At 49.5% G+C, this 143,268-nt stretch overlaps 3 protein-coding genes across 4 annotated transcripts; 2 read left to right on the top strand and 1 right to left on the bottom strand.

Moving 5' to 3' along the window:
* Positions 1-4,707: 4,707 nt before the first annotated feature.
* Positions 4,708-6,168, top strand: NKX2-2 (NK2 homeobox 2; the record flags this gene model as incomplete). Its single annotated transcript, XM_080716573.1, has 2 exons — positions 4,708-4,966; positions 5,606-6,168. The coding sequence occupies 2 exons, from the start codon at positions 4,708-4,710 to the stop codon at positions 6,166-6,168; spliced, it is 822 nt and encodes a 273-aa protein (XP_080572699.1).
* Positions 6,169-52,182: 46,014 nt separating this feature from the next.
* NKX2-4 (NK2 homeobox 4) lies at positions 52,183-54,196 on the top strand (the record flags this gene model as incomplete). The annotated part of the gene is made up of 2 exons (XM_080716445.1): positions 52,183-52,525; positions 53,679-54,196. 2 exons carry the CDS (start codon positions 52,183-52,185, stop codon positions 54,194-54,196), a joined length of 861 nt encoding a protein of 286 aa, XP_080572571.1.
* Positions 54,197-59,925: 5,729 nt separating this feature from the next.
* On the bottom strand, positions 59,926-131,205 carry XRN2 (5'-3' exoribonuclease 2; the record flags this gene model as incomplete). 2 transcript variants are annotated; one of them, XM_080716621.1, is made up of 30 exons in its annotated part: positions 59,926-59,991; positions 62,915-63,050; positions 67,625-67,688; positions 74,934-75,061; positions 77,791-77,922; positions 78,006-78,074; positions 85,203-85,259; positions 86,817-86,896; positions 87,742-87,839; positions 88,827-88,910; positions 93,850-93,922; positions 94,575-94,664; positions 94,978-95,085; positions 96,594-96,729; positions 99,782-99,900; positions 105,251-105,379; positions 106,382-106,426; positions 112,168-112,275; positions 112,359-112,416; positions 112,511-112,644; positions 112,719-112,793; positions 114,555-114,712; positions 115,288-115,338; positions 115,500-115,572; positions 116,324-116,413; positions 116,490-116,548; positions 118,058-118,169; positions 119,338-119,449; positions 119,530-119,657; positions 131,131-131,205. In XM_080716621.1, the coding sequence occupies 30 exons, from the start codon at positions 131,203-131,205 to the stop codon at positions 59,926-59,928; spliced, it is 2,847 nt and encodes a 948-aa protein (XP_080572747.1). The 2 variants fall into 2 exon arrangements, with proteins under 2 accessions (XP_080572747.1, XP_080572748.1); XM_080716622.1 differs by lacking the exons at positions 116,324-116,413; positions 116,490-116,548; positions 118,058-118,169; ... (1 more) ...; positions 119,530-119,657; positions 131,131-131,205 and having other exon boundaries at positions 114,555-114,608; positions 115,500-115,559.
* Between the last annotated feature and the right edge of the window lie 12,063 nt (positions 131,206-143,268).

The raw sequence follows: 143,268 nt of genomic DNA, 5'->3' as shown, positions 1-143,268 counted from the left end.
TCCAACCAGTCCTCGCAGCTAATCCACACGAGCAGGAGGCCGCCACCTGCTTTTGTTTCAGGAGTGCGTGGGGACAAGCGCCTGCACCTTGGCACTAGGCAGACAATAAACTAATCCACTTGAAGGCTGTTATCTTAGAAGGGATATGCGGGGCCTGAGAGCTCAGCCACGTACTGCTTTGGGAACGGAGTTTCTTTTTAGCCCTCTACATTCCAAAAGAAAGAGGAAGGAAGGAAGGAAGGAAGGAAGGAAGGAAGGAAGGAAGGAAAAGAAGGGAGAGATCAAATTTGTGTTTCCAAATAAAGAGAAAAGGACCTTGTACTTTTAGAGATTGGCAGTGCTTTTGTGGGTGGGAAGATGAGGGTGCCTCCGGGAGCCCTGGAAGCTTTGGCCTCCTGAAGGCTACCCCCTTTAAAGCCAAAGCCCACCCCCTTCTAAAGCTGGCCTAAAGATCCCCCCACCCAAGATTTATTTCGGCCAAACTCCTGGGGAGAATGCATCTACCCAGCAACTTTCACCAGCCTTAAAGGAGATGAGCCCAGTGTCCCAAGAAACCCTTAAAGCCCAGAACAGAGATATGGGGGTGGGGTCGTGCCACCCACGATCCACATAATGCACGGGGGGTGGGGGGGCTCCACCTCCCGTGCTGGGCGTCTGCCCACTCTTTGGATCCATCTTCCTTTCTTGCCCTGTTTGCTTCTGTTTAGGACTCGACTCCCACCCACCCAATAGGGGCGTAAAGAGGAGGCTGGGGAGGGGGGGGAGCAGGCATCACAGCCCAAATCAGGGCCGCCCCCACGCTCCAGGGCACAGAAAAGACGCTGGAGTCTGAGCTACCTGGGAAAGTGAACAGGTAAACACTGGGCTGGCTTGGAGGGCCACTTGTCCTGGAGTGGACCACTTACACTCTGTGTACATTCTCCTCCCTCCCGCCTCTGGCACTGCTCAGTTCTGCTGCTCCTGCTCCAGCCTCCAAAAAAAGTGCTCCTCCGGGCTTCTGGAAGGACAGTTGTCTCCCCTGTTACCCTCATCCCAGACACTGCCTGCATCCCAGACTGAAAGGAACACAGGTTTGTGCTGAACCCGGATCCCCAGTGCTGAGAATAAAGCCCAGGCTTCAGGGCTTGGGCCGCTGGGCCCATCTGGTCCTAGGCACAGTGCCCCTTCTGGACACTAAGGAGATGCCCAGCGGGCCTCTCCCTCGCCCCAGCTCAGAGCAGGCTGAGTTCAGAGCCTCCAGCACCCACCTGGACCTCCCCCCCCCAAGTGTGCAGAACACCGGGCTCGCTGCTTTCCCCAGGTGTGGCCGACCCCATACTCGTGAGACCCAAGACCTTGTCCTCTCCCCCGGAAGGGAGAACCTGGAGCTTGCTAAAGAATTCCGCGGGTGGAGGTGCCAGCCCCCGTCCCCTCCCTCGGAGCTGAACTTGGTGCTCGGGACCGGGTGGGGGTGGCGGGGACTGCGACCTCTCCCCCCTGGGTGTGCGATCCGGTTCTGAAAGGCCTGGCCTAGGTGCCGGGGAGGCCTCAAGATGCCATCACCTGTTTCAGGGAAGCGGGGTGTGTGTGCCCGGCCCAAGCCCCGCCCACAGAATCCAGGAGACCCCAGAGTGGCTCCGGGCTCGGGACTGGCCAGCTGGGCCCGCGCTGGCGTCCGGCGGCTCCTGGGGGACTAGCGTTTTATGATCTTCCTCTAACAAGCCCAGTTTCTCCCCTTCAATTACTGGCCTCCCAGCGGTCTGCCTTCGCCTTTTCAATTGCAAATGTTAACGCTTTGGAAGCGGACGCGGGAACGGCCGGGGCGCAGCGGGCCGGGGGAGATGGCCTGGCCAGGTCCCGCGGGAGAGAGGCTCTGAGCGCCGTGGACCCGGCTGCCCCGGACACGGCGGCTGGAGGCCACAGCCCCCGTCCCTCGCCCCCAGCCCCCCCGGGTGCTCGGACGTGGAGATCCAGGTAGCTGACCGCCCGTGCAGCAGGGGCTCCGGGGTGGGCGTCCTGAGAAGAGGAAGAGTTGGGCAGGTTGAGGCCGAAGGGCGGCGCTGCTGCAGACCCGGCTTCTGTGAACTGAACTGACCCCGCAGACCTCCACCCCATGATTAATTCCAGGAGCCTGGATTCCCGTAGGACATTAGTTGGCCCTCAGGTGCCCCGCGCACCTTGCAAGCTCCCAGGGGCGGGGACTCGGTGGACAGCGCTCTGCTTCGATCCAGAGAAGAAAGGCCCACTGTTCTGTGGGGAGAGGGGGAGAAAAAAAGGTGGAACCACTGAGAACAAACGAACAGGCCCAGGAAGACTGCTCCGGCGGCTGCCCCCAGGACCCCAAAATGGCTCCGGACACCTGCGGGAGACTCCTGGCCCAAGGATTACTTTCCCACCTAACCCTGAATTGTCCAGGCCCAACCAGGCGTCCTTGTGGCCCGAGGCCCCATCCCTGGAGGCGACCGGGATGTCCAAAAGACACCCCCCTTGGGGCAGGGCAGCAGAGAAAAGACAAAAGGAGGGTCTTTTCTGCGATGCTGGGGTGGAGGAACTTTTTCTCCCCTTATTTACTTAGAAGCTGAGTAACAATGGCGGACAGGCCCACCCCACCCCCAGCCCCAACTCCTGGAAAACCGGCTTCCCTCCGGGTCCCGCAGAGCGCTCGGGGCAGAGGAGGGGCCGGGAGGCTGCGCCGGGAGGCTGGGAACGGCCGAGACTGGAGGGGGAGGCCCAGCGTACCGCGTCCAAGGAACACGATTCAAACCGGTTTCTGATTCTTGCAAGCGGAGAGAAAAGGGGAGAACGGGGTGAAAGGAGAAAATAAAAGTAGGAGGAGAAAGAGGGGGATTGGGAGCGTCGACATGAAGGGGTTTCCTCAATGTCGTGGACGGATTCCGAAATGAATGAAGAGATAGTCCATTGAACAGGGAGAATGCCATGACAACTCGGAACAACCTTAGATTTATTCCAAACAGTTAGGACGCATTGAAAGAGAGCGTCAATCATGTATTATTTCGCCACTGAAATAAATGCAAAAACCGAGCCGGGACAAAGGCTTCCAACAGGAGCGGGACATTTGTCTACATTTCCCTCATTGTCCGCAGCTTAGCAATCGGTTTGTATTTGTGTTTGCCCGGGTTCGACCACCCAGGACGCGCCGACGAGGGGCTCGCTCCAACCTGGGCCATTGTGGGGCGGCGGCCAGGCCGCAGAGAGCCGCGGGCGCCTCGGACGGCGGCCTGCAGCTGGAGACCCCGGCCGCGGCCCCTCGCCCGCCTCCCGGGCCCTGCGCACGTCCCCGGGGACCGAGGGGGCGGCGCGGCCACCGGGCTGTCCCGGCAAAGTTCGGGCCCCGGGTCGGACAGGGATGGGGAGGCCCACCGCGGCCAAGGATCTGGTCCTGGGACGCGCCTCGGCCGCCGGAGGAGAGCGCCCACCCCGGCCCTCGCCCCCCAGCCGCTGCACCTTGCTGGGGGGCGGCTGGAGAGGGAGGGGGCGCCCCGGCTGGGGGGCCAGCGGGCCCGAGGCCGTAAAGAGTGTTTAGCAAATACTGCGCGGCCCCGGGGCGCTAGGTGGCGGCCCCGCGCCCCGCGCCCTGGCGGGGTTGCCAGCTCCTCGGCGCTGCCTGGAATCAATTACTTGCCCGGCCATTTCTACCACTCGGCCTTAAGCCTCAACCAAAATATTGACCTAGGAGGCTTACAGAAGTTGGGTTCTTGCCATTTGAACCGGATCTTGTTCAGGGAGCCAGTAGCCAGGGGGGGAGATTTCCGCGGCTCCGCAGGCGCCCCCTCCCCCATTTCCAAAGGCGCCACAGATCGCCAATTTTCTGGCTTGTTGGGGGGGGGGTTAGAGGGAGGAGTAGGAACCCGTGTTGTCAAAGAGGGTTTTCTCCTCCTCCTCCTCCTCCTCCTCCTCCTCCTCCTCCTCCTCCTCCTCCTCGGGGCTTCCGTCTGGTTTTCTCTCGCACCACCCCCCCCTCTTTTTTTTTTTAAAGATGCAATTTGTTAAAACGGCCCTTTCAAGTGTGTGGACTCGCCGGCGACGCGGTGGTCCTTTGTATGTAAATACCGGGAAGGGAGAAAGAAAAAGAAAAAAAAAAAAAGCTCTCCCGGTCTTTGCAATTAATTGACACGTTGCACCTCTCATCTTGGCTGGGAGCGCGGAGCTCCCCAAAACCCACAATTTCACGTCTGCAAACACCGGCTCCAGCCACTTGACTTCCGGGACCCGCCCACACGTGGCCGGCCCCCGCGATTTTAACGCCGCTTCTCCTTCCCACCCTCTCCCGCTCCCTCCCGCCCCCTCCCCTCCCCGGCCCCCGCCCCCTCCCCAGGTTCGTGAGTGGAGCCCAGCCTTATATGGACCGAGCACTCGGGCCATGGCCCATTCCTCCCGCGCCACCAGCGGCCGGCGGGGTCGGAGCTGACGGCGCGGCCCCTCCCGGAGTCGCCCACCCCGGCCGGCCGGCCGCGTCCCTCGCCGCGCGCTCCGGGGAAGACGGAGGCCCGGGCTGGCTGCGTTTCCCCTCCTCCCTTCCCCCCCCCCCCCGGTCCTTCCCCTCTTTAAGAAAAATAATAATAATTATCCCCATAATTAGAGCCCACCCCTCCCCTCCCCCGGCCCCTCCCCCAGCCCCCTCCCCGCCCGCCCGGGCCGGGGAAGAAGCGCCTCGAAGCGTCCAAGTGTAGCGCCAACTTTGCCGCATAAATCGCGGGGTCCCGAACCATGTCGCTGACCAACACAAAGACGGGGTTTTCGGTCAAGGACATCTTGGACCTGCCGGACACCAACGATGAGGACGGCTCGGTGGCCGAGGGGCCGGAGGAGGAGAGCGAGGGGCCGGAGCCCGCCAAGAGGGCCGGGCCGCTGGGGCCGGGCGCCCTGGACGCGGTGCAGAGCCTGCCCCTGAAGAGCCCTTTCTACGACAGCAGTGACAACCCCTACACCCGCTGGCTGGCCAGCGCCGAGGGCCTCCAGTACTCCCGTAAGTAGGGACACTTGGCCGGGGCTCCCTGGGCAGCGGCCGGCTGCGGCGGACGGGGCGCGGAGCCGGGTCCGCGGGCCCCAGCAGGACCTGCGGGCTGGGGCGCCGTCCGCCTTCCCCCCTCCCCCGCCCAGCCCCTGCAAGACTCGGTCTCCGATTTTTTATTTATTTATTTATTTATTTTTTTGAGCATGAGAATTTAAGGGCGAAAGAGAGCGGGCTGGGGCTGGCTGGCTGCGGCACCCGGGCTTCTGCCTGCGGACTCTGGCCTGGGGAGGGACTGCAGGACGCCGGGGCCCAGCGGCCGGCCGGGAGAGGGTGGTCTGCGTATAAGTAGCTCCCCCTGCCCGCTGGGCGACCGCAGAGGACGCTTTGTGCCGTTTCGAGGGGGTGTCGAGAGATCCCCACGGCGAAAAACGAAACGAAAGCCCCCAAAAAACCTGCCTTAAATGGCCGGGCCCATCAATGCCGGGATTGTGGGGTTTTTCTTTTAAAAATCCGCCCACGTCTCTCCGGAGAGGAGACGGCTTAAGGGGCCCGGAGCCCTCAGCCCGCGGTGCTCTCCCGCACCCCGCGCCGCGCCACCCCCGGGGACGCCCCCGGCCCCAGCCCCCGGCCTGACGCCCATCTCCCCCCCAGTGCACGGGCTGGCGGCCGGCGCGCCCCCCCAGGACGCCAGCTCCAAGTCCCCGGAGCCCTCGGCCGACGAGTCGCCGGACAACGACAAGGAGCCCCCGGGCGGCGGCGGCGAGGCGGGCAAGAAGCGCAAGCGGCGCGTGCTCTTCTCCAAGGCGCAGACCTACGAGCTGGAGCGGCGCTTTCGCCAGCAGCGCTACCTGTCGGCGCCCGAGCGCGAGCACCTGGCCAGCCTCATCCGCCTGACCCCGACGCAGGTCAAGATCTGGTTCCAGAACCACCGCTACAAGATGAAGCGCGCGCGGGCCGAGAAAGGTATGGAGGTGGCGCCCCTGCCCTCGCCGCGCCGCGTGGCCGTGCCCGTGCTGGTGCGCGACGGCAAGCCGTGCCACGCGCTCAAGGCGCAGGACCTGGCCGCGGCCACCTTCCAGGCCGGCCTCCCCTTCTCGGCCTACGGCGCGCAGTCCCTGCAGCACGTGCACTACAACGCGCAGTACAGCCCGGCCGGCGCCCCCCAGTACCCCTCGGCGCACCCGCTGGTCCAGGCCCAGCAGTGGACTTGGTGAGCGCCGGCCGGCCGGGCGCAGGCCCAGGCCCCAGGCGGCGAGGACTAGGTCCGGGGCGGCGGTTATTATTATTATTATAATAATTATTATTGTCGAGTGGCCGCCCGGCCCCGCTGGGGAGGCGCTGGAGGTTGCCAGCCCGGCCGGCCGGCCCGGAGGGGCAGATTCCGTCCGTCCGTCCGTCCATCCGTCCCCGGCTCTGCCCGGCCTCTCCCTGCTTCCGAACCTTGGGAGAGGGCTGAACTGTGAGCCGCGTTTACCGAATGTTCGAGCAGCTTTGCTTCTTTGACTCTCTCCCCGGGGGAACCGGCCATCCTGGCGGTCACTTCCGTCCATCACTTGAAAACCGAGAGAAAGAGCGACCCCCGGCCCACCGCGCTTTCGTGAATTTTGTAAAATATGTTTGTGTGAGTAGCGATATTGTCTTCTAAAGCAAGTGGAGAACACTTTAAAAAAAATAGAGGTTTTTTTTTCTTCTTTTTTTATAAGAAAACGCTAAATATTTATGGCCATGTAAACGTTCTGACAGCTGGTGGCTGATCTCGCTTCGGGTTGTAAATATCGGTGGTGACTGTTGTTGAAATGACTCTGGGGCGGGCCGGGTCCTTCTCCAAGGCCCAACTCCTTTCTTTGTGGTTTGTTTTGGTTTGGTTATGTTCGGGTTACCCCTGATTTTTTTTTCCTTCTTCGCCTTTCTTTTTCCCTAAAATTTGCTCAGTGCAAACATTTTTCAGATATGAAAAAGAAAACAATGTGTGGGCCATCAGCCTGCCTCTGATCCCGAGTCCTAAGCCCGGGAGCTTGGGGCTCGGCGGTTCCCTGCACTGCCCCAAGAGCGCCGGGCGCTGAAAGCTTTCGATTTTTTTAAATAAGAATTTTAATAAAAATCCTGTGTTAAAAAACAACAGCAACAACAACAAGCCCAGCCCTCCCGTTTGTCGACTGTGTTGCCGGGTTCTGGGCTGAAGGCCTAGGGCAGGGAGCCTGGCCGGGCTGCAGGGAGCGGTAGGGTCCAAGCTTCCTCTGGGGCAGGGAGGCCGGGTGCCCGGGCCGGAGGAGCGCTGGGGACTGGCCGGGCCTCATTCCCTCATTCGGAAGGACTGGCCGGACTCCGCCCGGGGGGCCGCAGGGCCAAAGCCGGTGTGCTAGGCCTCCAGCCGGCGAGGGGTTGGCCCAGCGTCGGTGCCAGCCTCCCTCTTGACTTTGCGCCTGTGTGAGCCCCGCAAGAAAAGCAACTTTTGGAAACACAAAAGCCGAGGTGCCGAGACCCTCACTTCACCAAGCCTACGAGTGGCTCCTTCAGCCTGGGAAGCTGTTGAAGGCACTACACTCCGCTTTCACTCCCGCGTCTGATTTACCTCGGCTAAGGGGCTGGGGTCTGAGGTTGAGACTGGTGGCTTTCTTTCTGCTCCCCACCCCCTTTGCAAAATCTGCCCCGGAGTGGAGGCCGGGAGCTGGCTTCCAGAGCCGGGAGGAGGCTGGCTGGGCTCACGGGCTTTGGCTGCAGGGAGGAGGACCTCTGGGTCCAGGTCGCAGGAGAGGGAGGGGGCACTGGATCTTTGGTCTCAGGGATCTAGAGAGTCATTGGCAACCCCAGCTAAGCAGGCCTCCCAGCCTGGCCACCCCGACCTTGCTGTCCAGCCAGCCCTCTCTCCCAGGACTGGATCCCCGCCATGCCCCGCCCCAGCGTTTGGCAGCTGTGGGCTCCCCAGGCCAGTCCTTGGGCATGGAGCTGGGTGAGTTGCTAGGAAGTTGAGGTAGAAAGTGGGTTGGGGGTCTGGGGATGGGGAGACGGGTAGGCCCGGATCCCTGGCTGGGCCCCGGGTGGTTGTGACTTACCCTTCCTTAGCAAAAAATAAATAAATAAAGATTCCACCCCACCCTCGGCGCTGGGAGACCTCCTTCGTGGACACCAGCCCATACTTGGCCTGCAGGCAGCAGCGTCTCAGGGACCCTGGGAAGCTGGGGAAGGCCCCTTTTCTCGGCTACCTTGCGGCTGTGCAGTCCAGAGCCCAGAGGGCGCTCGGAGACCTGGAGGTTGGCAGTCAGGATCCCTGTTTGGAAATTGTATCTCCCGTTTTCTCCGGAGCTCCACGGGGCCTGGCTGGGGAGGAGGGAGGCAGTCCCAGCTGACTTCTCCCTCCCTCCAGTTGATGGTCAGATTTAATTCAATATCTAAAGCAAACATGATTATCCGTGTGACCAAATCTGTGTGTCAACAGCACTCAGCCCCCCACGCCCAGGGACGTGATTACACTTTATTCCTAAGTTGCTTGTCTGCCCCTGGATCGTGGAGGGTACAAGAGTCTTCCCAACATCCCCATCTCCAAGGCCATCCGAGGGAAGGGGACGCCTTTCCAAAATGCTGGAAAGTGTCCCTTTGTTCTCTGAACACACACACGCTGGGGGACAGGTGGGGGCTTTGTCTTGCTGTATTTGTAAAGGTCAGAGAATTCCCCCCCCCACCTACCCTGACTCAACCTGCCCCGGGAGCAACCCACTTAACGCTGCAGTGGCAGCTTCCCGGGCCTGTCCTCCGGGAGGGGTGGCCAAGTCTGGAGTCTGGCTTGAAGGATGGTCTGTCTTCCTGCCTGAGGCCCGGCCTGGAAGGCAGTGAGTTAGGACGGTTCCCAGCCCAGGCCTTCAGGGGCCAAGGAGAATCCCCAGAGCCCCCAGGCCCCGGGAGGACGGGGAGGCCCAGGACGTCCACAGGACGTCCACACTTCCTCAGCTCGGGCTGGAGCTAGCGCTCTTTGGGTGGGTGGCCAGGCCCCCAGGCCTGCGACCTGGGTGTTGCTGGCTGGCAGGCCCGAGCCGGAGGTGGGCCTGGCGCCGCCTCCCTCTGTCCTCCAGGTCCCTTGGAGTCAATAAAAGCGCCCAGAAGCCTGTGTGGCCCTAACCCCAGCGCCCCGGGAGCGACCCGGCGCGGGGTCCCTCAGGCAGTCTATCTTCCGCCAATCTACAGCGGCCGCACAAAACCGCACAATGGAGAGCTGGGAGCCGAGATGTTAGAGGCGTGCATACTAAAAAGAGACAGAGAAAGGCCGCAGGGACGGGGAGAGGGAGAGGGAGAAGGCCCGCCCGCCCTCCCGCACCCCTGTGCCGCGGCGGTGAATCCCGGAGTCAGGCAGAAGTCTCTTGGGGTTTTGTTGGGGCTGTCACTGGGCCCCTTTGTCGTCCGCGGGCTCCGTGCTGGATTCCATATGGCCAGCTGGGCCGCGGGAGCGCGGGGAGGGACCCGCACAAAACCCAAATTGTGTCCGGCTTTCAAACCCGGTATTGTTGTCTGTGAAAAGAAGACGCATTAAAAATTCGTGCTATATCTATTGGGGCGGAGGATGGAGGAGGGGAAAAAGCCACCCCTGTCTTTGATGGCTCCAGAGGGCGCCTGCCCGCCTAGGCCTCCACACTGAGAACGAACTGGACCCCTCTCTGCTCCCTCTCTCCTGCTCTCCTCTCCTGCTCTCCTCTCCTCTCCTCCTCTCCTCTCCTCTCCTCCTCTCCTCTCCTCCTCTCCCCTCTCCTCTCCTTTCCTCTTTTCTCCGCATCTCCCCAGGCCTTGGCCCTGCCCCTTGTGCCTTGTGTCTCCAGGGTTTTGCGCAAACTTAGCCCAGCCCAGTGCTCGTGCGTCCGCGCTGACGCTCAGGCTTCGGCCTGGGCACCCGCGTCTAACCCGGGCGCTCTGGGCTTCTGGAGGCCGCCAGCGAGGTCCAGGGGAAGCTCTGCTCCTGTGCAGGCCTCGCCTCTCCCGGGTAGATGAAAATCCAGTCCCCTCCTTCCCGCTTGGGACGCGCTTCCACGCCCCAGGGGGAGGCACGGCCCTGCAAGAGCAGCTGGGAGAAAAACTGAGGCCCCGCTTGGGCTGAGCCCCTCGCTCGGGGTCGGCCACCGCCGCCCCGAGGTCGCTTGGCCTGGTGAAGGCACCCCATTAGCAGTGCCGAGCAGCTAAATACCCAGCGCCCCTTTATGCGCATTTTGCGTGGGGATCCTGCGGGCGCCCTAGTACCACGGGAGACCCAAAATTTCCCCACCCTTCCCTGCCCCCGCGTTGGGGCCCGAGAGGCTTCCTCTTGAATCCCCAAGGTCTCCAGCCTCTGTTGCGTTTGCAAAATTCAGTAACGGGGAGACACTGCGGGGGCCCCTTTCCTCCCTGAGTGCTCCAGTCCCCGGGGGTCATTAGGGAGAGCCAGGTCAAAATTCCCCCCGCGCGGGGAGCTGGGGACCGCAGCACAGAACCCACACCTTCTAACCAGCGCGACCGAGTTGGTGCAGATGCCCATGAGTCCCAAACCAGACGCCCCTCCCTCTCAGCCCCCCCAGCCGTGTTTAGTGGAATCTGATAACCCGATAAGAGCCCCGGGTCCAGCCAGGGAAATGACTTATTTTCCTTACCTATTGACTGTTGGGCTTAGTGGAGACCTGGTGTGGATTTCTCGAGCCTTTTCAAGAGCCTGGTCATTGAAAAGCTAACCCAATATTTACCGAGCATAAGGACGGTTCTCAGACGTATTTATTAAGGCCACCGCGAGTGATTGCTTGGGCGGAAGGCAAAGCCGGGAGGGAGCGCAGGCCAGGCAGCCCCAGCCCAGGAGCCGAGGCCGCCAACCTGCCAGGCCCGGCGGCCCCTCCCGCACTTAAGTGGCGTGTGGATTCGATATTGTGTTGGGTGGTATTTCAGGAAATATGTACTTGCGGCTTCCTGAGAGGCCAGGCGCAGTGACACTCTAAACCGTGTCGATACATCATCTGTTATCCAGGATCTGCAAATAAACCCCTGGTCCCCTCTGCGCATTACAGCCGCCGCGCTCTCTCCAAGGAGGCCTGTCCCCGACGCCCCCACGCCACCTTCTCCCACCGGGTCTGGTCTTTAAAGGCTCAACCCCCCCACCCCCACCCCTTGCGTAAAGAAGCAAAGGGGCCTCCGCGCCGCCTCCGAGCGAGTGGGGAAATTCTTCCCCGCAGCCAGAAGCCAGCGCGGCCGCCAGGGGGCGCCAGCCCGGCTCTGCACGCCTGCGGCCAGCCGGACATCCCGGCCGGGCTGCTGGCCGGAGCGCCCGGCAGGAGGAGCCCCGGCTGGGTCCGAGGTCCAGCTGGGCCGAGGCCGCCATCCCTCCGCCTGCGCCCCCAGCGGCCATCAGACGTGGGCCTCCGCCTCGGCCACGGGGCCCGGGTGCCCGCGACCCCGGACGGCCCCCGCGTGGGCGCCCAGAGGCGTCGGCCCCTGCGGGACTGCGAGGGGGCGTCTCCACGGGCCGGCCGGGGCCAGGGGAGCAGGGAGCCGTGCAGAGAGGGAGGGATGGCGGCTTGGCACAGGTCCCCAATGGGAGGGCGAGGTGCCCACCGTCTGGCCGGGCTCCACTCACCTGTCCATCCTCAGGTCCATCCAGGGGCGGCGTCGGGCCCCGCCAGCGCGGCATGGCGCCGCTGGCCACCAGGGGGCGACGCCGGGCCGCCGTGCACAGCTGGTGCACACGAGCTGGTGTCTTGCCGGGGGTGCGGGGCTGCAAAGCACACTCGGGGCGCCCTCCCCACCGTGCCCGGGCGCCCTCCTACGGGGCTGGGCAGGGGGCTGCGGGCTGGGGCCCCAGAGCCATATTCCTCAACGTCTGCTCCTTGCCCCTCTGGCCAAAAAAAGAAAAAAGTCAGGGCCTGTAAGTAATTCAGCTAGACGCCTCGGTCGCCTTTCTCCAGAGGCGTTCGTGGCTGCAAACGTGGACCTGTACCTGCCTCTTTTTCTTCTTCTTCTTCTTCTTCTTCTTCTTCTTCTTCTTCTTCTTCTTCTTCTTCTTCTCCTCCTCCTCCTCCTCCTCCTCCTCCTCCTCCTCCTCCTCCTCCTCCTCCTCCTCCTCCTTCTTCTTCTTCTTCTTCTTCTTCTTCTTCTTCTTCTTTTCTTTTTCCTTTTTCTTTGGTGGTGGTGGTCCTGGGGATGGAACCCAGGGGCATTCTGCCTCCGAGCCCCACCGCCCGGGCCCGTCTGGTTTTGGAACAGGGTTTCTTGGAGACGCGAAGCTGGGGGCTGAGCTCGAGCCCGCCCCGCGTCCCCCCGGGGGCCAGCGTGTCCGGGTGCGGCGGCCTGTGCTCCCTCACGCCCGGCTTGACCGCAGGCCGGCTGCAGGTGTCCGCGCCGTCCGCGGGGTGGCGAGATTGGATAAGAAAAGCCTCGGCTGCTCCGGGCGTGCAGGCGGCCCGAAGACTTACAGACCCGCGCTGTCCAGCGCCGGGGAGAGGCCGCAGGTGCCCGGCCCGGCCGCCAAAAGGGTCCCTTCTCCCGCTTCGTCCTAATAGACGAATAACCCCGCGCCTCGGGGTCCAGAGAGCTGCGGGAGAACGCCCGCCCTTCCCTCCCGCTGGGCTTTCTGTATAGATGGGTACAAGCTCCAGCTCCGGGAGAGTGCTCGCTGAGGCACCTGCTGCGGGCGGGTCGTCCGTCCTTCTGTCCTTCTGCAGGTGGCAAGGGGCTCCCTGCGCCAGGGGAGGCCGTGCGCTCACACGGGGTGGGGGCTGCAGGGGTCCCCGATTTCAGGTGAGGGGCAGGCAGAGGTGGGAGAGGCCAGACGCCCCTGTTCTGCAGAAAACACCTGTGAGGAAAAGAGAAATAAATGTGCTTCCAGGCCTTCCACGTTTCTCGAACTCTGCTGTGAACTGAAGATTCGTTCCTCACTGACGTCTGCGGGGTAGCTGGCCAATCACGGAGTGGTTACAAAGGGGGGGTTAGATTGGTTTGGTTTGGGTTTGTTTTATTTTTGTCTTTGGTATTGGGAATGAAACCCAGAGGGAGTCTACCTCCAAGCCACACCCCTTGCCCTTTTTATTTTTTATTTTGAAACAGGAGCTCGCCAAGTTGCTGAGGGCCTTGCTAGGTTGCTGAGACTGGCCTCGAACCTGCGACCCTCCTGTCTCGGCCTCCCAAGGACTGTGGTTGCAGGCGCAGCCCTCTGCCCGGCTACAAGCTACATCTATGAGGCCAGTTTCTGTGTCTGAGCTGGAGGGAGGATGGATGGCACAGCCGGGGCCTTCAGGAATCGCCCGCCCTCCACGCATGGTCACACGCTCTAGAGAGCCGGGCTCCGTTCCTGCGCTGTGCGCTCTGGTAGGAACAAGTGCTTCCCGCAGGAAGCGTCCGATTCAGCCTGCACCAGCCGCTTCCTACCTGTGGCCTGGCCAGCAGCAGAGGGCGGCAGGTTCCTGGACCTTGGCCACGTCCAGGAGCTGCCTCACCCCAGGGACAACCAGGAGTTGGGCTGCCCCACTCTCAGAGGTCCCAGTGGGACGGCCCGCCGCAGAGGAGCCTGCCTCTGCCGCCCGTCTCACTCTCCCACCCGCCACCTTTCTGGGACCCTCTCTAACTTAACCACTAACTTAAGGGTGAGCCTTCGGGGTCTGCACCCACAGGAGCTGCGGCCTGTGGTCTCGCTTCCGCTCGACTCTGGGCCTGACCTCTGAGGTCACCACCACCGGGTGGTCCATGACCCCGAGTGTCCCCGAGAACATCCACCCCCGCTGCACTCTGGCGCTGGTGAGGGTTTGGATGGAAGGAAACAGGGAGCCCGGGTAGCGTCAGGAGGCGCATGGACAGCCGCCAGCAGGTGGCCAGTCACTCTGGCTCCTGTGCTCAGCTGGGAGGTCCAGCCGCCCTGCAGCACGTCCGGGCTTCTGTCCCTCAGGACCCACCCTGGAGGCCAGCGCCTCTCCCCATCCTGAAGCATCTCACAGCTCACTACCAGAGAGCAGAGCACCTTGCTACCTCCAGGAGGGAGGAGGGTCTCAGGGCCCAGAGCCTTCGTTGGCCAGGGCCTGGGTTCAGAACACCTGGTAGGAAGGTGGCTTCTCTGAAGTCCAGTCTACAGACACATGACACAAGCCCGGGTGACAGCCACGGGCAGAAAGAGCTTCTCTCTTCCCTCAGAAGACACTACAGAAAACAGATGCGGGTGGCGCACACCCGTGAATCCCATTCGTAGGGAGGTGGAGACAGGAGGATCACAGGTTCGAGGCCAGCCTGGGCAACTTAGTGAGACCTTGTTTCAAGATTAAAAAGTAAAAAGGGAAGCCCGGTGTGGTGGTGCAGGCTTATAATCCCAGCATTCAGGAGGCGGAGACTGGAGGATCATGGTTTGAGGCCAGCCTCAGCTACTTAGTGAGGCCCTTCTCAACTCAGTGAGACCCTGTTTCAAAATAAAGAATAAAAAATAGGGCCAGGGGTGTAGCTCGGAGGTAGGATGCCCCTGGGTTCCATCGCCAGTACCATAAAAAATTTTTAAAAGTCCAGGGGTAGCTCGACGTAGAATGTTCCCGGGCTCAGTCCCTAGTCCTGGGGTGGGGGTGGAGGGGGGCGTTGAAGAAGCAGAGAGATGGAGTGTGTGTGCTAAGGCATGGATTCCAAAATGCACAGGTCCAAGCTCCTCGCCCTGAGCATCTTAGGTGTGACTGCCCTGGGAGACGGGGCCTATGAAGAGGTCACTGAGCCCAAACGAGGTCACTGGGCCCCAACCCAACAGAATGCAGGCGTGCGGCGGGAGAGTACGTGGGCCCAGGGAGAAGAGCCGTGTGCAAGCCCAGGAGCAAGGCCTCCAGAAATGCCGGCCTCCGACGCCACCACCCAGACTCCGACCCAGAACCCTGAGACATCAACTTGTGTCCTTAAAACCACAGTTTTGCCAAGCATGGGGCGCACGCCTGAAATCCCAGCACGTGGGAGGCGGAGACAGAAAGATTGTGGGTTCAAGGCCAGCCTTGGTAACTGAGCGAGATCCTGTTTCAAAATACAGATAAATAAATAAAACAAAGATCCTGTTTCAAAGTAAAAATAAGATAAGGTAAAAAGGGAGGGGCTGAGATGCGTGGAGGCTGGAGGCGGCGCCCCCAGTCTGCAGGACTTTATCCTGGAAGCCCTCTCAGCTACCTGGTTGTACTTTGGGACCTTCTTGAACTCTTAGAATTGTTTTCCTCCCTCAGCCCAAGTGCTAGTGCTGAGGAGAGCGGGCGGGGAGGTGGGGCGCAGGCCCTGGGGCCCACAGGGACCAGCACAAGCGGCAGGAGCCTGCATCCTGCACGGCAGGTCCTGTTGCCCCACCAGGCATCACGGAGCTCCAGCTGAAGCCCGACACGACCCAGGAGCCCTCGAGGTCTGCCACCCAGGCACTCGAGCTTGAGCGGAGACATTTCAGGTGAAAACTCCGCGAAGGCGAGCTCATCCCTCCCAGACCACACAGGACAGCTTCCCAGGGACAGGGACGAGGAGGGTCCCCCATCGGCCCGCACACAGGCTGCGTACTCTCGGCCGGTCAGGACTTGGAGCCCACCACACGGCTTCCACAAGCTGCACTGGACGCGGCTCTCCTCCGGCCGCCACACTCAGGAAGCCCGCGCGTGGGCCCTACCGCTCCGGGATCTTGATCGGGAGCGAGGTCAGCCTGGGAAACACAGCCACGGCTTCCATGCTACGTAGAAACGTGCGTACGTTTGGCTTCCCCGCATGGTGGGCTGCATCCTTGAACTTCAGGAGGGAGTGGTATCCACCAGCCCCACGAACACCCCGTCACCCAGGACCATACCCCATCCTGGACGTTGGCAATGCTCCTGTGCCCCCTGGGACAGGAGCCTTAGATGGGTGTGCCCGGAGTCCACCTGCCTCTGGCTTGAAATAGCCATCTCTCAAGTTCTAATCTGACTGGTCCTGGGCCTCCGTCCCTCCTGGTAGACAGCTCTTTTCAGGCTCCCATGGACTCTGGGGTGTCCAGTCTCCATCCCCTGAGTTGCTTGGCCACATCCAGGTAGATTCCTGTGAACCCATATTCTAATTCCTAGCTATAAAGGTCTGCGGTAGGTAGTCAGCCATGGTGGTCAGGCCCATAATCCCAGTACTCAGGAGACTGGGACAGGAGGATTGCAGGTTTGAGGCCAGCCCCAACAATTAAACAAGACCAGCAGCAACTTGGCAAGACCCTGTTTCACAGAAAATCATAGAAGCTGGGTGTCGCAGAGCACACTTCTAATCCCGGTACTTGGGAGGCGGAGGCAGGAGGGTCACAGGTTTGAGACCAGCCTCAGCCACTTCATGAGGTCCTCAGCAATTTAATGAGACCCTGTTTTCAAAATACAAAAGGACTGTGGGTGTAGCTCAGAGGTAGAATGCCCCTGGGTTCCATCTGCAGTACCAACAAGAACAAGGTCTTGTGCAGGGCAAGGCTGCTGGGGCCAGAGCTCCTCGGAGTACTGAGGAGACGACGGAAGAGAGTCCACGGAGCAGGCAACATATTCCTGGGCTCCTGGGCTGGCTGTGAGGCCTCCATGTTGCAGAAACAGGGAAAAGGAAGGCCTTGTCTCTGTGGTGCGGGCAGCGGGCATTCCAGCCCGCTGGGAGAGGTCCGAGGAGAGCTGGGGCTCGGGAGAACCGCCACCTCAGCTGCCTCCACCTCAGCCGCGTCCCACCCACTCGTTTCCCAGAGTCTGGATCGGTTTCCCCAACTTCGGGATACAATCCCATCCCCGGGGACTTTACTGAATGCGGATTCTGAGCAGCCTTCCTGCAGGGTGAGCCTTGGGTTGAAAGGTCCCGGCTGAACAACATGACCTGCTAAATTATGAGCGGGAACCCGGCTGGGGTGCTCACCCTCGAGCAAAGCAGGGAACCTCTCAATCGACCCGTGTAGTGCGAAAGTTTAAGCCCAGCTCTGCCTTGGAGCTGCACCTTCAGCCCCGTTTATTTTTATTTATTTATTTAATATTTATTCTGCAGTACTGGGGATGGAACCCAGGGGCTTTCTACCTCTGAGCTACACCCCCAGCTTTATATTTTATTCTTTTTTTTTTTTTTTTTTTTTTTGGTGGTACTGGGGTTCCTGGAAGCCCTTCTACCTCCGGGCTACACTCCCAGACCTACTTTTACATTTTTGTTTGGAAACAGGGTCTCCTAAGCCAGCGCGCACGGCTGGCTTCGAACCTGCGCGATCCTCCTGTCTCTGCCTCCCAAGCGCGGGGATGACAAGCGTGCGCCACCACGCCCGGCTTTATTCTTTATTTTGAAACAGGGTCTCACTGAGTTGCAGAGGACCTAAGCAGCTGAAGCTGTCCATGAACTGCGATCCCTCCTGTCTCAGCCTCCCAAATGATGGGATTACAAGTGTGTGCATAGGCCGGGCGTGGTGGCACACGCTTGTAATCCCCGCGCTTGGGAGGCGGAGACAGGAGGATCGCGCAGGTTCGAAGCCAGCCGCGCACGCTGGCTTAGGAGACCCTGTTTCCAAATAAAAATGTAAAAATAGGTCTGGGAGTGTAGCCCGGAGGTAGAAGGGCTTCCAGGAACCCCAGTACCACAAAAAAAATAATAAATAAATAAATAAAATAAAGAATAAAAAATAGGGCAGGGGGTGTAACTTGGCAGTCAAATGCCCCTGGGTTCCATCCCAAGACCCGCAGGGGGTCGGGGGAGGAAAAGTATGTGTCACCCTGCTTACCTCCCCATAAATGTTAAATAATTCAACTCAGGAGGCCAAAGCAGGAGGATGACAAGTTAAAGGCCAACCTTAGCAACTTAGCAAGACTGCAATAAATAAAAAATAATAAGGGACAGGAGTGTAGGTCAGTGGTAGAACATCTCTGGGTTCAATCCCCCCCAGTGCTGAGGGGGAAAAGTGTTAATTAACATGATGGCAATTAGCTCCAATTTTGTTTTCTTTTGGTAGCAGGGATTGAACTCAGGGGCATTCTACCTCTGAACTACCGCCTAGCCCTATATTTTATTTGAAACGGGGTCTCACGTTGCTGAGGTTATCTCTAAGTTGCAGGGGCTGGCCTGGAACCTGCAATCCTCCGGTCTCAGCCTCCACGCATCTGGCTACCAGCTGCTCTCCTGAAACCTTCCTCGCTGTGACGGAGTGACAGGGCCGGACGTGTGCTGATATCCCCACTCTACCCCTCCATCACAGGTACCTCGGGCTGCTGGCTTCCAGAACTGATAAAGGCCGTGCTTCAGCCGCTTGGTTCCTCCCTGTCTCCCTGGGTGGGCCTGGCGGGGGAGGGCGCCCAGAGACCCTGAGCACCACCCACTGAGCGGAGGGAGGGATGAGCCTGGCCCCAGCAGTTCTTAACCTTTCCTATGCCCAGGAGGACCCTTTGCCAGGCTGAAGAACCCCATAGACCCCTTCTCCAAAGAATGAGGCCAGATTATAAAGGAAATCAGGCACAAATATATAATTCTAACCCCTTGGCAATTGGGACTACAGAGTGAGAACTCCCTAATCTAGACCGGGCGTGGTGGTGCACACCTATATTGCCAGTACTCGGGAGGCCGACACAGGAGGATGACAGGTTCGAGGCCAGCCTCAGCACCTTAGCGAGACCCTGTACCAAAATTTACAAAAGGGAGCCGGGCGTGGTGGAGCAGCTTGTAATCCCAGCACCTGGGAGGCTGAGACAGGAGGATCAGCTACTTACTGGGGCCCTTCTGCCACTTAATGAGACCTTGTTTCAAGAAACAAAGAATAAAAAAATAGGACTGGTTGGGGGGTAGCTCAGAGGTAGACTCCCCTGTACCGCAAATAAAGTAAAATAAAATGGCTAGTGGTAGAGCTGAGGTCACACGCCCCCGGGGCCCATCCCCAGTGTCAAAGCAAGAGCTCCCCATTTTCCCAAGAGTCACGAGTGCCACTGTTTAGTTCCTCCCCACCAGCTGCCCTCCGCGGCCAACTCAGGAAGAGTCTGGAGACGAGGCCCCGCAGGATCTGAAGTCCCCGAGGACCGCAGTGGAGGGACAGGACGGTCCCAGGGTGCAGCTGCGGACCTCACCGGGCGGGGAGAGCGAGGGGAGGCGGAGGCGTCTGCTCTCAAGTTAACCCTTCCCCAGGCCCACGACACCCCCTTCCCATGGGCACCATGACATTTTGTAAAATCAGGCACGATACCAGCAACAGGAGAAAATAATTTACCGAGGCAAATTGAAACGCCACTCTCGATGCAAACACGCTTTTAAAGTTTCCCACCCGATCCCCACGCAATTAGGCAAAGCAATTAGGAGCGGGTACCGTGCCGCGCCCTCCCCAGCCCCGCGCTCAGAGACAGGCTCTAATGGAGATCTGCGGCTGAGAGGCTCCGAGTGCCCAGGGTGCCGAAACAATTATCGCAGCTGGGTTAATTAATCAAATGAGGAAATGGGATAAAAATCCATCTTGCGACAGAATGCAGAGGCTGAAATACAAACAAACCTGCTGCTGCCCCACAGCCTCTTTTATTTTTATTATTACTGGGGATTAAACCCAAGGACACTCTACCTCCAGGCTATACCCCCCCCCCCGCCCCAGCCCTTTTTTAAAATTTTATTTTGGAACAGCGTCTTGACATATGTGGCCGAGGCTCTCCCTAAATTGCTGAGGCTGGCCCTGAACCTGCAGCTCTCCTGACTCAGCCTCCCAAGCACTGAAATTTTGGGCACACACCACTATGCCGGCTTCACAACCCTCCTTCTTAGACCTTGGCTAAGTACGCGCTCCCTGAATTTCAGCTCTTTTTGGGGGGGGTTATTTTTTGCGTGGTACTGGTACACTCTCAGCCCTATTTTTTTAGTCTTTACTTTGAAACAGGGTCTTGCTACATCGTGGAGGGCCTCACTAGGCAGCTGAGGCTGTCTGCAAACCACAATCCTCCTGTTTCAGCCGCTCAAGTCCTGGGATTACAAGCAAGTGCCACCACGTCCAGCTGAATTTTAGCTCATTTTATTAGCCACAGATACCGATGCCTGCTGAGCCCAGCACAGCGGCGCACACCTGTAATCCCTATTCTTGGGAGGCTGTGTGACAGAAGGATCTCAGGTTGGAGGCTAGCCTCAGCAATTTAGCAAGACCCTGTTTCAAAAAAAAATAAAGGTCTGGGGGGTTGTAGTTCAGAGGTAGAACACCCCTGTTTCAATCCCCAGTACCAGAAAAAAAAAAAAAAAAGATAGGCTACCAATCGATGTTGAGTGTCTTCAGGTCCTCCCAGTCCTGAGCAGCTCTGGATATTGCTTCAAATACAACTTTACAAGTCCAGTTTTGTACAGCCCGGCCTTACAACGCCGGGCAGGGGCTGGGGACGTAGCTCAGGGGCAGAGCACTTGCCTAGCATGACGGGGGCCTTGGCTTCTATCCCAGCACTGAAGAAAAGTAAAACAAAATGGGCAGATAGATAATAAAAGAGTGCCGAGTTCACGGCTGGATTCCTCCCCTCTCGCTCCCAAGGCTCGCCCACCGCAGCTCAGCCTCAGCCCAACAAGTCCTAGTCCACCCGAAGACTCCACACCTCCTCACCACCAGCCGTTCCTGGGTTTTCATCTGGTGGTGGGCGCGGCCCTCTCCCCAGCTAGCGCAGCCGGCCGGACAGCTCCTCCAGGCCCACTCCTGGCAGGCTCCTAGTCAATGGGCCCTGTTGCAGCTGAAATAAAATGGAAAATTCTAGAAAACCCGCAAAGCCTGATGGGAATTGGAGCATTAATTAAAACATCACTGTGTGTGTGTGTGTGTGTGTGTGTGTGTGTGTGTGTGTGTGTGTTGTACCGGGGCTGAACACGGGGACACTCAAACCTCTGAGCTATACCCCAGATCATTCTACTTTTTGTTTTGAAACAGGGTCTTGCTACATTGCTGAGGCTTTCCTCAAACCTAGGGTCCTCCTGTCTCAGCCTCCCAGTACTGGGATCACAGGTGTGCACCACCACACCCAGCTCCTCAACGGCAGTCTAAGAACTTGCCACCGTTCATCTGACAGCGCCCTGTTGGGGGCACGTGGATGCTCTCACAAATACAGCAGCTCAGAGTAACCTCACACCCGCACCACGTTGAGAAGAAGGGAGATCACACCAGGCGTGGCGGCGCACCCTTGTCATCCCAGCACTTGGGAGGCTGAGACAGGAGGATCGCTGCTCATGGCCAGCCTCAGCTACTTAGTGAGGCCCTCTACAACTTGGTAAGACCCTGTTTCAAAGTAAAGAATAAAGCCAGGCGTGGTGGCACACGTTTATAATCCCAGCATTTGGGAGGCTGAGACAGGAGGATCGTGGTTTGCAGACAGCCTCAGCTACTTAGGCTCTCAGCAACTTAGTGAGACCCTGTTTCCAAATAAAGTATAAAATAGGTCTGGGAGTGTAAGCTGGAGGTAGAAAGCCTCTGGTTCCACCCCAGTACCACCAAAAAAAAAAAGGGGGGGGGGTGAATTTAGCTGGGCGTGGTGATACATGCTTGTAATCCCAGCATTTGGGAGGCTGAGACAGGAGGACTAAGGTTTGAGGCCAACTTCAGCTACTCAGTGAAGCCCTTTGCAACTCAGTGAGACCCTGTTTAAAAATAAAAAGTAAAGCCGGGCATGGTGGCGCACGCTTGTAATCCCCGTGCTTGGGAGGCGGAGACAGGAGGATCGCGCAGGTTCGAAGCCAGCCGCGCGCGCTGGCTTAGGAGACCCTGTTTCTAAATAATAATATAAAAATAGGTCTGGGAATGTAGCCCAGAGGTAGAAGGGCTTCCAGGAACCCCAGTACCACCAAAAAATAAATAAATAAATAAATAAAATAAAATAAAAAGTAAAAAAATAGGGGTGGTGATGTAGCTTGGAGGTAGAATGCCCCTGGGGTCCATCCCCAGTACCAGAAAAAAACAACAACAACAAAAAAAAAAAAAACAGAAAAATCTAGGTGACCCCGCCTATTGTGATGGTGAATTGTGAGTCAGTGTGCTTCGGCCCAGGGATGCCCAGACACCCAGGATTTCGGGTGTGTCCGTCAGAGCACGTCCAGAAAAGATGGGCGCTTAAGCAGGTGGCCTGAGTAAGAGGACGAGCCTCGCCAGTGCTGTGGGCACCTGAATCTGCTGCGGAACTAAAGAGAACACAGAGCAGAGAGGAGAAGCCGTGTGGTGTGGCGGGGACCCCGCACCCCCCGCCCCAGTGGGCCTGCGCAGGCAGCGCTGTGGAGGCTGCGGGATCGCTGGGGCCCGAGTCCCAGGCCGGCCTGGCCAGCAGAGCAAGCCCTGCCCAGAAGCCAAACGAGCAGAAGAGAAAACTTATCTCTTCTGAATCACACGAGCCACAGCGCCAGCCTTCCTGGTGCCCGGCCTGCAGGGCGGCAGGACGACTCAGCTTCCTGCTCAAGTCGGCCAATTCCTGTGACAAATCCTGTCTCCCTCTCTCCCCAGATACGTACACTGTGGGTGCACACCTGTTATTAGTTCTGTTTCTCTAGAGAAATCTACATTAATACTGTGTGTGTGTGTGTTACTGGAGATTGAAGCTACGCCCCAGCCCTATTTTTTATTCCTTATTTTGAAAGAGACTCTTACTAGGTTGCAGAGGGCCTCACTAAGTAGTTGGAGCTGGCCGCACCTGTGATCCTCCTGGCTCAGCCTCCCAAGTCCTGGGATTACAGCTGTGCGCCACCATGGTTTTTGTTTTGTTTTGTTGTGTTTTGTTTGTTTGTTTTTCCAGTACTGGGGATGGAACCCAGGGGCATTATACTTCTGAGTTACACCCCCAGCACTATTTTCTTGTCTTTTTATTTTTGAAACAGGGTCTCACTGAGTTGCGAAGGAACTCTCTAAGTAGCTGAGGCTGTCTGCGAACCTCGATCTTCCGGTCTCAGCCTCCCCAATGCTGGGATTACACGCGTGTGCCACCACGCCCGGCTCCTTTTTATTTTTTGAAACAGATTCTTGTTAGGCTGATGAGAGTCTCCTTAAGTTGCTGAGGCTGTCCTTGAGCCTGCGCTCCTCCCATCTCAGCCTCCCGTGTATGTATTGGGATCACAGGTGTGTGTCACCACGGCCGGCTTATTTTCTCTTTTGAAAAAGGGTCTCATAAGTTGTTGAGGCTGGCTGCGAACCTGTGACCCTGCTGTCTCAGTATCCCAGATGCCAGAATTAAAGGCCTGTGCCACCACACCCAGCTCCTCATATATATATTTATATAAGACAGCAATTAACTTTTCTCTCTTGCTAATTAATCACTATAGAGGCGGACAGCCCAGGTCTGGCAGGATGGCTCCGCAAGGCACCCAGGAACCTGGCTGTCTCAGTCCATTTTCCACACTGCGCCAAGATCCCTGGCACCAAACACAGAGGAGGAGACGTTTATCTGGCTCAGGGTGTCGGGGAGCAGTCCACGGCGGGCAACGGCAAGGCCGGCATCATGGCCGCACAAGAGGGCAGAGGACAGCTGAGCTCAACCCCGTGGAAAGCAGAGCAAGAGAAGGGCCGCAGCGAGGCCGCCCCAAGCCCTCGCCAGCGCCCTGCCTGGGCCATGTCCAGGAAGCCGTCCAGATCAGCGTCCTTTGCAGTCGCCAAGAACCCTGGTTCAGTTCTTCCCCCGACGAGTGTCCCCTCGCAGGACACACTCAACACGTGGGCCCTTTGGAGGACGCCCCAAGCCCCAGACTGTGACACTGGCTCTCGGGATCCTCCGCCACTCAACCCCAGCCGTCCTTGGCCTCCTGGTCCAAGGTGGCAGTTTGGGGGCGGCCATCGCATTCACCGTCCAGACGAGCTGGCAAAGTGCAGAACGAAGGAAGACGAGCCCTGCTCTGAAAGAAATGTCGTCTCTGCGTCTCCTTCCGACTCACCCACCCGAGACGAGGCGCAGGGTCACAGGGTCTGGGAAGCTGGGAACGGTAGCACCTTAGTTTGTCCTGTGAGAAGTCAAGCCTCCTTTACAAAGGAGGAAGAAGCGGCCCTCCCGGGCAGCTCACGGGCTGTCGTCCGTCAATACAGACTTTTTTTTTACAACTCCTCACGTCTGTCTGTGTTTGGAAACAATGCTCATACCTTCCTGCGCTTGATCTGAGTCTGCAGAGACAGAGGGAGGCATTCAGTGGACGCGGTTTTCTTGGTGACGTTACTGACTAAAAACCTCCCGGCCTTAGGCCAGCATCCACAAATCTTAAAGACCAAATAAGGGCCGGGGCGTGCTGGCGCGCGCCTGTGATCCCAGCACTTGGGAGGCGGGACAGGAGGATCGCAGGCTCATCAGCTCGCAGGCTCATCAGCTCGAGACTCGAGACTCAGAAACTTAGTAAGACCCTGTTTCGAAATAAAAATGAAAATTGCTGGGGTATACTCAGAGGTAGAATGCCCCAGGGTTCAATCCCCAGTAACACACACACGCACGCACGCACGCACGCACGCACACACGCATGAACAATGATACAATTTTTCTCTCTCTTTTTTTTTTGCAGTACTGGGGATGGAACCCGGGATTATTCTACCTCCAAGCTCCACCCCCAGCCCTAATTTTTTATTCTTTATTTTAAAACAGGGTCTCACTGAGTTGCAAAGGGCCTCACTAAGTAGCTGAGGCTGGCCTTGAACCACGGTCCTCCTGTCTCCACCTCCTGAACACTGAAAAGAGCTGGATTTGGTTGCGATGTGGGTTTTCGTCATGGCAGCTTATGATCCCCCTGCTGTGCCTATTCCAAACTCTATTATCGTGTAAGCAAACTTACTTTCAACACCCCAGTGAGTTTGCCAAAGACAAGTAATCCTCCTATGACTGGCGGGGCTGATACGCAAGCCACACGGGCATCCCGCGTCTGCGAGCACGCTGTGGCACCGGCGCAGGCTGAGCTCCACCTCTGGCGGAATTAAGAGATTAGGCCTGCAAATTCCACCCTCGGCCTAGAGGTGAGCCACTAGGACTCAGCCTCTCTGGACAGCTGTGCCAGGTTATTTTTTGTTTTGTTTTGTTTTTTGTGGCGCTTGGGAGGCTGAGACAGGAGGATCGCACAGGTTCAAAGCCAGCCTCAGCTACTTAGGCTCTCTGCAACTCAGTGAGACCCTGTTTACAAAAAATATATAAAAAAGATCTGGGAGTATAGCCCGGAGGTAGAAAGGCTTCCAGGAACCCCAGTACCACCAAAAAATAAAGAAAGAAAGAAAGAAAGAAAGAAATAAACCTTAAAAATTGGCTCTTAGTTGGGCGTGGTGGTGCACACTTGTAATCCCAGCATTCGGGAGGCTGAGACAGGAGGATCGCAGTTCATAGACGGCCTCTGCAACTCAGTGAGACCCTGTTTCAAATTAAAGAATGCCCCTGGGTTCCATCCCAAGTACTGAAAAAAAAATTAGCTCTTAGATGCCATCAGCTACACCCAGGTCTCGGGAGATTGGAACAGCGTAGCTGGGGCTGGGGCTGAATCTAGATATTTACTGATTTACTGTCCTGAGGTCTGGACTCTTAAAACACATGCAGGATTTTTTTTTTTTTTTTTGTAGTAGAGATTGAATTTGGGGGCTTGCTAACTCCAAGCTACACGCCCAGCCCTCTTTGTTTTTTTTTTGTTTGTTTGTTTGTTTTTGGTTTTTTTTTGTTTTTTGTTTTTTTGGTGGTACTGGGGTTCCTGGAAGCCCTTCTACCTCTGGGCTACACTCCCAGACCTATTTTTACATTTTTATTTGGAAACAGGGTCTCCTAAGCCAGCGCGTGGCTGGCTTCGAACCTGCGCGATCCTCCTGTCTCTGCCTCCCAAGCGCGGGGACTACAAGCGCGCGCCACCACGCCCGGCTGGTTTGGTTTTGAAACAGGGTCTTATTAGGTGGCTGAGTCTCCAAATTTCAATCCTCTCGTCTCAGTCTCCCAATTACTGGGATTACTGGCATATACCAGGGCCGGCTACATAAATATTTCTTTACAAGCATTCTGCGGACTCTCTGATGGCCATCTCTGAGCCTCTTCAAGATCCATAAGCCCGGGTCAAGGTTATAGTCTAAGGAAATCTCATCGTAACAGGTGGAGAAACTGAGTTCCGTTATGATTTCTTTATATTCAAAGAGATCTTTTGGCTTGTGTAAAATTATGCACTTAGATGAAGCCAGTACTGAATCGAGGTGACTGTAAACCAGACTTTACGGTGTCTTGCCTAGAGCCCAGCAGTGCTCCGTCTCACAAGGCAGCGGCTCTGCCCGTCAGGGCCACCTGCTAGCCCGGCTGGCTTGCTTTCCTTTTGGTTCTGAGGATTGAATCCAGGGACAGTCTACCTTTGAGCTATACCCCTAGACCTCTTTATTTTCTAGTTTTGAAACAAGATCTTACTAAGTTGCTGAGAATCTCACTAAATTGCTGTGGCTGGTTGAGCGTGGTGGCGCACGCTTGTCATCCCAGCATTCCGGAGGCTGAGACAGGAGGATCGCAGTTCACAGGCAGCCTCAGCTACTTAGTGAGGCCCTTTGCAACTCAGTGAGACCCTGTTTCCAAATAAAGAATAAAAATAGGGCTGGTGATGTAGCTCGGATGTAGAATGCCCCTGGGTTCCATCCCCAGTACTGCAATAAATAAATAAATAAGCCGGGTGCGGTGGTGCACGCTCGTAATCCCAGTACTTGGGAGGCTGAGGCAGGAGGATTGCGCAGGTTCAAAGTGAGGCCTCCGCTACTTAGTGAGACCTGTTTCAAAATAAAGAATAAAAAACCGGCCAGGTGTGGTTGTGCACGCTTATAATCCCGGCATTTGGGAGGCTGAGACAGGAGGATCGCGGTTCATAGACAGCCACAGCTACATCGTGAGGCCCTCTGCAAATCAACGAGACCCTTCTTCAAAATAAAAAATTAAAAAAACTAGGGCTGAGGGTGGAGCTCACAGGTAGAACCCCCTGGGTTCCATCCCCAGTACTGCAAAAATAAAAATAAATAAATAAATAGCCAGGCATGATGGCACATCCTTGTAATCCCAGCATTCAGGAGGCTGAGACTGGAGAATCACAGTTCATGGACAGCCTCAACTACTTAGCCAGTGAGAACCCAGGGACTTTTTAACTCTGGACTACACCCTCAGCCCTATTTTATAATTTACTTTGGAAACCAGGTCTCACTAAGTTGCTGAGAGCCTCACTAAGTAGCTGGGGCTGGCTTCAAACCTGTGCGATCCTCCTGTCTCAGCCTCCCAAGCGCGCGCGGGGATTACAAGCGTGCCCACCATGCCCGGCTCAATCACAGATATTTATGAGTTCACATAACACGGTAAATTTCGAGCTTGATGGACGCAGTTTCCCGTGAGTCCTTCTTCATCTATTCCTGAGTTTCCTCCGCAGAGTCTCAGCAGATTGCACCTCTGCCCGGATAGAGTATTTGACTGTAGTCAGTGGTTCTGAAGGTTTCTAACAGTTCGCTGAGATTTCGCTTTAGACACACCACGATCGGCCTCAGTACCGGCTCTCCTGGGCTCCAGCCAACGCTTTCTGCAGGAGGCTCGAAGGGCGCTGGCCCTGTTGACCTCAGAGGGGGCTGGCCGTCAAGCCGCTGGACCTTGACAGCTGGACATTACTGAATGGAGGTGTCTGGTATGTATTTTTCCTCTAGTGGACTAAGTCATTCTTGTGAAGAATCTTAAAGAGAGCCACGCGGGGCTTCTGGTGAAAACCTGACAGGCAGCTCTCCAACCAAATTGAAATTCCAAGTCATCTCGCAGCCGTCGTCCTAATGATCAATTCTGTGATTGACTCTGACTTTCCCCTCAAGGCACTTCTATCCAGGAGCAGCGCTCCGTCTTTACGAGCCCAGCCCCTCTAGTGACCTCATCGGCTTGCTGTTAATAGCACTGCTTTGATGGTCGGTTGCTTTTTTAAAGCATATATAAACCAGGTGTGCTGGAGCACACTTGTAATCCCAGTACGTGGGAGGCTGAGACAGGAGGATCTGGGTTCTCGGCCAGCCTCAGCTACTTAGTGAGAGAAGCCTGTTTCGAAATAAAGAATAAAAAATAAGGCTGGAGGTGAAGCTCGGAAGTAGGATGCCCCTGGGTTCCATCCCCAGCACCAAACAATAAGAAGAGCATACATAATACATTAAGAGATAAAGCATACGTGTTATTTTAAGGCTGGGAATCAGATTATCTTTCTGTTACATCTTGAAGAATATTAACAAATGTGTTTTTCCCTATGTGCGTTTTTTAAAAGAAATCACGGATATTAAATATGCAAAGAGAAGCTGATCATGGTGGCGCACGCCTGGGATCCCAGCACTCGGGAGGCTGAGACAGGAGGAGCGCAGGTTCGCAGCCAGCCTCAGCTACTTGGTGAGGCCCTGTTTCAAAATAAAAAATATAAACGAAAATAAAAATTATACATATATAATTGTTATTATATATGTATATACATACATACATACATACATACATACACACATACATGGCTGGGGGTGTAACTCAGAGATAGAATGCCCCTGAGTTCAATTCCTAGGAACACACACACACACACACGCACACGCACACACACACACGCACGCAGAGAGATAAAATGAAAATCTTTCCTACAACTGTAGGAACCCGGAGGGCAGAAAGGACTCCGGGAGGGCCCCCGCTACCCAGCCCTTACAGCTGCATGTCAACCCATAAACCGTTTCACTAGAGCGTCTTCCGTGTCCCTGGAGTCTCCGGCACACTCCATCCAGGTCCTCGTGAAGGTCACCAAGCCCCGTGACTGGTGAGTGCATGGATTCGCTCTTCCGGCCCTGCTGTGATCCTTCTAGGAGGACGCTGTCACGACGCCCAGGAGCAGAGGGAAGGCCTGGCTATTGCTCTAGGAAGCGGTAGTTGCAGCACCAGCCCAGGACGGCCCCTGAGCCTTCTGTCTCCATCCTGGGCCAGAGGGTCCTGCTTTCTGTCCTGAACCTGCAGATCAGATAAGAATCATGGCACTCACCTATGATCCCAGTGCTTGGGAGGCTGAGACAGGAGGAACGCAGGTTTGGGGCCAACCTCAGAAGTTTTAGCTAGACTCTCAGCAGCCTGGCAAGACCCTGTTTCAAAATAAAAACAATAAAGAACTTGGGGGTATAGTCAGAGGTAGAATACCCCTGGGTTCAATCCCTAGTACTCCCCCCAAAAAATCAATCTTTGAATCTCCCTTTCCTCCGCCTCCTCTACTCAACTGCTCACCAAGTCCCCTCAGTTCTAACTTGGCTCTCACAATTACCAGGCTTTGCTCTGAAATCTCCACTCTCCCCACAGATACGCTCACACCAGCTCACAGCACCGTGCACCGCCAGCCGCCTCCTGCCTCGGTCTCCCCGTTCCAACCAGCCCTTGGCACTGATTCGAAGCAAGTACGTGGTCTGTGTCCCAGAAGTAGAGGTGTGGCCCCATGCACCCCACTACAACCATGCAGCTTCAGACTTTTTTTTTTTCAGTACTGGGGCTGGAACCCAGGGGCATTCTACCTCGAGCTACACCCCCAGCCCTATTTTTTTATTCTTTATTTGGAAACAGGGTCTCACTGAGTTGCAGAGGGCCTCACTAAGTAGCTGAGGCTTGCCACAAACTGCGATCTTCCTGTCTCAGCCTCCCAAATGCTGGGATGACAAGCGTGCGCCCCACGCCCAGCCAGTTTCAGACTCTGAGAATGCTAGGAAAGTCCTTGGTGTCAGGTCCTTGGTGAGACCTTCCTTCCTGCAGACCTTTCCACCCGTGCCGTGGTCCATAATCGCCTGGCGGTTGCCGGGCCGAGCCAGGGGCCTTTGCCTCTGTGCACTGGCTCAGACTCTCCACTCAACTTGCCCATCCTTTCCTCCCGCATAACTCCGATCTGCGTCTGCTCATCAGAGCTCTGCACCTCCTCCGAGCGGCTCCAGCCGGTCCCTGTGCACAGCCTCCGTTGGCTCCTGGAATTGGAAGTATCAGCACTCATAGGGCCGTCTCTACACGATCCACTCTATCCACAGCGCACAAGTGTGCAGTGCTCTCAACACTGAGGCTTTTTTTTTAAAAGGTCATTGTTAGTGAAACTTCTTTGGTGGTCTAATCGAATCTGAACTAATAGGAGATGATTAGCAGTCAGTGTGAGTGGCCACGCTTCACTTTAAAAATATTGGCTTCAGGCCGGGCCTGGTGGTGCACACTTGTCATCCCAGTACTTGGGAGGCTGAGACAGGAGGATCACGGTTTGGGGCCAGCCTCAGCTACTTAGTGAGGCCCTTTGCAACTCAGTGAGACCCTGTTTCCAAATAAAGAATAAAAAATAGGACTGGGGGTGTAGCTTGCGGGTAGAATGCCCCTGGGTTCCATCCCAGTACCGCAAAGTGTATATATATATGCCTCACGTGAGAAACCAAAGTTGGATTGGTGGCCACCTGCTGCCCAGCCCACTGGGGAGCTGCGTCTAAGGCGCGTGAAGCATCTTTCCTTAGACTGCTTCTCCCCAGGCGCCTGGATCCCCTTCCCGCTCTCTGTCCTTCCCCGCCCTCCACGGAGGACCCCACTTCTCTCTCACAGCTCAGTTTCATATCTCCCCTCCCTCATAAGCCTTCCCCACCGCTCCTGCCAGACCTCCCGGAGCCTGATTTTCCTCTCTGTGCCCCACAGCCCCTGCCTTGGGCCCGTTTTCGAGCCTAGGCAGCGGCACTCCAACAAGGCCTCTCCTTCCACAGCGTGACTTCCAAGGAGCCAGGACTAGGTCCCTCTGGCGCTGCCTTTCTCACTTCCAGCCACTCCAAGCACGTGGTAGGCTGTCGACGTGTTTCAAAAGGGCTCCTTTTCTGCATGCCGGGACGCTGCTGGCCGCCGCGCTCCCAGGCTTACCATCCGTGCAGACCGAAGGGCTGGCATTCCCGCACAAGCTCTGCCTCCAGTGACAGCCCAGCCTTTTCCTATTTTTATTTTGAAACAGGGTCTTGCTAGGGGGCCGGGGCTGGCCTTGAACTTATGATCCTCCTGCCTCAGTCTCCTGAGCATCTGGGATTACAGGTGTGCCCACCAGGCCTGGCTACCGATCTGAGGCCCCTCTCGCTGCCCGCTTTGGCCTGCCTTGAGCCCCGGCTGCCCCCTCTTCAAACCTCCAGGCACACATCAGGAGAGCTGCACTCTAGCCCTGTGGCTCTGCTGGAAGGCTTCACCTGGAGGCAAGAGCTCCGCCCCGCCCGCCCAGAGGTGAGCGGGCTCGGCCAAGGTCGCCTGCTGGGAGTTGGCAGCAGCCCGCGAATCCCGCTTGTCTGTTCTCCTCTCCTCTGTGAAGAGGGCTTGCCCATCACCGCTCATAATTTTGAAACCGTCTCCCCATAAAAGACCATTTCAGAAACCTGGCTCATCTGGTCGGGAGCCAGCCGGTCATTGTTCCAGTTTTTGATGGCCGAATGTGTTCTAGTTTTCTGTTTGCTAAGTAGGTTTTCATGGTAAATACTGCAGAAGAACAATGTCTCACATATGGGAGCTAACTAAATTTGGTCCTTATTTTGCCAGATAATTGTAAAATAATAGCCACCTGGGGGGGGGGTCAGCATTTGCTGGACCATATTGTCTTCAACAACGCCAGGTTTGATTAACATGGAACAGCTGAAATGAGAAAGGAGAGGGTTGTTTACTTCTGGTTTTTGTGTGTCCTCAAAGAAGCTGTCCAGCTCAGGTTTCTATGATCGTCATCAGACTGGTCGTTCTCAGCAGCACCCAGGATTCTCCACTGACCTCATTGTTCCTGGAATTGATTATAAAAGAAAGATAAGGATGAGTTCCTGGGATTATCGTCAAGCGTCCGATTGTGGAAGCAACTGTCATTTTCAGGTGTTTTCTGAGTATAAAAGTCCAGCAAATGGGAAACTGTGATCATAGCACATGCTATACCCAAATCTCCTAGGACGTATCTGAGTTTTTTTCTGAGTTTTTGTTTTTAATTCAAACCCCAAAGACAAAACTGTGCCTTTTTAGATGGGTTCTCCCTTTGTGTGGTGGGGGAGTAGTACTGAGGGTCGAGCCCAGGGTCATTCTACCTCTGAGCTACACCCCACCCTATTTTATTTTTTATTTAGAAACAGGGTCTCCCTAAGTTTCCACATGCTGGCCTCAAATCTATGATGCTCCGGTCTCAGCCTCCCAGAGAACTAGGACTGCAGCCACTGTGCCGGGCTTGGAACCACTTTATTTAATATTCCTTTCCTGAAGCTCGTGTAAATGTTCTTTCTAGTTACTCTGGCCATGTGTCCAGCATTTGAAATATTTTCAAGAAGTAAATCTTCTAAACACACATGGCCACCTCCAAAGCAAAATGTCTTCCGTAGCCCCTAGAAGGACGTGCAGCTGCAGACGGCAGTATTCCTAACATGGTCCCCTGGGTGGCAGGTCCCTGCGCTGCTCTCCTGCGCTGGTCCTGCCCCGCAGAGAGGCCCGCAGCCCCGGATCAGAGGCCCCACCCCTCCAGCCGCAGGCCCCGCCCCTCCAGCAGCAGGCTCCGCCCCTCCAGCCCCAGGCTCCCCTTCTCAGCAGCATCCCCCTCCAGTCTGCTGTTTTCTTGGGATTCCAGCGGAAATACTCTAGTGATGGTTAGTGAGGCCCTCAGCAACTCAGTGAGACCTGGTTTAAAAAATAAAAAATATTGCGCACGTTCGAAGCCAGCCTCAGCTACTTAGTGAGGCTCTCAGCAACTTAGTGAGACCCTGTTTCCAAATAAAATGAAAAATAGGTCTGTGAGTGTAGCCAGAAGGTAGAAAGCCTCTGGGTCCATCCCCAGTACTACCCAAAAAAAAAAAAAAAAAAAAAAAGGAATAAAAAATAGGGCTGGGGGTGAAGGTTGGAGGTAGAATGACCCTGGGTTCAATTCCCAGTTCCAATAAATAAATTAATAAATTAAAGACTACAGTAGGAGGATTTCTGACTCGAGATTCTGCTACATGACAAAATTTCACGGAATGCAAAAATTAACTTACATAGCACAGCGTCAAAAGGAGAAATGTGAGTAATGCTAGATTCCTCCGTTTTCCTAACCATCCATTCAGGCTTTGAAAATTAATATTGAACAGAAAGTCCACTTTATCTCAAAACTGAATTCGTTCTCGAAGATATATATAAAACTAATGCGAGTCGAAGGACGTGCTGAAATCAAATGGCCGTTTATACTCTCAACAGGAGCAGACGTGTGGGTGAAATAAACCCTCCACGGCGCCGGCCTGTACTGATGAGAGTGCTCGCTAAGCAAGACCGGACGTCTGGAAGGCCAGCGGTCCAGGGCGGTGTCCGCTGCCTAGAGAGGGAGTAAAATCACAGACAAGGGGGAGCGAGACAATCACAGGCGGACTGTGACGGGCCCCGCCCATCAGCCAGTAAGTCCGAGAGCTAAGATGGCGCTGAGCGGAAATTCCCCAGAGCGCTTAGGTGGTAAACAACTTTCAGGAAGTGACGACAAGAGCATGAGATACACGGGAACACCGCATGCCATAGGGCAACAGCCAATGGACTGGCTGTGCCCATGAGTTGTACACGTGAACGGTCTGCTGATTGGCTGTTGGGCTCTATATAAGGGGAGGATTTCTGGGGAGAGGGAGAGAAGATCTACGGGAACTGTACAAGAAGCTGGGGTAATAAAACTGCTTGAGGAAGATCGTGTAAGAGTCGTCACTGCGACCGACAGCGGACGGACAGAATTCACACAAAAGAAAATAGCGCAAGCCTGGCCACTCGGCATTCCAGAAATAAGCGCATGGCCAACACCTGATTCGCAGAACATTGGGGACGAAATCTCCAAGTAATGGAAGAACTCAGAGGACCAGACGGAATGCTCAGGAGAGAAAGGCGCTGTATACCCCTGCGGCTGAGAGCGTTTAGAATCCATCAAGATAAATGTCTGGGCCGTCCGCGTGCCTTGGGTCATTGGCGCGTCCTTACATCATGATTACTCCTTACACCCATATTTTGATTCTTTTCAAAGGCGTTTGGTTAGTTGGTCGACTCTGGTAGCAACGACACAAGGGCCCCCTGGGCTTAGCTGCCATCCTTACGAGCTTGGACTAAACCAGTGCCCCCGCCCGTTCAGCATGTGGGAGACCACATAAACGCGACTGGTCATAGGAAGATGGGCAAATCTGGTTTATTATTTATTTATTTATTTATTTATTTATTTATTTATTTTTGGTAGTACTGGGGTTCCTGGAAGCCCTTCTACCTCCGGGCTACACTCCCAGACCTATTTTTACATTTTTATTTGGAAACAGGGTCTCCTAAGCCAGCGCGCACGGCTGGCTTTGAACCTGCGTCATCCTCCTGTCTCTGCCTCCCAAGCACGGGGATTACAAGCGTGAGCCACCACGCCTGGCCTTATTTATTTATTTTTATTATTTTTGCAGTGCTGGGGATAGAACCCAGGGGCATTCTACTTCCGAGCTACACCCCCAGCCCTATTTTTTATTCTTCATTTTGAAACCCGGTCTCACTGAGTTGCCAGGGGCCTCAGTAACTGAGGCTGTCCCCAAACCGTGATCCTCCTGTCTCAGCCTCCCAAGTTCTAGGATTACAAGTGTGTGCCACCAGGCCCGGCTGCAAGCCTCTTTCTTGATGTCTGACTGCTATCGGCTTCTAAGCCTCCCCCTCTCTCTGCCCCCCATATCCAGGCAGCTGGCAAGACTGAAGTTTCCCTGCTTTGCCATTGAGAAGAGTCCAACCTGCGAGCCCCTGTCTACACACAGGGCCCCTGGGACAGCCTCAGCCCAGCCCCTAGACGGCCTCTTTTTCTGGATCTCTAGAGCAGTCAGGAGTGCGTGGCCCTGGCCCGCCCTCCCCAGACACCTCAGTAAACGTGTACTTTATGTAGCAAGGCTTCCCCTACACACCCAGCATGCTGCAACGTCAGGACTAACATTCAAAGCGGGTCTGAGATGGTACCATTCTGCTCCTCAGTCTGGCCGCCACAGCAGAATACCGCTCAGCCAGGCTTCACCCCACACAGAAAAATCAAAGCCAACTGGCTAACGGCTTGCAAATTATAACGCTAGTACAGGTCTGGTCAAGGCAGAAACAAAACATATGTTCAGCTGAGTAACAAGAGAACTTGGCCCTGACTGTTCATGCACCATTCAGGGCAATAGTGTAACAACCGTGGAGACCTGCCGATGCCCTCAGACCCGACTCTTGGTTCTAAACGGTGCCTGCCTGTGGTGTCCAGAAGAGCCGATGCCATCAACCTATACAACACTCAGCAGGGGGAGTTGTCCTACAACATTCCGTCTCCATGGTGGCTCACACTTGTAATCCCTGCACTTGGGAGGCAAAGACAGGAGGATCGTGCAGGTTCAAAGCCAGCTGCGCTGGCTTAAGAGACCCTGTTTCCAAATAAAGAAAAATATAAAATAGGTCTGGGAATGTAGCCTGGAGATAGAAGGGTTCCATCCCCAGTACCACCAAAATAATAATAATAATAATAATAATAATAATAATAATAATAATAAACAAATAAATAAAATAAAAAACTAAAGCAGATCCTCTGATAAAAGATTTTAAAAAATCATTAGGAGCAAATAAATACATTTAAGCCGGGCATGGTGGCTCATTCTTGTAATCCCAGCACTTGGGAGGCTGAGACTGGAGGATCGCAGTTCTCGGACAGCCTCAACTACTTAGTGAGGCCCTCTGAAACTTAGTGAGACTCTGTTTCAAAAATAAAGAATAAAAAAAATAGGGCTGGAAGTGTAGTTCGAAGGTAGAATGCCCCTGGGCCCCATCCCCAGTACCTCAAAATAAATAAATTGATTAAAATATTTTATGATTTAAATGGAAAAAGGTAAAAAAAAAAAGGTACATAGAAAAATGACTGAATAAAATATTTACAGAGCCGGGCATGGCGATGCACACCTGTAATCCCAGTACTTCGGAGGCCGAGACAGGAAGATGACAAGTTTGAGGACAGCCTCAGCACCCTCACTGTGGTTGGCGAGACTCCCATCAACCAAGCAAGACTGTTTTTCAAAATAAAAATAAAATAGGGCCGGGAGTGTATTTCAAGGTAAAATGTCTCTGGGTTCAATTTCCAGTAAAACACACACACACACACACACACACACACACACACACACACACACACTTATAGTCCCTTTAGCAAGAGATTCTAGAGCCGGGCGTGGTGGCGCACGCTTGTAATCCCCGCGCTTGGGAGGCTGAGACAGGAGGATCGTACAGGTTCAAAATCAGCCTCAGCTACTTAGTGAGGCTCTCAGCAACTTAGTGAGACCCTGTTTCCAAGAAAAATATAAAATAGGTCTGGGAGTATAGCCCAGAGGTAGAAAGCCTCTGGGTTCCACCCCCAGTATCACCAAAAAGAAACAAACAAAAAACTAAAGACAGTATGCTGAGGGAAATGTCACCATACGTATATAGGAAGTATATGGTTTAGGGTTATAGGTATGAAATGTCTGTAATACAGATGCGAGACAAAAGGCCAATCTGCTTGTTACATAAAGAACTGCAAGGCGATACAGAAGAGATGAGAACTAGTGGTAAAAAGACGTGAAGAGGTGTTTACATCAAAATCCAGACGACGACAAAGTTCGCGGAGCTGTGCCCCTGCCCCAGCAAGAGCATCGCAATCTTTAAGAAGTATGGACACGGCCGGGCGTGGTGGGCACGCTTGTAATCCTTGGGCGGCGGAGACAGGAGGATCGCGCAGGTTCGAAGCCAGCCGCGCTGGCTTAAGAGACCCTGTGTCCAAATAAAAAGTATAAAAAAATAGGTCTGGGAGTGTAGCCCGGAGGTAAAAGGGCTCCCAGGAACCCCAGTACCACCCCCCCCAAAAAAAAAAAAGTATGGAAATGACCGACCTCGTGAGTACTCAGAGACACACACGTTGTTCTCCTGCTACAGACGTGGCAAAAGAGAGACAGAAACGGAGGCTAAAGCCAGCGCTGACCAGGCCCCGGGAGGGCGGCCAAGGCCCTTCCCATGACGGCCGTGGCCTTCCATACCGGGGGTGGGAGTATCAACTTTTTTTGTGTGTCAAAATAGAAACCATCAAGCCGGGCGTGGTGGGCACACTTGTCATCCCAGCATTCGGGAGGCTGAGACAGGAGGATTGTGGTTCGTGCAACTCAGTGAGACCCTGTCTCAAAATAAAGACTAAAAAATAGGGCTGGGGAGTAGCTTGGAGGTAGAATGCCCCTGGATTCCAACCTCAGTACTGAAAAAAAAAGAAAAGAAAAAGGAAAAAAGTGCATGTTTTTATTTTATTTTATTTTATTTTATTTGTGGTACTGGGGTTTCTGGAAGCCCTTCTACCTCCGGGCTATACTCCCAGACCTATTTTATATTACTTTTTTGTTTGGAAACAGGGTCTCTTAAGCCAGCACAGCTGGCTTCGAACCTGCGCGATCCTCCTGTCTCTGCCTCCCAAGCGCGGGGATCACAAGCGTGCACCACCACGCTCGGCTAGAAGTGCATGTCTTAGGAGGGGTGGGGTGGCCTGGCTGGTGCCCAGGGTCACAGCGCAGCTGTCCCTGAGAACTCTCGAGAGGTGGAAATGGAGACAGGTGAGGAAGGCCCAGGGAAATCAGCCCGTCACTGCCCAGCCCGCTTCCCCCGCGAGCTGGGGACAGTAAGGAGACAGGGTCCCTATAAACAAGGTCCATAAGCACAGGAGGGTGACGGCCGGCCAGGGGCGCTAGCACGATTGGTTCAGCACCCCCGCTCCTTGCTCCTGGTCTACCACCCTCAAGAACAGGGAGTGGAGGGGCCCGCTGAACCTCGGGGTGGGAGGGCAGCGGAGGAGCTGTGTGCCCAAGCCTGGCGCAACGCTTACGCTCCCACCTCAGCCTCGGACCTTAGGAGGGCTCAGGCGGCTTGGGCGCTGCGTCGGGCAGGGGATGGCGTCGAGAAAGGGCAGTGATCTGCCTCAGAGTCATCAAAGAGCATGGGACGGTGGCCCTCGCGAGGCCCAGCTGGCTGCCATGGACTGGAGCTGGCCTTTGGCAGGCAGGAAAGGGACGCAGAGTGGGCCGACTCGAGCCGCCCTCATCCAACATCCTCGGAAGCCTCTGCGAAGCGTGTGTCTAGAGCAGGAGGCAGCCGCCGTCCAGAGCGAGGTTCACCTGGTGTCCAGGCAGAGACAAGTTTCAAGACAAGGTCACAGAAGCCACCAGTGGCCGCTTGAGAAGTAGAACAGATCAGCCCCGCCATCAAGGTATGGTCCTTCCCGCCGCCTCCTCCGCTCAGCGGCCATGGTGATGCGCAGGAGGGAGTTATCCCAAACCCAGACCCTGCACGTGCAGGAAAAGCAGTGCTTGGTACAGATGCTCTATCCTGGCTCCGCCACCACCAACAGGGACGAAATCTACCTCCAGCCAAGCACAGGCAGGGAGAGGCAGTGCGCCTGAAACCAAACAGCTGGTGGGATAGAGCTCTTGTTTACACACACACAGGCACACGCGTGCACACACACACACATGCACACATCTTGTTTGGGTGGAAGAAGCTGGAGCAGGCAGGGGAGAAGCTGGGGTACTCCTAATCTTGTGTGCATGTGTGTGTGGGACTAGGTACTGAACCCAGGGGTGTAGTGTCTCCGGGCTGCACACCCAGCACTTTTAATCTTTTTCTTTTGTTTTGAGATAGAACATCACTAGGTATAGAGAGTCTCACTAAGTAGCTGAGGCTGGTCTCGAACCTGCCATCCTCCTGTCTCAGCCTCCAAAGTACTGGAGTTACAGGCGTGTTCCGCCATATTGGGTTAGGAAAACTCCTAATCTTGTGCCACTCAAATCCAGGCCAGGAGAGATAATGCTAGATCTAAAAAAGGGCGGCGGAGGCCGGGCGTGGTGGCGCACGCTTGTCATCCCCGCGCTTGGGAGGCAGAGACAGGAGGATCGCGCAGGTTCGAAGCCAGCCGCGCGTGCTGGCTTAGGAGACCCTGTTTCCAAATAAAAATACAAAATAGGTGTCTGGGAGTGGAGCCCAGAGGTAGAAGGGCTTCCAGGAACCCCAGTACCACAAAAAAAAAAAAAAAAGGACGGGGGAGGCTTTTTTTTAACTAAAAGTTGAAGAAACATCTCTACTTCCTCAATCTTGTTTTATTCCTGAATAATTTTGGTATTGAAACATGGTTTCTAGAAACTAGAAAGTAATTATGGGCAAGGACAGAATGTTTTTCCTTGTGATATCTGACATATTTTCACAGGGCGGGTTTAAACACGGCTCATAGCATCGCACTGTAACATAACTGGCTTCGGGATATAAGTAATGAAGGTGTTGATCCAAATGTGATCCCATAGCTTAGCTCTGAGATGTAAATGTCAACGAGTTGCTGTCGCCCAAGGCATTTTCAAAAGTCAAAAGGTCGCAGGTGGATTTGCTTTGGACTTTTTTGTCCTCTGGCAAAATACTAACGACAGTGTTCCTCTTCACCACACTAAAGGATTTAAAACTGGTGGCGTTTACAGACAGGCAGATCCAGGCGGTGAAGAGAACTTAGGCGTTTTAGGTGTCGTGTGTGTGTCAATTGATTTTCAACAAAGACACGAGGACAATTCAACAAGGCGGTCAAGGAAGAGAACATCCGTTTGCAAAATGAGAGTAGTAGGCAAAGAAAAAAAAAAAAGAAACTAGATGCACACTCCCTCACATGATCCAAAAGCTGACTCAAAATGATTCATAGACCTCAGAGCAAATCTAAAACTCTGAACTGGCCGGGCTGTGGTGGCACACGCTTGTCATCCCAGCATTCGGGAGGCTGACACCAGAGGGTCGCGGTTTGTGGCCAGTCTTAGCTACTTAGTGAGGCCCTCTGCAACTCAGTGAGACCCTGTTTGGAACTAAAGAAGAAAGCCAGGCGTGGTGGCGCACGCTTGTAATCCCCGCGCTTGGGAGGCTGAGACAGGAGGATTGCACGGGTTCGAAGCCAGCCTCAGCTGCTTAGTGAGGCTCTCGGCAACTTAGTGAGACCCTGTTTCCAAATAAAGTATAAACTAGGTCTGGGAGTATAGCCGGGGGGTAGAAAGCTCCTGGGTTCCACCCCCAGTACCACCAAAAAAAAAAAAAAAAGGAAAATGAAGAAGAAAAATTAGGGATAGGAGTGTAGCTCGGAGGTAGAATGCCCCTGGGTTCCATCCCCAGTACTGCAAAAAAAAAAAAAAAAAAAAAAAAAAGATAATTGTAATAGAGAGATGTGATCACGTAATAGAAACGCTAACCTAAGAGTTTTCATGCAGTAGTAGAAAACTCTTAAGCTGGAGTAGGGCCTGAGTGGAGAGATCAGAAGGGCTGGACCTGCTCACACAAGAAAGAATTTAAGATGTGCTGCAGGGCTGGGCATGGTGGCCCACGCTTGTCATCCCAGTACTTGGGAGGCTGAGACAGGAGGATCCCAAGGTTGCGACCAGCCTCAGCTACTTAGTGAGGCCCTCCCCAACTCAGTGAGACCCTGTTTCAAAAATAAAAGAATAAAAACAAATAGGGCTGGGGGGTGTAGCTCAGAGGTAGAACACCTCTGGGTTCAATCCTGAATACTAAAAAAAAAAAAAAAAAAAGTAAGAAAAAGATGGGCCTTGCTCTGTGCGTGCGTGTGGGCTTCTGGGAGGGCGGGAAAGGCAGATCGGCAGGTGGATGCTTGGGAAAATGAGAGGCCGGCCTGCCTGGGTCACAAAGTCTTCCCCAGAAGTCGGATGGTTCAGAAAGTATCATTCACAGAGACTTCCTGCTGGGGCCACCAGAGCAGGGTGCGTTCTGAGCGTAACCTAGAGCTACTCTAGCCAAGGTCGGCTCCCCACTCCCCGTAACCCACCCACCGCCACAGCCACACGCTGATACAGACGTGGCCAGTGGACCCAGAGGAGCAGGAGCCCGGCCAGCTGTGCCCGCAGAAGAATGACGAGGGGGGTGAGGTGCACGGGGCAGAAGGCTGAGGTAGGAGCTGGGTGCTCCTTACCGGGAGGACACAGGGTTCCGTCCTGGAGGCCCTGTCCCAGGCCCCAAGTTTAAGAGCTCTTGCCGATCAGAGCCCAGAGGCCTGAGTTTTGAACATCCTTCACTGAGAGGGCCAAGGGGAGAAAAGAGTGGACACGGGGATCCTAGAACCTGCATGGAGCAGAGGGGAGCAGCCATGGAAGACGAGGCAGTTTCAGGAGGCAAAGGTCAACAGCGCAGCTACCTTTAGAGAAGTCAAAGGAATGGGTCCTGTGCGGGATTGGGCAGCAACGGTGTGGACCTGTCAGCAGAGGTGGCGGCCACATCGCCCGAGGTCTCCCCTGGGGGAGCTGCTCTCTCCCACCCTCTCTCAGACGTGAATGAAGCTTCAAACCGGCTGCCACAGGCCGAGCCCCGTCCCATGTTTATCCAGAAGCTGTTTTATAGGACCCGGGAGCAGCCACTCCAGGAGGAGGCCACACAGCAGGCTGCTAGTCCTGTGTTTTGCCACACAGGGGCAAGCTACCTGGAATAGAAGAAAGGACCCCAACGTGCAGAAAGCCACCGGCTTCTGTGCCTCCAGCCCCCTCTGCTCCCCTCGCCCAGCGGGAGGTTTGCCCTTCTATGCCCCCCCCCATGCAGGTCCCACTAAAATTCAAATAAATACCTCTTTTCACGTAAATTAGCTTAGGTCCCTGTCATGTGCGGCCAACCCCCAACAGTTGTGAATTGGTGCAAATGCACACTGGTGGCCTGAAATTTCTACATGGGCTGTGTTTCTTTTTTAAACTTAATAGAATAAAGCCAGGCGTGGTGGCGCACGCTTGTAATCCCCGCGCTTGGGAGGCTGAGACAGGAGGATCGCGCAGGTTCGAGCCAGCCTCAGCTACTTAGTGAGGCTCTCAGCAATCTAGTGAGACCCTGTTTCCAAATAAAGTATAAAATAGGTCTGGGAGGGAGCCCGGAGGTAGAAAAGCCCGTGGGTTCCACCCTAGTACCACACACACACACACACACACACACACACACACACACAATTAAATTAAATAAACTTAATAAGATAAAAATTGTTAAATGGGAATGAGGGAGAGAGACTCCTGGGTGGAGACCGGCCCACCTCCTCCTGCACCCCTCCTCCACATCCTTCTTCATTCCTGCAGCCATGGCTGCGGTGCCGGGCTTGCCTCTGGCACCAGTGTCCTAATGGCGGCCTAGCTGGGGACTGTGCCTCCAGCACTAGATTTCCTGAGCCTACTCTCATACAGATGTCGGTGTGGTCCCCATGGAACCAAGCATCGTGCACAAGGGGCTTTGCCGAACTTCCCAATCCCATCCCCCGCTGTTTTCATTTGTTTCATATGCTCCCGTCACGTAGGACAGTTTTCTGCTTTCTTTCTTTTTCTTTTTTCTTTTTCTTTGCGGCACTGAAGATTGAACCCCTGGACATATTACCTCTGAGCTACATTCCCCAGCCCGATTTTATTCTTTATTTTGAAACAGGGTCTCACTGAGCTATGGAGAGCCTCACTAAGTAGCTGAGGCTGGCCACGAACTCGGATCCTCCTGTCTCAGCCTCCCAGATGCTGGGCTGACAAGCGTGCGCCACTACTGCTTTCTGAACACTCCAAGCTCTCCTGGCCTTAGCTCCAGGTAGATGTCTGAGTCCAATTTCTGTTGCTATAACAAAACACCTGGCCAGGTATGGGGGTGCACACTTATAATCCCAGCATTTGGGAGGCTGAGACCAGAGGATCGCGGTTCGCAGACAGCCTCAGTTACTTAGTGAGACCCTGTTTCAAAATAAAGACTAAAAAATAGGCCAGGGGGCATAGCTCAGAGGTTGAATGCCCCAAAGTTCTATCCCCAGACTATACTCCCACTATTTTTATACTTTTTTATTTGGAAACAGGGTCTCTTAAGCCAGCGCGGCTGGCTTCGAACCTGCGCGATCCTCCTGTCTCTGCCTCCCAAGCGCGGGGATCACAAGCGCGCGCCACCACGCCCGGCTGGTTCTTACTTTTTTTTAACAAACGAGTTTCTTTAGTTCACAGTTTGAGTGGCTGAAAGCCCAAGATTGGGTGTCTTCTTCTGTTTAGCTTCTCATGAGGGCCCCGTGGCCGTGTCACCGCAGGGCAGGGAAATGGCTACACACTTCATCAAATGCTCTTTTGACTGGGATACCACTGCTACCTCTTAATTCTCTGATCTAGGAAATGAATGAAGTCCCCATCTAGGGTTTCCCGAGATAGGGCTCTCATGGTATTTCTACCTTAGCATATAATTTTCCACAGGAAAGCTATTTGCTTAAGAAAATTCTCTCCTGAGCATGGAGGTATCTCTCCTGAGACAGGTGGATGACACCTGTCACCAGGTAGCCTCAGCTGCTAAGTGAAGCTCTTCATGACTTAGCAAGACTCTGTTTCCAAATAAGAAATAAAAAGGGATGGAGGTGTAGCTCAGAGGTAGAATGCCCCTGGGTTCAATCCCTAGCACCACAAAAACAAAACTTTTCTGCCAGGTCTGGTGGGTGGCACCCACCTGTAATTCCAGCAACTTGGGAGGCTGAGGCAGGAGGATCACGAGTTCAAGGCCAGCCCGGGCAACTCAGTATAACCCCATCTCGAGTTGAAAACGAAAGAACTGGGGGGATAGCTCAGTAGGGTAGAGTGCCCCTGGGTCCAGTCCGGGTGCTGGGGAGGGAGGAGGGAACACAGAGAGGGAGGGGAAGAAGGAAACGTTTTCTGTTTGATCCCAGGAAAAAGTAAAGGTACCAACTTCATATCTGAAAATTCATGTTTCCCCAACAGGGAGGATGTTATTCTTTAAGACTTTGGCTGCAGAATATCATGCGAACAAGAGGAGGTCATGTGAAGGAGAGGCGCCATAAGCCAGTCCTCAAAGGAAGGCATGTCTCTGTCTCTGACTCTGTCTTCTTTATTTTGAAACAGGGTCTCGCCAAGTTGCAGAGGGGCTCACTAAGCAGCCGAGGCTGGCCATGAACCTGCGATCCTCCCACCTCAGCCTCCCAAGTACTGGGATTACAAGCGTGCGCCACCACGCCCGGCTTAGGAAGAATGTTTCTACCGGTCAATATCCACTGGCATTATTTAATATGTAATATACAAATATTATTTCTCAGCCATCTCCCTTGACATACCGGTCACCAACTTCAGCAGTAAAACATAGTATTTTAGGAAATATGTCTTTTTGTTGTTCTCATTACAAAGTGGAAAGAAGCCAGGTGTGCTGGCCCACGCTTGTAATCCCAGCATTCGGGAGGCTGAGACAGGAGGATCGCGGTTCGCGGCCAGCCTCAGCTGCTTAGTGAGGCCCTCTGCAACTCGGTGAGACCCTGTTTCAAAATAAAGACTAAAGCCGGGCGTGGTGGCGCACGCTTGTCATCCCCACGCTTGGGAGGCGGAGACAGGAGGATCGCGCAGGTTCGAAGCCAGCCGCACGCGCTGGCTTAGGAGACCCTGTTTCCAAATAAAAATGTAAAAATAGGTCTGGGAGTGTAGCCCGGAGGTAGAAGGGCTTCCGGGAACCCCAGTACCACAAAAAATAAAAAATAAAAAAAATAAAGACTAAAAAATCAGGCTAGGGGTGTAGCTCGGAGGTAGAATGTCCCTGGGCTCCATACCTAGTGCCACAAAGAAACAAGTAGAAGAAATAAGGCAAATATTTTTTTAAATTGCTCTGATAAATAATTTCGTCTATTACTCAAGTCTGCTTCATGTCACATTTTACATTTGAGGACAACGAGACCTCGAAGGCGTCAGTAACATTTGCCAGCAGAGTTTACGTTGCTAGAGAGTCAACTGACGTCCATTTAATTCTGAAGTCTAATTGTTCTTTGACTACATCACACTCTTCTTAAAGTACAAGGATGAAAGCGAAAATGTATTGGCATTCTAGGTCAGAATTTTTACCTCGAATACTGACTTAGCAGTGTTATTTCTGGGTATCCAGGGGGTTTTCCACCCACGCCTCATATATTTCTCGGTTAATTTTTCATTTTGTTTTTTTAATGAGCAACAGTCATTTTTGTACATATACAAATATTGAGGAGATCCTAGAGTATTGACTTTCAGTAAGACTGAAGTCAGTTTACTGAAGGTCTTACCCCGTCTGTACTGCGGGGGAGAGGTGTGGGGAGGGAACGCACGCGCCGAGGCCGTCCGCTCAGAGCCTTTCCGGAGGGAATTTGGCAACCTCTACCAAAAGGTGCGCTAAACTTTCCGTCTATTCAAACTGTATCCCGAGGTACACAAAGAGCCACGTGTACAGTACCCACACACTGACACTGAGTTCAAATGAAAACGTTCTGGATTGGAATGGGAAAGGGAGCTCTCGGGAAACTGGGCATGGCCGCCTTTCTCTCTTTCTTTGGCCTCTCGAGACATCTGATCACGGTGGGTGCTGCCCGGGAGAAGCTGCTGCGGCCAGGACCGTTCTCGCACAGCCAGGTGATTGTGATGGCTGCCTAGAAGAAGTTTACAAACTTGCTGTTGGGCTGGGTGCGCTTTGCACACACCTGTTTATGGAGGCAGCGGAAGTTTGGAAGTTCCAAGTGACTGTAAGTGTCACGAGAAGTGTTTGATTTTCACGAGTGCTTACCTACCTTCATTTATTACGGATGGAGTTAAATACAATTAAATAGGGTATGGTGAATATTCAGAACGTCCGCCGTTCCCCTTTTTGACGTGAGTATAGAATAGACGCCCTAATTTGTTCACTTAAGATCCATGACCAAATAATCTCTCTATGTCAAATATTTTATTTTTTTCATAAGCAGAGCACTTAAACGGCACTTGTACCTAACTAAACCTGGGTTTTATATGAAGATGATTTCAAAGGGGTAACAGAAACCCCAGGTTCCTCTTTGATCCTCCAGTGTCTTTAGAAAGCAATTTCTAAACCGCCATTTCCACTCCCCTTTTAATTTCTGCAAATTGTTGGTAAGAGCGTCGAGGCAGTCTGCCAACAAGCTCCGGCATATATGCACCACCGCTGATCATCCTACAGAATACAGCAGTGGAGAATTCTAGGACACACACACATACCAGGCCGCTCAGGAAAAGTAAAACTCCCCACGAAAATCCTTTCTACTCGGGTCCTTCAGAATACTTTGTTTCTATGTTTATAGGCAGGCACACAAAGAATGTACTAAATCCCCAGTACCACCAAATAAATAAATAAATAAAAATAAAAAATAAAAAAATAACTACCTTCAAAGTATTCCATTACCCCAACCCTAGAACAACTTGTTTAGAATATTTAACCTTAATATACACTTCACAGTTCAAGATTTATGGCGTGAAAAGTTATAAAATTATAAGTTTAATTTTTATTGTGGAATTAAGTTTTTTTTTTTCATACAGTGAGGCTTGCCATTGTAGGGTTGGGCTAGTTTTGTTGTTTTAAAACTTGTCATATATGCATGCATTTTATTTTGGAAGAGGTGATCTACTTCGAAGGGTTTGCTTTTCTTCTATTAGATAATTACGTACTTGCGTATGTGTGGTATTTACCCAATGGTATTCTACCCCTGAGATACACGCCCGGCTCGACGTTAAAATAGAATCTTACCAAGTGGCCTAGGTTAGCCTCGAACCTGTGATCCTCCTGTCTTAGCCTCCCAAGTACTGGGACTAGAGGCACGTACCAACAAGCCAGGCTAGGTAAGTATGCACTTTTACCTGGCAAACAAATTTGCTTTTGTTAAAGATGGTACAGATTTTGGCTGGCAGTTGTCATTCCTCCGGCTTGGTGTTTTGGGCTGAATTCCAGCAGCTTGTGTTTTACAGGATTCTTGTGAAATTTCAGTGTTCCCTAAAAGCGATGAGCCAGTTTGCATCCCCTTCCTGGTGTCGTCCCTATAGGATTCCCTCTGCAGTAGCAAGATCACGCTGCCTTTTATATTTAACATTTCATTTGCAAAAAGCCCCGTGATCGACAGTAGGTGTGCGGAAGAGCCCGAGCCCATTGGTAGTTTGTTTCACAAGCTGGGTATTTTAGGGCAATGTTTTTCACGTCCAGCCAATAGATGTGCTGTAGTTTAAGGCTCTCCACCTGTGACGGGTAGATCTTGGCGGTAGGGCGCCTGCCCAGCGCGTCCGTGGCCCTGGGTTCGGTCCCCAGCACCACGCATACAAACTCTCCTTTTATTTCTTTGAGGTAGTTTATATCAATCAGGTTCTTTCTGTGACATTAAAGAACTGAATAAGATAATTAATAAATATTAGACTTTTTAATACAAATTACTAAAAAATGATTAAATTGAAAATCTACTAAAACTGCCATTGATTTATGCACCGAACACCACTTATTGTCTCCTCTTGTGCACAATTACCAACCTAGAATTTAGACATATGTACATATGTAGTATACAGATATGATATCACCTCAGTATTAGCAGTACACAGGAAAAAGGTGAAATTGGACAATTTATTCTGTAATAAAAATGTTGTCCCCATTATTTCTTCTAGAATGTACATGTGAAACCACACTGACAAATGCAATAGCCAAATAATTTGCCCAAACATCAAAAACTGGAGTTTTTCTTCAAGAATGTGATGGTGGGCACGCTGTGATTCCAGCATTCGGGAGGCTGAGACGGGAGGATGGCAGTTCGCGGCCAGCCTCGGCTACTTAGTGAGGCCCTCTGCAACTCAGTGAGACCCTGTCTAAAAAAAAAAAAACAAAAAAATTGGGCTGGGGGTGGAGCTCTGAGGTAGAACGCCCCTGGGTTCCATCTCCAGTACAGAAATATAAAAACAAAAACAAAAAAACCAAAAAACACATAATGGCCACAAGTAACTCAACCACCTAGCTCATATGAAAAACGGACCCCTTCCTCACGAATTATAATTTAATTTGTAAATGGAAGGTAATACACCTTTACAGGACTTGTGGGAGAGAAAAAGAATGCATTAAAAATCACGAACGCTAGATGTGGAAAAGTTGGTTAAATGTGAGGAAAAAAAGTTAGGAAAACATGTTTTCTAAGAGCTTTCATCATTCTAATTATTGTGTGTGGAGACAAGGCAGACTGGAGTAACTAGCTCCTCACAGGAAATAATACACAGAAATACAGAAATGTGGTTTTGACAAACACTTAAGGGGTTAGCTGGGCGCGGTGGGCACGCTTGTAACCCCCGCGCTTGGGAGGCGGAGACAGGAGGATCGCGCAGGTTCGAATAAGAGACCCTGTTTCCAAATAAAAATATAAAAAATTGCCGGGCGTGGTGGCGCACGCTTGTCATCCCCGCGCTTGGGAGGCAGAAACAGGAGGATCGCGCAGGTTCGAAGCCAGCCCCGCGCGCTGGCTTAGGAGACCCTGTTTCCAAATAAAAATGTAAAAATAGGTCTGGGAGTGTAGCCCGGAGGTAGAAAGGTAGAAGGGCTTCCAGGAACCCCAGTACCACAAAAAAAAAAAAAAAAATATATATATATATATATATATATATATATATATAAAATAGGTGTCTGGGAGTGTAGCCCGGAGGTAGAAGGGCTTCCAGGAACCCCAGTACCACCAAAAAAAAAAAAAAAATTAAGGGGTCCTTTTTTCCTGTAAAAGGTATTCAGTGGCATTTTGAAATATGTAAAAGGCGCAGTGGAGATACTGTATTAATGTATAGAATGGAGAGAGCCTGTGCTTCCTATGGAAGCGAGAGAGACAAGTAACTTGGTATTCAAACGTCTCACCTCATCACTGCCATTATTTTTCCCGTATTATATATTACTCTAGAAAATAACATTTACAACACAGAACGTCTCTATCTGAGGCTGTCGGTCCTGGGTAAGAGAACTGTGGCGGCTGGGACTTTCCGTCCTTCCTCCTGTACGGCCTGATGTCACTCTCTGCCTGGACTGGAGGCCCCGGTGGCCCTGCTTGCCTGTAGAGGGGTTTCTGGTTTGTTTGGGCTGGCTTGTTTTGAGTAATCATTTAATTGGACTTCATTAAGATGGTGATTTGGACAAGAACAAACGTCCTTAACACCTGCCATTCATCTTTAGTGGCCTTGTAGCTGTGTGGGCTTAAAATGTGTTCATTCGCTGGTCAGAAAACAGAAGACTATTTTTGATCTAAAATATCTGCATCTTGAGAAAGAACGAGTCGGGATATTTTTATGGGTAAACCGCAAGGATTTTGCATTTGGGGGAAGAAAATGTTTGAAAAGATTACCGTGTCACAGAGAAATAACAGAGTCATAAAAACGCAAGTGTAAAGTTATAAAAGGAGATTGAAAAGAACTGAGATCAGCACCAAAACGAGAAAGCACTTAGGTGGAATAAAAAACAAACAAGAAACAACGCAAGTGAGAACCACATTATTTCAGAAGCTGGCAAAATCAGCAAAGGTTTAAAAATAAACTTTGTATTTCATTCCCCTCGCGGTTTTGTTTTCTCCTTGTCTTCGACATGAATCTTGATTCTGTCCCAACCGCAAAGATGGTATTTTTTTTTTTTTACAACCTGAGAAGTTCATTAATTAAATAATGTCAGAACTATTTTAACCGAGTCCCAAACGCTGTCGGCGTGTCATTTCTAAAAGGCGTTTGGGCTCTAGAGTCTGAAGCAGAGAGCTGTGTTTTCGAAAACAGTTCATCTTGACGAGGAAATTCAGGACCCACTGGCAACCTACTTGCTGCCTAGGACAAAACTTCCCTTTCAGTCCTGGCTGGAACATTACTTCAAAGGTCTCTGACTCCTCCCAGGACCCTCTCCTGGAGCTAACAACACCAGATCCCCACTCTGGGAAAGGCTCGGGATTTCTTTTGCCAAATGTTTTTGTGCCTAAGGGTGGCTAACACACCAGAGATTTTCAATAAATACCACATTTTGGCCAAAAGGCCAAGAAAGCCCACTGAATTTTTTGGCTGGGAAAATCGTCTTTATCCCCCGCCGCCTATCTCGCTAAGTTTTCAGTGTTAATTGTGACTTATGAAACAGCCTGGCTCCTGAAATAAGGTGCCGAACTAACCAAGACAGAGCCTGTTTTCCCCTGGGTAAGTCTCAAGATGTGGAGACAATCCCAAAAGAAAACAGGTAGCCCAGCGTGTCTGTGAGGGGGTCTGGGGCCGGGGAGGAGGGGCGCTTGCTCTTCCTTGAGAGTACTAGCTCTCCCCCCACCCTGAGGGTCTGTGTTGTTTTTAAGGGAGAGAAAAAAAAAAACCTGTAAAAACCATTCCTGAGAAATGAAACATTTTCCGAGAAATCCGAGTTGGTCGATAGTATTTCAGGATCTATCAAGTATAAATATCTATCCACAATTTGGGCAGACAATAATCTGATCAAATTAATGTGATTCAAAAGCTTCAATGGAACCTCAATCCACCCGTTTTCTCTTTAACTACACGTATAACCGTCTCCAGGCCGTATCTATTTTCAGTCATCCGCGCACATCTGGTGTTTCCCGAATGAAGAGATGTCACTTCTAGAGAGAGCCGCTAATGATCCAGAGGGGGGAAAGCAGGAGGTTGCGGGTTTTCGCCCCAGAACCGCTCACCTTCGGCGAAGGAAGACTGTTTGGGTTATTACTAAGTTCCTAGGCAGTCAGAGCGTGACTCTGCAGAGATTCTCCGGATTGGATAAAGTGCTTTTTTTATTTCAAGATGGGAGCCTTCCAGATGTGAATACACTTGTAACGGGACTCGGCACGGTTACAAGCAAAATAAGCAACAACCTGCCTCTTAACATGCTAGGCTGGCGTCCCACGAACCCAGTAATGTGACAGGAAGCGTGTGTTCTGGAAGGAAAGTAAATAATGTTGGTCAGGAAAGGCCATCACGTAGCCACCTCTTCCATTTGGACAGCTAATCAACACAGATCGCGACAGCTTCATTTGTGAAACCTATTTGAAGAATAAAATTCATCATGGTTCACAAAGGACCTTTATATTCACAGATGTTATAACACAAATATATTTTCTTGTCTAAGATAACTTTCTATTGTGTTTTAAGCTCTTAATAAACAAGTGAGCAAATACAATCTAAATTAAAACAAAGGCTTAACGGCCAGCCTGGAGTTTCCAGAAGAAGCCTATTGATGGCTGAAGTGTGTACATAGAGGCGTCTTTGCATATCACTAATTTATGAAATGTAAGTAGCCAATCCCAGTACGCGTGAGGATGAAGACCTAGGGCAGGTGTTTCAAGTTCAGGGGAGACCTTTAAAAGTAGCATCGTGTTAAAACCGCAGGGACATCAGTCTAAGTTAGCAACTGGCGTCTGTAAACAAACCGCTCTAAACTCTGGTCGCGCTTTCTTCCCCGTTAAGGACCGTGGCCTTTTCCCCCCTCGGAAGGGCAGACCGTTTGCAAAACTGCGCTGAAATCGACAAAACAATGATTAAGACGGGGAAGGGCGTTCCACCCACAGAACAGAAAAAGGCGCGTGGAAAGGCGCAGGGCCCAGACGCGCGGCAGCCAAAACTGTCCCGCACTTTCTATCTTTTCTTTCTGTTTTTTCTCTATTTCGAAACACAAACCGTGGCTTCAGGAGGCACTCTGAATCCCCGCGTCTCTTTCCCGGTCTCCAGGAAGGCTCAGGCGCCCGTCTTCTTCTCCCTGCTGCCGTTGTGCCAATTGCAAGACTGTTTCGACTTGGGTCTCCGCGCGCGCTTCTTTTGTCTCCCGTCTTCGGCGTTTGGCGGAGAAGAGCTCGTGCTAAGTTCTTTACCACGCAGGTGTATTTGCAAATCAAAAGACGACAAAGTTTTTCTTTAAAAAAAAAAATCAGTTTATCCGTGGCTTTGTAGTTTCCAAAAGAAACTACCAATTTCACCCGATTTCTGCGTCGATTTTCATGGCCCTTGAACGGGTCACTTTCCCCCCAACAATCAACAAAAAGACTTATTGCGAACCGGACGACGTCCTCGAGCCTTCGGGCAGCCTCCCCTCCCCCACGTCTTTCTACTCGGGGTAGGATGGAGAATGCCCCACACCGCCGTCTACACCGACGGGGTGGGGGCGGGAGGGCCGACAGGTGCACCCCGGTACTCACGAGCCGGCCCCCGCGGCCTGGCCGGGTTTGGACGCGGGGCTACTTTGGGGAGTGTCCGTTCGGTGGCCGCAGAACGATGCTTAAGGGTCTGGAGATGCATAAATTAGGTAGCTTCACAATGCCAGGGGAGGGTCATTGTACCTCTTCTCCGCTTTTTTTCCCTTTTTTTCTTCTTTTTTTTTCTTAGCACTTTAGACGACGGGGCCAGCAAACGGGGGCCTGGGGTCCGCACGCCCACCGCCCCTCTGCCTCCAGGACGGGGAGGGGGCGCGAGGAGATGTCAGTGGCCATTGTTTGCTCGCGGGGGACGTCGCTCCGCCCCCGAGTCTGTCGTAAACCTGGCGCCGGACTAAAATAAACCCGGAGCCGCCGCCGCGATCCCGGCGCCCAGTGGCCGCGGCCCCGGCCCCCTCCCCGGCCGCCCCCGCGCCATGTCGTTGAGCCCCAAGCACACGACGCCCTTCTCCGTGTCCGACATCCTCAGCCCCATGGAGGAGACCTACAAGAAGTTCGGCGGCGCCATGGACGGCGCGGCCGCGGCGCTGGGGGCGCCCCCGGGGGTCCCGGCCTACCGCGCGCCCCCCGCGCAGCCCGTGCAGCCGCCGCACGCCGTGGCCGCCGCCTACCACATGGCGCCCGGCGTCTCGCAGTTCCCGCACGGCGCCATGGGCGGCTACTGCAACGGCGGCCTGGGCGAGCTGCCCGCCTACGACGGCATGCGGGCGGGCGCGGCCGGCTGGTACGGCGCCAACGCGGACCCGCGCTACCCCGCAAGTGAGCGCTGGGCCGGGCGGGCCTGGGGTGCGGGGCCTGGGGCGCGCAGGGTCTTGGGGTGGGCGGGGGTCTTGGCAGACGGGGTCCTGCGGTGCGCGGGTCCCCAAGGCGCGAGGGGTCCTAGGACGTGCGGGGTCCTGGGGTGCGCGGGGCTATTAGGATAAGCGGGGACTTGGGGTGCACCGAGTCCTGGGGTGCGCGGGGTCCTGGGGTGAACAGGGTTCCGGGGCGCTCGCGGGGTCTTGGGGTACATGGGGGTCCTGGGATGGGCAGAGGTCTTGGAATGCGCGGGGCCCTGGGGTGCGCGGGGTCCTGGGGTGCTCAGGAGTTCCGGGGTGCACAGGGGACCTGGGATGCGAGGGGTCCTGGGACGCGCGGGGACCTGGGATGCGCGGGGTCCTGGGACGCGCAGGGTCCCGAGGCGCGGGGTCCTGGGATGCGCGGGGTCCCGGGGTGCGCGGGTCCGGGTCACGGGGCCTGGGGCGCGCGGGGTCTTGGATGCACGGGGTCCCGGGGTGCACGGGGTCCCGGGGTGCGCGGGTCCGGGGCGCGGGGTCTGGGTCACGCGGGGTCTTGGGATGCACGGGGTCCCGGGGTGCGCGGGTCCGGGGCGCGGGGTCTGGGGCGCGCGGGGTCCCGGGTGCACGGGGTCCGGGGTGCACGGGGTCCCGGGGCGCGGGGCCTGGGACTCGCGGGGTCTCGGGGTGCACGGGGTCCGGGGTGCACGGGGTCCGGGGCGCACGGGGTCCCGGGTGCACGGGGTCCGGGACGCACGGGGTCCCGGGTGCACGGGGTCCGGGGCGCACGGGTCCGGGGCGCGGGGCCTGGGACTCGCAGGGTCTCGGGGTGCACGGGGTCCGGGGCGCACGGGGTCCCGGGTGCACGGGGTCCGGGGCGCACGGGTCCGGGGCGCACGGGGTCCGGGGTGCACGGGTCCGGGGTGCACGGGGTCCGGGGTGCACGGGGTCCGGGGCGCACGGGGTCCGGGGCGCACGGGTCCGGGGTGCACGGGGTCCCGGGGCGCGGGGCCTGGGACTCGCGGGGTCTCGGGGTGCACGGGGTCCGGGGCGCACGGGTCCGGGGCGCACGGGTCCGGGGCGCACGGGTCCGGGGCGCGGGGCCCGCCGGCCCGGCTCACGGCCCCGCCCTCCAGTCTCCAGGTTCGTGGGGCCGGCGGCGGGCGTGAACGTGGCCGGCGTGGGCTCGCTGGCCGGCATCGCGGACGCCGCCAAGGCGCTGGCCCCGCTGCACGGCGCGGCCGCGGCCCCGCGCAGGAAGCGGCGCGTGCTGTTCTCGCAGGCGCAGGTGCTGGAGCTGGAGCGGCGCTTCAAGCAGCAGCGCTACCTGTCGGCGCCCGAGCGCGAGCACCTGGCCGGCCTCATCCACCTGACGCCGACGCAGGTCAAGATCTGGTTCCAGAACCACCGCTACAAGATGAAGCGCCAGGCCCGCGACAAGGCGCCGCCGGGGGACGGCGCGGGCCCCGCCTCGCCGCGCCGCGTGGCCGTGCCCGTGCTGGTGCGCGACGGCAAGCCGTGCCCCGCGCCCGGCGCCTCGCCCGAGCTGCCCGCGCCCTCGCCCAGCCCGCCCGCCGGCCCGCCCGCCATGGACGCCGCGGACTTCGGCGGCGCCGCGCTGGGCGCCGGGCTGCTGTACGGCCGGACCTGGTGAGGGCGGGCGCGCTCCCAGCCGCACCCACGCGCGCGCAAGGCACACACACGTGCACACGCACAGCGCACACGCGCACAGGCACACGCACACGCGTGCACACGCACATGAGCACACATGCACACGTACACAGGCACACGCACACACGTGCACACGCACATGAGCACACATGCACACGTACACAGGCACGCGCACACACTTGCACAGCACACGCGCACGCACATGAGCACACACACACAATACACAGGCACACACTTGCACACGCACACGAGCACCACATATGCACACGTGCACACGTACACAGGCACACGCACACGCACACATGCACACATACACAGGCACACACACACTTGCGCACGCACTTGAGCACACATGCACACATATATGCACAGGCACACACACATGGACACGCGTGCACACACGCACATGCACACACATGCATACGCACACACAGGCACACGCACACGCACATGGACATACAGGCACACCGCAGCTTCACTCAAGTTTGAGAGGAAGGGTTGGACCGTAGCTCGCCGAGGCGAGGACTGCAGGGTGGCTGCCGGCGGGGTCCAGCGACGACCGGAAGACGCTGGCTCTGGATCCTGGGGCGCGGGCCAGGCGTCCTGGGCGGTATTTGGCGACCCGCTGTTTGTTACCCGAGAAAAGCATCCCCCGTCCCCGCCCGAGATGGAGCTCGCCATAAAAAAGGGTTGTGAACTACTTTTTATATGGAATCTGGGCTTTCCAAACCGAGTGGTCAAAATAAACACACCCTATCGTTCTATAGACCCGGCATTTACTCTTCAGAGTATTTTTGTCTGAATTTGGATACCTTGATAAAGTCCTGGAACGAGCAAAACTGCTAAAATTGACATCGATCTATTTGGAAGCATGTCAAGAAGAAAAGGTGATTTGTTGAATTGTAATCAAGATAGAAAAAGTAAAATATTTATAATTTTCCATCATATTTAGAAGTTAATAGGAGTTACACCGATTTTGTTGGTGTCTTATTGTATAATGTACTCTTTAATATGCCAATTTATATTTCTTATGTTTCAAATGGATATTTAAATATAACTTAAAAGAATCTTAAGTACTTTTTTCTAAAAGTCAAGTGGTCACTTCTGTTTCATTGAGCCTACAGGGGTTCGTGTTCTTTGAGACGCTGGTTGGCGGATGCGAAAACAGCTGTTATGATTTAAATAACTGGTAATGGCGGGAAGGTGGGGAGACCGCTGAATAATGCGTGCTTATAAAGTCAGCGGGAGCTACAGAAACACGGGGGAAGGGTGATGAACAAATGACCAGGTAGGAACCGAGACATCTCAAGGTTTCACGGCAACATTTGGGGGCTGAAACTTCCATTTTATTGTTTGAGCATTCTCTGAATGCGCAGTGACTCCACAGGAAAATGTCACAGAACTTAAACTTGCACTTTCTCTAAACTATTTTATATAGTAAATGCTTTTTGTAAAAAAAAAAAAAAGAAAGAAAGAAAGAAAAACTTTTACAGAGGGGAGAGAGAAGCATAGAGGTCACCCTTATCAAGGGATGGTAAACACCTTTTGGGGGAAATAAGATTTTTACATGAGAAATAATTTCAGTAGACAAATTAGTATTAAAATGGTGCAATAAAATTACAGAAAAAATCTCCCGGTTTAGTTTTTGCATATTAACAGATGGACTGTAGAAATGTTAGCCAGGCTAGCAAAACTATGATTGCTGTATCAAAGTTCCAAATGCTTGTTTATGTCCAGTTGGTCCTATACTGTGTCTAGAAAACACGTTTGCAAAGGCCACATGCTTTGCTAGATATGCGCAGACTACAGCCTGATTCCTGCAAAAGCAATAATAGCTTAAGGCCTGAGGGTGCCACGTAATATATATTTAAGAAAAACAGAACCCTTTGGGACAGGTTCTGCAACAAAGAATCCCTTAGGCTGAGGAAATGGACTCCATTAAAATGTCACCAAGAAGAAACATTTTTATTCAAGGTTTTCTGAAAGTGTATTCAGTATAGCTACATCTTTCCCCACTCAGCATTCCTTTAAGTAGTAAAAGACCCAAGCCAGAGGATTGTAGCAGCCGGCTTAACATTCTACACCGAGACAGAGTTTATGCACATCCTGAAATTAGGAAAAGGCTTGATTCTCAAAACACTAAAAGAAAGCGTTTTCACTATAGAATTGCACCTTCTGATTAACGCAGAGCAAGAGCTTTTCTCTTTTGCAGTTAGTACTCTGCAGCTCTTTTATAAAAACACAAATGGCCAGACTAGGTGAAACTCATTAACTGAAGAGGAGGATAAGTATCTGCAGCAGAGGGAGAGGAGCGCAGGGCTGAGCTGAACAAAGCCCCTGCGAGCCCAGCAGAGGCCACAGCAGGCCCTAGCTTCAGAAATGCTAACTCTGCACCGACAACGTTTCTTCCGTGTCCCGGGGTCTAACTTATCTTTTCCGGTTGAGGCACAGAAGCCAAAACTCAGAATCAGAGCTGCAGAGAGGAACTGGGGGCTGCAGGGACTTCTCTGTCATCTGCATTGGGATGTAAATGGATGTAGAGAGCCTGTGTGCCCTTTTGAAGGACGGGAGAAGGGTGTTTTGTATAGGGCAGGCGAGGGTGGAACCCGCTGTCTTGCTTAAGGCTCTGCGTAGAACCGCAACCTTCGCAACCTTCGGTCGGGAGCCAGGCGACTTCCGTCCGCGCAGATGCGTTCAAACGCCACCCTGCTAGTTGCCGGTTTGCTTTCGGTCTAGAGCAAATCAGACTCGACCCTGTTCACGACATGTAAGCATAAGCCTTGCTAATCTGCGCTGAGGAGTCGGAAAAGCTTTAAAAATAAATCTGGGAACCATACTTACACAGATGCATCAACTGGAATTTTAGATTAAGATTTTGTGCTCTGGAGAAGACACGTCATGTGACAGCAAGTTCAGAAGCAGTTCAAAGCAGGGACACACTCCCCAGGGGTGACACTACTAATGTGTGATGAACCCCTGTAAATTGGATTTTTTGGTCCAGTTTTTGGAAACGCTGTTGCTTGGTGCATCCTCAAGCCCAGTAACACAAGGAACTGGGGCACATTTTATAAAACAAAGTAGCCTTCTACTAGGGAAAACTGGTGAGCATCTGGGGAAATTTCAGACAAGCAGCCCAGACTGGGGACCGCGTCCACCCACGATGTGAACGTCACTTAGAATTTTCGAGAGGATGGAATCTGGACGAGGATGGGTTTTTGGTTTTGCTTTAGCATTTTTACCTAAAGTTGAAGGAAATGCCTTTCAAAAAAAATTCTATGTAACCTCTCACTTCAGTAATTTTGATGATTTCCAATAAAAAGTTAACCGCTATGGTTGCCTCAATTTAAGTTGTGCGCACCAACCCGCAGCAGTGAGCCCCTGGTCTGCCACACCCCCTGGAGCTGCAACCCTGAAGGCCGAGACCACCCTGGCCCTCCCTCATCAGCCCCTTCCAGGGTTCCCGGGAGCAGCCATTCATCGCGCGGGGCTGGGGGCGCCGGGCTGGATTCCTAACCGCCTGGTTACACTCCCACTCCAGGTGGGCGCCTGCACCGGCACTGGGGCATGCCCCTGGCTGGGGACCTCGGCACCCACAGCCACCGAGCCCCCGACTTGGCCGCGGAGGGCCACCCCTCTCCTGGCCCTCTCCCCCAGGCCCCGGGCTAGCACGAGGGGGGACCCCACACCCACCCCGCGTCCGTCATTGCAGGAAATTAACCTGCGGGGCATTGACATCCAACCTGCCTCGCAGCGCTGAGCGGCAACCAGACGCCTGTCTGTAGGCTCTGCACCCTAACCTGCTCACCACCCCTGCCAGTTAGTGCGGGGAAGACAGGGATTCATCGCTCCCCTCAGGGTGCAAGTCAGGGTGGCCAGGGCTGAAGATTTTTTGTTGTTGTTGGTACTGGGGGTGGAACCCAGAGGCTTTCTACCTCCGGGCTATACTCCCAGACCTTTTTAATACTTTATTTGGAAACAGGGTCTCACTAAGTTGCTGAGAGCCTCACTCAGTAGCTGAGGCTGGCTTCGAACCCGTGCGATCCTCCTGTCTCAGCCTCCCAAGCGCGGGGATTACAAGCGTGCGCCACCACGCCTGGCTGAAGATTTTTAAAATCTGTTAATGTGGGACACTGAAGACAACGGGTCCTACTTAAAGATAATATAATGAAACATAATTACTTAAAATTGGCTTGTTGACTTTGACATCCAGATTTTCAGACATTTATAGCTATATCTATTCCACTTTAAAAAGCATTTTACTTGAAGTGACATTTTCCTGGAAAATTCAACCATGCAGACAAGTTGGAGATGGGGGCAGAAAACAAGGAGGGGGGCAAAGGAAGCAAGGGCTTGGCCATGGGGGGGCGCAGCCAGGACCCCTGAGAGAAAGAGAGACCTCAGTGGCTGGAGCTTGTCCTTGGAGCTTCTGCTTAAGACATCTTAAAGACAATTCCCTCGCACATAAATTACTTAAAAGACAGTCTCATGAAGGCTTAAAACAAAATCAAACCCAAACGAAAGCTGGGAAAAACACACCTGGTAGAAATGTAAGGTCTGGTTACCTGCGGTGCTGAGGGGACCCCTGCCGACTGTGAAATACTCACTTAATGGGCCACACAGCCTTAGTATTTGAAAGACAAACCGCAGAGTGCAAATAGCAGAAGGCCGTGCAGCTTTAAGGCAGAAGGCAGGTCTCCAGCACAGAGGTCCAGGGTGGGTGGGAACCCCCACACACCAAGATGAAGTGTGCTTTAGGTCTTAAAGCAAAACCGCCCTGAGTCAGAAGGGCACAGAAGCCTCGTGCTAGAATTGAGGCCAGGCCGGCAAGCTTTGGAGCAGCAGCAGCAGCTGCAGTCACCCTGCTTCTGTTTGGTGCCCAATGAAGATGCGGAGGAAACCGACTCCACACACACTGAAGGAGGGGTGTGCTTAGAAGGGAGAGGAAGAGGACAGATTAAGTCTACTATGCTGAGGGTTCACTAGCCCAACAGAACAAGTCCTTACACCTGGAATTATGTGAAATTTATAAAGATGTAAATAATTAGGCTCAGAAAGACTTTATCCCACTGAATTGTCTTGCTGACACAAAACTGTCTTAAAATCTACTTTTTCAATGACTTGATTCTGAAACGATTGCAGAAAAAAGTTTCCTACAAAAGATGACTTGTAAACAACATGCGTAGACAAGATTTTCAAAGTTGAAACCCTGAAAGAACACGAGAGATCGATTTTTAAAGTTTAATTTTATTTTTTTTTACTAAAGTCCAAAAAATTCTGTAAGACAAGTACATTAATGAAATGTTTCCAAAGAAATACTGAACAATATATACTCTAGTTTGCTGAGGGTTCCAGCTCAAGAGCTCATACCTAATTCTTGTGCATTAAAAATCAGCATGGATCTTAGATGATCTAGAATACAGTGTTTTGAGAGCCACAGCTGTTTTGATTTTTAACCATAATGAAAAACTAGCACTCCTACCCATTCAAATGTTTTCAAAGCGATAATAAATTCAGATCCACTGTGTTACGTACACCACACACGTCTTTGAAAGCAACATAAAACAGCGCAATCAGTTCAGTAGAAATACACAGTTAAAATACACAAAGTACTGGAGTTTTATTAAAAACTACTACTTGAGAAAGAAATCTCCTTTCCACAAATAGCATAAAACTGGAGAATGATGAAAGGATTTGGGAAAGCTTTACAAAAGCTTAATTCCAACTGTATCTTCCTGAGGGTGGTGGCAAAGGGTATTTCCTTCCTTCTCTGGGATATCCCTGGAAATAGACAAAAGAAAGAGTTTATTTTCTGGATTAATACCCTTGCAAAGAAATCAATTCAATCTCTGTAGAAAACACATCATAACAAAGCCAAGTATGTCTTAAGGTACAGCACAAGGAAAGTCTGTAAACAGGTGCTCTGAGGACAGAGCTTTAATACAAACGTGCTGCACAAAGGACATCACGGAGAACTAACCAAACAAACTGCAACACACACAACCAGCACACTCCCACACCACACAAATCGACTAGGGAAATGTTCAGTAAACAACATGCACAGACACTGGCTCTCAACGCTCGACCACCCTGGGTAGTAATCCAAGTTACTTTGTGCTACGGTGCCCAGGTCGTCTTTAGACCTATCACACTAGGAAGGTCATTCTTTTTCTCTTCCCTTTGGTGCTGGGGATGGAACCGTTCCAGGGGCATTCTACCTCCGAGCTACACCCCAACCCTATTTTTAGTTTTTTATTCGGAAACACGGAATCCCTAAGTTGCAGAGAGTCTTGTTAAATGCAGAAGCTGGCTTTGAACCTGTGACCCTCCTGTCGGGGCCTCCAAGTACTGGGATGGGAAGGGCACTTGGTTTAACCCGGCACAGCCTGCTCCACAGGCCAGGGCCACGAGCACGTCACTGGGGGGTGTTTCTGATGGCAGTAGAGGTGAGAGCACGAGTAGTGAACCAGGGTCTCCACGCAGCGAGAGGGGCATGTGTAACATACCTAGTATGCATGCAGGTAACACTTCTCCATAATGAAGGATAAAAGATATATGTAGCTGGCGTGGTAGGGGACACCTTTAATCCCAATATGTGGGAGGCCAAGACAAGATCATGGGTTCAAAGCCAGACTCAGCAGCTTAGGAAAGTTGTCAACAACAACTTAGCAAGACCCTGTATCATGGGACTCAGGGTGCAGCTTGGAGGCAGAATGCCCCTGGGTTTGAGACAGACAGACAGACAGACAGACAGACACACACACACACACACACACACACACACACACACGCTGTCATTCTCTTGCCAGGGTGGGGTGCCTATGCCCGCCTAGCCCTAGGCTCAATCCCGAGTACGGGGAGCCCCAGGGCTCTCGAGTGGCACACCCCCCTTCACTGAGGACACCTGAGTCGCTCACACCACAGCACGTGCTCCTCAAGGCACAGCGGAGGCTCAGGCCGCGTTCACACACATAGGCCCAGTAAGAACCTGATGAAGGCAAGAGTCTACGTCTGCACCAGACGATTTTTGAACTAACAGAGGGCCAACAACTGCGATTTAATAAAAATCTCTCTCGTGCTCAGCTCACACCCAGATTGGCGCGGCCCCTGTGCAAGGATGACACGCATTCATGAAGCATTCTGTACCGGAAAAACCTCACTGGAAACGAGACTGAGGGGAAACGAATAGATGGGCTGCCACGGTGTGTGCTGTGGGTGTGCGGTGTATTCCGCTCTGCGTGGCAGAGGGGGCCCAGCCTGACTCGGGGGCAGGGCTGGCCTCAAGGCCCTCTAGGGTTTCCTCGATCAGGTCCTCGTTTAGTTTAAAAAAGCTCCTTACTGAAACCGCCTCCGACCATCTACACGCCAGTCGGTACAGACAACCTCAGTTTACTGATGGGACTTTAGAGGTTTGAGATGGAAAACTTCAAAGTAAAATGAATTAATTTTAATGAACTAAAGCAAAACCCTCTCAAAAGACAGGGAATATTTGCAATTAAGGTGATTATTTTCTTTAAAGGTAGAGAGACTCATAAGAACACATTTTAAGAAGTATTAAAAAGCTTTTCCTTAGCTGTCAGGAGAGAGTATTGTGCTGAAAGGGGCACCTGGCAAGAACCTGGGTGCGTAAATTAAAATTCGGAACACTGCAACAGGCCTGCGGCCACACCACACAGCCCTCCAAACCGCTCCACGCACTGCAGGCGCCAGCTCCAGACACCGCACCTCCACCACGGCGTCCGGTTCTAGTCTCCAGCAAGGGTTTAGTTAATGAGCATGGAAACGCTGGCCGGGCTCACTGCTGGGGAAGAGCATGTGAACAGGCCTCAGCCTTCAATGCTGCCAAACCGAAGGCTATCAAGGAAAGAAAAATACAAAAAAGAAACTCCCAGCTATCAATTTACCGACACGTCGGGGCACCCAGCCGATGCCCTGGCTGCTGACATTTAGTGGAAAACTCCAGGGCACCAGGTGCTGCGCATGGATGTCAGCGCCAACATGATGCACGCTCAGATGCAAGACTACAACGCCAACACAGGCCCCAGAAAGACGGCTCTGTGGAACCCCCAAGGAGAGACTCCTGGGGGTATAAGACAGGTCAAGACAGGAGGCGTCCAAGATGAGCACATTCTTACTTTTAGCTTCCAGAAATTTTTCATCTGCTACAACAGATTTTTTATTATTAAAAAAAACAAAAACTTTAAGCCGGGCGTGGTGGCGCACACTTGTAATCCCGCACTTGGGAGGCTGAGACAGGAGAATCGCGCAGGTTTGAAGCCAGCCTCAGCTGGCTTAAGAGACCCTCTTTCCAAATAAAATATAAAATAGGTCTGGGAGTGTAGGGAGTATAGCCCAGAGGAAGGCGGCCAATGGGTTCCATCCCCAGTATCACCAAAAAACAAAAAAAAACAAAAAAAAACAAAAAAAAAAACTTTAAAGGAAAAAACCTTTCAAGGAAAATCTGTGTGTTTTGATGGCTGACTAGATTTGTACTAATTTTCACTGAATGATATATCAAAAGGGTCCCTGGACTAAAAATCTTTGGTAGTTTCAAGAAAACCTGTTTAGTGAGGCAGCTACTAACCTCACAGACATTTTTAATGCTGGGCCAAGTTCAACTGAATGACTCTGCCAGCACCTCAGCGTCTTCTCCAGAAACACTGCATGGCAATCGCGAGCCCCGCCCCCGCCCACACCACGCTACCTGTCTCCCTCCGCGGCTGTCTCGCCGGGGCGGGCACCCGCCAGGCCCTGCCAGCGCCTGGTACTGGTTCTGCTGGAAGGCCGCGTTCTGGCTGTGGAGCATCCGGTTCCACGGCAGGAGAGGTTCAGCCGCAGCTCTGTGGAGAGGCACAAGCTTGTTACACTCTCAAGGCCCGAGGCTGGCAGGTGTCACCCCCAAACATCAGGACAATCAGGTTTGCCGGGACTTATCACACTGCGGAGATCAGAATGGCCTCTGTGTCCCTTATATCCAGCCTAAATAGTTCATGAGGTGTCAGCATTTATTTTTGGGTGTTTAAATTCAATTGTGTCAGTCTGACTTAAAAAATATTTTGTTCATTTTCAATGTGAAACTTCCCTTTTAGTCACTTTAAGGTTAAGAGCCAAGATCACCAAGTTGGCTGTGTTTCTGATAACTATACAAAGAGCAGTACATGGACAAGACAAGAGAACGAGGCTTTCTTTAAAAAATGTCCAGACTTGTTCTTGGAGTCCATTCTTTCTAGTTAATTGCAGGTTGCAAATGAATTCTTGCTGCTGAGCATTTTGGATCCAGGGTAGGGGCTTGGCTGTTTTTTCCCATCCATTATTCTGCTCAATATGTCAGAAGGTCTGATCGGGAGGAAACCTTTTCAGGCTCTATTGAGGCAACTTTCCATTGACCGCGGTGACCTAGCAACACGAGCGCTAATTGGCACGGCCGGCTGGCATTTGGTGCGCCGTGTACATGGGAACACAGACTCAACAGCTATTACAGCCCGGCCCGCCGTCCCACGTTACTACTCGAAAGAATGTTTTGTTTTCAAGTGCCTATGTTAACTCTGCAGACACAGAGCCACAGGTACAGGGTATTAAACCATAACTTAATTAAAGGCTGTCATACAAACACTGCAGCAGAGATCTACCTCCTAAAGGCAATCGCCATTTAAGATGTGCTTTGGGCTGAAGTAACTTCCCTCAACTTCTATTTTACAAACTGTACGACAAAGAAGAGAGAAGGAAGGGTCTCTGTACATTCTACCTTGAGCAGCTTGTACTGAGGGGCGAGGAGGAATTCAAGGGAACGTCCCACCCGCCCCAGCGCTGGCCAGCTGGGGCTCGCCGCCGCGGTTCTCTCTGGCCACTCAGCCCCTCCCTCCTCCAGCACGAGCGGCCTTGCTGCCCACCCTGCGCTAGTGATGACCTGTGTGTGTCGACTCCAACAGCGGGCAAGCTCTCTGAAGAGCTACTCCACCAGGGGCTGAAACTAGAGCTCTAGTGAGATTTTTCTGTAGGTGACTCAAAATAAAACTAAGTCTCTATTTCAGAAAGAACGACGCATGTTTAGGGCTGACCACTGTTTTTCAGGTTTATTAACAGTACAAGTAAATTCTAGCAAGAATGCCTCATCTGCTCTATCAAGAACAGCTTGCGTGCAGAGTGGCGAACGGCCTGTGCAGAGGTGAGAGACGGCGAGGTGCTCCATGTCTCTGACCAGAGAGAAAGAGAGCCACCAACACTGGGCCGTTCGTGCACTCGAGCCCCACTGTCATCAGCTTTGCCTTTTAAGTCTTATAATGACTAAATTCATGTAACACACTTCAAGAAAACCTGCTGACAAGAATAAAATACATAAAAATGCATCTGTGTGCGTGTGTGTATGTAGCACTGGGTGTGGAACCCAGGGGCGTTCTACCTCTGTACTACACCTCCATTCTGATTTTATCTCTTATTTGGAAACCGGGTCTCACTCAATTGCCAAGGTGACTTTCAACCTGTGATCCTCCTGTCTATAAATGCAATTTAAAAATATTTATGTTCTAAAAATAGGTTAGGAACAAAAATAGTTCATGATCACATGACTCTTCTTTTTGTTTGAAATTATTACTAATGATTTTAACAGGTAATTTTTCTGATAAAATCGTTAATTAAAAATAAAGAATAACACTGACATGTACTATCCCCTTATGCTGTTCACTGGCAAAAGGTCTTTATTTTCCAAAAATAATCTCTCTACATGCGTTATCAATTCACAGAGATGGACAAACTAAAATTGCTTGGGCAAATGGTCTTTAAAGCCATGCGATGGAGCACTGACATGGGAGCACCTCAGCTCTTTGGAATCAGCGCTACTATCCACTGAGGCTGCTCCCAGGTTACTGCTTCGGAAAGTACCTGGCAGTATAGAGCCTACAGACTCGGAGTTTTAATTTACACATGTGCCAATCAGCTCCAGGACGGAGTGTACCACTCAAGGTAAAAGCCCAACTGGCTGCTTTACACAGGACAAAAAAACGAAGCTTCCACAGGCAGCAGGAACCCAGACACCGCGCGGGGCCTTCAGCAGCGAGAGCACTGGGGCCTGCTGAGGTCCCTCCCAGCACCCAGATGCTAGGCTGTCTGTGTGGGGGAGCAGGGGGAAATGTTCCTGGTGAATTTTCAACCAAGTGAATATATGGATTATAGATACTATATCAAAGTAGAAACAATATAATTTAGGAAAAAAGATACACTCAAAATTCCCTTTCCTACCGGGATCCCCAGCACTCAACACCGCAGTGGAAGCGTAGGACTCACAGGAACCCACGTCTGACTGGCTGCGCATCTGCAGTCAAGAGGCTTCTTCTCTAAGTCTCTAAGTATCAAACAAGGGTGTGGTGTCTGTTAGCCCTTAACGGGGAAATTAGGGCAGCAGAATTCAGACTTAAGTTTTCTTTGTGAATAAAATGGCATAGTCCTAAATGGCCATGATATAAGATCAGATTAATGTTCACGATTAAACTACTTCCTTCTACTTCCTCAGACTAAAACTGAACCAGAAAGACCCTATCTACCCTGTCCTTAGCCTGCTAGGTTCACAAAGTAGTCGGGATATCGGCAGTGGCTTCAGGACAAGGGCAGGGACGACGACAGGAGTGTGCTGTGCAGAGGAGGGAGCGCTGCGGGCTGGCAGGCGGCGGAAGCTGCAGAGTCAGGCCCTGCCCCGCCTCCACGTCCCTGCGGCCTTCGGCTCCTAGAGAGTCTCATGGCCTGTCGTAGTAGAAATGGAATGCAGTGCAGGAGAAGAGTGCCCTTTTATAAGCTACTGAACTATGTGCCTCAGTTTCTTCACTGTTGTAAAAATGTGAAATACAGCCATCTATTTATAATGTTTCTGGAAAGCCGGGCGTGGTGGCGCACGCTTGTGATCCCCGCGCTTGGGAGGCTGAGACAGGAGGATCGCACGGGTTCGAAGCCAGCCTCAGCTACTGAGTGAGGCTCTCAGCAACTTAGTGAGACCCTGTTTCCAAATAAAATATGAAATAGGTCTGGGAAGATAGCCCGGAGGTAGAAAGCCTCTGGGTTCCACCCCAGTACCACCAAAAATAAAATAAAATAAAATAAAATAGTTTCTGGAGAAAATATACAAAGTCACATTTCTGGGAGAATGTTAGTGCGGAGCTGAAAGTTCATAAGCAGTCAAAATTAGCAAATTACTATGAGAAAGAAGTAAGCAATAACACGGAGACGCAAAGAATGTATTTAGAAAATTTACCCCTATTCATTTAAGTTGTTTAAAAATGGTGCTACTCTGACGATATGGTAACGTAATAGCACGTACGCTTTGAGCACTTACACTGAAAACCAAACAAGTACACACAGTACCCGCTGTCTGAAGCTTAAAATGTGACCTGCATTCAGCAGTTGACATACCATGAACAAACAACTGAAGGACATGATTCCTTCCAAATTCCTGAAAACAATAAATGACATTTTGTAGTCTCTAAATAATTACATAGTTTTCTTAAAGGGTACGACCTTTATAACCCCATTTATGTTACTCATTTCAGAAAGATAGGAACAGATCAGAGACTGCTGCGATGGTATATGGGACTCCAACAGATTAGCCCTGGGGAGGCAGAACAGGAAGCCTCGCTTGTTTTTGCGTTTGACACATTTTAAAGCTGCCCTTCACAAACTCATTCTTCAGATGTTAATGTCGTGATTCACAGCATGCCCGCTGTCTTGGCATGCAGGTCCACCTGACTCTGAGCACACGGCTCGCCAGTGCAGGAGCACAGTAAAACATCCCTTGTTACTAAACCATGTCACAGCCTTCCTCCACGGCACTTATTAGACTGCAGATCCCATAATCCTTTTCTGAGTCCTTCTGCATTTAATTCAGTTCAGTCTTAAGTAGTTAAAGAAACTGTTTTCAGTGGCAACTAATAACTACTGACCTCCAGTGACACCGTGCTACAATAGGCTCGTCAGCCCTGAAAAGTTGCACCAAAGACGCCGAGCAGGACTTGAAGAGGCTCGTCGCAAGGATCAATGGTTGGTCTGTGTTAGCGCGGCGCTGCCCGCACAGACTTGATAAAAGTGGCACACCATTAGTTATGCCTCATTAAGTTGCACAACCCTTCTAAAAAGAAATTTGTTTAGCCCGACCAAAACCTAATACAGTTTTAAGCTCTCTGTGTTAATTTTTTAGGACTTCTCATAAGCTTCAATAAAATAAAGGCCAAGAACCAAAAAACATAAATAATATTTTAAGTCAGAGTTAACTTTGTATTTTCCTAGAGACAAGTACAAGAAAAGTTGGATTTAGAAAAGTTGTTTGAAAAAGTATGTAATTCAAACCATGGAGGTTTTAGTGTTTTCAAAACCCAACGAACTTCAAATGCTGACGTGCAAAAGTATTTAAAAGCCACGTTTGCTTGAATATTACCTGTCAAATCTTTGCTGCTGGAAGAGCGGAGGAGGACCTCGCCAGGAATCTTGGGGCCTCATATCTGGAAAAATAAACAGGGAAGAGTTAAACAGACTTCTTTGCACATCTTTTTTTTGGGGGAGGGGGTTATTGGAGATTAAACCCAGGGCATTCTATGTTTGAGCTACACCTCCAGACCTATTTTTAATTTTTACTGTGAAACTGAGTCTCACTAAGTTGTGGAGGGCTTCACTAGTTATTGAGACGTCTCTGAACTCGTGATTCTCCTGTCTCAGCCTTCTAAGTAATGAGATTACAGGCGTACACCACCATGTGTGGCTCCAAACTTGTAAAAGTAATAACTACTCAGCTACCCACATATTTTAAAATTAAAAGCTTCTGACAGCTGGGCATGGTGGTGAATGCCTATAATCGCAGTATTTGGAAGGATGAGCCAAGATCACACGTTTGTGGACAACCTCAGCAACTTAGTGAAATCCTCTTTCCAATGAATAAAAAAACAGAGGCAGAATGCCCCTGCGTTCAATCCCCAGTACAGCGAAAACAAAGGAAAAAAAAGAAAGAAAACAAAATATAGTTTCTGACCCCCCCAAAAAAAATCTGAAATAGAATGCAAACCAGATCAGTAAGTGTAACTTTGAATACCACAAATATAAAAATATAAGTAACCAAAGGATCAGATATTACGTTTGTTCTATTATATAAGAAAAGTTTTAGTAACCCATGCCACCAAACTCACACAATTCTTCTCACTCGTTGCATGTATGTCTAAGTGTAAACATAAATACTTTTTACTGTTTTAATTTTATTTTTTGGAGGTACTGGGGTTCCGGGAAGCCCTTCTACCTCTGAGCTACACTCTCAGCCTATTTATACTTTTTAAAAATTCTGGAAACTGGGTCTCTTAAGCCAGCGCGGCTCCTCCTGTCTCCGCCTCCCAAGTGCGGGGACTACAAGCGTGCGCCACCACGCCCGGCTGTTTTAATTTCAGAACTGGGGATTAACCCAGGGGCATTCTGCCTCTGCACTCCTAGCACCTTTTATTTTTCATCGTGGAGCAGGAGCTCACTAAGTTGCTGAGTTTGGCCTTGAAATGCAATCCTCCTGCCTCAACTTCCCAAGCAGTAGGATTCACGTTTGTGCCACAGTGCCTGGCTTACATTTATATTTATATTTTAAATGATGTGTAAAAGCCCGGCGTGGTGGCGCACGCTTGTCATCCCCGCGCTTGGGAGGCAGAGACAGGAGGATCGCGCAGGTTCGAAGCCAGCCGCGCGCTGGCTTAGGAGACCCTGTTTCCAAATAAAAATGTAAAAATAGGTCTGGGAGTGTAGCCCGGAGGTAGAAGGGCTTCCAGGAACCCTAGTACCAAACAAACAAACAAACAAACAATGTGTAAAAAGGAAGGGGCTTAGATCTTTTCCATAAATACAGACTGAACAAATAGTAACTTTAAAAGGAATCCTGGAATTTTCCTGCTGAATGTGTAAGCTGCTGCAATGTAGAGCAGGGAGAATGCGATCTCTCCATCACAAATAGAAGACATGCTGGGAGGGACCACTTGCTTTTCCTCATTTCTAATAGGCTGGCCTTTCCTCCCCTCAACACAAAACGGAACTAGCAGCATCATCTAACCAGAAGATCCAACTGTGCGGCCGCTGCTTGTCTACGTGAACCAACCGCTAAAGGGAGGCGAAGCGCAGCAGCACTGGCCAGGCACGCCACGGGGCTGGGTCAGGATCAGCCCCACCGTCCCGGCTCCAGCCCGTACCTCAGCCACCCTGCCCTAGCCCTCGCCCTCGCCCTCAGCGGCTTGCTGGGCCCTAATTAAAACAGCTGGCTCCAGAAGCTGTCTGATGAGCTCACTGTGAGGCCAGCAACCTCCTCCTGACTCCGGAGACCACAGACAGGGCTTACCATAACGTATTCACGCTCAGTTTAATGCAAACACAAACTACAAACATGCGCCTCAAAATTGAAAGCTTATCGCTGGTTAAGAAACTTTAAAAATGTGGTTTTAGGAAAGAAAAAAAAGAGGAGGAGGAAGAGTAGAATGAATCATGCTTCCAACAAGCCTGTGAAAGAGAGCATGGGTCAGCAGGTGTCTGGCTACCCAGAAGGGTCGCCGCCAGGCAGTGGCCACCTCTGCCCTGCGCTGCCTTCCCACTCCCACACGGCGCGGGGCCGGCAGGCGTGTTCTACAGGTGGACACGCCACCGGGAGGGAAGTGGCTATCTGCAGCCCACTGTCCCCTGCTCCACGACCAGCACGAGGTTTCCAGCAGCGAAACAGCCCCAAGATGACTCTCAGAGAACAGTGGACAGCCCTTCACCAGTGCTACTCCCGGGAAGAACCTCCAGTCAGCGAGAATGAAGTCCTTTTTTTGGCCTCTTAAAACCAACTCCTAGAAGTCAAGCTGAGCAACACCAGCAGGTTTCATGTGGTCATCAGAGGTGTAATTCATGTTCAGAGTCTCAATAGGAATTCAGAAAGCTCATCGCCATCCACCGAGACTGGGGAAGAAAGTTTCTTACTCTGAGAGAGCCCAGCGTGACTCACTACCACAGACTACACCCTTCCAGAAAATCAGAACCACAAGAGGTAAGATGCACGTGGCGGTGCACGCCTGTACTCCCAGACTTGGGAGACTGACACAGGAGGATCGCAGATTTGAGGCCAGCCTCAGCAAATTAGTGACGTCACTCATCAACTTAGACTGTTTCAAAATAGAAAACTAAAATAAAATAGGGCTGGAGGTGTAGCTTGGAGGTAGAACACTCCTGGGTTCAATCCCCAGTACCACACACACACAAGTTTAAGAACACAATCATTTAATTTCATCTGAAATTTGCTGAGGCTGGCCTCAAATCTGCGATCCTCCTGTGTCAGTCTCCCAAGTGGGAGTACAGGCGTGCGCCACCACGTGCATCTTACCTCTCGTGGTTCTGATTTTCTGGAGGTGTTGCTCAGCTGTCTTCCTGTCAATGAGTCAACCATTCATGAAAGAAAGTAACTTACTAAAAGTGAAGTCAACATTTTTGTGCCACCTTTTCTGATGATTAATTACTCTGCTGACCTGGAACTCATGGGTTCATGTACCTAGTGTACAAACATTCATTTAGGGGGGCTCACTCCACTCCGACAAGCTCGCTCGCTCCTCGTGGGCCGCGCACCACTGTGCTCGCCCTGGAGACGCGCCCCTTAAACTTAGGCAATTAATTCTGGTTCCAGGCTGCTGCTGTATCAAGACTTCACTGTTAGATTCCTAATACATTTTAAATCAAATGAAGACGGTAAGAAGCTACACATTTATACTGATAAAGACCTTTCCAAGAAAGCACTTAACCTAATGTTTTATGAAAATAAAGGCAAAAAAGCCCTTGCCTATTTTCTCCTAGAAGCAGTATGGAGGGGGCTCCAGTCCCGGGAAGACACGCCTTAGACTCACACACGCTGCACGTTAGATGGGGCAGCGCGGACTTGCCGGAAGAACTGGAATGTGCGGCTGCGGCAGGAACGCTTTCAGGGAGTGGAGTGGACGCCGCGCCACAGCCCAGCTCTGCCTAGAGTGCCAGGAAGCTCCTAGCCCAGCACCCCGCGTGCGGTGCGAGTCTTCCCTCTCTAGTTCACGTTTACTAGTTCTCATCTCAAAGCACTTTTCTTCACATAAATAAACAAGTACAAAATATAGTTTTTTTTGTTAAAGCCTAAGCTAATTCCCCAAAACTTAAAAACAAACTGTCACATAATATTGCTTTCAGTCTAAAAGGAAAAATGGAAAAGATCAGAGAAGCCTGTCAGGGCGACCTTGAGACACATTTCTTCATGTGGCTCCTAGTACGACATGTAACCCTTGCGTAGCCATCAAGCAGAAATCTCTCCTGGCTGATAGGTAATGAAGTAGATAGGAAAACAAACTCATTACCATTCATTTGTAGGGCTCTAACAGAAGAACCATTTGAGAGGGAAAGGTTCTGAGACGGTGAACGGCACTTCAGAAGGGCAGAGAGGAGGAATGGCAGGACGCTTTTCCCTTTGTCTTTACAGGCTTATGCTTTCCACACCCAGCTCACCAACAGCTCGTCAAGTGGCAATCTGCCCAATGAGCACGGCAATCACAGAAGGCTGGAGCCTGACTGCACTCGTCAGAACCGCCCTTCAAATCCAGCCAAGCGACGAGTTTACCACCCGAAAGGAAGAGCAGGCAGTCTCACTCTCAGGCTGCAGACGCCAAACGCTGCATTCACAGCGAGTGCTCGGGCTGTACTGGACTCCACCACGCTGTCGGCACCTGGACTACCCCTCCTCAGCCCACACTGACACACCAGGACCAATCTGACCAACAGGAAGAAGGTCTACAGGGCACCTGACAGAGTTGGTAGTTTGATCAGATAGCCCTTCTGGAGTGTAATTTTATACTACAGGAAGAAAACAAACAAAACATTTGAGAGATTAAATGGCTTGGATTTCAATTTCACTAAAATAATTTCTGGTCAGGTTTTAAACCTTCAAATTGTATAGAAGCCGGACATAGGTACAAACAAAAGCTAAATGCTTCCAAGAGGCGCAGACTAGGAACAGCAGAACTGCAGGTCCCCAAGGAACACACAATTCTCCACCTCTGGGGTGACTGAGCTGATGAATGGACAGATTATGGGCCCAGGACTCCTGGAAGTTAACCACCACTGACCCAAGGTAACATTTCCCAAACAGTGACTGACAGACAAGACTTGGGGAGCCGGTGAGCACCCTTCCACTTTCATGTTTATATACTTATTCTGATGTGATGTTTTACGCCTTGTTTTGGGGGAGAGAGATGCTGAAAATTGCAACTCAGAGCCCTGTGCTTGCCAAGCACGCATGTCTACCTCCAAGCCGCACTCCGCCCCTTTCTGATGTAGATTTTGGTGGGGCAAAAAGCACTTCAAACTCGTTTCATAGTAGTGAGGTAATCTATAAATCTTAAAAATGTAAGCAAGTGCCTAGGTGCCATCTGGATGGAACATGGTAGTGGTGTGTGGTTACCAAGCCTGAGGACACGGCCAGAGCACTCCCCAAGGTTTCATGTTCTAAGTTATTCTCCTCTATAAGGTCTCAAGAGGGTGAGAACTAGACGACAACACTGTTTACCTTGGGCTTTGGGAGGTGACCAGGGTCATGGAAGATCTGTAGGGTGGAGCCCCCAGGATTAGACCCTGGTGGCTCTTCTGAGAGCGAGGCCAGACACACACACACAATCACACTCCCGCGTCTTGTCCTGGGAGGCCCGGGACTGCTTCGAGGTTCAGACACCGTCCCCAGATGAGAGCCTCAGCCTTGTCGCTACAGAGCTGTGAGCTACGATCGCTTCTTCTCTTCACAGGTTAGCCTGCCTTGGGCTGCTTCACAGAAGGCAGAAGGCACTGATCCACACGGAGCGGAGAAGCTGCCCCGGCGAGCACACACACTTCCGCTAGCTACTCAGCCTTCTCCGCAGGGCTTGTTCCTCTTGTGGCACTAGGGGCTGTACCAGGAGCACTCTAGCCCTGAACTATGCACGATGGCCCCAGCCCTCTTTTTTGTGTGGTATGGGGACTGAACTCAGGAACATCCTAAATCTGAGCTTGACCTCCAGCCCCCACCCTTTTTGTTTTTTTGCAGTACTGGGGATGGAACCCAAGGGTTTCCACCTCTGAACTACACCCCCGGCCCTATTTTGATTCTTTACTTTGAAACAGGATCTCACTGAACTGCAGAGGGCCTCACTGGATAGCTGAGGCTGTCTGCAAACCCGGATACTCCTGTCTCGGCCTCCCAAATTCGGGGATCCTAAGCGTGCACCACCACGCCCAGTTCCTTTTTGTTTTGAGATAGGGTCTCACTAGGTTGCTGGTCTCTCTAAATCGCTGAGGCTGGCCTTTGACCTATAATCCTCTTGTCTAAGCTTCCCGAGATTACATGTGTGCACCACCACATCCAACCCCCAGCCCTATTTTTTTTTTTTTTTAGAAACAGGGTTTTTCTAAGTTACCTCGATCTGGTCTTGAACCTGCAATCCTCTTAGCCTGAGTCTACCAGGTCCTGGGATCCCAGGCAGGTACCGACACACCAGGCCTTGCTAAATTACGAAGACTAACCTTGAACCCGCAGTGCTCCTGGCGTTGGCCTTCCGAGTCTAAGATTATAGGTGCGTTCTACCATACCAGACTAGTAAAACACTTTCTAAAGTTAATTTTATCAAATCCTTCAGACTTTCAGAGGACAAGCTTTAAACGCTGTGACACTGAGGCTTAACGGGTGCCACACCCTGCACACTGTTCCTCCTCTGTCTACTGTGTTCTGGTTGGGTAGCAGCCAAACGACCAGGAGACACAAAGCGCACACGAGGACAGTGGTCTTGAGACTCTGTATATGACTTCCTTGGTACATGGTGAAGCTGGGGAGTTGAAAAGGAGCAGTGAGTGAAAGCTGGCATGGGGGTACGCTTGTGATCCCAGCACTCGGGAGGCTGGGACAGGAGGATCGGGGTTCACGGACAGCCTCAGCTGCTTGGTGAGGCCCTCTGTGACTTAGTGAGACCCTGTTTCAAAATAAAGAATAAAAAATAGGGCTGGGGGTGAAGCTTGGAGGTAGAATGCCCATGCCCCTCTGGGTTCAACCCCCAATTCTGCAAAAAGAAAAAAAAAAGAAAAAGAAAACAAAAAAAACAAAAAACAAAGGCCAAGGTCTTCCCAGAAGTACAAGGGCGAGGGCATATTTACCTAAAGCAATGCCTACTAGTTGTTATCGGGGGGGGGGGGGGGGAATAAGCGAAGAGAAAGAAGAATCCAGTTCATCTTATTCAACTAAATATATAGTCAAAATAAAAAATATTTGAAAGATTTTGCATAAAGTATTCACTTATAAGCCTTCTAAACACTTTATTTATTTATTTATTTTGGTGTTACTGGGGTTCCTGGAAACCCTTCTGCCTTCGGGCTACACTCCCAGACCTATTTTGTCTATTTTTTTATTTGGAAGCAGGGTCTCTTAAGCCAGCACGGCTGGCTTCAAACCTGCACGATCTTCCTGTCTCCGCCTCCCAAGTGTGGGGATTACAAGCGTGCGCCAACACGCCTGGCTTAACACTTTTTTTTTTTTTTTTTTTTTACTTTTTTGGTAGTACTGGGTATTGAACCCAGAGCCTTGGGCATGCTGGACACTCACTCTACTCCTGAGCCACATCCCCAGGCCCTAACACACATGTTTTAAAGTCCACCATCTGCACTGATAAGTCATTTCAGAAGGCGATTTAGCAGTGTAAACCAGCCCACTAGCAGGCCCTTACTTGACATGAGCTTTGGAATCTGGGCCTGTCCTCTCAGCAGCGGCCGATACAAGGGTCCTTGGTAAGCGGCGGGTGGCGGGGCAGCGTTGCTGTAGACGCCAGTTCCCGGGCCTCTTGGCATCACATGGCTGTAAAGGAGCCGTGTAAGGAAAAGAGAGAGAAATAAATATATCCGTCACATCAAACTGACACAAATTACACAAATACTAGGAGCCATCTCTTCATATCAGATTTAAGATAAAAATAATAAGGTTCATAAAACTGAAAACGACACGCAGTGGTGATGCAGACTCTTCACTAGTAATCACTTAAATATCTAACAGCCCATACACAGATCAGTCTTGTGCCTCTCGAGGCCCTGCATGCCGTGCCCTGCGCACGGCTGCTCTCCACACTCCACAATGAGGTAACCCAGCTACAGAGGACTCACTCACTAAGCCGAGGCCTCGTTTTACTAAGCCTCCCTCTCATTAGCATTATAGACAGTGCGCCAAAAGTCTTTAGGCATATAACTACGCTCTTAAATTTCTTTCCTCAGAATAAATTCCAGAAACTCTGAGATGTGGATGAAAGATACGTGTACCTTCAGAACGCAAACCTCCAATGGGAGGCTCTTCTACGGGACTTTCCAAAATAGGCAGATAATGCAAAATGATTTGTTTTTATGGACTGGGATTACACCCAGCTGTGCTCTACCACTGAGCTACATTCCCAGCCCCTTTATAACAGGATCTCATTAAATTGTTGAGGCTAAAGCGGGGCGTGGTGGCACACGCTTAAGAGACCCTGTTTCTAAATAAAAATATAAAAATAGGTCTGGGAGTGTAGCCCGGAGGTAGAAGGGTTTCCAGGAACCCCAGTACCACCACCCCCCCAAAAAATTGTTGAGGCTAAACTGGGCGTGGTGTAATCCCAGCCTTTGGGAGGCTGAGACAGAAGGATACCGGTTCACCGACAGCCTCAGCTACTTAGTGAGGCCCTTTGCAACTCAGTGAGACCCTGTTTCAAAATAAAGAATAAGCTGGGTGTGGAGGTGCACACTTATAATCCCAGTACTTGCGAGGCCGAGACAGAAGGATCGCACACGTTCGAAGCCAACCTCAGCTACTTAGTGAGGCTCTTAGCAACTTAGTAAGACCCCGTTTCCAAATAAAATATAAAATAGGTCTGGGAGTGTACCCCGGAGGTAGAAAACCCCTCGGTTCCATCCTCAGACTGCAAAAAAAAAAAAAAAAAAGAATAAAAAATAGGGCCAGGGGTGTGCTCGGAGGTGGAATGCCCCTGGGGTCAATCCCCAGTACTGCCACCCCCCCCCCCAAAAAAAAAGTTGAGACTGGCTTTGAACCTGCAATCCTCCTGCCTCAGCTTCCTCCTGAGTTGCTGGGATTACAGGCACACCCCATCCTGTCTGGCACAAAAAGAAACTTTAAGATTTGATTTGTGTGCGTGTTTTTTTTTAAGAATGAAGACGGTTCAAAACAGTGCCAGCTACCATTTCCAGTGTTTGGGCATTACTCTAAGTACCAACAGACACTGGCTCACGTAGTTCTGGAGCTTCCTGCGGCGGTCTGCTTACCATCTCCATTGACAGCGGGAACCAAGACATGGCCTGGCATGGCAAGCTGGAGGAGGAGGCTGAATGGGGGCGGTCAGGGCTCGAAGCCCGCGTTCTCACTCACTGTGCTATGGACGCCCTCCAAGACCCACCACCAATACCTGCTGACGGCCGCTTCTTGCCTAACTCATTTTTTGAATACTAAGATTTTCCCATAATTGGAAATCCCTACTTATGCGTTATTATTTTGTTGGTTTTTCTTGTGGTACTGGGGATTGAATCCAGGAGCAGTCTACTTCTGAGCTACACCCCAGCCCTTGCTAGGTTGCTGAGAGCCACGCTTTATAACTGAGGCTGTCCCTGAATCTGGTCCTCCTGTCTCAGTCTCACGGCACCCAGCTAGGGTCATCATTAATTCTTGAATCAGGATGCAGTGCTCTCTCTAACCTGTTGCTCTTTTTACCCTCGCTTTCCCTGTTACTGGTTCACGGTACCCCTCTCAGTAGGCCATGGGGACCCACACTTGTAATCCCGGGACCCGGGAAGCTGAGATGAGGATTGCAGGTTCGAGGATAGTCTCAGCAAATAGTGAGAGTTTCATCAGCCTCGTGAGACCTTGTTTCAAAATAAAAATAAAAGACTAGGAAAGTAGCTTGGAGGTAGAATGCCTCTGAGCTCACAATTCCCAGTGCCACACACACACACAAGCAAAAAAAAAAAAAAAAAGTATCTTTTCTTGTCTCCTTTTTTCTTTCTCTCTCTCTCTCTTGCTTTTATTTTTTTATTTGCAGTACTGGGAATCGAATCCAGGGCTTTCTACCTCTGAGTTACATCCCCAGCCCTAATAGCCGAGGGTGGCTGAGGACCTGCGATCCTCCTGTCTCAGCCTCCCAAGTACTGGGATTACAAGTGAGTGCCACTACACCCGGCTCTACCTCCTCTTTATATACAATCTCTTCTACAGTTGTGAAAAAGACATTTCAATAGCTGGTAAGGGTAAAAGATAAGAGAATTTACAAGAGACACAAATGACCAACACTGAGTTGCGATCATCTCAGTGGGCAGGGAGACGGAACTCCCACAGCGGAAGCACCATTCACGCGGGGGTGCATGGAACTCAGAACAACACTTAGAGAAAATAGTAGAATTCCCGTGCAGCACACGAAGCACTACATAAATCCAGGAGAAGTGCATTTCTAAACTGAGCGGGCGCAGCAGGGGCAGTGCTGCCTGCCCGATCGCCGTGCTGCCCACTGCCTGGTTCAGGAGGGCACGTGGGCCAGCAGAGCCTGGCTGACTCACCCCAGGGTCCTGAGAGCGGCCTGGTCCAGGTGCACGGGCCGTCGGTCCCGGTTAAAGCCCAGCTGGGGCTTCCACTGCCGCCCGTTGCTGGACTTCTCCCAGTCGCCAGGTTTCAGGACTGCTGCCGGCTTTCTGGCCACATGAAACACAGCATTTAGTGCAGAAATGGGCGGGTCCATACGCAGAAAGAACACTCGATGGCATACTGCGCTTACCTTGCTCCTGGAAGCATGACAGCTTTAAAAATGTAATCTTCAGCAAACTGGGGGTCCTTGAAATTAATACTGAAAGAATACACAGGTCAATGATTTGATTATATTAGCCTGGTTTAATTTTCAAGGAAATGGAGGTATTTTAAGGTTTAAACAAAATAACAAAAATTCAAGTCTCTAAAATTGACCTCAGCCAATAATTGTGCCAAGTGGCTGAATATCACCCTCAGTGGAGCGCCTCTGTTTCCTAACACATGGCCTTCATGCAACCTTCTCTGTGGGAAGAGGCCCACTCTGGCTAACTGTGAGTGATCACACAGAACATGGAACTGCCCCGACTCTTGAGAAATGTCAGGATGATACTACAGACAGGGTGAAGAGGTTTGCAATAAAATAAAATAGGTGCACAAAGAGCTAAATATGCCATGGGAGAGGGGGTGAAAACATAAGCCACACTCAGGTTCCTGGCTGGAATCCCACGCCGCGTGTTTTCTTGGCTCACTGTAACTGCACACCGTCCTGACGTTCGGAGCGCTAGGAACAGACATGTGCACGGCTCCCGAGCACGCCCTCTGGGTCTCGACTCCGCCCCACCTGCGCTGCGTCTGCCTCTGAGCCTGGCACTGCGTCCACTTAACACCACAGCAGCATTACCCAGCGTCTCCGGCCCCTCCTCCCCAGCCCTCCACCCCGCCGCTCGAGTCTCTGCTGGTCTCCCCGACGTCATCCTTCTTTCCACATTTCTATCTATCTTCCACAGATGACAGAAAACGTACAACTGTTCACTTTTTGAGACTGGCAAATCTTATTCAGCATAAGATTCTCAAATTCCATCCATTTTCCTGAAAATGACATACTTTTGTTCTCTACAGCTAAATAAAATTCCACTGTGTGACTATACCTCATTTCCACAATCCCTTCATTTGTTGATGTTCAACACAGGCTGGTTCCATGGACTGCCTTCTATGAGTTGTGCTGCCATGAGCATGGATATGTATCACTGTGCTATTGACGTCGATCGGCACTGGTCTCAGTTTGCAGCCCACCAGCAGTGTGTGCGGGCCCCTGTCCCCACATCCACACCAGCACTAAGACTGTGTGTTCTTGATGAGGGACGCTCTAACTGGAGTCACTCAAAATCTCAGTGCCGCTTTGATTTGCATTTCCTTGGTGGCTAGATGGGGAACGTTTTTTCCCTGTATTTATTGCCCATTGTATGTCTTCTTTTGAGAAGTATCTCTTCAGTTCGACTGCCTGTGGGTTTTTCTTTTTTTTAGTGTTGAGTTTTCTAAGCATGTTGTATATTCTAGATATCAGTCCTCTATCAGATGGGTAGCTAGAAAAGACCTCTCTCTAGGCTTTTTTTTTCTCCCCAGTACTGTGGATGGAACCCAGGGGCATTTGACCTCTGAGCTACGCCCCCAGTCCTGTTTTTTATTCTTTATTTTGAAACAGGGTCTCACTGAGTTGCAAAGGGCCTCATTAAGTAGCTGAGGCTGTCTGCAAACTGCGATTCTCTTGTCTCAGCCTCCCACATGCTGGGATTACAAGCGTGCGCCACCATGCCCCACTCTAGGCTCTCTTTAGATTCCTGACAGTTTCCTCTGCTGCACAGAAGCTTTTTAATTTAATGTAATCTCATTTATTAATTTTCATTTTAATTTGGTCCTATGCCCTTTTCTACTAGTTTCAAAGTTTCCGGTCTAGGTCTTTGACCTATCTTGACTTGCCTTTTTTTGTACTGAGGATTGAACCCAGGAGCATTCTACCTCCATCCCAGCTGTTTTTTTATTGCTATTATTTTTTGTGTGTGGTACTAGGGTTTGAACCCAGAGGCATTCTACCTTTGAGCTAAACCTTCAGCCCTCTTTTTTATTCTTTATTTGGAAACAGGGTCTCACTGAGTTGCCAAAGGCCTCACTCAGTAGCTGAGGCTGGCCGCGAATGGCGATCCTCCTGTCACAGCCTCCCGAGTGCTGGGATTACAAGTGTGCGCCACCACGCCCGGCTTCATTTTTACTTTTTAAACGAGGTCTCACTAGGTTGTTGAGAGTCTTGCTACCGCTGAGACTGGTCTCAAATCTGTGATCCTCCTGTCTCAGCTTCCCAAGTACTGGGACTGCAGGCATGCAACAACATGCCTGGCTCGAGATAACTCTTTAATGTGTGTTTTAAAAATAATGTGTTTTAAGCCGGGCATGGTGGCGCACACTTGTAATCCTAGTACGTGGAAGGCTCAGACAGGAGAATCGCGCAGGTTCAAAGCCAGCCTTGACTACTTAGCGAGGCTCTCAACAATTTAATGAGACCCTGTTTCCAAAACAAAATATATAAAAAAAATAGGTCTGGGAATATAGCCCAGAGGTAGAAGGCCCCTGGGTTCCACCCCCAGTACCACCACCAAAAAAAAAAAAAAAAAAAAGTGTTTTAATGTGTATTATTAAAAGTAGAGCTGGGCGCTGGGCAGCCTCAGCCACTTAAAATGTGAGGCTGTTAGCAACTTAGTAAGACCCTGCTTCCAAATACAATATAAAATAGGTGTGGAAATGTAGCCCATAGGTAGAACCCTGAATTTCATCCCCAGTACCACACAATAAACAAAGAACTAAAATGAAACAGTCACAAATTGAAAAATAAATATATGTTTGGTTGTTTTTTTTTTGTTTTTTTTTTGGCGGGTCTAGGGATGGAATCCAGGGGCATTCGACCTCCGAGCTACACCCCCAGCTCTATTTTTTATTATTTATTTTGAAACTGGGTCTCACTGAGTTGCAAAGGGCCTCACTAAGTAGCTGAGGCTGTCTGTGAACTGCAATCTTCCAGTCTCAGCCTCCCAAATGCTGGGATTACGAGCGAGCGCCACCACGCCCGGCTCAATCCCCTTAGACGCTAGGTATAAGCTGGTCAATTCCTTCCTGGGTGTGTGGTGGGTGCGCATGTCTGAATCTACCTCAAAGGCTGGTAGCACATGCATCTTCCCTCTGACCTAGCAGCATCTTTTAGAAGTTCATTTATGCATCGGACTTTTTACTTAAAAATGCTCATAAACATCCTTAGTCATAAGGATTGTAAAAATAGTGTATGAAAAACAGTAGACTGGTTAAAGAACCTGGGTTACTCCTTAAAATGGAATCCTCAGATGATAGTTTAAAATTTTAGGAAAAGAACAGAATAGAACAGAAGAGAACAGGAGATGGGGAGAAATATATATACAACAAAGATCCATCACAAGGTTACCTGTGATTTTCTCTATACCATCATCTATTTTTTTTGAGTTTCCAAAATTCCTGATTACAAATTACAGGTAATCAGCTAAGAAGATTTTACTGCAAAAGGTTTTACTGACTGGTTGACATTCTTAGGCTGCTGGTTGTTTCTGAATAATGCTATTTTAACAAGCAGGGTCCATCTGGTGCACAAACCTTATTGCAGTGGGACTTAACTGTCATTTTAAGCACATAAAATTAGCTTCAAATTTATACTAAAACACCATGAGCAAGGCAGCCGAGCAGCAATTCCTCCACAGCGCGCCCTGCGCTGACAAGGGCAGGGCAGACGGAGCACGCGCAGAACCCAGGAGCTGAGTGTCTGGGTTCTTCTGGTGCACGGAGAGAGGACATGGCGATACAGCCGGACCTGCCAAGGAAGCGTCGCGGACAGCATCTCGGCATCAGCAGGGCTGAACAACCCTTACCAACTGCGCACACAAGTGCCGCGGTGGGAGCGGAGGGCCCACTGTCGGGCACCAAGCCCGCACCCTTTCTCATACAGAAATAAGAACTGTTTTGTAAGGAAGAGAGCAGGAAATGCAGCAGCAGGCCCAGGCTGCTCCGAGTAGAGCCCCGTGTGTGCAATGCAGTGTGTGTGGAAGGGCGTGTGTGCAAACAGAGCCCTTGAGATGCAGAGCTCCCCATGGTGTAACTTCTGCACCTCCACCAGCTGAGACGAACCACTTCCTCACAAGAGGACAAAGGCCAAGGAAGCCTGGCCAAGCCCCAGGACTAACCCCGCCTCGCCAACTCTGCGTAGCACAACTGGCTTGTTTCCATAAACCCTACCTGCTTCTGTGGGACCATCTGAGAAGAGCTAGGTTGAACTGAACCACGTACAATTCATGCCCCCTTCCCACTGTTTGCTTCTCTTCCTCTACTGGGGATTAAATCTGAGGTGCTCTACCACTGAGCCACACACCCAGCCCTCAGCTGACAGTGAGTGGCCCAGGCTGGCCTCGACCTTGCCATCCTCCTGCCTCAGCCTCCCAAGAAGCTGGGATTACAGGCACGCATAGGGCATCACTGACTTAGTTCTTATGTGAGCACGCCGTGCAATGTGGCCAGCTGGGATCCAGGAAGGGTCCCGGGGCCATGCTGCTGGTAACCATGGTGGAGCGAGAAGGGAATTCTTTCACCCGGGAACTAAAGAGAAGCATCCAAGATGGTTTAAGGCGGGATAAGATTAGTTACAGACGGCAGAGGGAGGAAATGGAAGAAAGACACTGGTGAATTCTGCAAAACGTTTAAAGAACTTGTACGAAGTTTCTTCAAATTAACCTAGACAAAGACAACACAAAAAGCCCAATTAAAACATGGGCAAATGAACTGAAGAGACACTTCTCAAAAGAAATACAATTGGCCAAAAAATAAATGAAAAAACAAAACAAAACAAAAAAACGTCCACCATCACTAGCAATTAGGGAACTGTAAACCAAACAACGCGGAGATTCCATCTAACTGCAGCCACAAGGACAATCACCAAGAACACAAACAATGAATCCAGGGACGCATGGTGATACACACCTGCAATCCCAGTACGTGGGAGGCTGAGAAAGAATAATTGCAGGTTCGAGGCCAGCTTCGGTGACCTCAGTACCCAAAACAGATTCAGCAACCTAGCGAGAACTTGTTTCAAAACAAAATATTAAAGGGCAGGCTGGGGGTTAGCTCAGAGGCAAATGCCCTCCAAATTCAATTTTCTGCACCAAAAACCCTTCCATTAATAAGTACTGGCAAGGACAAAGTACAAAATTATGTCATTTTCAGGAAAATGACAGGAATCTGCCATTTTTTCAGGAAAATTTCAGGAATCTACAAAATATTATGCTAAGTGAGATCAGCCAGTCACACGGTTCTCTCCTATATGGATGCCAGGGAGAGCCGTGGTCGAGAGGGAGTGCAGGTAAAGGAGGCGCCCATGAGTGATGGAGGCCGGGGGAGGGACACGTGAACACAGGCTCTGCACACATGGAATTGTCGACGCCAATTTCAGCAGAGAGGCCGAGGACTCAACAGTGGCTGGGCCGAGAGGAGAGCGGTGTTCAGATTCATACTGTTTCATCTAACTTGTATACTTTCAAACACTACAGACAAGACCAAACACAACAAGAATAACCAACCCAAACTCAGCACCTTCTCAAGTCTGGAGCGAGACCCTGGATGCACCCAGACAGAGGAAGCAACGGCGGAAAAATAGAACTGACAACTGACGCCTGAGGCTGAACGTTTGGATTTCCAGCGATGACGCAAATACAGCACCAGGATGTACAGCCTTCAAGCACGCACGCACGCACGCACGCACGCACCCCTGCACTCAACTGGGCCTTAGCCGCAACATCACCCCTCAGAGAAAACACTGAAAATTACTTCATCAAGTAAAAAAGTTAACTTTGGTCCTTCATAAATTTTTAGGAGATTAAATGTTATTCTGAAGTTATTCTCAAAATGCACCTGAATATGCGCCTAGATCTAGGATTCATTTTAACAAACAGTAAATACAGCGCCAAATACTCAAGTCTCCTTCAGGCTCAGAAACAACCGCCCACCCACCACCTAAGAAAGCCTCCAGGACCTGCCGCTGATCCTGCGCCTCCGCTGTGGCTAAGCCTCTCTCTCCTAATGAGAATGTTAAGCAGAATTAACTATTTCTAGAGGGCTAGGCAGGAAGGCCCTTGAAAAGATGAAGAAAAGCTAAGAAGAACAAGCAGAACTATGGCAGGCCCAAGAGGACTGCCGGGAGGGTCTGCGAGTGCATGGTGTCCCGTGGGCCAGCCAGAGCCAGGCTGCTTGGGGCGGCCTGGGCACCAGGCTGGGCCATCTACACCCACCCTCGAGAGGGCTCAAAGACAAGGGGCGAGGACCAGTTACATGTCAAGTGTCGAAAACACTGCGCAGGCAAATGAAAGCAACCAACCTGGGAAGAGGGCCCCGATTTTTCTTTAAAATGGCAAGCATTTACTACCTAAATCCATTAAGAAAAGGAAATAAACAGGCCTATACCTAATAAATATATATAGTATCTATATTTCCTGTGAAAAAGAGAAATCATAAAAATGGGTGGGAAAGGAAGGCCCAAGATCAGGAGGCTTTTACCAGGTTCCTGACACCTGAGATGCGTTGGCCTTCGTCTTGCCTGCGGACACTGTCAGAAAACGACAAACGACTAGGTCGGATGATGACAGTACATGCTGCTGTCAGGACTAAGAACTGTTACGAAAGTGAGCAACAACTTCACTGACTTCTATTCCAAACAGTTATATTACCCTGCACATTGTTTTTACTCAGTACCGAGTATTGCTGTTACTGAGGAACTGAGGGATAAATACGTTTTCCTGACAGAACTTAGTCTTTGACGTTTATGGTAACTGGCAGTGCTGGGACTGAAACCCAGGCTGTGCTAAGCAACGGGCACTTCTACCACTGAGCCCCGTCCCATCCCACAGCTGGAAAAATGTTCACAAAAGCACTGTACCTCATTTTAGCTAAAATATATTACGTAACATTTTTGTTTTTAAAATACTGCGAGAAAAAACAAAACAAACCACTGCGAGAACACAGCGATTAAAATAATCTGCTATAATACAATGAAGCTGCGTGAGCTGCGGGGTAGAGAGGTCTGTTTGCTTCTACACAGCAAACTACTAGAAACTTGCCTCTCTACCTCCCACTTTCCTAATCCAGGAAGAATTGGAGGTTGTCACGGGAAACCAGAAAACAGATAAGCGGGCTTGTTAAGTCAGGAACCTTAACAACATACATAATTTAAAGTCAAGAGGCTCTGCTCTAAGGTCTCGACACAGGGCTCTCCACTCAAAGCACTGGTAGATTAACAACTGGCACTTCCTTGTGAGTCAGAGGCCTTTTAAAAACCTATCTGCAGGGTCTGAGCTGTGTTCTGGGCAAATGCTATGAATTTTGGAAAACTTACCTGATTGCAGAATTCTGTGTCAGATCCCGTAACATGGGAACAGGAGAACATACAACTCTAAAGGGAAAAAGAGAAGAACCATCTATTCATAAACTGTAACCTTTTATTTAGGTAATAGAAGTGAGATGTTCCTGTGTTTGCTAGGCTTTGGGAAAGAGAAATAATTTGTACTAACAAAAACAGTATGGCCACTCTTATCTTAAAAAGTGTTCATCTCCCTTTTATATCATTTCATAAACAAAAAACAATTATGGGCAAAGGGCTTGTCAAAACTTGTAAAACAAAACAAACAACAAACCCCCCAGCAAACAGGAGTGCACAAAAACAGATTATAAAAAACAGAGCAAGTACCTCCTAAGTGAGAAAAATCAAATGGTTGGCCATCAACCATAAGATATTCAAACTCACTACTAATCAGAGACATGCAATAGTAAACCACAAGATGCCATAAGCACCCCCTAGCCTGGCAAAACCTAAAGTTGTGACAATGTCCCAAGGTCTGCAGGAAGTGAGCGACAGGATCCCTCACCAGCAGCCTGGGGTGACAATAGGGTGGCCACTCTGGCACACAGCCAGCAGTCACCTAGAGAAGCGGAGGGTGCACCCCCTCCATGAGCGGCCGTCCCCCTCCACATACACCCACGAGCAAGCAGTCCTCCCCTGCTCAAAAACCCTACTCTGAAGGTCACTGAGGATCTCAAAGAGCTTTTGTTTTTATCTCCTGAGATTATCTATTAAAAATTCAAACTTAGTGAGCCGGGCGTGGTGGCCATGCTTGTAATCCCAGAGCTTGGGAGGCTGAGACAGGAGGATTGCACAGATTCGAAGCCAGCCTCAGCTACTTAGTGAGGCTCTGTTTCCAAATAAAATATGAAAATAGGTCTGGGAGTATAGCTCAGAGGTAGAAAAGCCCCTGGATTCCACCCCCAGTACCACACACACACAGAAAAATTGAAACTTATAAATTAAAACCCTATTAGATGTCAACATAAGTAGCATTTTAATGAAAAACTATTTTATAGAGAAAAAATAAATTAAGAAGAGTGTCACTGTTTCACAGTTTTGAAAATCTCAGTATCTGGCTTCATATCGAACAGCTAAATTCTCTTGCTGGGTGGCATATGCTTGTAATCCCAGTACTTGGGAGGCTGAAACAGGACTGCACAGGTTTGAAACCATCCTCAGCTACTTAGTGAAGCCCTCTTCAACTTAGTGAGACCCTGTTGCCAAATAAAATACAAAAATGGGTCTGGAGGTGTAGCCCGGGGGTAGAAGGCCTCTGGGTTCTATCCCCAGTACCACCGGAAAAAACAAAAACAAAAAAACCTTTCTCTGCTTCTGATCCCTTCCTTGCAGATGGTGTAACACTGTAGTACTATTCTGAGAGCAATTTTGAGCTTGTTAGTGCCTGACGGCCTTCGGGGACCCCCAGACATCCTGCACAATGCAACACAATCCCTGCATGTTGAAGGGCTGGGCTTTGATCAAGCCTCTTTGAGTCCAGCAGAGTGGTAAGTGTTATTCTGTACTTCTAGAAAACAAAATGTTAGACAACAAGGAAAGCTGCCAGGAACCTCCTTCCAGCCACTCTACCATACACAAATGAATGCTTACTGGTCTGGAAGAACGGCTTCCTCATCCAAGGAAAACTTCCCTTGAATCCCGTGGCAAAGTTCAGGCGGCACGTCCACTGGCTGTGTGGAGACACACATTCCTGGTTTCAGACCCAGCTGAATGGAAAATGGGAACTCAAGCCGATGCTTGAAGTATCATCCATAAGAGTCAAAAGGCAGAATAACCCAGCAGGTGGATGAATAAACGAAATGTGGCACATATATATGTAAATGGAAAATTATTCAGCCATAAAAAGGGATACACTTTGGTATATACTATAACATAGATGAACCTTAAAAACATTATATGCTATATGAAATAAGCCAAAGGACAAATATATAATTCCTCTTCTATGAGGTACCAAGAATAAACAAATTCATAGAACCAAAAGTAGAAAGAGAGGCTACCAGAGACTGAGAGAATGAAGAACTCATTGAATGGGTTCAAGATCTCTGTGGGCAGGACAGAAATCCTCGATTTGAGATGGACGGCGGTGATGGCACCTCAGCGTCATCAAGCTCGCTGTCAGGTTTACACCGACACTGGCTACAAGGGCAAATTTCATGTTATGTATATTTCACTAAAGGTTTAAAAATGCATTTCTAAATCCCAGCAATCAGGAGGCTGAGACAGGAGGACACGAGGCCAGCCGCAGCTACTTAGTGAGGCCCTCTGCAACTCAGTGAGAGCCTGTTTCAAAATAAAGAATAAAAAATAGGGCTGGGAGTGTAGCTTGGAGGTAGAACGCCTCTGGGTTCCATCCCCAGGACCAGAAAGAAGAAAGCAAGCACTTCTAATTCCAGGAGCAAATGAGCTAACCAACTGTACACACCTGTGCGAATGAGCTAACCAACTGTACACACCTGTGCGAATGAGCTAACCAACTGTACACACCTGTGCGAATGAGCTAACCAACTGTACACACCTGTGCGGAGCCCGTCTGATAGAGTTCTGAGATGAAGTCGTGAAGTGGGTGGTGTTTCCCCACAAACAGGACATCGCCTCCAAGGCTGTTCCTCCTACCTGGGGTAAATAGGAAAAGAGTAAAATCACTCAAGGAAGTGTATCTACAAGACTCATTTCTGTAAGAACACAGCAAACTGCACCCACATTTTTTAAAGTAAATCCCACCAGAAATAGCTCATGAAAAGTAATTTAAAAGTGACAGGCCTAAATGTCTGATATTCCTCTATGGAAGAAAAAATAGTTTGAAATATGTTTTCAAAGATCAGTGATTATCAGAAAAGAGATATCACTGGAAGATAAAATGCATTTTAAGATAAAGGGCAAAGTCTCCTTATGTATTAAAAAACTCAATTTCTTAGTATAAGAAACATATAAACATTCCCCAAGGAAACTACCTGTGTCATCTGATGGCAGATTGTTCTACAGATAGTGGATAAAGAAACGGTTCCCTCCAGACTCACACTGCTACCTAACGCAGGTTAAAAGAGCCCAGCTTCAGGAGCGCCTTATGGCAATTCTGCCTCGGTTCCGTGGCCTGCGCTCTGTAGCTCTTTCTGCCCTGATTCGCCCCATTGGGAGGCAGTGGAGGGGAGAAGGAAGCTGGGGGAATGAGCACGACCGTGCCAACACAGGAACACTGTGGCATGCCACACAAAGATCACTAGCTAAAGGAGACTCAGCAGTGGTATCAAGGGTGGAACCCAGGGGCCTTCTACCTCCAGCCAGATCCTCAGCTCTATTTTTTGCTTTGTTTTTGTCTTAATTCTGAAACGGATCTCACTAAGTTTCTGAGACTGACCTCAAACCTGCCATCCTCCTCTCTCAGGCCCAAATACCAGGATTACAGTCCCACCACCACACCCAGCTGGGATGTAAGCTTAACAAACACTTGTAAGTTCAAAGCTTTTACTTAAGTACTATCACTTTACAGATGTCAGAGTCGGAAGCCCAGTCACTGTGTGGGAAAGCGGGTGCAATGTGGCGCGGCACTGTGAAGTCTGCACTACACAGCCTGCGCTGACTGCAGGTGCGCGCAGTCCTTACTCTCTTCCGGAGTGAGGTCGGGGTACACCTCCTCTAGGGCAGCTCGCAGTCTTCGCTCATCCACAAACGGCAAGAGGGCAACACCTGGGAACACACACCGCCGTTAGAGCCACCCAACTCCAACGTACTGGCCCGAACAATCGCATCCGGTACAATGTCATATCCCCGGCGACGTGGAGATTTTGGAAATGACCTCGATCCCACCATTTAGCTAAATCTCAGGGCACAGATATTTTGTTCTTGACAGTAGAAGAAAGAAAATTCTCCCTATTTTTTCATACTTGAAATGGCTCAAACGTCCTGTTTTCTGAATCTCTGGCGATACTAACTGAAATGAGCAAGTCCCCGGCCACTCTCCTATGCTCTCACCTCACTTCCCAGGTCCCTCAGGGAGCCGGCGGAGCACCTGAGGGCCTGAGCGTGACTGCTCATCTCCCTGGCACCTGGTGTCGTCTTTTTCAAAATGCGATCATCCAACAGAAACACTGAGAAGTCCTATCCGACTAGACTACAGGCCAAGGTCTCTAGAATCCCACAGCGTCCTATTTACAGTTTAAAACCTGCTCATCGATCTACAGAAATCCTTCAGACTTGCTGAAATGATGAGGTGGAAAACAGAGCAGATGTCCACTCGGGACTTAAAGTTGTCCTCCAGTGCATGCTGAAATTAAGGGCAGTGTTTTATTTAAAGTCATCCATGGTTTTCAGAAAATCTTATCACTAATGAGGTATCTATTATTAGTCACTATTACAAAGTTACTGAAAAAATATTGGCTGCAATTTGTAGAAAGAACAACAGTATTTTGGCTAAGTAAAAAAAAAATTTTTTTTTGGTGATACTGGGGTTCCTGGAAACCCTTCTACTTCTGGGCTACACTCCCAGACCTATTTTTATACTTTTTTATTTGGAAACAGGGTCTCTTAAGCCAGTGCGGCTGGCTTCGAATCTGCATGATCCTCCTGTCTCCGCCTCCCAAGCGGATTACAAGTGTGCGCCACCACGCCCGGCGCTTAAGTAAAAATTTTAAAGCAAAAAGGCAAGACAAATGCTAAACAGAACTAATTTAAAACTACTTCCAAAGCTGTCATTATTTAGCTACCATATTTTCAAAGTAAGGAAACAATTCTAGAAAGAGAATTTTTTATGTTAAGAAAACTAAGTGCTAACTGGGCGTGGTGGCGCACACTTGTAATCCCCGCGCTTGGGAGGCTGAGACAGAAGGATCATAAGGTTCGAAGCCAGCCTCAGCTACTTAGTGAGGCTCTCAGCAACTTAGTGAGACCCTGTTTCCAAATAAAATAGAAAATAGGGCTGGAGGTGTAGTCCAGAGGTAAAAAGACCCTGGGTTCCATCCCTAGTACCACCAAAACAACAACAACAACACACACACAAAAAAAAACCCCACTAAATTCTACTATGAATTCTGAAGGGCCTAACAAAGTGACTTCAAAAATATTAATATCTGAACCAGGCTATGTAAATTACTGGCAAACACTTATATGGGAAAAGCTCTAGAGAGTTGTTTAAGTTTCAGTCAACGGAAATACATCAATGAGAAACTGCAGCATTATTTAGCTTTTATTTTCTACCCATTAAATTTAGAATCTAAAAAGAAGCCACACGTTAAGATTTTCCTACAAGAGGACTTCCGTACAATATTAACTTCAGAAGCGAAATGCAACCTGCAGTGCTGACAGCGATACAATTACCACGCAACAATCCAGCCCATGAACAGAGTGAAAAGGAGCGCCCACACTGTGACCCGGCAACAGCCTTGCTGTGGTGTGCTGCCGGCCGCCAACACTGCTCCATCACTTCGCCACCCCCCCACCTGGAAAGCCCAGCAGTGACAACATTCAGGTGAGCACGGCACGCCTAGAAGCGTTTGGAGTCTGGCTCACTGGTCTCTGGTTCAAATCTTGGCTCTGCCCTGTGTGGCTTTGATCAAGTCACTTACATTCTCTGTCCATGTATAAATATGTAGCAATCAAAGCTGTAATCTATACTAAGCAAATTTTACAAATACACATACTGCCATTAAATTACATATAATTTTTTTTTTTTGCAGTAATGGGGATGGAACCCGGGGCATTCGACCTCTGAGCTACACCCATCCCCAGCCCTATTTTTTTTTTTCATTCTTTATTTTGAAACATAATCTCATGGAGTTGCAAAGAGCCTCACTAAGTAACTGAGACTGTCCACGAATTGTGATCATCCTGTCTCAGCCTCCCAAATGCTGGGATTACAAGTGTGTGCCACCACACCCAGTTCACATATAATGTTGATAAGTACACACACTAAAAATCTGAAAAACTAACCAAATATATTTTATCTGTCATTTTAAGAAGGACTCAACCCGGGTGAGAACTTATCCAAATAATGTATTATCATTACTTCCATTAAGTTTTAAACATGTGTATAGGGAAATAACTTATTTCCTAATAGTACTAAACTTTACCTCAAAAGTTTTTCTATTGAACTTAAGTGAAAATATTAACATTAAGTAACATATAAAATATCAAAATGTTAGCTGGGCGTGGTGGCATACTTGTAATCCCAGAACTTGGGAGGCTGAAACAGGAGGACTGCACAGGTTTGAAGCCAGCCACAGCTACTTAGGCTCTCAGCAACTTAGTGAGACCCTGTTTCCAAATAAAGTATAAAATAGGTCTGGGACTATAGCCTGGAGGTAGAAAGCCCCTGGGTTCCACCCCCAGTTACACACACACACAAACACACACACACACGAAAAATGCTCAAATAAAAACTCAAACCTATCCTAAAGTGCATATAATTCAAGGGATCCCAAATAATCCAAACAACCCTAAATAAGAATAAAGTTGGAAGATACAATTTCAGACCTCAATATCTTCTATACAGCTACTGTAATTAAACCTATGGTACTGGCATAAGGACAGGCAAATGGACCAATGCGACAGATCAGAAAACCCAGAAATAAGCACCCAGACTCTGCTCTGGCTTCTGACAGGCGTCCAGACCATTGCATGAGAAAAGGTCTTTCAGCAGGGCGTGGTGGTACATGTGCTTGGGAGGCGGACACAGGAGGATCGCGCAGGTTCGAAGCCAGCCTCGCTGGCTTAAGAGACCCTGTTTCCAAATAAAAATACAAAACAGAGCTGGGAGTGTAGCCTGGAGGTAGAAGGGTTTCCAGGAACCCCAGTACCCCCCAAAAAACAAAAAGGTCTTTCAACAACTGATGCTGTAAGAAACTGGGAATCTACATGCAGAATAAGGTTTACCTTCTCCCACACACCAAAATTAACTCCAAAGGGATCAAAGACCTAAATTTAAAAGCTAAAATTATAAAGCTTCTAAGAAAATATCGGGAGAAAGAGTCATGACACTAGACCTGCAATGATTTCTTGAACAGGACACCAAAAGTGCAAGCCACAGTGACAGAAAACGAAGTGGACTTCACACAATTGACAACTGTGTGTAAAGAGGCATTATCCAGCAGCGGCTATATAGAGAGCTTATACCATGCAGCGCGCGCGCGCGGGCGCGCGCACACACACACACACACACACACACACACACACACACACACACACACACTTTCTCTCTCTCTCTCTCAAAAATGGCCAAGGATTTGAATAGACATTTCTCCAAAGATATACAAATAATCACTAAGCACATGAAGATATGCTCGATACCAGTAATCATGAAGAAAATGCAAATGAGATACCACTTCATAATCATGTAGATGGTGATTATTTAAAAAACACAAAATAACAAGTGTTAGGCCTGTTATGGTGGAGCATGCCTGTAATCCCAGCATTCGGGAGGCTGAGGATCACGGATCGCAGACATCCTCAGCTACTTAGTGAGGCCCTCTGCAACTCAGTGAGACCCTGTTTCAAAACGAAGAATAAAAAATAGGCCTGGAGGTATGGCTTGGAGGTAGAATGCCCCTGGGTTCATCCCCAGTACCACAAAAAACCACCTGCGGAGTTGTTCCCACCATCCACAGACGGCAGACCTGGCGACAGAACGCCACGCTGCATCCACCGTCCCGGTGCGTCTCCCGCCATCACTCCATTGAGGCTCATCCACTGCCCATCGCAGGCATCAGCACTCCTCTGTGTCATGACTCCCTCTGAGCACTTTCACCGGCTGGTAATCCCCACTCAAGGGAATAATCAAGGAATAGGTAAAACAAGGTTTTACCAAATATTCTTATTATCACAGAGAAATGTGTGAAGGAGGGGAGGGTAAAACGACTTGCTGAAAGAAGGCTTGGGCAGGGAAGTTCTCTGTGAGAGATTCTGTATTAATTCTATATTGAGTAGTGAACAGCACCTTAAATTCAGCACTAATGTCGCCATTCCTACAAAATTTCTTAATTAGAAGTAAAAAATAATGGGCAAGTTATGACCAACGTTAAGTAAGTAAGTATGTATGTATGTATATACGTATGTATGTATTTGTGGTGTGGGGATAGAACCCAGGGGCATTCGACCTCCGAGCTTCACCCCCTGCCGTATTTTTTTAATTCTTTGTTTTGAAACAGGGTCTCACTGAGTTGCAGAGGGCCTCACTAAGTAGCTGAGGCTGTCCGCGAACCCCAATCCTCTGGTCTCAGCCTCCCGAATGCAGGGATTACAAGCATGCACCACCACGCCCGGTAACGTCAAGTATTTAAATGAAAGGTCCTAGTATATTTTTCAGAAGGTTCCAAGCCTGTAAGTGGATCTCTGGGTGGATACTACCATGTTTTTCTCTTAACAACCCCAAAAGGTGAAAATGAGCTCCTGACAGAATGAAGCCAAAACAACGATTAATCAAAAGAAGACAAGACGGGACTCACTATCTTCTCAGCCCTATTTACTGCTTATTGGAGTGTTTACCATTGATCACAGCTGATCGTAGGTGATGGGCAACATCAATGCTACACAAGTAATCGTGACAATATCTTTACAGAATAATTCCATCCCTTAAGTCATAACTGCTCAGTTTTCCAGAAGGTTCAACCCGGAAAGAATTACATCTAAATTTTACCTTGCCATGCGTATTTCTTCCCATTCAAATCAACAGCAAAATCTTCAGGATAAAAGTCAATTATACTTGAATCCTTTATCAGGGAGAAAAGAATCAAAATAAAAGTCATATATTTCTGTAACAAAAATTTGAGATAACTTTCAATGTATCAGGTGTTTCTCTTAAAAAAATGTTAAGACATGAGGTCATTAATTCTAGCTATAGTAAAACAATTCTAGCTATAGTAACACTTCTACTTAAAAGATGAAAGCAAGGACTTGCAGAACCGATGACAGCAATCCACAAGAAAGTGGGCAGTGACGGGTTTGTTCAATGCTAGCGAGTCCCGCTTCCTGGCGGGGTTTCACCCTCTCTCGCTAACACACAAGTTCAGAGGTGATTTCAGGTAACACAGACTTTAAGCTCTGGAAGCCATCAAACCATACATGGCTGAAACAAACACTTACAGGTAGACTGAGAAAAAAAAAATCAATTGTATTTACTGGATAGTGTTCTCATGGCCAGCAGAATCGGGAAAAAATATAGGTAGTGGAAAAAAGACACAAGAACTCAAATACTTTGGCTTCCCACTTTAGTTTCTTAGTGTGAGATACAAAAGCAATTATGACTAAAATACACGACAAAACCCCAGTTCTAGGACTGGGGTGTGATGTGGCGGTATGACCACTATCTAGCATTGCAGGCCACAGACCCAGTTCCCAACACATTGGATACACAAGACTCACAGGATCACTCATGAGCTTCCGCCACGACGGAGGTAGAAAGTTACCACTCGCAGCTGGAAACACGCCCATAAGTTGTTCTAGGGGTTTAAACTGCAAGAGAGCAAAGAGGTAAGACCCAAAATTACTAACTGAAGTTTTACTTAACTATCAATTCTTTTTTTTTTTTTTTCTTTTCGTGGTACTGGGGGTGGAACCCAGGGGCTTTCTACCTTGGGGCTACACCCCCAGCCCTATTTTCTATTTTATTTGGAAACAGGGTCTAAGTTGCTGAGAGCCTCACTAAGTAGCTGAGGCTGGCTTCGAACCTGTGTGATCCTCCTGTCTCAGCCTCCCAAGCGCGGGGATTACACGCGTGTGCCACCACGCCCGGCTCTTATTATCAATTCTAATAAAGCAAACTCACCGGTTTAGTACCCTTCTCAAAGTCGGAAGGCATATCTGCAATACCTTCAAAATCTGAAGCGAACGGTGCATAATGGAATGGATAATACCACTTCCAGGAAGCACAGCCCTAGAATCATTAATAAGAAACAAAACATAAAGCTATGATGATGATGGACATGGCAAAAACCCAAGCAAACAAAATAAGAACCACCAAAACCCCAACTAGACTACTAACCTATGGCGTTCTATTTATAAACCATGAACTTCTGGTATATATTTCATAGACTGGTTTTTTCCATGAGTCTTAAAATATATTCTGCTTCATATCAGTGGCCCCTTGGCTTAAACCTGCTACAAAGCATCTTTAATGACTAGCTACTAACGGCAAACCTCACATTCAAAACCACAATTTGGTGAAGATTTTTATCCTTAAATACATTTGATGACATTTCTTTCCAACCTCAGAGCTGTCACCATCAAATAAAACCCAAAGTAGCAGCTGACAGCTACTGAACAGTAGGCAGTTGGGGACATCACCGGAACAGTGGCAGAGATTTTAATAGCCAAAACAGTCTTTTTAAAATTACTGTATTTTCACCAGGCATGGTAGCACACACTTGTAATCCCAGTACTTGGGAGGCTGAGACAGGACGATCATAGGCTCCAAGACAGCCTCAGCGACTTAGCGAGGATCTCTGCAATTTAGTGAGACCTTCTTTCCAAATAAGAAATAAAATCGGGTTGGGGGTATAACTCAGAGGTAAAATGCTCCTGGGTTCAAACTCCAGTGCCACACATACACACAAACCCACAAAAAACTATCATATTTTCATAAGACAATTTTCTCTTGACTATAAAAATTTCAGTAAACATACCAAAAAGAAAATAACAGGAAGTTATATTTATATGAGACATTTTTTTCCACATGTGTTTCAATTCTGTGCCTAATGGATTCAAATCTTGAAAGCAAAAGTAAACTCTGTATTTTAGATTCAATACTTGGTATATTGTGTTACCTTCTACTTACCAAAAAACTTCACCTATTCCCAGGTCAAACCAAACCAATTTGGTTCACACTCCGAGCATGAAGCCAGATATTAATCATTAATGTCTATTAGACCCTGGTGTGTCTGCATAATCTTGTACCCCTGTGGAACCTCAGTGATCAAAAGGATGAGACAGATGCAGCCTGGCGGTCCCTTCACGTAACAGCACTTGGTTATGGGAGAAGCAGCACAACTCGGGCTCCTCTTGAACTCCTCCCCGTATTTCTCAGGCTCTGTCCTTTGTTCAGGAATTCAGTGCCTGTCAGTTAGTTACTCAGTTATTTTTAAATTGCAATGTAAAAAGCCCACCAAACTTTAATAATTTTAAAGACAATGTGTGCTCAACCACAGTACTTAATGCTGAACATTTTTCAGCACACAAAAACCAACTTAGTTTACATAATACCACCTATGGAACTTTAAAGTCTTTAGAAACAAATACTATTGATTTATAACAAATTTATGAATAGGAAGCTTAGAAAAATGAATCTGGGTTTTATTTCAGGATATTCAGTATTACACATTATTATAGAAATCACTATCTTTCTAAGGTGACTAGCCAGAGATTTACAGGAAAAGCTTTTTGTACCTGGTAGTAGTATCGGAGAACCCAACAGAGTCCTTCCACGTAGGACTGCACAACTTTACGACGGAATTTCTCATCAGCTGCATCAACGTCGAACTTGTTCTTGTAGTACCGCTGCTTCCAACCAGCCTCCCATAACCTGAAACCAGGCAAAGCCAGGGCACGCTGAACTATAAAACGCCTTCAGAACAGACGGTCTACTGATGTATATCTCAGATCAATTTATATATTTAATGTCCAGGGGAAATGAGAACGAGTTAAACAGTAATGTCAATGCAGTCAACTAATTATTTCTAAAAAGTCCACTTTCCCAGGATTTACCAACTTAAAGACAGTTAAACCCCAAAAACTACCAGGTACAATGGCACATGCCTGTAAAGGAGGACAGCAGGTTTGAGAATAGCCTCAGCAATTTAGCAAGACCCTATTTAAAAATTAAAAATAAATAAGAGGTCTACGGGTATAGCTCAGACATAGAACACCCTCGGGTTCAATTCCCAGCACCACAAAAATTTCAATTAAGTTAAAGAAAAACCCCAAATACCAATATAAAACTAGATTTAAAGAGAATACAATGGGCATGGTAGAGCAAACTTGTAATTCTAGTACTTGAGAAGCCACCATGCCTGGCTTCAGAAGAATATTTTTAAACGTAAATACCAGTTTATAAAGCTGAACATGGTGGTGCACACTGGTAATCCCAGCACTTGGGAGGCTGAGACGGGAGGATCACAAGTTCTCGGCCAGTCTTAGCTACTTAGTGAGGCCTTGTTTCTGCAACTGAGACCTTGTTTCAAAATAAAGAATAAAATATAGGGGTGGGGGTGTAGCTCAGAAATAGAATGCCCCTGGGTTCAATCACCAGTACTGGGGGAAAAGTTTATAAGATAATGTAGGGAGCCAGGCACCAGGGTGCATGCCTGTGATCCTCGCACTCGGGAGTCTGAGAAGAGGAATGTAGGTGTGCTCGAAGTCTTGACAACGCGCTGAGCCCACTCGCCCAGGAACCACCTCTCTTCGTATGACCCATATTTCAATTGGTTGGTATGTGCTGAGTGAAGTGAAAGAAAAGGGATTTGTTCTCAGGGCCTACTGCTAGTCATGGCTGGCGTTTCAGGCCAGGCCTTTTTGAATCACATCAAGCAGAGCCTCATCAGATTTGAATTTGCCTATGAAGGCTGCATATTGACAGGGTTTGTTTCTGTACTCAATATGCTATTCAGCAAAGTAAATCTTACAGCTAATAAAAACAATATTTTGCATTGTAAAAAAAATGTAGTGAAGCTCTCAGGAACCTAGCAATATGTGTTTCAAAAGCAAAGAAAATACAATGGGGCTGGGTGTGTAGCTTGAAGGTAGAAGCTCCTGGTTTAATCCCCAGTACTGCTTAAAAAGCAAAACAAACAAAAACCCTTAGGAACCAGACAAGAATATACATCTATTCTCTTGATCCCGCCCGGCCTCATTCCTCCTTCAGCCAAGAGTTGTTGATGCTTTAAGGGAAGGAGAGAGACATACAGTCTATATCTCTTTATATCTACACACACGTTCAGTGGGTCAATTAATCCACTATCACTAATCAGTGCAAATACCAAGAACTATATTTTCCCCCAAACATAATTTAAGTACCTATATTTCATTCTCTAATAAAATATTTAAACATGTCATTTAAGAGGAAATCAAAGATCATTTTAAAAAAGTAGGGACAGAATGAAAACATTGAGATAATTCTCCATTAAGGGTTTTGTTCCAACATGTGCCAGATCATACATATTAATTAGTCACCTTTCAAATTATGCCATACCAATTTTAGTGTCCCCGCAAAGAATTCACAGAATATATTTTTTGTGTGTGGTATCGGGGACTGAAGCTAGGGGCATCTTTCCTCTGAGTTACAGCACTGTTTTTTATTCTCTATTTTGAAAGAGGGTCTCACTAAGTTGCAGAGAGCCTCATTAAGTAGCTGAGACTGGCCTCGAACCTGTGATCTTCTTGTCTCAGCCTCCAAAATATTGGGATTTCAAGTGTGCACCACCACTCCTGGCTTCATAGAATAATAATTATAAGAAATATCTTCTATCCATAATGTATATAGCCATTGTTTTAGAAGATACTAATAAGTGCTAAGAACTCCAAGCATTTTACCTTGATTATTTCAATACCAAGATTTTTTTTATCACGATGGCTACACGGTAAATAAACAAAACAAAAACCATGCTCAAATGGAGAAATTCAGTTATAAAAGTAGAGGGCAGAAACTAAAGATAGACCAGGCAATGTTTGATCACTGGCCTACAGGGAGCTGGCACAATGGGATATTAGAAAAATGCAGACCACACATCATCCCCGTGAAGTTTCTACCATCAATGCGAAGCACACATTCTCCACGTCCGTGAAAGCTGGAGCTGTGGACTGCCGGTGTCTTACCTCTGAAACACACGGTCCCCTAAACTCTTAGCAGCCTGTTTTTCTTGTTGTGTTGGTTTGCTTCTGTGGTGCTGGGGATTGAACCCAGACCCTCACCCTGCTAGGTAAGCACCCCACCACTGCTGCATATCCCAGCCCCCAAATGGTTGGCCTGGCACCAGGAGCTCAGGGTTCAAATATGGATTCAGGTATTAATCTTATTATATAATCACCAGCCCAAACTTCTAAATTAAGGAAACAAAGTTTCCTAGTATAAATTTTAATTTTACAGCTAAAATCATAAAATGTTAACTATGCACATTTTAATGTTTAAAAAAATTATGTCTTAGAATTTTTGCATATTTTCATTTGAGAAAGAATCTTTTCAGTTGAAAGGATTAAAGCAAGCTATATTACTGTCCAAGTGTAACTAAACTTTCTAGGTTAAGCAGCTTGAAAACGTAATCTCCAAAAAGTAACATTCAAATCACACCATCAGAGCTAAATGCCTCCTGTCTCGCCAATCCAGGGCCTGGTCTCAGAGGGAAAGTGGCTTGGAGGATGAAAACCTGCATGCATACTAATCTAGATACTTGGGTTTAACAGCTATAGCTTACACATCTCGCTGGAATTTACTGACTATTCTAACCCTCCACATTAATTACCAGTGGATAAAAAGATCACGGGCAAGCAGCAAAAGGCACTGCTGCCCTGAGCTAAACAGCATTAATGAGACCGCATCTATTTCAGCAATTTGTAACAAAGCGCTTCGGAAATGGCGTCACCTGACGTTATCCTCTGGCTCCGGGTCACTGTCGCTGTCTTCTGCTTTTCGCTTAATTCCTCCTATTGGAGACGGGGAGCCATCAGATGTGAAACTCGTATTAGGAGATACTGAAGGACTCTGCAGAAAATTGTGACATTACAGAAAGATTGCATTATTCATTTTACATTAAAAAGTTACATCCAACTGCCACTACCTACCATTTTTCCCCCCTCCTGTGGTACTAGGGGTGGAACACAGGGGCTTTCTACCTTCGGGCTACACTCCCTGACCTACTTTTATACTTTATTTGGAAACAGGGTCTCACTAGGTTGCTGAGCGCCTCACTCAGTAGCTGAGGCTGGCTTCAAACCTGTGCGATCCTCCTGTCTCAGCCTCCCGAGCGCGGGGATGACAAGCGTGCGCCACCACGCCTGGCTACCTACCATGTTTTATGGTGACACATTTTAAAGCTATTAAATAGATACGGTAAATATATTTAGAAAGTAGAAACTGATCTTTCCCCACTCTACTCCACTCCTCAAAAGAATAGCAAGTGCCAAGCTTCCTACGCTTAAACTAAAGAGTTAACCTTAGGATAAAAATTTGTTTCAGAACAGTGAAAATCTTAACTTTTATAGATTCTTTAAAGTTATAGGACTTGGATTTTGTTTTCCTTTGGTCATATTATGAGTTAATAATCAACTTATCAAATAGCAAAGTTGTGAGGGAAAACAACATACAATGTGTGTGTGTGTGTGTGTGTGTGTGTATTACCTGTACAACAATAAACCTATAATAATATATAAAAGAATGAATGCTAGGAAGAATGAAAGCTAGGAAGAATGAAATTAAATACAAGTGTTCAACCTAGTAATAACCACTCTGAAAAGCAAGAGTTCAATGATAATTTCCCCCCAAACTATGATTATTTCATATGGTTTTAAAATTCATTGTACAAGTAAAAATTATTCATCCTAGAAAATGCAGAATTTATTGGTATTGCAAAGACTTAGGCCACTTTGTTTATTTATTTATTTATTTATTTATTTATTTCCTTATTTATATTTTGCAGTACTGAGGATGGAACCCAAGGGCATTCTACACCCCCAGCCCTGTTTTGTCTTGTTTTGGTGGTACTGGGGGTTTAACCCAGGTGATTTTCTACCTCTGGGCTATACTCCCAGACCTATTTTATGCTTTATTTGGAAACAGGGTCTCACTAACTTGCTGAGAGCCTAAGTAGCTGAGGCTGGCTTTGAACAGGCGTGATTCTCCTGTCTTGGCCTCCCAAGCGCAGGGATTACAAGCGTGCATCACCACACCCAGCTCCAGCCGTTTTTTAATTCTTTATTTTGAAATAGGGTCTCACTGAGTTGCAAAGGGCCTCACCAAGTAGTAGCTGAGGCTGCCCACAGTCCTCCTGTCCAAGCCTCACAAATGCTGGATTATAAGCGTGCGCTACCACGCCCGGCTCTAACTTAGGCCACTTTCAATCCTTTGTTAGCAGGCTGGGGACATAGCTGAGTGGTAGGGAATTTTGCCTAGGATATGGGAGGCCCTGGGTTCCATCTCCAACACCGCAATAAATAAAGAAAAGTCAATACAGCTTCCCCTTTTGTTAAATTCAACTAACATAACAGGGCCCTAAAATATTTTGATTGATTTCATTAAAAACTTTAAAAAAAATTCTACTGTATTTAAGTTATGGTTTTGTTTTTGGTTTTGGTGGTGCTGGGGGTGGAAGCCAGGGGCTTTCTACCTCCAGGCTGTACTCCCAGACCTATTTTATATTTTATTTGGAAACAGGGTCTCACTAAGTTGCTGAGAGCCTCACTAAGTAGCTGAGGCTGGCTTTGAACCTGTGTGATCCTCCTGTCTCAGGCTCCCAAGCCCGGGGATTGCAAGCATGCGCCACCACACCCGGCTGTATTTAAGTTAAATGATCAAATACCTAAGGGGCAGAAATCATTATCACAGGAAAGTTTTCCTTCTATCATTCATACTATATAGCAAATTAATTTATCATAAAATTGCAGAGAACTGGGCAGGGTAATACATGCTTGTAATCCCAGTACTTGGGAGACAATACAAGAACTGCAGGTTCTTGGCCAGCCTCAGCTACTTAGTGAGGCCCTCTGCAATTTAGTGAGACCCTGTTTCAAAATAAAGAATAATTAAAAAAAAAAAAAAAAGGGCAGGGAGTGTAGCTCGGAGGTTGAATGCCCCTGGCTAACATCCCCAAACACCCCCCAAAATAAAATAAAATAGGATGACCTCAGACATAATAAAGCCACAGGTCAGCATACAAAATTTAAAACTGCAAGCCGGGCATGGTGGCGCACACTTGTAATGCCAGCGCTTGGGAGGCTGAGACAGGAGGATCACACAGGTTCGAAGCCAGCCTCAGCTACTTAGTGAGGCTCTCAGCAACTTAGTGAGATCCTGTTTCCAAATAAAATATTAAAAAATAGGTCTGGGAGTATAGCTTGGAGGTAGAAAGTACCTGGGTTCCATACCCAGTACTAAAAATGAAATAAAATAAAATAAAAAAATAAAACCGCAGATACGAGAGCTGGGCATGGTGGCGCACACTTGTAATCCCAGCATTTGGGAGACTGAGACAGGAGGATCCTGTCTAGCTAAACCTAGTACCTTTGAGGTACTAGGTTCCACCTCAATACCTCAAAAACACATATAAAACACATATAAAAACACATAAAAAACACATATAAAAACAAAAAAACACATATATATGAGAAAAATAAAACCATATCTATGAGGAAACAAGCTACCTGAAAAAAAAAAGCAATGTTGATCATCAATAGACAAGTACTGAAGACTAACATGGCTAAAAGCTCAAAATAAAATCTTTTGCAAAAATTTCATAAGCTGCTGTGCGTGGTGGCGCACACTTGTAATCCCAGCATTTGGGAGGCTGAGACCAGAGGATCGCAGTTTGCAGACAGCCTCAGCTACTTAGTGAGGCCCTCTGCAACTCAGTGAGACCTGGCTTCAAACCAAAGAATAAAAAATAAGGTAGGGGGTGTAGCTGAGGTTGAAAGCCCCTCGGTTCAATCCCCAGACCTGCAAAAACAAAATTAAAAAACAAAAATTTCATAAGCTTAAATGCTTTTTAAGTAAATGAATCATTTGCCTTCATGGTTTTTCTTGGTGGAGAGCATCGTGAAGATGGACTCCAGCCTGTGCCTCCTCTCTATACAGAGATAACGATGTGATGAGGGTTAGGACAGGACCACGGAGCAATCACCAACCCCTTTCTACTCTCAGTGCGACATTGCTGACTAACAATCACCAGGTGGCTCTAGTCCTGTGGAACCTAATACTGGAATCTTTCTTTGTTTGTTTGTTTGGTTTCTTTTTGTGGTACTAGGGATGAAACCCAGGGGCATTCTACCTCTGAGCTCCACTCCAGCCCTGTTTTTTATTCTTTCTTTTGAAACAGGGTGTCACTCATTTGCAGAGGGCCTCACTAAGTAGCTGGGGCTGTCTTTGAACTGCGAGTCTCCTGTCTCAGCCTCCCAAATGCTGGGATTACAAGTGTGTGCCACCACACCTGGCTGGAATCTTTCTTAAAGCAATCACAGCTTGTAAATTTAAACCTGTTTGCCTCCCTTAAGAAAAATTAGGGGGGGGGGCATTCTACCATCAGCAGGGCACTTGAGCAAAGCAGGCCTCCACGCCTGGCTCTGTGGGGCTGCAGCCTCACGACGCTGAGCGATGGGTATCAACTCTTCACAACCCCTTTCCCTTGCCCTCCACACTCCACTCTTAGTAGAACAAGAAAACAAAAATCTAACAGTACAACAAATGTAACAAAACCCAGGCTACTCCACATAGGACACACAAAACCTCACTTCCCAAATTCTAAATCTAAGATCTGAACACTTGTGCGAGCCAGGCGTGGTGGCATATACTGTAATCTCTGTTCTTTGGAGGCCGAGACAGGAGGAACACAGATTTGTAGCCAGCCTCAGCAACTTAGTGAGACCCTGTTTCAAAATAAAAATAAAATAGGGCCCTGGATTCACTCCCAGCATACACATGTACGCGCAAACACACACACACACACACACACACAAACACAACAAACACAACGTTATGTGAATTTATGTGATTCAAATTAAGTGAGTTCTTTGATATAGGAAAAATTCCAGGTATAAAGTTGCCCCGTAAAGGGATATAAGCAGCAGTACTTTCCTTTCTAAGGAAAGGCTATTAGAATCGTGAGATGTAAATACCCAAGCACACGCACTTCCTTCGGATGTACCACAGCAGAGGGGACACAGTGCTGAGCCCCCCTCTCCCGTCCACTGCGAGGCTGTGGTCAGTCTGCCCTCGGCCCTGGGGCTGCAGTACGACAGAAGCTGGTAGACATAGAATGGCCTACTGGCTGCAGTGATTTGATCCTGCAGTTTGGCCGACAAAGTTGGCCTGAGGAAGGATACCATGGCCAAGTCCAACCAGTTCTTACGTTGACAAGCAAGGAGCAACCAGGTTTGCACAGTGAGGTCTATCTTAAAACTTTTATTCAGAAATGCTCCAGCCGGGCGTGGTGGGCACGCTTGGAATCCCAGCATTTGGAGGCTGAGACAGGAGGATCGCAGATCATGGGCAGTCTCAGCTGCTTAGTGAGGCTCTTTGTAACTCAGTGAGACCGTTTCAAAATAAAAAATAAAAGGGCTGGGGGTGTAGCTCGGAGGTAGAACGCCCCTGGGTCCCATCCCCAGTGCTGCAAAGAAAAAAAAAAAGTTTCATGTTGAACTGGTGAGCAAAGGTCTAAAGAGGTTCCCAAACTTATCCGGCTTGCCATCCCATTTTTAGGACAAAAAAAATTATTCAGTGCCACCCCCCATGGAAATCTACCTTTTTAAACGCAAATAAACAGAAAGATGCAGTAATGAATTTGCATTCTTTTCCGCACCTGTATTTAACTCCAGCTGACCCCTTCCTGGGGGACCACATCGCCTACTTTGAGAACCAAGGACACCTGGGGAGTGAGGGCCTGCTAGGTGGCAGTGGCTACGGCCTCAGGTGCACTCTGGGAACGGAACACTGTCAGGGTGGAGGAGGCAGCAAGCAGTGTCTCCTGAAGGCTGAAGCCAGTAAGTGGCTCTGCTGACAGCCTAATGCTACTCTGCAAATGCCCTTACTGACCCGAGCAGGAAATAGGTCGTGTCCCGGCCGGGAGGTGTGGGACGGCCCCGCCATCCTTCTGCCACCCTGCCCTTGGACGCGAGCAGCAGTGGTGGTCCCTTCACATCACAGAACCTGCAGACACTTAGCTACTCCTCCACAGTCACATGCATTCACCAACATTTCATATTGAAAAAGAGAATTTTAATACCTCAAAAAGAAATAAAAAAGAAATAACATACACAACTCCAGGCTAAGTAATAAGATTCGAGCACAAACAACTAAGTCCAAGAAGTGTGTGGTGCCGCCCCGGCACTCAGAGCCAGCCACTTACTGAGCCGTGCATCCTCATCTCGTAGGCTGCATGCCTCAGGTTCCCGGCGACGTGAGAGCCTGCTGAGTTTCTGGAGCCCAAAGCATGAGGGGTCAAAATCCCACTAGGAGTGAAAGCTGGTTGATCTCTCTACACACAATGGAAAAAATACAGACATTAGAACTCCCAACAACACAGGTGACAGGAAGAAAAAGGCAGCGGGAAAGTCCTCACTATACACAGTAACTACCTAATTCACCAAAAGAACAATGACACTGTTGGGGGAGTGCAAACTAGTTCAGCCGCTATGGAGATCAGTGTGGAGGTTCCCTACAAAACTGGGAACGGGTCCACCGTAGGATCCGGCCATCCCACTCCTGGGTGTCTTTCAAAGGGGTTGAAGTCAGAGAACTACAGCAACATATGCATGCCCACGCTCACAGCAGCACAAGTCACAAGAGCCAAAACATGGACTCAACCTAGGTCTCCATCCACAGATGAAGGGATTGCAAAATTATGGGAAATATACACAATGGGATTCTACTCAGCAGTAAAGAAGAACAAAATCATGTCACTTGCAAGAAGATGGAAAGACCTGGAGAGCGTTAGGTTAAGTGAGATCAGCCAGGCACAGAAAGAGAAGGGACATATGTTTTCTCTCAAGTAGGGAGCACTGGGGAGACCAGAGGGACTCCAGATAATGGCGGTAAGACCTCAGCAAAGCTAGAAGGGAAGGGTGGGAGACAAGGCTGAGGTTGATGATGGAGAAGCGACATTCGAATATGTGCTCTGACTGCCAGGAAAACACAGCACACGCAGAGGGAACAGGAAGACAACTAAGTTTAGTGTCATGTCCTCGAAAGACTAGCCTGCCAAAGATGGAGGACGAGAGTGTAGTGACTTTCAAGATACAAAGGGCTGGCTCTTTATTACGAAACCCGCGTCTGACTACTGTGAACCACTCCAACAGGCAAGCGCCACTCCACTCCCACCTCCTGCCATCCAGTGTGCCCGACTCCCCACTTAGACAGGGCTCTCTAAACACTGACAGCAGTGTTCCTCCAGGTAAAAAGGAAGCCGGTGGGACATCCTCCTAGTCAGGAATAACGTCACTGTAAGGAACACCTTCCTCACAGAACAAGTCAAACTCACCTTCATTCTCTTTCTTTTTTCTTTCTGTCGTCTTCTAAAAGTGTCCTAAAAGTATAAAATCCACATATTCTGTCAAATAATTACACAAAGATGTCAGAGTTAAATATTACCAGGAATGATTTGGTAGGCCACTTAAATTTTAAAGTTGGACCCCAACAATCTAGGTACATGATTAAACTAGGCCACAGACGATGTGTTCAAAGTGCTGCTTATCAAACTTAAGATCAGTAGAAAGACCCAATTTAGATACAATTTACTTGTTCTTAATTTTCTTTAGCTTTTTGTTGTTTTGTTTTTGTGGTGCTGGAGATTGAACCTAGGAGCATTCCACCTCTGAGCTACACACCCAGCCCTATTTTTTATGTTTTATTTTGAAATGTCTTACTAAGTTGTGGAGGGCCTAATAAATTGGTACGGCTGGCCTTGAACCTATGACCCTCCTGTCCTTACCTCCCAAGTACTGGGAATTGATTTTACCCTAGACAGAATAGGATGTCAATATGGAGAAGACACACACAAATTGGTAAGAAAACACCAATCTTCCGATTCAGTTGAAGAGAATTAAGAATTTTTTTAAAAATCTATAACATAGCCCGGTGTGGTGGTGCACACTTTTAATCCCAGCATTTGAGAAGCTGAGACAGGAGGATCGCTGTTTGAAGACAGCCTCAGCTACTTAGTGAGGCCTGTTGCAACCCAGTGAGACCCTGTTTCAAAAATAAAGAATAAAGCCGGGTGTGGTGGCGCACACTTGTAATTCCCGCGCTTGGGAGGCTGAGACAGGAGGATCGCATAGGTTCAAAGCTAGCCTCGGCTACTGAGTGAGGCTCTCAGCAACTTAGTGAGACCCTGTTTCCAAATAAAGTATAAAAATAGGTCTGGGAGTATAACCCGGAGGTAGAAAGCCTCTGGGTTCTACCCTCAGTACTACAAAAAATTTAAAAATAAAATAAAATATAGGGCTGGGAGTGTAGTTTGGAGGTAGAATGCCCCTGGTCCCATTCCCAGTTAAAAAAAAAAAAAAATCTACAACGTGCTATAGAGCTTCTGTTACATTATAAGGGCCTGACTGGTTCAACAGAGCTGAGAGAAGTGGGACTTGATGCTAACACCAACCTTTACTTCCAAAAAGTCAACCCGATGGGAAGAAAGAAAAAGTGTACACAGACTCTACATGCTCACTCTGGGCCAATTTCATTTGCAGGAAGGGGTCCAGTCCACGCAGGCTGCGTCCCTCTACTCTCTCTCCCTTCTCTCTCCTCCGTCTCTTGAACCCAAGGGCACCCTACCTCTGAGCTACACCCCCAGCCCTATTTTTTTATCTTTTATTTTAAAACAGGCCTCACTAAGAGGCTGAGGCTGGAAGTGAACCCAAAATCCTTCCGCCGCGGCCTCCCAAATACTGGCTTGCACGCGCGCCAGGCGCCACTACATCTACTCCCTCCGCTCTTCCAACCCGCAGCATGGTTCCAACTGCACAGGATTCTGAGCTGTCCCGCTCGCTCCCCTCAGCTCTGAGCACTTCAAGGACCGACATGCATGCTAACCTCCCTAAGCTCAGGGCACTGAAGTGACCACCACGCATGCTAGCCTCCCTAAGGTCAGGGCACTGAAGTGACCACCACGCATGCTAGCCTCCCTAAGGTCAGGGCACTGAAGTGCAGCTAAGGCGGCCACAGTGAGTGCCGGGGCGTAAGCAGGCCAGCAGCAGAGTGCTTGCAGCCTGCTCAGCGGCTCAATTTCTGTCCCCTCCAGTCATCCTCTCCATCGCCACAGAACAACTTTCTCCAGCCAGGAGCTGGAGCTGGAGCCGAGGATAGTGCTGGCCCTTTAGTTGGGGCGTACCCCAACTTCAATGACTCCTAACTGCAGAAGGCCTGCGAGCGCGCAGTGCTCATCTGACACCACCGCTTCCTCCTGGCTTCGGGAAGGCGCTTCCCCCTCCTCTGTAGTGCCCAGCAGCTCCCCCGTGCTGGTCCCATCCCCCTTCACCTCGCAGGACCCATCTACCTGCTGGTGACTCTCCCCGAGCCCCCTCCCTATACACAGCGCCATTTCCAGAGTCCCCGTCCCACCTGTGGCCCTCCCAGTCGTTCTACAACATGAGGGCGGCTCGGCACATTTGAGTTGCTCGGACAAGATGCCCTGGAGTCACTCTTGAACCCTTCCTCTCTAACTCCCTGCACTGAATCCAGGAGCTGATTCTAGAGAGTGCCCCCTCGCCCATGGTACTGGGGGCTGAACCCAGAGGCATTCTATCCCTGAGCTGTACCCCAGCACTTTTTAATTTTGTTTTGAAATAGGGTCTCACTAAAATGCAGACAGCTTTGCTGAATTGCTCAGGGTGGTCTGGAACCTGGGCTTCTCCTGCTCAGCCTCCCAAGTACTGGGTTACCATTGTGTGCCTGCACGCCTGGCTCCACTGGTTCGAGTCTTAAAGTGCATTCAGAACCCCACCACCCCACACCTCAGTGCCACCACCAATACTGCAAGCGCCCGCTTGGCCTTCACCTCCAGGCTCAACAGGACAGCCGGGCAGTTCTTTGATAACAGGCGTTACAGCTTGTCACTTTTCTTCTCCCGGCCCTCCACTGATGAAGGCTAGGGCCGCCCCTCCCTGCAGGGCGTACCGCTTCGTGCCATCCCGGCCAACGAGGCCTGCCTGCTGCGCGTCCGCGGCATGTCTACTCTAACGTCTGACAAGATTTCCTCTCCCGAGAAAGCGGGAAGCCTCGTCTGTAGCTAGGTATCACTAATACTCAGAACTCTCACTGGCGGGCACCTGGCAAGCCTGGATATGAATACCTGCTGGCTAAATAGGTAGGCAACAGCTGGAAAATAAAAAGCAACATCAAAGAGCATACAATATGAAGCACCTTATTTCTGACCTAACTACTCAAAAAGAAAAAGGTTTCTTTCTGGGCAGTACCATACTGAACCCAGGCCTTATACATCCTAGGCAAACACTACCACTGAGCTACATGTCTGGCCCCTTTATTTTATTCTGAAACAGGGTCTTGCTAAGTTGCCCGGGCTGGGCATGAACTTGTGATCTTCCTGTCTCAGCCTTCCAAATACTTGAGATGACAGGTCTGTGTCACATGCCCCGCCTAGCTGCTAAATCTTAATAATACTCATGCATTCCTTTTCCATCCTCTACTGAGCTTGTCTGTTAAATATGTCTTTCTAAGGGTGCCTGTCACACATACGCAGAAGTGCAGACTAACCTTGTGTGTGCCTGTGCACGCACCTGTGTGAGCACCATGAACACACTCTCAGCAAAGAGCACAATCTTAGACACTCCCACACTGAATGTTGGAGGGTTTCCCTTGAGGCCCAACCCAGCAGAAGTTATCAAAAGACCTCAGGTGCACCAACAAACACCCAAAGCTTTCAAATGCCTCTCCACCTCTCCACTAGGTCAGCTAGGAAACATACTAATTTGCCAGGTGTGGTGGTACATGCCTATAATGCCAGCATGTGGGAGGCTGAGACAGGAGGAGCACAGGATGAAGGACAGCCTCAGCAATACTGTGAGATTCTCAGCAACCTAGCAAGACCCTGTTTCAAAATAAAAAATAAAAAGTGCTACGGTACAGCTCATAGGTAGAATGCCGGAGCTCAATCCCCACTACCAAAAATAACAAAGAAACTCTGAAACACCACTGGGCATGGTGCCACATGCCTGTAATCCCAGTACTTAGGAGGCTGAGACAGGAGGATCATAGGCTCAAGGTCAACCTCATCAATTTTTGTGAAGCCTTTAGTAATTTAATGAGACCCTGTTTCAAAATAAAAAAGTAGGACTGGGTATGGTGGCACATGTCTGTAATCCCAGTACTTAGGAGGCTGAGAGAGGAGGACCTCAGGTTTGAGGCCAGCCACAGCAATGTTGTAAGGCTCTCAGCAACCTAGCAAAATAAAAAATAAGGAGGGCTGGGGGTGTCTTTTGGAGGCAGAATGCTTCTGGGTTCAATCCCCAGTTATCACAAAAAACAAACAAAAAGAAATAAAATAGGGCTGGGGGTGTGGCTGAGAGCTAGAGGGCCCCCAGCTTTGATCCTCAGTGCAAACTAAAGGAAAGAATAATGAAATCTGAAATGCTGCAGTAAGCTATCAAATCCCAGACTTCCTCTCTAATGCCACGCCATCCTCCTTCACACCAATATTTAATGGTACAAAGTCTGCTAAAGCCACATACAAACACTTATCAGTGTTAGCCACTGTCCGTGTGTGCGTGTGCGAGCGCGTGTGTATTGGTGGTGCTGGGAGTGGAACCCAGGATTGTTCTGAGCCCCACCTACAGCTCTATTTTTTAATCTGGAAACAGGGTCTTACTAAGTCACCAAGGCTGGCTCAACATGAGGTTTTCATACTAAGCGGTACACAGTATTTGTTAAACATAAACGGCAGCAGGTGCTGAAGACTGTATTAAATTAAACAAGTGCTCCAGCGCCGGAGCGGTGGCGCACGCCTGGAATCCCAGCACTCGGAGGCTGAGACAGAAGGACTGCGGGTTCGTGGACAGCCTCAGCTACTCAGTGAGGCCCTCGCAACTTAGTGAGTCCCTGTTTCCAAATAAAGAATAGAAATAGGGCAGGGGGTGTAGCTCAGAGATAGACTGCTCCTGGTTCAGGCTCCGGGGACATTTGATGCCTCAGCTCCATAGTTCTGTAAGTGAATTCTATATGTGAAAACTCTTGCTATATTGCAGGAAAGGGTTGCCAAGCACAGAAGGCAACTTTTGTTACATAAAATGATGTCCAAAAATAAGAGACCCCTAGAGTTATAGTACACTAAGTCAAGAGATCTGAAAATCTTGTCAGACCCAATCCTTTTTAAGCTGTCTGATCTTAAAGAGATGCCCCGATGTTACTGTTACCATTTGCTCAAAATAGCCTGCCAGCTTTCAGAACCCTGTCAGTGCAAGGATTCCCTTCCTTCTGGCTTCCCTGTCCCGCCCCCAGTGCCTCCAGGCCCCACTCCCCCAGTTCTTCTCCACAGACCTCTCTGGAGGCACCAGGGCTTCAACTCTCCCTGGGGACTTCCCTCTCCAGGAGCTCCCAAGAAACTTAATTTCCCGTCATGGCTTCCGTACCACCTCCGTCAACTACTGACTTCTCTAGGCTACCCGGCAGCCCCTCAAACTCAACATCACCAAGTGGAAACCAATCCCCACTTGGCTTCGCCCAACCGCTCCAGCTCGGAGCCTGCTGTTGGAGTGAGCGGCACCTTCTCCTCCAGACACTTCCCCAGCAGCGGTGACCAACTCCCAGGGCTGCCATCCCACCTGCCTTCCTGCTTCCACTTCCTTAATGCCCCCACCTCCTTCCTTCCTGCCCCCCACCTCAAAGCCTCTGCCTGGACTGACACAATCGACCTGGGCGCCCCACATGCTACTCCTACAATGAGTTCTAGGTTTGCACCTGGCCCCTAGAACCTGGACCTAAGCGTTTCCTCCAAGACATGACAACCACTAGCTCAGTGACCACATTCTTCTATGCTTGGGGGCTTCAGTCATATCCTATTGGTTAGAAGTGTTTGGGTTTATGTCCTAATTAAGGTTATGGAGAGAGGAGAAAATTACAACGTTACTCAAAAGGTGTGCAATACAGAGTTCCACACAGCAAGCATCACAGTATCACAGCACTGGCCTCTGGAGATCACAGTAGTGCTGCCGCACCACAATGCTATGACAGGACACCGAAGTTAAAGTACAGGCACACGGTCGTCATGGCCTGCTACAGACAGGCGCAATTTTAGCTACTGCAATAGAAGCACTTTACCTCATCATCCTTTCTCTTTTTAAAAATGCTATCCTCAACTTCACCAACTGCTAACATGATCATCTGTACTCTTTGCAGATTGACATAACCACTTTCTGTAAGGTAACCCTGTAAGTGATAAAATACATGTAAAATGATCTTCGTAGAAAAGCAAATACTTCTGTTCTGAAATTATTCAAGAGAGAACTTACCCCCGTTTTGTGTACCACGTTTTTGTATATGTTAACCAAACGGTCAATGGCACCTTCCCTGCCACCAGGAGACAAACGTCATGCGTTAGGACCAGCAGGCTCTGCAAGTCAAAAGGCTAAGCAGGGATGGGAGAGGCACACAGGCTACTTACCGAATCTCTAGGGACGGCAGGTGAGGGAGAAAGTCGTTCCCCACAAAGAAGCACATGAAGACCCAGTCGTCAATGCTCCTCTCGATATCAAACGTGAACGGCAGGCTGGCCATGGTGAGCTCTCTTTCCAAGTACTACAACCAAGAGGGGATGCCGCCAGTAAGGACCCAGAGCCCAGGCCCGCAGTCCCGCGGACCCCCATACTCACCTCACGCAGGACATTCAGCCTCAGAAAGATGAACTCTCCTTCTGCACTCGGGAGACTATCTGCAAGCTCGTCGTGCTGCGAGGAGGGAGCGGAGAGCAAACAGCTTGAGTCCAAACATGCACCACTTCTCAGTCAGAGAAATGCTATGGCTTTTAATAGTGTAGGTAAAAATTTAAAAAGCTCACCACTTTAAGATAAAAAGATTGCCCAACACTCAAACACAACTAAACCAGGGATCAGCAACTATTTTCTGTTAAAGGGCCGGATAGTATATACTTTAGCCTTTGGGGGACACATATAGTCTCTGTTGAACATTCTTTCATGTTTTAATTACATTTTTACAAGCCTTTAAAAAAACATAAAAGCCATTCTTAACTCATGGGCCAAGTCTGAATTAACTGTAGTTGCCAACTGACCTACATCCAACCAATATTAGTAATTCGATGTGTAACACCTCTAGTCCCTTTCTGTTAATATCTATGCACCGATGCCTTTATTGTACTGCATATCTGAAATGGTACAGTACGTATTTGTTTTTATTTTTTGTGGTACTAGGGATTCTACCTCAGAGCTTCCCCAGCCCTATTTTCTTTTGTATCTGGAAACATGGCTATGTTGCTGGGCTGTGAACCTGCAATCTCCCTGTCTCATCCCCAGGTGCTGGGATCACAGGCGCGCACCACCATGCCCAGCTCACTACGTATCTTGTATCTGTTTCTTTGCTTTTCACTATTTCCCCCGGATCCGTATTTTAAAACAGAAACTCGTTTAAAGAAAACATGGACATAACCAAGTGATCCCAAAACACTGTGTATTAAAAATGTATTTGGAAGCTGAGTGTGGTGGCACGAGTTTGTACCCTAGTACTTGGGAGGCTGAGACAGGAGGATCACAGGTTCAAGAACAGTCACAGCAAGAAGTGAATCTCTCATTAACCTAGCGAGACCCTGTTTCCAAATAAGAAATAAAATCGGTGTGGGGGTGCAGCTCGGAGGCAGGACGCCTCTGGGTTCAATCTCCAGTACAAAAGCAAACAAACCAAAAGTATATTTGCTGAGTCTCTTTCAAGAATGACCATTAAAGTAAGTAGCTTCTATAATAAAAAGCATGCAATGTATATTATCTGTGAGAAGTACCCTTATCTTCACCAAAAGAACATTCTCCTATAGGATATGTTACAAAAAGTGTAACGTATAAAGAATGAAGGTGTGAGCTGGCGTGGTGGGCACACTTGTATTCCCCGTGCTTGGGAGGTGGAGACAGGAGGATCGCGCAGGTTCAAAGCCAGCCCCGCTGGCTTAAGAGACCCTGTTTCCAAATAAAAAAATAGGTGTCTGGGAGTGTAGCCCGGAGGTAGAAGGGCTTCCAGGAACTCCAGTACCACACACACACACACACACACACACACACGAATGTGTGCATGATTTTAAATGTAGGTTTAAAGTGCTTTAAAAAAAACATCTGAGTCCAGCATGTACAGCACATGTTTGCAATCACAGTACCTGGGAGGCTGAGACAGGAGAATCACAGGTTTGCAGCCAGCCTGAGCAACTTAGGCCCTCTGAAATTTAGACCCTGTCTCCAAATAAAAAATAAAACAGGGCTATGTATATAGCTCAGATATAGAATGCCCCTGGGTTTAATCTCCTGTATCACCCCTGCTCCCTACCCACGCAAACACAAAAAGATATATCTGTGTAAGGGGTAAGGTTTTTAAAGTAAGACAACTTAAATACACTTACGGCTGTTTCACTGTACACTTAAAATCGGTTAAAATGGTACGTTTATCTATATGAATTTTTTCTGAATGAGGCAACTACCATGGAAAGTGCTTACCTTGCCCTTCTTTTCTCTTGGCAAACCTTCGCAGTCCTTGACCTCATGGCCAAGCTGGTTACAAAGACCACAGGGTTTGGGCTTGTTAGGTTTGAACTCCTCTCTAATGATGGTAAAGTTGGGTTCATGTGTAGCAAGGCCAAGCATAATGAGATCAGCTGTCAATCAACAAGAAAAGCACCCAGCAATGAGCACCGAGATCTTCACATAACCACCACGAGCCCGACGAGCACACACACATGCCACGCAAGCACACACGCGCGTGCCGGGAAGGCAGTCGAGCTCCTAAACGTCCTTGCAGTTCTCAGGCACTCGGGGGACTTTCCACTATAAAGGCGTGCGTGAACATCAGAAGGTTCAGGATGAACAGGAGAGTGCGCACCTATGATCCCAGCCACTCAGGAGGCTGAGACAAGAGCAGTGCAACCTAGTGAGAACCTCTCCAAATAAAACACAGAGAGGCTGGGGAGATAACTCAGTGGCTGAGCGCCTCTGGAGTCAATCTCCAGCACTGCCAAAAAAAAAAAAAAGAAAGAAAGAAAAAAGTTGAAAACATAGTAACAAGTGATCACTGATCACAGATTAATCAGCAATTCAACAGTAATTACTCTAAAACTTAAAATAAGCAAGGAAAGGAATTTTAGGCAATAGTGAGTAATTCCTTACTAAATACCAACCCTTTAGGTTGCTATGGTTCAATCTAAAACAAGCAAATCTCAAAGAAAAAACTCACCATCAGCTCCACATAAACAATGATGAGTATTTGGGTCATGGTTAGGCTGGGCTACGAAGGAGAGAGACATATAGTCGTGTCAGTACAGTCTTATGACAGAGATATCGCGTCTTTTGTTTTTGGTGTAGGCCAGTGCTCTGTCACTGAGCTACCCCGCCTGGCTCACCGTTTCTGCACAGAACCTATGTTCAGTATCTTTAAGTGGGCTTTACCTCTTTGTCTTCTAATGTAATCCATGATTTTGTGTTCCCCTTCACCAGGAGCACTGGCATCAGATAAAATGACCTGTGAAAGGTTGAACAGTCACGGCTCATTCCCATTTTTCTACTGGCACAAAAATCAAAAGAACCGAGTATATGAAGAAAAACTGAAATAATTCTCTTAAGACAGTCATAGTAGGTGGAAATTTTTCTAATAAAAGTATGTGTCAAACTTTACTACTTTATTAACTTGCTATGTGAGATGGAAAAGAATGAGATGGTAATGACTTAGCCATCAGAAGGACCGAGCAGGTCCTAAGTTCCTACTATTGTTACTACTCTCCAGGAATAGAGGAGTAAATCATATGAAACCCAAGAATAACCTATAGAAGATAGCAATTAAATATAGTTCACGTGTCTAAAGCACACACTTTTGAACCTAAAATCACACAAAAGTTCATTAAAAGTTGACTTAAAATTTCAAGAGAACATAGCCATTTTTAAAGGCAAACACACAACTAAATGAGGCTGTATTTAGAAACCTAGTAATGGAATTCTTACTTTAACAACCGTATTACATATATATTTTAAATTATGAACCCCATTTTATGGCTTCATAGTGATGGTGAGAACAAAATTGGCATGGAGAGGAATTCAGCTGCCAGAGCCTGATCATGCGAGGCACCCCATTTCCAGTAACGTCGGCAGCTTCTCTTTTCCCTGACAGTCAACTAGCATTTTATGGTGAAAAAAAAAGACAAATAATATCGGTCATATCAAAGTGCAGCCTCAATGATCACTCTAATCTTTCTGAAGTACCGAAATGTCAAACTTACTGTCAAATTCTTCCACCCTGGGTCATTATTTAAACGATCCGCAATGTAATAGCGAAGGCATTTGGCAAGATTGTCCATGAACTCCGTTCCCTAAAATGATAGAAGGAAATGAATTAGCCTATCATTTAGAAGTTAGCAATAGCTAGCAAAATCTGAGACCACTTACTGGTGTGATGCAGTTGCTGTCAAATCTTTCTTTTATTTCTTCCGGAGGAAGAAAGCCACCTGAAGAAAAGAGGCAATGTCTTGTTGTCCCCAGAAAAGTGAGGTGAACTGCGACACTGAGGCAGAGCAGTGAGAGGCTTACGAAAGAAACAGGATGCTGACATCGAGGGAATAATGCTCCCCTTTTAGGAAGAAAATAAGATCCTTCCCATCAAATTTAAATTAAGCTTTTAATAAGACTGCCAAAAGCCGGGCGTGGTGGCGCACACTTGTAATCCCCGCGCTTGGGAGGCGGAGACTGGAGGATCGCACAGGTTCGAAGCCAGCCGCGCTGGCTTAAGAGATCCTATTTCCAAATAAAAATACAAAATAGGTCTGGGAGTGTAGCCCGGAGGGAAGGGTTTCCAGGAACCCCAATACCACCACCACCAAAAAAAAAAAAGGGGTTCCAAACAATATACAGTACAAAGAGTATACTGTTAAATAAAAACACTAACAGTATGAAGTTCTCTCTGCAGGAGAACACCACACACACAGACACACAGGTTGAGGGATGTGATTTTGAAAAGTTCCTAAGGAGTCAGAAAATGAATTTAAAACATGGAGTTTATCACAGCGTTATAAAGCAATAAAACTATGAGACAGCTGGGTGTGGTGTTACATGCTTGCAATCCCAGTACTTGAGGAAAGGCTGAGACAGGGGGATCGCAGGCTCACAGCCAGCCTCAGCTACTTGTGAGGCTCTGCACAACTTAGTAAAAACCTGTTTCAAAATAAAAAATAAAACAGGGCTAGGAGTACAGCTCGGAGGTAGAAGGCCCCTGGGCTCCATCCCCAGTGCCACAAAAGTAAAAAATAAATAAAACTGCAAGCTAACATGACACAAATGCCCTGTGTTTTCCTCTGCATCATTGATTAGCTGCTTCTCAAGAAACCAATATATTTCACAATATCTTCAAAAAAGATATTTTTAAGCCGGGCGTGGTAGAGCACACTTGTCATCCCAGCACGCAGGAGATTGAGTCCAGAGGATCCCAGTTGGCAGCCAGCCTCAGCCACTTCATGAGGCCCTCCGCAACTCAATGAGACCCTGTTTCAAAATAAAGAATAAAAAACAGGGCTGGGGGTGTAAAATTCGGAGGTAGAATACCCCTGGGTTCCATCCCCAGTACCGCCAAAAAAAAATAAATAAATAAATAAGATAAAAAGCATTTGTCATAAAAAAAAAAAATAGGTTTTAGAGTCCTAATTACAAGCTGTGGCTTAGTAACTATATACTTTCATACCTCTAACAAATTAATATAATATAAAATTTATTGTAATTATAGGCCTAGGACATGTTTTTCTCAACTACAGAGTATAATCATCTTGAGCCAATGCACTGTGGCATTCCTGGTCTGTTATTCGGCCTTATGCGGCAGACACTAGTAAACCTCTGCCACAGCAACCACAGCTGGCTTCGTGCAGGCCCAGGAGAGCGGCCGCCCAGTGCATGCGCCCTCTACCTGCCCACTGGAATCTGGAGGCACTGAGGCCGCAGCACCCACCCGGCGCGCCGCACATCCCTACCCTTTGCCAGTATCTCTTCCCTGACTCGCTGCTTCTCCACCGCAGCTTCCATGCCTTCTTTTGATGCTCGGAACCGCCTTGAACGCTGCTGGTTCATCTTAGCACGTGGAGCCTGAAAACGTTTATTCCATATTTACATGATGCAATTCAAACTATTCAGAAATAAACTTGAACATTCTTTTTTTTGGCAGTACTGGGGATGGAACCTTTATTTTGAATCAGGGTCTCACTGAGTTGCAAAGAGCCACACTAAGTAGCAGAGGCTGTCCTCAAACCGTGATCCTCCTGTTTTAGCCTCCCAAATGCTGGGATTAAAAGCATCATGGGTCACCGTGACCAGCTAAACCTGAACGTTATTTTCAGTGAGTTGTTCTTTCAAAAGCAGCACAGTCAACACTGGGCGTGGTGGCGAATGGAGGTGGAATGCCTCTGGGTTACATCCCCATACCCACACACACACAAAAATGAAAATGAGCCGGGCGTGGTGGCGCACGCTTGTAATCCCCACGCTTGGGAGGCAGAGACGGGAGGATCGCGCAGGTTCGAAGCCAGGAGTGCGTGCTGGCTTAGGAGATCCTATTTCCAAATAAAAATGTAAAAATAGGTCTGGGAGTGTAGCCCAGAGGTAGAAGGGCTTCCAGGAACCCCAGTACCACCAAAAGAAAAAAAAAGAAAATTAAAAAATTCAACGAGGCGGCTGGGATAACTCTCATAGGTCAGTAAATGATTTGATCATTACTCACTGCCTACAGAATCAAGACCAAACTCCTGCATCACTCCCCTTCTACAGTCAAAGGCATGGAGAAGTGTTCCCCCGGCACGTCGAGACAGTCAAAGGCATGGAGAAGTGTTCCCCCGGCACGTCCAGAGACTGGAAGGCCTTCCTCCTTCCCACACCAGTTTCAACCATCCCCTGTCATTCTCCGCCTTAAAGACATGGACAAACGTCCTCCTGTCTCCTAATTTCCAGTCGCCCTGGCTTTTCCTCTTCCCTCAACACCCTACATGTGTTACTGGAAACCTGTAAATAACTCACGCATACATCTGTGTCCTTTCCTTCTACAGCACACCTGTTTCAAGTAAGGCATTCACCAATATCCCATTTCACCTGGTGCAAAATAAGCACTAAAAAGCGTTTGAATAAATGACTGAAACATGAGGTTTTCCTTCTCAAATTCACCGCCGTCAACACGCCTCACTATTTAGCTACTTTCAGTCTAGACACTGGAACAACAGCAAAAGCAAAGGCGGGCCTCTGCGTCGACTCCCTTAGCACTCACCACTCCATCTATCGCCATGTAGAGGAGTCGTCTCGGTCTCACAATGCTGAAGAGTCTGTCGATGTACTCAAAAATTGCAACCATCATCTCATCTTCGTTTTTCGGTGCTGGCCTGTAATGGCAAGCAAACACTGTAACACACTTCATTATTTATGCGTGACTTGTGATTCTGGTGACAGAAAGGCTACATACTTGTCCTCAGGATGAGTGCAGGGATGGATGATGCCATTCATATCCAAGTATAAGTTATCAAACTCCACGTCGTTCGGGTTGGGCTTACTGGCATCCACGGGGACCTTCACGCCGTTGCATTCTTTTGGCTATGAGGAAGTGATAACAGCAGTTGACAATTCAGGTTCAAAATCCAGAGATCCAAGCTCGAATGAACCAGTTCACTTCTCAAATGGAAATAAAACACTTCAAGTAAACTTTCAATAAGAAAAAGAATCACTTTACACCTCAAAGCAAACTGAAGCAGAGATTCCATCAGAGAAGGCAGACAGATGGGCTCTACATCAGGTTACTATTAGCAATGGAGGAGATTTTTACCAAATTCCCAAATTATTCAATTGCCTCAATAAGAGATCGGAGCACATCTCAAGATCCATTCCCTAGCCATTCACACCAGTAAGTTGGGTCAACTTAACCTTAAAATAAAGATCCCCCTGCGTTTCATCTCCTTTTACTCCCACTCCCATGAATGAGGTCAGCATTCCCACCTGAAGATCACAACACCCTGCCTCCCGAAGGCCTCCACCACAGACGACGCTGTCGGTGCGCCTGTCTGCATCCCGCCTCTTTCCCAGAGATCCATTCCCACAGCAGTGTGCAGGCCTGGTCCGTCGGCCTGGCCTCTCAGTGCTCCCTGCCTTGCGTGGTGTCCTCCACCTTCCCGCCCACCACACTCGTGTCTGAAATGGTACTGATTTCCCGGGCGTGGACTCAGAGCAAGGCCACTCACCCTCACACTCTGCACGCACCTCTGGAGTTATCAACCCTCCCCTGGCTTTCCCTTGGCTCTTTACTTATTCTCACAGCATCTGCAGTTGTATAGTCACTGGGAATCCTAACCAAGCCACACTGTGAGTTCTCCAAGAGGAAGGGTCTATCTGCTCCCAGAGGTGCTCGATTACATCTCTGGAAAAAATATATCAGAGTCTAAGACAGGAGGATCGCAAGTTTGTGGCCAGCCCCAGCTACTTGTGAGGTCCTCTGTGTTTAACGAGACCCTGCTTCAAAATAAGGAATAAAAATAAGGCTGGGGTGTAGATTGGAGGCAGAATGTCCCTGGGTTCAATCCCCGGTCCCCCCGCCAAAAAAAAACATAGCGAGGGAAGGGCGAGGGAGAAGAACTGACGACTGCTGAACACAGCACTTACAGAAGTGAGGAAAGCGCTCTGCGCTGACGACTATAAACGCTGGATCATGCCCCTCCCCCCTTTTGTGGTACTAAGGATTGATTCTGGGGACATTCTACCACTGAGCTACACCCTGACCCTTTATAACTTTTTATTTTGGAACAGGGTCTCGCTGGGTTGCTGAGATTATCGCTACATTGCTGAGGCTGGTCTAGAACCTGCGGTCTTCCTTTCGAAACTACTGAAATTACAGGTGTGTATCACCACACTGAACTGAACTGTGTACTTTTAAAAAGTGCATTTTGCAATATCTAAATTAGATCAATAAAGCTGTTTTTAAAAGATCAAAGGTCAATCTGGTCAGGGGAGGATAACCCTATGAAGAAGAGACCGCCAGGCATGACGGAGGAGAGTCACAGGTTGAGATCAGCCTCAGCCATTTAGCAAACCCCCAGCAACTTAGTGAAACCCTGTCGGCAGAGAGAGTATGATTAATAAAGTACAGCGTATCCATATACCGGACTGCCAGACACAAGTGAGACTGCAGAACAAGAGCCAGATGGTCACAAATACACTGTGGAGCCAAAAAGGCAAGCTGCAAAACAAAGCGTAATGTGCCATTTACACAAAGTATAATGTGCCACTTACAGAAGGTAAGGAAGCAGCATTACCTAGTGTTCAGGGGTAAATTCACAGGCAATGAAACCAGAGGGAAAAAGCAGAGCAATTTCAGACGCCAGTGACAGGAAAGTGGTCACCTGAGATGGGTTTCCCTTGGTGTTCTGGGGGAAAGGACAGAGACTTTAGGTCAGAACAGAGGTGAAGCTGGTACAGTGTTCTGTACACAGGCGCCGTGCTCAGGAGAGGGGATGTGGCTGGAAGCAGAGGGGGCACGTGGTGGGGAAAGCGGGGACTCCTGTCATTCTATGGGAGAAGACAACTTGGCGGCCTCCAAACAAAAACCAATCCTGCGCAGCACGAGGCTCCCGACGCCTACACCTGCCCTTCTCCTGTGCCAAGCCGCCACCACACTGAAGGAGCCAGTGCTCGGTCTCTGTGCCTCCCAGAGCAAACAGTGACCACCTTCACTCTCAGCCACTCGGTCTCTGCTGCAAACTCGGACCTGCCTCTGTGGAGTGAGAGCAGCCGCAGGGAGCCATGAACAACACAGCTTCGGGCACAGCACACAAGGTCACTGGCAGCCCCTGCCCTGGTGTCCTGAGGATGGGGCACACTGTCCCCCTGGAAAACGTCTACCCGTTACCTAGAAAGAAATACAGGATGGGGAAGGTGGCACAGGAGGGGTTTATGCTTTTTTGTTTATGGTGCTAGGGATTGAGCCTAGGGGTATTCTATCTCTGACCTACATCCCTAGCCAATATATATATATACACACACACATATATAATTTTAAATTTAGAAATAGAGTCTTGCTAGCTGGGCATGGGGGTGCACGCTTGTAATCCCAGCATTTGAGAAGCTGAGACAGAAGGATCAGGGCCTCAGTTACTTAGTGAGGCCCTTTGCAACTCAATGAAATGCTGTTTCAAAATAACGAATAAAAAATAGGGCTGAGGGTGTGGGTCAGAGGTAGAATGCCCCTGGGTTTCATCCCCAGTACCACCAAAAAAAAAGAAAGAAAGAAAAGAAACAGAGTCTTGCTAGGTTGCTGAGTCTCGCTAAGTTACTAAGTCTCTCTTCAAACCTGTGACCCTCCTGTCTCAGCCTCCAGGTGCTGGGGTTACAGGCCCACACCACCATGCCTGACCAAGAAAACCTTAATCCTAAAAAGAGTCAACAGGAAAACTGAATATATTTCCCCTCCAAGTACTATAAACATGTTCAACAGTTATTAGGTAAATTTAGAGTTCTTGTTTTTAAAAGATTTTGATGCTCAACAAAGAAACCCACTTCTCAAAACCCTTGTCATATACATTATACAACTATTATACACACTTGTAACCCCAGTACTTGGGAGGCTGAGACAGGAGGATCACAGGTTCAAGACTAGCCTCAGCAACCACACACACACACACACAACAGCACACGATGCCTTGGAAGGCTAAGGATAAGTGAAACCTTGGAAAGTGAAAATGAATAAAGGGGATTTCTGTATAAAAACATATTCCACAAAAATATATTCTCCTACAGATGTCATGTTAACTTACTGTGATAGCCAACTTTATACTACTGTCATTAATAGCTACGTAGATAACTTTTATTTAAATGTATATAGGATTTAGAGCCTGGCGTGGTGGCGCACGCTTGTAATCCCAGCTAATCCAGCGCGTGGGAGGCTGAGACAGGAGGATCGCACAGGTTCGAAGCCAGCCTCGGCTACTTAGTGAGGCTCTCAGCAACTTAGTGAGACCCTGTTTCCAAATAAAATATAAAATAGGTCTGGGAGTGTAGCCTGGAGGTAGAGAGCCCCTGGGTTCCACTCCCAGTACCAATAAATAAATAAATTAAATAAATAAATAAATAAATAAGGCAGGGGGTATACCTCAGAGGTCAAGTGCCTCTGGGTTCCATCCCCAGACCCACAAAAAAATAAAAAATTTTAAAAAATGTATATAGGATTTAACAGCAACTTTAGAAAAATTATGGTCATGTCTAAGGTTTGAATAACAAACATATCCTGATACAGGTCAGATGCCAAACTATACAACCTCAGTATTTAGATTTCCTTTAAAGCAACTTAAACCACAGGAATTTTTATAAGACGTGGGTGTTATTTTGGTAAGAAACAACCAAAATGTTAATGACTGCATATATGTATGTTGAGCTTAAAAACCCAGGTTGTGTATGTGTTTCACTCCGCCTTGCTAGCTACGGCGTCGCCCACTCTAGGTAAGCACCCTATCACGGAGCTGCATCCTCAGTCCAGGCTATCAGTTTTGATGTCACTGCCAAGTAGCATCTGAACATGAGGGGATTAATATTTTTTTCCTGTTACATACTGAGCCTTCATTTTACATGATGTCAGTGAGCAAGAATTAATGATTATCACTAATATTTATGGAGCACTTCAAGTGTGACGAGTACTGTTCTGAGGGCCTTTTTCACGGGTTATTCTACTCTGGCCTCGTAACAATCCTGTGAGGCCTGGAGTAGTCCACTTACAAATACTTACGGGGTCAAGTGGCTTTTCCAAAGTTCGACTACTGCCTGGTCCAGGGCCCCGGATCTGAACCTGGTAGTTTGACCTCAGAAACCTCACCACTGTATAGCTCAACACTGTCACTCCACTAGATTCGGCATCACGTGTGCCAAGGGCTGCAGCAAGCACTACGGAGACCACGTCCCAGAGCTCCGCGCAGCTGCTGGCCATCGCAGCCTGTGGGAAGGGCTACGGAGCGCCAACTCACAGTGTGCCTGCCTGCCTGCCTGCCTGCCTGCCTGCCTGCGAGGAGGCCGCTCACCTGCTCCTGAGAAATGACAAGCACAGCAACAACCCAATCAAAACGCTACAAATGCCGGGACCTGCAGTTAAACCCAAGACGCTGGGGACAGCGAAGAGTAAGGGCAATCTGTGGGCGCGCCGAGTCTGGCCTAGCTGAGAGGCTGGCCAGTCAGCGGACAGTTCCAAACCAGGAGCCCTCCAGAGCTTCGCAGATCCCAAACGTCACAAACCAATCGCACGCCAAGGGAGCCGCTCTCTCACTATACTAATTTGTAAAGAACTTTATGACCCCAGAGCACTGCTAAAGTTAGCAGAGTAATGGATTCACCTGGAGCTTTGTTTTGTTTGCTGGTACGGAGAACTGAACCCAGGGCATTTACCTCTAAGCTACACCCCAGCCCTATCTTATTTTTATTCTGAAACAGGGTCTCACTAAGTTGATGAGTCTCCTTACTTGCTGAAGCTGTCCTCTACCCTTCGATCCTCCAGTCTCAGCCTCTGGTCGGGTATGCACCACCACAACTGGCTCCAACTGGAGGAGCTTAACTAAGTTTAATTAAAGAAGTAAAGAAAGGTTATGGAAATTCATGTCACACAGGAAATACCAAAGGAATAAAAACTATGTTTTAAAAGAACCAAGTGGAAATTTTGGAGTTAAGAAGTAACTAAAATGAAAAATTCACCAGAAGGCTCACTAGTGGATTGAAGAAGCAAAAGACACAAACAGCAAACCTGAAGATACAGAGATTACTCAGGCCAAGAACAAAGAGAAAACAAGTGAAGAAAATGAGCCAAGACGGGAGGAATGGGAGGCGCGGTGAAGAGCAGGTACCTACCGCCGGCGTGCTGGGGGGGAGGAGGAGGGAAGCAGGGAAGACCCCCGAGGTGCAATGTTAAGTGACAAGGACAGCATCTAGAAGGCTCTGTGAATGCCCAGGAAAATACAAAAAGAAGCAGAAAAAGGGCGTCCCCAAGTGGAAGCACTGAAAGTGTAAGAATACACCAAACAACAAAGGCATTGGATAAGGGACCCCAATAAAATTAACAGCTGGCTTCCCAGGGAGGGAAAGGAAACTGGTGACCAAGACACTTAAGAAAGCCATCTTTAAAAAATGAAGGTGAAATAGATTTTTTAGATTAGAAAACAAAACAGAATTTGTTGCTAGCAGACTGCTTCCAAGAAATATTGAAGGAAGTTCTTTCAGTGAAAAGCAAGTGAGGCCACATGATCATTCACGTCCAAACAAAGCGCTCCACGCCAGGAGCGTGGGGGCAAAGGCCTGCACACTCCAGTGCTGGGAAGCTGAGGCAGGAGGGCCTCGGTCCAGGCCAGCCCAGCAAGTCAGTCACACTGTGAGGCTGGGGGTATAGCTGAGGTAGAATGCCAGGGCTCCATCCTTAGTATCAAACAAAGCTCCAGCTGTGTATGTATTTTTCCTCTTAACTGAATTTAAAAGCAGTTAAAATGTTGTACAATATATCATTTGGTTTATAAAACAAGATGCAATCCATAAGTAATGTATTCCCAATAATTATAGGAAGCAGGTAGACAGAAACAAAGTTGCGATAGACTGAGGAGATGGCCAAGTGTAACATGTATAATGGGTTGGATCTCTTTTTTTTGGTGGTCCTGGGGTTCCTGGAAACCCTTCTACCTCTGGGCTACACTCCCAGATACCTATTTTTATATTTTTATTTGGAAACAGGGTCTCTTAAACCAGAGAGGTTGGCTTCGAATCTGCGCGATCCTCCTGTCTCTGCCTCCCAAGCAAGGAGATTACAAGCGCCCAGCAGGTTGTATCTTTTATTTGGGGGCGGGGGGGGGGGGTGTAGTACTGGGGTTGGAACCCAGGGGCGTTCTACCTCCAAGCTATACCCCCAGCCCAATATTTTATTCTTATTCTGAAACAGGGTCTCATTAAGTTGCAGAGGGCCTCACTAAATACTGAACCTACTAGATCCTCCTGTCTCAGCTTCCCAAATCCTGGGATTACAAACTTGGGTTGGGTTGTAATCTTAATAAGCATTAATATGCATAACGATAGCTTCAAAGAGGAGTACAGGAGGCCAGGCAGCAGTAACTGCTTCATATGTTGCTGGAATTAAAGTAATACACATCTGACGCTGAGTCTAAGTATATACGGATACACGGTAACTCTAGAGCAGTGACTGAAAAAATTCAAAACAATGAGGGAAAAATAAAATTAGAATCATGAGACCCTGTTTCAAAATAAATAAAAAAACAGGGCTGGGGTGGGGGGTGTAGGTTGGAGGTAGAATGCCCCCTCCATCCCCAGTACTGCAATAAATAAATAAATTAATTAATTAAAAAAATAGGGCTGGGGATGTAGCTCAGAGATAGAATGCCCCTGGGTGGTTCCATCCCCAGTATCCAAAAAAAAAAAAAAAAGAAAGAAAGAAAGAAAGAAAGAAAGAAAGAAAGAAAAGGGAAAAAAGGAGGAACATAGAAAGAAAAACGAGTGAGACAGAGAAAGCAAAAATAAAGTGGTAGGGAGGGAATGGGATGGGGATTGGATAAGGGCTAATTGGATGATGTGTGCTTGTATATCCTCACAAGTGTTGTATTCCATTGTGATGACTACAATGCACCAATAAATATATATATCTATATATTAAAAAATAAATAAAGTGGTAGATGTAAACCAACTAAAACCAATGGTCACTGAGAATGGGTTCATGACCCAACAAAAGACAGACAGAGTGGATTTTTAAAAGCAACCTGGCTACATATTAAGATGCAGAGTAGCGGTAAATGGATGAGAAGGATAATTATTGAAGTAGCAACCACAAGAAATCTGGAGTGGTTAACCTGAGATCAGACAAAACAGAGACTTTATTTATTTATTTATTTATTTATTTATTTATTTATTTATTTATTTATTTGTGGTACTGGGGTTCCTGGAAACCCTTCTACCTCTAGGCTACACTCCCAGACACCTATTTTTTATATTTTTTTATTTGGAAACAGGGTCTCTTAAGCCAGCATGGCTGGCTTCGAACCTGTGTGATCCTCCTGTCTCCACCTCCCAAGTGCAGGTCTTACAAGCGTGAGCCACCACACCCGGCTCAAAACAGACTTTATTTATTTATTCATTTATTTATTTATTTATTTTGGTGGTACTGGGGTTCCTGGAAGCCCTTCTACTTCCAGGCTACACTCCCAGACCTATTTTTACATTTTTATTTGGAAACAGGGTCTCCTAAGCCAGCGCGCGTGGCTGGCTTCGAACCTGCGCGATCCTCCTGTCTCAGCCTCCCAAGCGCGGGGACTACAAGCGTGCGCCACCACGCCCAGCTCAAAACAGACTTTAAAATAAGTATTACAGGCCGTGTGGGGAGGTACTTGGGATGGAACCTAGGGGCAGTCTACCTCTGAGCTACACCCTCAGCCCTATTTTATTTTTATTTTGAAACAGGGTCTCATTAGGTGGATGTGAATCTCACTACTGGCTGAGGCTGTCCTCAAATGGTGATCCTCCAGTTTCAGACTCCAAAGTACTGAGATTCTAGGCACGCACCCCATGCATGCCTAGAATAGGTGTTGCAACCGTGCGTGTGCACCTAACAGCAGCACTAGACAGAAAACCAACATGAAATTAAGAGACATATTCCACCTAACAACAAAATGTACATCTCAAGTGCACATGTACCAGTCCCTCAATAAATTTAAAAGCATAGAAATAAAGTATACTCTCCAATCACTATAAAATGAAATCAAGAATTAATAAAGAAATTTGCCAAATTCAAAAATATAAAAATTACAGAATATACTACTAAATAATCAATAGGTCAAAAAAAAAAAAAACCAGAAATGAGCAAGTACCTTAGAATATGCCAAGACTTATGAGAAGCCAAAATTTCAGAGAATTTATAGCTACAAATGCCTAAATCAAGATATACCTCAAATTAATAACACACACAAACACACGGAATAAGCAAAACCTAAAGCAAGCAGAAGAAAAAAAAATTAAGCCGGCTTTGCGGAGCACCTTTGAAATCCCAGTACTCAGGAGACTGAGACAGGAGGATGCAGTTCACAGCCAACCTCAGCTACCTAGGCACTCCGCAACTTAGTGAGACCTTGTTTCAAAATAAAGAAGAAAAAACAGGGCTGGGATGCACCTTGGAGGTAGAATGCCCCTGGGTTCCACGAGACTAGAGCAGAAAGTAATAAAAAAAAAAAACAAAGCTGGGTGCAGTGGTAAATGCCTATAATGCCAGGGCTTGGGAGGCTAAATCAGAAGGATCACAGGTCCCAGGCCAGGGTGCGATAATTTAGCAAGACCCCATTTCAAAACAAAAAATGAAAACCTGGGATATAACTCATAGGTAAAATCGCCCCCTTGCGGAGGTTCAATCTCCAGAAACCCCTCCACACACACACACACACACACACACACAACAAAAGAGAAAAGAGAAGAATTACTAAAACAATTAAAACAAGAAAAAAAATGAATGAAACTAAAAGCTATTTTTTTTAGAAATAACAATCAAATTCATAAATTTTTGTTTTGTTTTGTTTGCATTACTGGGGATGGAAACCAGGGACATTCTACCTCTACACTACACCCCCAGCCATATTTTTTATATTCTTTACTTTTAAAACAGGGTCTCACTAAGTTGCAAGGGCCTAAGTAGCAGAGGCTGTTCATGAACCGAGATCCTCCTCTCTCAGCCTCCCAAATTCTGGGATTACAAGCATGCGCCAGCACGCCTGACACTAAACATGGGATATTTATAAGTCTTTGACAAAGCTGGGCATGGAGGCTGAGAGAGGAGGATCAAAGGTTCAAAGCCAGCCTCAGCAACTTAACTGAAGCTCTCCACAACTTAATGAGACCCTGTTTCCAAATAAAAAACAGAATAGGTCTAGGGTTCAGAGGCAGAATGCCCCTGAGCTCCATCCTCAGTAACACACCCAACACACACACCCCTAATCAAAGCCAGCAATATCTAAAAAAAACTTATACACCATGACTTATCCTAAGAATGCAAAGTTGGTTTAACATCTAAAATGTAATAAATGCAGTATATCAATAGAATATAAGCAAAAACATGGCAAAAAAGAAAAAGCATTTGACAAAACTCATCGCCCTTTTGTGATTTAAAACAACAATCAAATTAAGAAGTTCCTCATCACATAGGGCATCTATAACCAAGTTCCAGTTAACAATATACTTAAAATCAGGAACAAGACAGGACGTAAACTCTTGCCACTTCTCGTCTACATCACACTCAAGGTTCCAGCCAGGACAGTTAGGCAAGGAAAGAAACGTATGTCCAGGGAAGGTGATCCACACCTACAGTCCCAGTATTCAGACGCGGAGACAGGAGGGCCGCAGGTTGAAGGCCAGCCTCAGCGTTCAGTGAGACCCTGTTTCAAAACAAAAACTAAAAAGGACTGGAGGTGCGGCTCGGAGGCTTGGAGGGAGAATGGCCTTGGGCTCAATCCCCAGTACCCAACACCACAAAGAAAAAAAAAAAAAAGATGGGTCATGAGAGGAGGTAGAGAGGCCCCACTATGGGGCTGAAGGGATGTTCCAGAGGTGCTGTGCCGTCTTGACTGTGGCGATGGGTTCATGGATGTGAACGCTGTACTAAACTGTACACTGTGTATGTATTTACTTGAGGTCAATTACAGATGCTTCAATAAAGCTGCAAAAAAGGAAGGAGTGAGGGTGGAGGACAGGGCTACAAAATGAGATAGAAAAGTGAAAGAAATCTTGTCTAGTAGACCAATAACCTGAGCTTGAACAGAGAAGAAAAAAAGGCCAAGAAATACTCAAAGAGCACCCCTTAAAACAAGACACATGACTCACAGAGTCTGTCAAGTACCAGTAGAAAAAGAAGTTAAATTTAAAATGAAATCATAAAAGTTTAAAATTCCAGAAGAGGCCAGGTGCCTGTAATCCTTACTACCTGGGAGGCAGGGGATCTTTTGAGTCAAGTTCGACGCCAACCTGGGCAACAGCGAGATGTTGCCTTAAAAAAATTTTTTTAAGTTTTTTATTGGTGCGTTATAAATTTTCTTAATCAAATCATATAAAAGAAAAAATGACCAACGCAAAAGAATGAAAGCAGAAGTGAATGCATAGAAATCAAAAGCACGGACTTCTGGTTCCCGCACCGGCTCCAACATCTATCAGATGAGCGACCTTAGGCATGTTACTTAACCCTTCACTCCAGTTTTCTCGTCCTGTTATAACAATAAGAAGTAACAGTCATGTGGTTGTGAAGACCTAACAATACCTGTGAAGTGTTTAGAACAGTACTTAAGACATGGTCAATGTCATCCCAGTAGTGACCAAATGAATAAAAATCACATTAACATTGAACTTGTCATCAACAAAACTAGGTGACAAAGGAACGATGTTTTCAAAGTCCTGAGAAAGAAGTTTCAAACCTGAACTCTGTGCGGGGCTAGTGGCCACTCGTGTGCACGGGACAGTGGAGGTATCTGGGGCCTGTACGGAGAGAAAACTCACGGCCTACCAAGGCTTTGCCGAGGAATTCGGCTGAGAACGCCAACCCGAGGCGGGCGTGCAAATGACGACCCAGAAGTACTGCTCCGCACCGAGAGCCTCGGGGCGTGGCTTCCAGCCGGCCTGCCGAAAAACCAGGGGGACCGCGAGCGGGGAGCGGCCCCAGGCGTGTCCCGGAGGAGGGGCGGCGGGGGCACGCGCACGGAGAGTCGGGCTGGGAGCGGGGAGAGCGCCCGGCTCCGCCACCTCGCGCAGCCGTCTCGGGCCGCCGGCACCCAGCCCGCCGCCGCGCTGCGAGGCGCGGAGACTGCCCGCGGGTCGGCGCACTCCCGCGGGCGGCGGGCGGGCGGGCGACTCGGAGCGGCGGGGAGACACGGAGAAGCTGCTCCGCCGAGGCCGGCCGAGTCCTACCAGGGCCCGGGCGGGCGGCCCCGAGCCGAGTGCGCACGGCCCCGCCGCCCCGGCCCCGGCCCCCGGCCCCCGCTCCCGCCGCCCCCCGGCCCCGGCTCCCGCCCGCCGCCCCCCGCACCTTCTCCTCCACGCAGTTGACGATGATGGACGGGTACTTGCGGCTCAGCCAGCGGAAGAACGCCGGGACTCCCATGGCGGCGGCGCGGCGGGGCGGGCGGGCGTCTCCACAGACACGGGGGCCGCCGAGCCGCACTTCCGCCCACGTGCGCGCCGGCCGGAAGTGACGTCGCGGCGCGGGGCACGCCGGGACGCGGGGCGGGCGGCCTCTCCGCCGCCGTCCGCGCTGGCGCTGGGGAGCGGGGAGGGAGCCGGGTTTTTTCTTTTCCCTTTGGGGTCTGGGGTGGAAGCCAGGGCGCTCGACCCCCGAGCCACCCCGGCCTTTCTTATTCCTTCCTTGGAAGGCTCTCAGAGTCGCGGAGGCCTCACTAAGTGCCGAGGCTGGCCTTGAACCGCCAGCCTCCGGTCTCGGCCCCGAATGCTGGGCTGACGCGGGTCCTCCCGGCTCGGCCTCCCTCGGGGGACGCCATCCTTGGAGACCGCTCTCCCAGCCTGGCTGTGTGTCTCCTTGACGCGGGGTCCGCGCGGGAGGCCGGCGTGGGGGGGGGCACCAGGCCGGAGAGCAGATGGGGGTCTTACTGCAGAAGCCGGCGGCCACGAGCGGACTCGGGCCCCACAGTGGTGGGTGCGATTTCAAGGCGCCTGTTTCAAACGAGGAGAAACGATGGGGTGCTGGACCCCGCAGAGCGGGGTGCAGAGCCAGAGAAGCGGTCTGGTTAGTTCCGGGAATCGAGCAGGGGAGATTTCTGAGCGTGAGAGGTACAGCCATTCTCGGATGGGGCTGGAGAGCACCGCGAAGACCACGGAGCAGGCGTGCAGACGTCGTGAGCAGAGCAGGCGTGCAGACGTCGTGAGCACAGCAGGCGTGCAGACGTCGTGAGCACAGCAGGCGTGCAGACGTCGTGAGCAGAGCAGGCGTGCAGACGTCGTGAGCAGAGCAGGCGTGCAGACGTCGTGAGCAGAGCAGGCGTGCAGACGTCGTGAGCAGAGCAGGCGTGCAGACGTCGTGAGCAGAGCAGGCGTGCAGACGTCGTGAGCAGAGCAGGCGTGCAGACGTCGTGAGCAGAGCAGGCGTGCAGACGTCGTGAGCAGAGCAGGCGTGCAGACGTCGTGAGCAGAGCAGGCGTGCAGACGTCGTGAGCACAGCAGGCGTGCAGACGTCGTGAGCACAGCAGGCGTGCAGACGTCGTGAGCACAGCAGGCGTGCAGACGTCGTGAGCACAGCAGGCGTGCAGACGTCGTGAGCACAGCAGGCGTGCAGACGTCGTGAGCACAGCAGGCGTGCAGACGTCGTGAGCACAGCAGGCGTGCAGACGTCGGGGCTGCTGAGGGCTGCTGAGGGCTGCGCTGAGGCCGTCCCGGACGCATAGCATCGTACTCCCCAGCTTCCAAGTTCTGAGCTAGGGGCACGCGCCACCGCCGGCTTTGCCTTCCTCTAGGCCGTCTTAACCCAGGCTGGAAGCTTTATCCCGCTTTCTCTCAAGTCTGTGCCCGCAGCGCACACCGAGACTGGAAGAAAACACATTTTTCAGTATTTTACAGTAATTGTGGCTGGTTTGCATACGCAACCTCCTTGAAGTAGTTACGAATCTAGCCAGCGTTTAGCTAACATCCAGTACAACCTTCCAGCTACGTTTATTTATATTGAAAATTGTTATTACTCACCAGCATGTGTGGAGCCTGTAAAGTGAGCTAGGGCGCGGGCTGGGGGTTACCTCATTTAATCTTTATCTGGGCCTTCTCACATGCTGTAATCATCCTCCTGTAGCAGGCAAGAGACACAAAGTCAAGTCTAGAGGCTGACGGCCTGCTTGTTTACACAGCTTTGTTTGAGATCAAGCAGTGAACACCTGATGGCCTGCCCTTGCGCTGACAGGATACCTTTATCCCTTGCCTTCCGATGGCTTCCCATGCCTTTTCCCCCAGTATCCAAAAGAAGAGGGCCAAGAGGGGGAGCTATTTATGCCCATTTTCTCAACCCCCAAAGTCTCTCTTCTCTGAATCCCCTCCTGGCTTGACAAATCACACTGAATCCTAGAGGCTCACTTCAAGAGGTCTCCAGGAGAGCATTTCTCCTAGCTACACAGCAGGCCACAATCACCACCCCCTCTAGGATCTGATGACACTTTAAATTGCTGGTATGGGACTGGGTGCACTGGCACAAGCCTGTAATCCTATTATTTGGGAGGCTGAGATGGGAGGATTGCAGATATGAGGCCAACCTCAGCAACTTAGTGAAGCTCTCAGCAAATTCCCGAGGTTCTGTTTCAAAATAATAAAAGTAGGGTTGGAATGTAGCTCAGAGGCAAAATACCCTGGGTTCAATCCCCAGTATCACAAAAATAAACAAAACTGCTGGTATGGAAACAGAGTAGTAGTTTATCCCTTGCAGAGGAAAGAATTCTAGCAAACCAGTAACCAAATTTGGGACAGTCAGTTCACCTGGTGATAAGATCGAACGCATACAAAAATTGGAGATTTAGCATTGAGAACGGCGCCGACGGGACCTGACAGGCGGCGGGGTGTAAGAGTGAGGGGTGATGCCTTCCCCAGACCTCCCGCCTGCCGGCCTGCCATGTCACACTTGGGATTTGCCATGCCTCTGCAAAGACGAGAGCCCAGTTTTAAGAAATAAATCTTTCAGGGGCTGGGTGTGGTGGCGCACGCTTGTCATCCCCGCGCTTGGGAGGCTGAGACAGGAGGATCACACAGGTTCGAAGCCAGCCTCAGCTACTTAGTGAGGCTCTCAGCAACTTAGTGAGACCCTGTTTCCAAATAAAATATAAAGTAAGTCTGGGAGTGTAGCCCGGAGGTAGAAAGCCTCTGGGTTCCACCCCCAGTACCACCAAAAAAACAAATCTTTCTCTGTCCTGTCTCGTTCTGTTTCTCCAGAGGACCTAAGCTAGAAGCTCAGCCTCTGACACTGTTTCTGTACGCTGTAACATGAAGAGTCTACATTTCACAGGACTTCTGTGAAGAGCCAAGGACCGTGCTCGGGAACCAGCCCCAGACACACTAAGTGTCCACACGCGCTGGCCCCTGGACAGTCATCTGTGTCTCCTGCACCTCTGACTTGAAGAAACCTCACAATTTAGTGTGCTCCCCTCTTGAGAATTTTGGATATATTTTTTTGGACTGAGGACAAACCAGGGGCATTCTACCTCCAGGCTACACCCCTAGCCCTTTTTATTTTTTGTTTTGGTGGTACTGAGGTTCCTGGAAGCCCTTCTACCTCCGGGCTACACTCCCAGACCCATTTTTATATTTTTATTTGGAAACAGGGTCTCCTAAGCCAGCGTGCGCGGCTGGCTTCGAACCTGCGCGATCCTCCTGTCTCCGCCTCCCAAGCGCGGGGATGACAAGCGTGCGCCACCACGCCCGGCTCTTTATTTTTTGTTTTGAAGTGGTTTTGCTAGATTGCTGAGGCTGGCCTCGAACCTGCAATCCTGTTTCAGCTTTCTAAGTACTGAGTTTGGACAATGTAACAGTCTATCCCAACCTATTTTTTCCAGCAGCCGCATAAAGTCTGAAAACTTTCTAATATCACTCGTCTTCATTCTTACTTGTATTTCCTGCTCTTTCCAGAACACCTGCGGTAGGTCCTGCTCGTTCTCCCACCAGCTTTTGCCACTTCAGACTCGACTCCTTCTCTCTTCCCCTCGAGCACGGAAGCCATACTGGCTCCTGCCCACTTCCACCCTTCAACTCTTCTACACAAGGCATTACGTCTTACCTTCTTTTCTGTTTCATTCATAGGCGTTTTCTACTAACGATGTCAGGAGTGGTTAGGCTTTGCTGCAGTAACAAGTAATGCTTGAACTCTCCTCACCAGGAGTGATGTCCGGCTCCAGGGCGGACCTCCACACAGTGACTCAGGGGTCTGCTTCATCCTTGGCGTGCCAGCTCATCCCGTGACCCCCACAGTCACTGCCAAAAGGGAGACGGGCTAGGAGGGCTAGCCTGGGTGACTCCAAGGGCCAGGTTTGCTGGTGGCTTACGCTCCTCTAATCCGTTTGGTTCTGCCAACCACAGAGGGAGGAGCTTAGGAAATACGTCTTCTGGAGTGCTGAATGTGTATACACATAGCAGCGTCTGTGTCACACTCAATAAACACTGCTTTGATGAAACCCAGGGGCATTCTACCTTCAAGCTCCACCCCAGCCCTATTTTTTTCTTTAGTTTGAAACACGGTCTCACTGAATTGCAGAGGCCTTGTTAAGTAGCTGAGGCTGGCCTCGAACCACAATTCTCTTGTCTCAGCCTCCCAAATGCTGGGATTACAAGCGTGTGCCACCACGCCCGGCTAATAAACACTTACTAAAGATCCATGGTCTTTACTTGGGCACTACAAGAAAAAAAATTAGTGCCATTAAGGAACCTACCATCAGCCGGATGTGGTGGTGCCCACTTGTAATTCCCATACTTGGGAGGCCAAGACAGGAGGAACTAAATTTGTAGCCAGCCTTAATAACTTAGCAAGGTCTTGTTTCAAAATAAAATAGGGCTAGCCAGGTGTGCTTTAGTGAAGCCCTTTGCAACTCAGTGAGACTCTGTTCCAAATTAAAAAGAATAAAAAATAGGACAGGGGGTGTAGCTTGGAGGTCAAATGCCCCTGTGTTTCACTCCCAGACCCACAAAAATAAAATAGAAGCCGGGCGTGGTGGCGCACGCTTGTAATCCCAGCATTTGGGAGGCTGAGACTGGAGGATCGCGGTTCGCGGACAGCCTCAGCTACTTAGTGAGGCCCTCTGCAACTCAGTGAGACCCGGTTTCAAAATAAAGAATAAAAAAATATAGGACAGGGGGTGTAGCTCGGAGGTTGAATGCCCCTGGGTTCCATCCCCAGACACGCAAAAAAATGAAATAAATAAAATAAATGGGGCTGAGGGTGTAATTCAAAGACCGAATGCCCCTGGATTCAATCCCCACTACTACAAAAAGAAAACTATACCATTCATAGCTACAAGATATAACCATAAAGTATGAAATATCAAATATCAAAATATAGCCGGGCGCAGTGGCGCACACTTGTAATCCCAGCATTCGGGAGGCTGAGACCGGAGGATCGCAGTTTGCGGACAGCTTCAGCTACTTAGTGAGGCCCTTTGCAACTCAGTGAGACCCTATTTCAAAATAAAGAATAAAAAATTGGGCAGGGGTGTAGCTCGAAGGTCAAATGCCTTTGGGTTCCAGCCCCAGACCCACAAAAAAAATAACAAAATATGAAATACCCACAATGATTAAAATTCCAAGTGAACAGCAAGAAGAACTGCTACGGCCATTTAGGAGTAGAGCTCCTGTCATCGAGCGGGTCGTCAGAGGCCGCAGGAGTAAATGAAATGAGCCGAGCTTTGCGCTGCTATTAAGATCCGAAGCCAGGCACGTGGCGCACGCCGCAATCCCAGCTGTCCCTTGGAGGCTGGGCAGGCGGGGCTCAAGTTAGAGGTTGGCCTGAGCAACTCAACAAGACCCTGACTCAAAAAGAGGGGACTGTAAGAATACGTCACTTAGTAAAAGAAGGGCCTGGGTGTAGCTCGGCGGAGGGCGCTTGCCCGAGGACCGAGCGTGGGTTCAATCCCAGCACCCCTTGCCTGTGCGTGCCACACACGCGCCGTGGTTGGAGGAACAGGTGCGGAGGAAGACACGGCTTCCCGGGAGGCAGGGCACATCCACCTTCTGCCAGACATTCAGTAGGCTCCCCGTACTTCTGTTTATTCTTAGAGCAGTATTCTGAAAGTTGTCCAGAGCCTCCCAGAGGCCCGGAGAGCACAGGTACTTCAGAGGCCTGTGTGCTCTGACAGAGGAGGGAATCAGAGCAGACGTGACGGCCGGTTAGCTTCTATCAAGCCAGGCACGGCCAGGATTGCCAGAAGTGTACAACAGTGGCCAATCTCTCCACTAACACCTTTTGTTTGAGAAAATATAGTTATTTTCATGAAATATCACTTGTGCTAACGTTATGAGTCTCGTGTTCTTGTGTTATTATAGTATCTATTGTTGTACTGAACCCAGGGGCATTCTACCGCCGAGCTATAAGCCCGCCCTTTACTTCTTTTATTTTGAAGCAGGGTCTCACTTTGGTTATTTATTAATTACTTCATTTATTTTTCTACTTACTGTGGTTCTACCTCCAAGTTACACCCCCCAGCACTATTTTTGAAACAGGTTCTCATCAAGCTGCAGAGGGCCTCACTGAGTAGCCGAGGCTGGCCTTGAACCTGTGATGATCCTCCGGTGTCAGCCTCACGAGTCGCGGGATGATAGGTGTGTGCTGGCTCACATGGCTGTGTGTGTTGTTGTTAAGTCAGTGGGTGAGTGCTTGTTTCATAGTGGTAGTGCTGGTCTACGCATGAATTCTACCACGTAGCTGTGCCCCAGCCCTTGAATTAGTACTTTTTCTCAGGTTTGGTTTCTGACATAGTAAATACTAATAGATCAAATCCAATTAAGCAAAAGCTCCATAGAATCCTTCACACACACACACACACACACACACACACACACACACACACTGGGAATTGAGCCCAGAAGCATTCTATCTCTGAGCTACACCCTCGGCCCGAGTTTATTTCTTATGTGGAAACAGGGTCTTGCTAGGTTGATGAGAGTCTCACTACTTGCTGAGGCTGTCCTTGAACCTGCGATCCTCCTGTCTCAGCCTCCCACATACTGGGATTACAGGTGTGTGCAACCAGGCCCGGTTATAATTTTTAAAAGGAGTCCTGAGACCATGAAGTTTGGGAATGTCTGCTTCCTAATAGAAAGCTAGAAACAGAGTCTACAAGTTCCTGTTCCTAGAACCCACCCGCAGCCAGCTTCCCAACTCCCTAGGAGCGCAGTGCACTCAGAGCTCGTGTCCAGCGCGCCTCGTGACCTGCGGCACTGCACTGGGTACTGGGAACGTAGCAGGCAGGTCCCAGTGCCCAGATGCTGGGAAGCAAGCGTGTTTATTCCCATACGGCTCTGTTCTCCGTGGGCATTAGCATGGAGCTCAGAAGCCCAGGTTCAGAACGTGGGTAACTCAGAGACGCGTTGTAAGGCCTCCGTAAGTAGAGGCTAATACAGACGGAGAAATTACTTAATTCTAAACTTCTCAATCTGTGCTCACAACTTATGTCAACCCAAAACAACATCCCCAGTGCCCAAAACATATAACAATGAGTAGTGTGCGCCATAATGTGTGTGAAAGAGCTGTGCGGTTAAAAAAAAAAAAACTGAGAAATTAGCCACTGTGGAGGTGTACTCCTGAAATCCCAGTACCTGGGAGGCCGAGGCAGGAGGGTCGCAGATTCGCTGCCTGGCTCAGCATTTTTTTTTTTTTTTTTTTTTTTTTTTTTTTTGCAGGTCTGAGGATTAAACCCAGGGGCATTCAAACTCTGAGCTACACCCCCTGCCCTTTTTTTTATTCTTTATTTTGAAACTGGGTCTCACTGAGTTGCAGAGAGCCTCACTAAGTAGCTGAGGCTGGCCTCCATTCTCAGCCTCCCAAATGCTGGAATTACAAGTGTGCCCACCATGCCCGGCTCAGGCTCAGCTAGTTAGTGAGGCCCTCTGCAACTTAGTGAGATGTTTCAAAATAAAAAATAAAAAAATAGGGCTGGAGTGTAGCTTGGAGGTAGGATGCCCCTGAGTTCAATCCCCGGTACTGCCAAAATAAAGAAAAATAAGATTGTGTGAGAACTCTACATTTAATTAGCTAAGCAGCCTGCTTCTGTGGCCCTCTTAGATGCTCTTTGGTGATCCCGTCTCTAAATTTCTCTCTGTGAAATCCTTCTTTTTCAAAACACTTGGGAAATGTTGCTGCACACGTAGAAATGCGTGTGTGCTGCTCTGGCGTGTTAACCAGCTTTGGCTGTGTGTACTCAGGTTTCAGAGAACAGGATGTGATGAATCCACGAGTCTAAACCCACACTCGTTACTGCGTGGATTTAGGCGACCAATGCTGTGCTCTACAAACCGACCCACGCAATCAAAGCCTTCGAGAACACGGCCCGCTCGCAGAGCAGGCGCTAGGAGAGGACCCCGCCGCCGTCCCCTCACTGCTGTGGCATTTGAGGGAATTCTGACAGATCTCTGTTTAAGGCCACAGGTTGTATTGTCTCTTAAAGGAAAAGACAGCGAGTTGACAGAAGCCACATGTTCCAGAGGGTTGAACAGTAATAATTCCCTCAGGGGGCATAAATGGAAGAAGCTGGATGGAACAGACGTCGTTTGAAGGATAATAAAGTGGAGCGTGCTCTGAGAAGCGGCGGAGGTAAGACCTCCACCCTCAAGCTGATAAGCCGGCCCAGACTTTTATTTATAGTGACGGCATGAGTGACATTTATCTGCCTTCCTAGGACATCTAATCCACTTGTCAAGGTGTGTCTCTAACGGGGACCTGATTTCCGGTCCTGAGTTGGCAGGCTCTGAATACAAATGTGACTGCCCTGGCTGAAATTCCTGGTTGGAAAAAAGAAATCATGGAGACGGGAAGTCAGGAGGTAGGTAGTGCCAGCTCCCTTATGGCGGGCCTCAGAGGACAGTTCCTGGAGACGACCGGACTCAGCGACAGAAACTAGGGCCTGTCAGTTACGGCAGAAGAGGAGGTCATTACCGAGGAGTCACAAACCTCAACGTCGCCCTACTCAGTCCCTGAGTAGAATCCTAATAGAATTGTGGGTGCCTCTTCCGTACCCCAAACCGTCAACCCAGTCCAGCGTCAGGAACTGAAAGGCAAGATGAATCAAGAACTCCAGCCAGATCTGCTCAGCGGCTGCCTGGGAGAGGGAGCCATGCTTTCCCAAGGATCCTGTGTCCCAGGTGATGCCGCAGGAAAATGAAGCAATAAGCCCCTGTCATCCCAGGACTTGGGAGGCTGGACAGAAGGATCACAGGTTCAAGGCTAACCTCAGCAACTTAGCAAGCCTCTCAGCAACCTAGCGAGACCCTATTTCAAAATAAAAATATAAAATAAGCCGGGCGTGGTGGCGCACGCTTGTAATCCCCGCACTTGGGAGGCTGAGACAGGAGGATCACACAGGTTTGAAGCCAGCCTCAGCTACTTAGTGAGGCTCTCAGCAACTTAGTGAGACCCTGTTTCCAAATAAAATATAAAATAGGTCTGGGAGTATAGCCCGGAGGTAGAAAGCCTCTGGGTTCCACCCCCAGTACCACACACACAAAATATATATATATACTTATATATATATATTTATATTTATATATATATATATATATATATATATATATATATATATATATATATATTAGAGCTCAGAGGTAGAATGCCCCTGGGTTCCATCCCCAGTACTGGAAAATAAAAAAAACAAAGAATAAAAATCACCAGGGGCTAATTTGCTTAGTAAGATGTCAATATCAAGTTAAAGGAAAAAAAATTTTTCTTACTGCTTTAGTGCAGAAAGTGTGCGGACACTGTTACTCATTTCTTCTATTTTCAAACCTGATTTGTTCTGCAAGAACAAATATGTTTTGATGTTGTTCTGCAAGACCCTATCTTGTTTTCTGGGGGAAAAAAAAAAAAACCTTCCACCTGCACGAGTGTGTTTCTTTGTCCTAAGCCGTGTTACTGAAATGGAATCGTTCAAGAAACTTGAGTAAGAACTGGAACGTGGAATTGGACACTTGTTCTGCGAGAAGCGAGCCTTTGCACGCTCTGCCCGAGTGTGGGCTCCTCACACTCAGAACTTCGCACAGCACAGTGTGAGGGTGCCCTAAGTTACTCAGCGCTCTCAGGGACGGAGCCAAGAGAGACGCACAAGGCTCTTCCTCCACTGAATGGCAGGGCCGCGGTTCTGTCCATCCTGGGATCTCTTGCTCAAGGAGAATGGGCTTAGAAATCTTTGACTTTTACACAGAGTACTTTAGCCCAGGGTTAGAAAAGAAGGGCATTCGATCACACACACACACACACACACACACACACACACACACACACACACATCTATATTTACATAGAGTGGTACTAGATATTGAACCCAGGGGCGCTCTCACTTTGAGCCACCACCAGGCCTATTTTTTAAAAACGGGGTCTTGCTAAGTTGCTGATGGTCTCACTAAGCGGTTGAGGCTGGCTTTAAACCTGCCATCTTCCTGTCTCAGACTCCCAGGTACTAGGATTACAGGCATGCACCACCATGCCCTGGCTAAGGCCAGGAATATATTTTGTGTGGCTGATCTCACCACCAAAGGTAACTCAAATGACCCAACACTGCAAAGAAGACATCTTCCCCATCTGTGTAGCACGCTGAGAACCCACAAGCATGGGCTTGACTTTGGTCATCCAGCATTTCAGTCTTGCTTCTGGAACCTCATCATTTCCAGCGTGGCAGGCTGGGAACACACTTTCCTAAGGTGCTTGGGGAAGGGGCCTTCTTCACAGAAGAGAGCCCCTGCCCTGCCCCATCTCGTGGAGGAATCCCAGGGCCTGGCTTCTAACCCTGCTCCTGCGAGCCTGTGGAGGAGCCTCTCCTCTGGGTCTGTCCTCCGTGAAACGGGGTGGAATCCAGTCACTCGCAAGGACCCTCTGCTCCACAGGTCTGGGATTAGACGCTCTCCCCCTTTCTGAATGGCTGTGACATTTGGGGGCTGCATTTAGCACGTGGACTAAGTCTCAGCACCTCTTGTTTTCAGCAGTGGGTTCCACTTCCTGGCGTCACTCCACCTGTCCCAAGACAGCTGGGGGCTGGACGCATGGCCAGTGCCGGATCTCCTAGATGTCACGGTCATGTTGGCGCAGGGAGGGGCAGCAGGCAGATGACTAAGTCAATGTGGAGTGCTGGGACAGGTTGTGCTAAGTGCTCTGAAGTATAGAACAGGACAAAGGAGGCTGTGGGGTGGGAACTCGACTTAGGGTCAAAGGAGGCTACTGTCTCACTTTAAGAGAACTCAGGAGCCAGGCGTGGTGGGCACGCTCCTAATCCCAGCACTTGGGAGGCTGAGGCAGGAGGACCGCAGCTTCATGGCCAGCCTCAGCTGCTTAGTGAGGCCTGTTTGGAGGTAGAGCTCAGAGGTAGAGTGCCCCTGGGTTCAATCCCCAGTGCCGCAAAAAGAAAAGAAATAAAATAAAACCTTGAAGACAGCCTGACCATTCTTAGGAAATGAATGCCTTTGGGCTGAGGGTTGGGGGAGGCACAGACAAGCACTGCAGAGACGAGGTGGCTGCGGAACCTGCCCTGCTCTTCAGAGCTCACCTCCCGCCTCCTGATGAGAGCGCAGCTCCATCCTGTGCTCCCTCAGGCATTACGATGCGGCCTGGAGCAGGGCAGAGGGGCGCCAGAGCATCGCCCTGTAGTGATGAGCTCAGCCACGCTCGCCATGACGGCGGAGCTGCGGGCTCTCTTTTCTGCCCGCTCCAGAGCAGGCGTGAGAGTCCCCTGGGCTGAGCACCCCTTCAAGGCGCTCTGGTTCGTCAGGCAGGGACAATATCGACCTTGGGGTTTTGCTCAGGGTCCTTCCCTGAGGGCTGCAGGAAGAGGTAGACGGCTGCCACCGGCCCTTTGGCCTTCTCCTCTCTCTCAAGTCCTTGCCTGGCCCTGGCAGAGCTGTTTCCTTGGGAAGAAATAAACATTTCCACCTGACTCCCAAGGTCCCCGTGGCAGCCCGTGGGGTCCTGCGGCGTTCTGAGTTTTTAGTTTCCTGGGGGAGACTATACGGGAAGAGAGGAGCTGGCCACACCAAGGATCCTGGTCCTTTTTGCTTCCGGCAGAGGACTCACAGGAAAGGACTTACTTCAAAGGTCAGAGAGCCCAAGAAACCTTCAAAAGCCCCGACAAATGGTCTGTTTACTAGGGTAAAATTCTGCCCCGTCCACTTGATGCAAAGGCAGGCAGACTCCCCAGGAACCTTCTGGGTCCTTCCATGCCAGCTCAGCAGAGCTGGTGAACTCACCTGGCTGTGGAGATGCTAAAGGCAGCGGCGGCAGCGGAGTGTATTTGTCTGCATCTTCACGCAGAAGAAAGGCTGGCGTGAACGTCCTGATGCCCCGGCTCTTTCTGGAGGTGTCCTGTCTCCTCTTCCACCAGCAGAGGCTGCGAAGAGTGCCCTGGGCTTCTCTCTCCAGTCTCTGTCTCTGTCTCTGTTCTGTCTCTCTCTCCCTCTCCCTCTCCCTCTCTCTCCACCATGCTGCAAACACTGTTTT

The sequence above is a fragment of the Muscardinus avellanarius genome (genome assembly GCF_963383645.1).
Source record: "Muscardinus avellanarius genome assembly, chromosome: 19".
Lineage (NCBI taxonomy): Eukaryota > Metazoa > Chordata > Mammalia > Rodentia > Gliridae > Muscardinus > Muscardinus avellanarius.
This window is presented reverse-complemented; position numbering and strand designations above follow the sequence as displayed.